The 144,179-nt window shown below is 40.7% G+C and overlaps 1 protein-coding gene across 1 annotated transcript; it reads left to right on the forward strand.

Annotated features, from left to right (window-relative positions):
• Window positions 1–1,795: 1,795 nt before the first annotated feature.
• On the forward strand, window positions 1,796–121,400 carry CDH2 (cadherin 2). The gene is made up of 16 exons (XM_054191971.1): window positions 1,796–2,477; window positions 13,329–13,440; window positions 80,924–81,150; window positions 83,003–83,140; window positions 84,203–84,358; window positions 86,124–86,268; window positions 87,294–87,466; window positions 91,982–92,119; window positions 92,482–92,667; window positions 94,920–95,176; window positions 96,659–96,801; window positions 98,041–98,274; window positions 98,599–98,832; window positions 100,943–101,082; window positions 112,543–112,707; window positions 120,132–121,400. Exons 1-16 carry the CDS (start codon window positions 2,403–2,405, stop codon window positions 120,336–120,338), a joined length of 2,730 nt encoding a protein of 909 aa, XP_054047946.1. The 5' UTR covers window positions 1,796–2,402; the 3' UTR covers window positions 120,339–121,400.
• The last annotated feature ends 22,779 nt before the right edge of the window (window positions 121,401–144,179 follow it).

Raw genomic sequence — 144,179 nt, forward strand, 5'->3', positions numbered from 1 at the left:
TGCAGAAATGCTCAAGTACAATCATATGCTATTATTACATCAACCTTACCAGAAAATACAAATAGGAATCTGTTACTTGGGGCAAGTCACCACTTCATAAGTAAATTCAAGCAGAGACGTTAGAGCTGTTGAAGAGGCCCAACACATGCTCCGTCAGGTGCAAACCCGGCAAACTCTTCCTCGTAACAGGATATAAACATCAGCTGTGCCCTTCTTCCTTACTTTCCCTTCAGCCCTGGGCTTAAGGCAGAAAACTCAAATTACCAGCCGTTGTTTCCCTCATTTATTGTTCCTCACCGCTGTTGGCGTCGGTACGATTTTCTGGGCTACAACTTTAAATAGGGCGCGGGGGGTGGTGCGGAAGGCTGTTTTTCTAGTTGGGACTGCCTCTCCTCGGCTGAGTCTCATTTGGCTTTTAAGGCTTTGCAGGTGGCTCCCACCTCGCCCGCTGCCGGCCCGGTCCTGCCCCGCGGAGGTGGCGGGCGGTCACCGGGACCGGCGCGCATCTCCCCTCCGCTGCTGGCCTTTACTCTTTCTCCCGGACTTGGGTAAACAGCTGCATCGCAGCTCGCAAGCGTCCGCTGTTTTCAATTTCGAAGCGGATGAAATCAGCATCGTGCAAGCGTGTACTCACCCCGCCTTCCCCCGACAAAGTATAAAAGCAAATCCGCCGTTGCCTTTCAAAACATGAGCATTGGCGTTTTGCGTTATTTTCTAAAGCAAAAGGGGAAAAAAAAAAAAACCAAAACCAAATAACAACCGACCCAAACCGAACAACCCAGAAACAGTATTTTTCTTGCAAGTTCCAGTGTAAAATAAGGCGCTTTAAAATAAACAACACACCATTTTGAATCAACACTTGGTGAGATTGTCTAGGGGGCCAATGCCTACCAAATCCTCCCCTTTTTATGTCCCAGAATGGGAGCCCTGAAGCACGGAAACAAAACAACTTTGCTCGGTGACCTGTGGGCGAGCGAAAAAATCCTTGCCAGCTCCGCCAATGACCCAGCACTGATACTCGCTGCGGTAGCTGCCCGCTCAGCAACCCCTCCCCAGCTCCGCTATAGCGCGCTGACAGTTTTTTTTCTGGGGGGGACCCACGGACTGCAGCCCCGTCCAAGCCTTTGGAAAACGCCTGCTGATGGAATTCAGCAGGTAGTTTGGGAAATTAAAAAAAAAAAAAAAAAAAGGAGGAAAAAGGGGAGGGGTGTGTGTTAAAAAGTGAAAAAGAGAAAAAAAAAAAGCTAACCCGCTAAGCAGTAACAGTTGCGGGAAACTTGCCGGGGCGTCCCGGGGTTCCCGGGCCGTCGCCCCCCGCATCTTCCCGCAACACCTTCCCGTGCGCGGCAGGAAACAGGTCCTTCCTTCGCCAGCAAGTTATCCCCTCGCCTCGCCCCCCGCCGCCCCCCGCAAACAACCGCAGCACACCAAGTTAGTGGATTGGCATTTATTCCTCCCCCCGCCCCCTTTAGCTGTTGCGGGGTGTATCGGCGTGGGCGCCTGCCCCACCGCCGGCTCTCTGGAGACCCAGGCGAGGCACCGCTATTCGCGGGCGGCGACAGCGATCCCCGTTGCTTGCCGTGCCGTTCCCATTGGCCGTGCGGCCGACAGGGAGCGACGGGAGGCGGCGGGGGAGCTGCCGGCAGCAGGCAGGGAGGCAGGCAGGCACCGGGCGAGCGCGCACACACACACACACGCGGCAGGCGGAGGCTGCGGGGGTATTGTTATCATTGTGCTTCAGCGGAGGGTTTTGCGTGCAGGGGGAGGGGTGGAGGGAGGGGAGGGGAAGAGAGAGAGAGAGAGAGAGAGAGAAAGTGCGGGGCGAGCATGCAGCAGGGCTGGGGCCGGAGCAGCGGCGGGGCTGGCGCGCCCGGGCTGAGGCGCTGAGAGGAGCCGCCTGCCCGAGCTCGCTGGGGGGCACCGGCGGGAGGAGCCAAGCGGGCACGATCCGGGCGTGGGGGAAGGAAAGCAGCCAGCCGAAGGGAGCCGCCGCCGCACCGGCCTCACAGCAGCAGCGACTACTTCTTTCTTATCTCCCAGCCTTTTGTTCGCCCATCCTCCTCCTCCTCTTCCCTGCCCACCCTCTGCACCGCGGAGGGGGCTCGGCAGAGAGAAAAGCCAGCCTGACCCAGAGCTGAGTTTCACCCATCCTCCGCCCCCCTCTCTCTTCTCTCCTCTCTCTCTTCCTCCGCTGCATCGCTGCCCATGAGCTAAAGCGGCAGCAGGCAGCCAGCGCCGCGGCAGCCGGCTCCGGTAGGCGGGGGCAGACGCCGTCCGCAGCCCCCCGGCAGCCCGCCGCTGCCCGACCCTCCCCGCTGCTCCGCTCGCCCCGCTCGGCGGGCTCCAGCCGCGCTCCGGGACTGCCGGGGGCCGCCCTGCCGCCGCCGCCCCTCCTCGCCTCCATGTGCCGGGTAGCGGGAGCGCCGCCGCGGATCCTGCCGCCGCTGGCGCTGATGCTGCTGGCGGCCCTGCAGCAGGTAAGCACCGCCGGCGGGGAGCGGGGCCGGGCTGCGTCTCTTTGTTCCCCTGCGGGCGGCGGTGCCCGGGGAAGGCGGGAGAGTCGGGGCCGGGGGGGAGCTCCGCCGCCGAGATGCGGGTCTCCGGGAGAGGGCAGGGGACGGCGGCGGCCCCCGCGGCCGGGGTGCCCCGGGGTGTCGTGGCCGCTCGCATGGAGCCACCTGCTCGGGGGCAGCCCCGCCACCGGGCGCTGCACTCCGGGGAGAGGGGAGCTTGTGCCTGGGGCCGGGTGAGGGGGGTGCCCGGGGCGTGAGGGGTAGCGGCACCGCCGCTGACGGGACGCTGATTGCCCCCTCGTCGCTGCTGGGAGAGCAGGTGCTGGCGGGCGGGGGAGGGGAACGGGGGGCTGCCCGGTGTCCGCTCGGCGCCGCGGTGAGTGCGGGGGACGAAGTACCGGAGTGAAGGGACGGAGCGGGCATCCCTCCCCGGCCCCGCGTGGGGAAGGGGAGCGGGAGTGCCGGAGAGGTGCAGGGCGGGGGGCGACCCCCGCGCCCCTGCTCAGGAGGCTGGGGGCCGCTGCGGGCCGCGCCTCGGCCACCCCCGGCTCCCGTGCCCGCTAATCCCTTCCCGGGAAGAATTTAATCAGCCTCCGCCTGGGCGCCGGGCTTCCCCACCCCCTGCCGTTAACGGGAATTTCCACTGGGACGGGCTTGGGCTGCGAAGTGTTTAATTTATTATTATCAAAGTCCTGCTGCTGCCTCCCCCCGGCGGCCTCGCCGGGGCGGCCCGGGCGGGCTCTCCGCCTGCCCCGAGCGGAGGGGTCCCGCGTTGGCAGTCGCGGGGTGCTCCGGGAGAGGGGGGTCTCCGAGGGGGCGTCTGGGGCGAGATGGGACTGACGGGACGCTGCGGGGGCGGGGGGGGGGGGGAGCGGCACAAAATGGATCCCGGTTGGGGCAGTGCCTTGGCGGGGGCATGGTTGGGTTGAGCTCCCCTCCGGCGGCGGGCGGGTGTCCGGAGCGAGCGCGGAGCCGGGGGGTGGGGGACCCCGAGCGGAGGCCGGGGACAGGTGGGGAGGGTGGCGGTGGATGTTGGTGTGTCGTCCCCCGCCCCCCCACCGCTTTGTGCTGGCTGAGCCCGTATCCGGCGCGGCGCCGGGGGTGGCGAGGGCGGTAAGTCTGAGGGACAGATGGCGCAGATCATCGCCTCTTAATGGTATTTACGGTTGGGGCATTTCTGGCGGGCCGGGGGAGCGGGTTGAGGCGAGGCCGCCGGCGGGGCCGGGGCGGCCGCAGCGGCTGGCGCAGGGCAGGGGGAGGCGGCGGCGGCGGCCACTGTCCATGGTGCAGCGCAGCCGCTGCCCCCGCCCGCCCCGCCGCCTCCGCCGCAGCCGGGGGCAGGAGGAGCCCGCTCGCCCTCCCGTCTCCTCTTCCCCCGCTCTCCGACACCCTCCCGGGGCCGTTGAGTCCGTCCCCGCAGTTTCCGAGCTGCTCTCGGTGTGTGGGGGGTGATGGCTCGCAGCGGGCGAGCGAGGTGCTGAAACGCTGGTCCACGGCAGCCGGGGATTTTTTTTATCCCTCGGGTCTCAGGAGGAGACGGGGCTGGCCGGGCACCGGAGGGTCCGGCTGGGCATGAGCCGCTGCCATGGAAAGCGGCGGCCACCCCGCTCAGAAACTTGTGATGTGCCACTTGCAGACTGTTGTTGTGCTGGGTTCGGGTTTTTGGGTGGGTTTTGTTGTTGTTGGTTTTTGTGCTGCTTGATTTTTGGCTAGGTTTGTTTTTTGCCTTTTTTTTTTTTCCTCCTCTGTATCCTAACATCTCCGCAGATCTGTACATGCAGCTTTTTTTTTTTTTTTTTTTTTGCAAATCCTTATGTGCTGTTTATTATGTGTTTTCAGTTCTGTTTAGTCTTCCTATCTCAATAAATCTTTAAAGCACAAATTCTGCAGTAAGCTTTTATTCCTTTTTTTTTTTCCCCGCTACCCAGGGCAGGTTTGAAATTAAAGCACAAGCTATGAATTAAGGACAGGAACTAGCAGTATTGCTTTTATGTATCACTCAGTGTCACTAGCACGTTACGGTTGGGGAATCCAATTTCCCCCTTGTTTGGGTATCCATTAAATCAGGTTAGGGTTGATTTTTAATAGTGTGTAACAAAATTGGAACTTGGGTATGAAATCAGATTTATAGACCTGTGCCTGTACAACACTTTCATTTTAAAAGCTTTTTTTCCCCTCCTTCTTCTTTCATGCATACTGCAAAGAACCCTCACAAGCTAGATGCAGTGATAACTTTTTTTCCCCCTGTCATCATACCAACTACTTTTAGTTTGTACAAGGTTATTTGTATCAGGGTATTTCGAAATGTTGAACCCTTCTACTTACCTTTTTCCTCTCTGCAACCACAAGACCTAACTACCTTTATTTTCTGCAGTTACTGATCATTTCATTAATCATCAGTGATGTAGAAAAGCTGTCATTATGGAATTACTTGAAAGATTGTAACTGGAAGCACATTTTAAAGCAGATCTGTAGGTGCTGTTTATGTTCAGGAAATAGGGCTTTAGATTTTTGGCAATATCTAACCTGCCCGAGATGTAAGAGGGTGAAAATTGCACTTTATTTTCCTGGTTAACAGATTGGTATGAGTCTCGAAGTATTATGTGAAAAACCTGATGGAAGAGAGGGTAAAAGGAGCGAGGCTTGCTTTTCTGGCCAAAACAACAGTTCCAGTTTTTGGAACTGGGAAAACCACAGGATTGAAGAAGCAATGGGAAAGCTGGCATGAGTGTTACAATTACAGGAATAAAACTACGGTTAGTTAGAAATGAACTGGAAAGGGGAGTAGAAATTTAGTGGTCAAAAAGGGATTTTTTTTTTTTTTTCTCCATGTATAAGGTGATTGGATCACTCTGTGGATATTATCCATTTCTAAATTAGAAATAAGTAAATAATAATGCTGTTTTGGAGCCTTTCATGCCTGGGTGACTGGTTTGAATTCGAATTACGATGACCGAGGACGTAAGTTATTACCCTCTGCAGGCAGTTTTGGTCTTATTCCAGGTCTTAGCGAATGTATCCAGGTGATAAAGCTACTACCCTAAATGACACTCCTGTTAAGCTGCCTCCGCTGAGAATCCGGCAACGGCATTTCTTGCCAACTGCACCCCTCTCGCAATCACCCCCAGCAGCAGTCGCTGGCAGAACCGGGGTGAGGAATATTAACGCGGTTTTGTGCAGAAGTGGCAGTGAGATCTCCTTTTGTGGATCTCCTTCTGTCCCTCGTAAGACACCTGTGTCTTAGATTATTATTATTTTTTTTAAACAATCTATTTTAAGTCGTATAGGAAATACGTGATTGTATAAGCACAAAAATGAGTTTCAGGTTGTCTCTTTTTAACAAATCAGGCTCCAACATCATCAACTCCTTTCAAAGTGAATCGAATGCATTTTATAATGCGTTTCATAAGCCCCAGAACAGGATAGTTATGTGAGTGGCTCAGCCTTTTTGGATGTAGATCTTTCCGTTCTGGTTTTGCTTTGTCTTCAAAGGATCTATCTGAAAAGTTAAATGTGGCAGGATATTGCAGTAAAGAGCTCGCTAATCCTTGTCTGTCTGGTCTAGGTGATAGTGATACCACTGACAAATCCTCAAAATTCTGATAATTGCATAACTGAAGGAAAAAAAAAATTAGAAGTGTCTCTTTGGATATTAAACTGGAGATATTATTTTAAAAATTATTTTGTGAAAAGTTTTTTTTACAACTGCTTTTTACATCTGTTACAGGACACATAAGGTCGCGTAAGTTGACAATTTTTGGAATTGAAATCATAGGTTGACAAAACAGGAGATAATTTCGTGTATTTAAACAAGTTCTGATTATCTGGGCAGATATGGTACAAGCTCAGAATTATGTACACTGTTGATGTAACAGAAGGTATACATATTCTCTTGTCAATTTATGTATTTTTAATAAAGATTATGTGCTTTCTAGAAAGCCTTCTACCCTTCTCTCTTCGTGGGTCGTATTGCTACCTAGGCATGCAGCTGGATCTGCTAGAAAGATGGATGTATAGTTTTTATAACAGTTTTTAAAATATTGCCTAAGATGATCATATTTTTGAACTACATCTGTTCAAGAGTGTGTAATTCAAAAACTTCCCATCTATCGTTTTTCTTCCTGCTCCGAGAAATTGGAGGAACTCCCAGAAACATCACTGGAAGAGCCCTGTCAGGTCCCATCTTAATTAGTTTCAATGATGCTTTCATGTCAATAATTTCATTTATTAGGTTTGGATTTTTAAAATAACTAAATACTGTAACACATGAGACAGTTTAGTTGTGACAGAAGTGCATGTGTATATTTAAAAATAGCTTAAGGAAGTTGTGAGTAAAGTTATTTTTACTCAATACAGACAGTCTTGCGTAAGGGACTTTTTGTCATGTGTTAAGGAGTAGGAATTGTTGAATGGCTTTTCTTGCCTGAGTAAGAGGATCATTTACCAGTTAAACTCTCTGTGTGTCACTGTTTTTGTAAATGCTTTTTTAGGCTAAAAAAAAAAAAATAAATTAGAAAACTTGTAATAGTTTCAGTAGTTCTCCAGTGCTCCAATTAGGATGAAAATTTTATTTATTTCAAACAATGTATGCATACGAGTCCAGTCCCCAAAGGCTATGCAACTTCTAGTGTTCCCTGGCATTTTTGTTTTAAATTGTTTTTTATTATACAGCATAGGAGGAACCCGTAGTGTCCTTACTGAATAGCCTCTGTACTTCCACTAACCCAGTGGCACCAGTTGCGCATAAGATGCGATGAGACATATCAGGCGTGGAGAGTGATGAAAGCAGAAGGACGACTTAATGCCTTTTGCAATAGCAATGATAATTATAACGGCACTTCTCCCCACCTACCACCGAACCGAGACTCACTGGTTGGCCGAGTTAATACTGAGTCTTAATACCTGTTATACCTGAGTAGAGGCGAGTCTTGAGAAGAAAGAAGGCGTTGTACGTTATTGCAGGAAGAGTTTAGGGAGGATTTGTATTTTGCCAAAGCACGTTTGTAGTTTGTGAGTGATCTGAGAGGGACCTTTTTCACCTGGGTGTGAGGTCGTGCCGCTGTTCGCTCACCTTGAGAGGTATATAACCAAATCTGCGTGATTCATCATTTGATTTGATCTTTCAGGTCTCGCTGAAAGATCACGGGAGCTCTGTCTGAATAAAGAGGGGAAATTAGGCTTTCTATTTTTAAATGGCTTATGAAAACAGATACGGGATCAGCAGCTTACAAAATGGAAGGTATATCGCTGCCAAATCTTTTCAACGTTTCACTTAAACTATTTGGTTTTAGTCAGTATGCGTGTATTTAATTAAATATCATGTTTCCAAAAGGCGTGTTTATCCTCTCCTCTAGGCACTCCTTGACATATTTAAAAAATATATTTTTACCAACAGACTCCTCTGGGGACTCCTCCATTCCTTATAATTAGCATATAATTATCACCCAGCAGCTGAAGACATAGTTAAAATTTTGTGATCCCCCAAAAGAGTTCTTCCAGATAGGCCTTGCGAGGCCTCCCCCGAAGGTCGGGATAACACAGGATCCTCCTGTAAGCATTAGCAGCAGTTGTTCATGAGTGGAGATGCTCAACATGGGCAATGCAATGGCTGTCATCAAATCGGAGAGAGGACATTTCCCCTCTTAAATGAGGATATATATAGTCAAACACAGGGCTGATCTGTTTTGTTTCGTTTTTTCTTAATTAAAAAAATACGGCGTACAGAAATTCCATTTGGTTCTGTTACCAAAGTTGAAATTTTAAGACACCTTCTCTGATAAGAGCCGTGGCTTGTCTGGAGAAGCACATGTCTTGGAAGATGCAGCACTCCACGTTCTCCTAGTTGAGGGAAGGGGAAGGCCCACACCAAGTTACGGCTTTGTGCTACGTGGATATACCAACTAAATATCTCCATGTTTAGTAAAGCAAATGAATGTTGTCTCTCAGTTGGAGTTAACAGAATAGGCTACTGACGCGGTTTGTGAGACTCTCTAATTTGTAAAGCTGTGGTAACCTGTGGTAACCAGTGATGGTTTAAGACAACTCATTTTAACCAGATGGTAGCATAAAAGTTGCAGTCTCTATTCTTTTGGGAAAGTGCTTGAGAGCTTTAAGTGTTGGTTTAAGAACCTGGATTTTCTGATCTAAAATGTCGTGGCTTGTGAAGTAGAGCACTAATTAGAAGTGAAGATGGCACAATGAAAGCCCTCTCTGGTGTAACTGAATGACCTCTGGGAGGACGTAACCTGGCACCCGCTTTGGAAGCCTTTGGTTTCCAGAACAATTTGAATGAAAGGCACTTTTCTTTTTCTCCGGTTGCAATCTACAGTTGAAAACAAATTGTACTCCATTGACTACATTCGCTGGAGTACTGAGTACCACGAGGGTATAAACTGCTGCAGCTCTTTGCAGCAAGTTGGAGAGTAAGAAAGAGTTGCTGAATGTTTTCAAGTTTAGCATCTAAAGCATTTCAGAGATGTGTCTGTCATCCTGCAGAGTATCTTTCGTATGCCTTATGGTAGTGAGTAAAAGCTCGTCATAAAATAAGACCCACCTTGTACAGCATATGCTGCTGTGGCAGATAATGTATGTTGGCAAAACTAAAAACAGATAGAATGATCCCTAGAGTCACCACAGTTGTGAATGAGTATTGGGTACCATCTTGGCCTTTAAATTAATGAGGAAACACCCAGTCTTTAAACACAGTCACAAATGTTTCTGTGATCCGTACTTAAGTTGAATATTACTGTCACAGTTGCAAATTAATGTTGGTTATTAAGGAGGAAATGCTCAAATACCCCCTTCCTGCTCTGCCATACGTATAATTATGTCAGACGTTGTTTTGAGCTTCGCACAATAATGCCCCGTGAATTGGCTGGACTTGGCAACTTCCAGCTGTACTATATCCAATTATAACTGTATAGCATGATATTTTCTCTGATGCCTACCCCTCTGTTTCTCACTTTACTACCCAGGCTTAATTTTCCTATAGGAATAAGCTACACTGAGCATAGAAGAAAGCAGTCTTTCAAAAACAACTTCCCTCGCATTTTGGTACAATCAATATTAAGAAATCTAATGTTGTAGTACATGCAGATGCAAACAGTGGAAAAACAGAGACTTTGATATTTCAGATTAATAGCTACTAGTGATCTCCAGTGGTGTGTGGTGTATGCAGAGAGAACAAGATCAGCCCCGTTTGAAAGCTGTATTTAAGAGTTCAGTTCTGCAAATTTAGGATGCGTGTCGTGATACGAAATTGCATCTACAGTTGCATGGTGAGCTTGAATTTTTAAATAGGTGTTTCTTTACAGAATTGTATTTTAAATGTGGCTACTTTTTTAGAAAGTATGGAAGTTGGAAAGAGGTGTTAGTGAAGAACTGTTGAAGCTAGTGAAAGCGATTCTGCCTGGCTTTATTCTTTTGCAAGTGTGAACGAAGCCTGTATTGTTGGAAGACACTTACTGGTGGTGTTTAGAAAGAGTAGTAAACATGAATCCATTAGAATGACAAAGTTGGGATTGTCAACAGGTTGCTTTTTGTTTGGTTGTGGTTTTTTTTACGTTGAGCTGGTATACAACCTTGAAATTAAACCACATGTTTCTAGATACTCAGATATATCTAGATATGAAACTAAAGTAACTGAGGAGCAGGGTATGAAAACTGCAGGCTTAACTGCCGTAAGTATATCGAAATGGCCAATTCCTTGAATTGATTGAATAATAACTTTGACAGAGGACTTCTAATTTGCATCACGTTGCTTCATAATTGCAGTTTGCCTTTGCCTTTTATCGGAGATCTACAGTACTGAGTTTATATGCATGGTCTGATACCACGTTTGACTAGGTGTTAGCTCTTTAGCATCTGGAGATGGTAATGCCTGTTACTCATTTTGCAGTTAAAAATGACTAAATAAGCCATAAAGGGTGAGGAAAGCAGAATACTTTTTCAGTAGTAACCCTATTTTGCTTTAGCAAAGTCTGTTAGTACTTGAGAGGAGAATTTTCAGCGCTGAGCTTTTTCAAGGCTTTGTAACTCCATTAAGTAGGTTTTATATGGGTGCAAGTTAAGGTAATTGCTTTCCATCTTAAACGATAGGTTTTTTTAAGTGGTGTCCTTCTGTAGATGAATGTACGAGTAATATTATCTTATGTTTGAAATAGTCTTGAGAATTGCACTAATCACACAAAATCCTGTAAATTACAATAATGTGCCCCATAATCTTCACTAGCTTCCCCTTTTGCCCCGGACAAGGGGATAAAAATATTTCAGCATCCTCTTTTGCTTAGAGTTAAAATCGTTTAAGTCTTGCAGTGCTCTTAGTCTGAACTTGATATGACCCAGTGTGTCTGAAGCTACAACTTCTACTTAATTCAAAACGCTTAACATAGGGCGATTAAGAATTGCTGAAAATTTGAATTCTTCCTTCCCTTGTGTTTTTATTCTCAAACAGTCTTTACAAAGGACTGTTTTTGGAGAGCAGAGTACAGTCTTTTGTTTCCGGATAAAATTGATGGCTGCAAATGAAAGAATAAAGAAGGCTTTCTATTCATGTCCCCCAGCCTTTGTTTCAGTGGGCATTGTTTCAGTTTATAAGAGCTGTTTAGTACATATAGATTGCTGGAAAGGCTGAAAGATTCCCAGGCACATCAGTGCAGACTTGTTAAAAATCCTGCTATCTCCTCAACTGCCCACCCAGGACCTTTTTGTTTCAAAGATACCATGAAAAACTTTGTTTTTTTTTTTTTTTCCTCTTGATCACATTTGCTTTGAGGTCACCTTTTGTACGGTAGTTTAAACAAGTCTTACTATTTTTCTTTCAAATTACAGAAACCTTATCAAACCTGTTATTTGAGTTCTAAAGCTGAGGAAACTGGCAGTTGGAATTGTAATTACTTTTGATTTACCATCTTTTTATCTTAAAAACTCAACCTGTAAATGGACCGTTGGTGCTTAGCTACAGATCCAAGTTCCAGCTTTGCAGGTAACAGTCCCCTGGCAGCTTAACTGTTGCTTTGTGTTTGCTTTCTCTTTAGGGTCTCTGTATAAACATTTTAAAGTACATAAGGAAATGTACACAGATGAGGTACCTATGTAGTACAGAAGTCACAGTTAAACCCACGCCACAGTTTAAGTGAACTGGACGCTTGATAATTACAAGTTCTTTTGCTGGGCACTTACGTAGATAGTGCATTAACTTGAGTTTAGGTAGTAATTTTTTTACTTTTTTTTTTTTGGTCAGTGTTGAGCTCCTTAGTTAGGACCGTGTTGGTATAAGAGCAACACAATGTGTTATGAATCCCTCCTGTTATCAGTGATAAAGTTATTCTAATAGGGGTTGGCATGCTGAGCTTGGCCATGTATGTCAGTGGAGAGATAACACTTCTGACCGATCTCTCTTGCCTGAGGAAACCCTCGTGGTTTGAGATGCTCCTGTCCCACCTCTGCTCTAATGCTCTCTTTCCCTGAGGTTACTGTGGTAAATGGGTATAACACCATCATCTCCTCCTTTTCCATCTTTTTTTTTCCTTTTTCCTTTAGGGCTTTCTTTGCCAAGTGTATGCAGACACACTTACGTGGCCTTGAGTAGGTCTACTTGATGGAAGCCCATCTGGGAAAGTAAAAAGGAATATCTAATTTAAGTCTCGATCAGATTTAGGTATGATATAGCAGCACAGTTGCTCGTGCTGTCAAAGACCATATACTACATCTGGGCATGCACATGGATAGGCCTTTAGTTGGCGCGTAGGCGTGTTTGAGATTGTGCGACGGCTCTTGCGATTCCTGGGCTGTATCTCAGCCCAAGCTGGTGTGGGAGCTGAGCTCTCTGCCTTGCCCAGCGTGAAAGGGGTTTTGCCATGTATGGTCATTTACCCACATGTAAGCTGAGCTGTTGTTTTGTGCGGGACTAAAATGAGACAAAAAGAACCCACTGAAAAGAAATCTCAGTCCTTTGCCAAAGAAAATTGCATTTTTTTTTTTCATTTTCTTTTATTTTTTAACAAGGCAACAAACTTTCCTGGAAACGAGCTTAGCTATCAGAAGCATCTTCCGAACATGGAACACTACAGAGCAAACAAGCTTCCAGATTCTGTATTATATTTCTTAATAAAAAGGCATTTATGAAACTCTTTAAGAACGTGATTTGAGGGGAAACTTTCTTAACAAGTGAGAGAACAAACAGTTTCAGTGGCTCGGCTCTTCCCTTGTTGTGCAAATTTAATAATGAGCTGCACTCCTTTTAACTTGAGGTCCCTTTGAAATAGAAGGAGATTGCATTGGAAACAGTTGGCTTTATATGGTATCCGTTTGAATGCTAACACAAATATAAGTTCTGCTAAGTTACTGCAAATGTAGCATTTTATCTCAGTTTACTTGTACTGCTGCAACCTCACATAGAAATACTCTAAATAAAGCATTTTAAATCAGTGGTTGAAGTCTTTCCTCTCAAATATATCTGGCTCTGTAAAAGTTGCCGATGGGTTTTGTGCAACATTTATTTCCAGAGGAAGGAATGTTTTTGTTCCCTCTATGATTCCCCTTCAGTCTCGACGGCTGGGTTAGTGGAAATGTTCAGTTGTCAGAAGAATCAAGATTGTGTATTATTTAGATCTTACCAGACAAGTGGGATTTGTTTCTTCCATTCCAGTTATCAGAAAGATTAACCCTTTGCCCTCGTGGTCCTAATTGCAGCCGTTCAGAAACAAAGACACTGCTTGTACATGAGAAGCAGCAAAATGGAGTGTGTGCCAACTGGAATCTTTCTCTGGTGAATGAGGGTTGTGAGTATTACATAAATTTTATCCTGCATTTCAGGCACCGATAAAAGCAACCTGTGAAGATATGTCCTGCAAGACTGGATTTCCTGAAGATGTTCACAGTGCAGTGGTGTCAAGGAGCGTTCATGGAGGACAGCCGCTTCTCAACGGTATGGTTAGAAAAGATGTTTTGATTTATTTTTTATTTTATCTCCTGTATTCTTACCCACAAGTCACTCTGGAGCATTTTCATCCTTAAATAGGGCACAGACTCTTGCAGGAGAGAATGTCAGCTGCTCTGTGATTATTTTTTGATTACTGTCATAGGACTTAGAAAATCTGCTGGCATTAGTGGTAGCATGTGCACCTCTGTTGACCATAATTTGAAAATACTGAGCATTGCAAACCTTCCCGTGATTGTCCACTAATTTTCTTTCTCAGCACAGCATTCACTCTTGGTGTTCCTTACTACCACCGACGATATGTATACTGTCAGCCTATAATTAGAGCCCACGTGCGAGTGATGAGGAGGTGAAGAAAATTTCCCTTCTGCTTTCCATCTCCCATAGAAGTACTGCACTTAGACCCAGCCCTAGCACTCGCATTAATGCAGAGATAGTTCCCTTTCTGCTTCTTGGCAGCAACCTGAGGAGGGACACCTGTGGAAAGCAAGGCACGGGACAGGCAGGAACAGGAGAGAGGTGTTGCCCATGGGCCCCCAGTCGGTGACCGCAGCACTGCAGTCTTTGTGGGGAGCTGTGCCAGGAGGGGCAAGACAGAGCCGGCACTGTCTCTTGGACCGTGTGCTGCTCTCTCGCCCTGGCACCTACCTGTGTGGGAATGGCACGGTGCCCAGGATGAGGATGACCCGCTCACGGCTCGCTCTGCGAGTGCAAGCCCTTGCCTCCCGCTGGGGACACGCTGCAGTCAGTACATCTGCCCGTGGGTCATCCAGGTTGGGAATTCAGTTCGCTGCTCTTCTTGCATCTCTGTTTTTCAGGGATAGAGTAGTCATCTGTAGGACAGAGGCACATGCTCTGAATCTTTCCTAGATTTCCCCAACCAGTTAAGTTTCAGTATGCAAGTTTGTGGAAGTAGAATGTTTAAAAAAATGTGCATTCATTTGGCTGTTTTCTAAACTGCTAACATAATTTTTTTTTTTTTTCATCTAATTTGGAAATTGTGGAACTGACTTAAGAACATCAGTTTTAGACTGTTTCAAATACATCTTAAAAAGGACTAATTTAATTTAATTTGTTGTTTCTTTCACATATAAATATGGCTACACAGATCAAGACATTTAAATGAAAAACATTCTAATGAGTCTGCAAAACAAATGAAGTCAAAGCTGTAGTCTTGATTTTACATGCTGTATGTAGCAGTCTCTCTCCTTAATTATATTTTTACAGACCTGTTTTGTGCTTTTTTAGAAATGCAATGGAAACTTGAATGCAGGATGAATTCATTAGCTTTAGTGTATTTAAACTTGAGTTATTAAAGCTTTTTCTGTTCAGTTTCAAGGAAGTATATTCTACCACTGCAGACTTTTCTTTCATTAAAGGATAGCTTAGAAATTCATGTATTAAAGCAAATGTTCTGCCAATTGAGAAAATAATAAAGAAGAAAGAGAATTTTCCTCGCTTTCCCACCAAATGGGAGTTAATAGATGACTCTACAGTAGACTTCAATAGCCGTCGACAGCGAGAACTCCTTTGGTAGGTGATGCACAAACCCGGAGGGAGGGGCAGAAACAGGGACAGAGAGCACAAAGGGCAAGTGATTTCCAAAGGTGCTGCCTTAAAACCACCAAATGTTTGTTACTGCTTAAATATCATGCCATCAGTTCATCTTAAAATGGAGATCATGCAAGTTTTGAGATCTGCCCTGTCCTGGGAAAGTTCTCTTTGCTCTTCATAGAATCAAGACCCATTCTGCAATTTGTCTTTTTTTTTCTTTTTTCTTTTTTCTTTCCTCCCATCAGCTAGGAACTCCAGTGGGCTGCCCGCTAATTCTGTGCTGGCATTGCTCATGCAACGATGACTGACCAGCCTTGACTGAGTCTGAACTAGTAACGTAGGATGGCAGACTGACTTCCTTTCTCATTACTCATCACATTCACACAGTCCCTTCCCTTGCTTCTCACAAGTGAGTGGTTTGTCCTTGAATGGTATTAAAAAGCATAGCGTTTTAGGGAAGTAGGAATTGGAAAAACAGTACGAGGCATACTGTATGTATCACATCATATCAGCTGGTTGAAAAATGACCTGGGGGAGTTTGTTTCCTACCACTGTTTCCTCAGTTGAATTACTGCAATGGTTAATTCTTTTGAAAATTCTGACATGCTTAAAAGCATATAATTTGCTGGTTACACATAAACATACAGTCCATCATTGCATAGCTTTGACTTAAATTTAATTACACTGTCATTTTGAAATACTATTGTTGTCAAAAGCCTATTTTCTGGTTATTAAACTAGATTTGGATGACGCTGCAAGTTAAGTATAGTTGCGTGACATTTGCTTCTTGGGGATAACCATGGGCCTGATTCTCATCTTCGTTGCCTTTCCTGTCTAACTGCGTGCTTATACTAGTATGAATTCAGAAGTGAGGCATAAAACTGTAGGTTTTCTGTATGGTTTAGAAGTGAAAGCTTTAATTTTCTTTGGGTTTGTGCATTGATACCACAAGCCCAGAGGCTTTGTGGCCCTTCCGGCCAGCTGCAGAATAATTTGAACCTGACTTGATGCTTCTTAAAATACTAACAAAATAACCATATGTTTATTATGTGTCTCATTCATTTGCTTTATCTGGCACAGTTGGGGACAAACCTCTCCTAAGGTCTTGAGTTTCCATCTTCCTCACCAAAACTTAAATAAAATCAGCGTTACCATATGACTTGTTGATCTGTGCTTTTCACTTGTTACAGTAACATAGGATATCTGGTTTTTAGAGCAGTATTATAAGAAATATTTACCTTAGAGTATGGGGCAGGATTCCACGATGCAGTACATGATACTCTGGTTTCTGGAGAGGTTTCTGTTCCTGTGTTCAGGTGGTGCTTGTTTTTGACAGAGGGTTGGGCTTGTTCCTATTACATTAAAAAATTACATTTTTTAAAAATCTTAGCAAAATTACATTTCATTTATATGGTTAGGATGAGAGAGTTGGGGTGGTTCAGCCTGGAGAAGAGAAGGCTCCAGGGAGACCTTAGAGCAGCCTTCCAGTACCTGAAGGGGGCCTACAGGAAAGTTGGGGAGGGGCTGTTTGCAAGGGCATGTAGCGATAGGATGAGAGGCCATGGTTTTAAACTAGAGCAGGGTAGGTTTAGATTAGACACTAGGAAGAAGTTCTTTACAATGAGGGTGGTGAGACACTGGAACAGGTTGCCCAGAGAGGTGGTGGAGGCCCCATCCCTGGAGACATTCAAGGCCAGGCTGGATGAGGCGCTGAGCAATCTGATCTAGTTGAAGATGTCCCTGCTTACTGCAGGGGGGTTGGACTAGATGACCTCTAAAGGTCCCTTCCAGCCCAACACATTCTATGATTCTGTATATTTGTCAGACTCTTCTATGCATGAGGGGCCACTACATGTTCAGTTGTCACAATATGTGAAAAATCAGTGGAGCAGTACGTTCAGAATAACGTAAGTTGGAAAAGGGAAAAAAACCCTCACATTTATTAATGTGGGTTGTCCCAGTTTGAAGTATTTTAGGACTTGAATGTTCCAAGATTTATAAAAAAGAAATCGTATGCAACTAACAACTCACCAGCCATCACATAGTAGAAGTAGGTTCCTAAAACAAATTTACAGTCATGTTACTTCTGAATTGTTTCTGTAAGTAAAACATGACTGCTGTCTGGAGGACCGTACATGAGATGTAGTATTTGGAGAAGAAGAGGTTAAGTTAGAGGGAGTTATGTCTAATATATTAAATGCCCTTTCTTGTGCTGGTTTTATTGCAGTTTCGTAGTTCAGCCAGGAAAAAGTACTTGTGGCAGTTTGATATGTATGCCCAGCCTGTTTATCTAATCTTTGTTCTATATCCTGCAAATTTTAAGATACAAATAATGCATTTCTACTAAAATCATTCACCTAGGAACGTTACTTGAATGGTTATTTGGAGAATCATATCTTAAAGTCAGAGATTCTTACTCCGATAATTTATTTTAGTGCTTTCTTATCTTTCAAAGACTTTATTTTAACATTGTCTGTCCTGTTACTAAACACGTTATTTCTGTTCTCTGCTAAGCAAATTCATTGTCTAGACAAGATTCTTAAATGCATCCTTTTGGGTGCTATAAAATATTTCTAAGCCCTTTGAGTAGCACAATGATAAAGAACAAAAAAAATGTTTTGGTGTTGATCGCCGAGATAAATGGTGATTATGGGTGAGTAATAGCAAAGTTTTTCATGAGCCATTTAAGCCAGAGTGAGCTGACATCGTCGCCAAAAGAGGCACGCTTACGCCATCCCTCCTCTTTGGGCCTGGTACCAAGTGTTTACGAAACCATAAAACGAACGGGGTTAACCAGTTTAATCTGGGGTAAAACTCGCATTCCTACTCCTTAGGCTTTTGCTGAAAGATTTTTGTATGCTTAAACACAGCCGTGGTGTCCCTGCTGCCTCTTCTCTTCTAGCAGTGAAATGCTTAGAAAATAATATTTGTTTCGATGCTTTCAAACCGAGTGACAAAACTTGATTTTTGGCATTCCCACTGATTATTTTGTAGTTTACCATTGAGAATACCAGTTGGTCTGAAACAATCCAGAAACGCGTTGTTGGGAATGCAGTACCTGGGAATTGCCTGGCGTTTAAAAGTAACTAATGTTTTCATGACCTAGTGGGGGTTACATGGGTGCTGCGTGTCCCAGGTGAAGCCACTTGGCTTTTTTTTGCTGCTAGTGGTGTTTTACCATTCTACATATAAAAATGCCCATTGTCAGCTAAGAAAAAAATTTCTTTTGAAAAAAGGAATGCCATCATGCTTAAAACTGAAGCCAGCAGCTTTTCAAGGCTTATGTCTCCTTCATTTCTATAAACAACTTTTATGCAATTATATTCTTACTATGGTAGCATGTACTGGTGGCTTTGATATTCCAGTGCACGTTAACAGTAGAGCTAGGGAAAGTATTTTTATCAGAATCATATTTTCCAAGAGGGAAATTAGTCTTTCCCCACAAAAAAAAAAAAATTGGACTTCCCCTCCCCCTCCCCCCATGAAAATGGTAACCACTTTGTTTGAAGTCTCCTTGCCTTAAGCAAAAAGACAGTTGACAAGTTCCTTCCAGGCAGACAGCCAAAGAATCTCAGATGGATGGGGTCTCTCTATGAGTTTCTGGCAAGCCAGGAAAAAATGTTTCAGTTCTTCCCAAATGTATTTCTTTTCTGAAATTCTCTTCCTGTACCCTCTCCTCCCTGCCCCCCCCCCAAAAAAAAACAAAACAAAACAAAAAAAAAAAAACAACAACCCAAACAAAAAAACCTAAACATCATCCTTCTACGTATTCTTTTTAACCTTAATGGGAGTGAGAATTATTTTTTTTTTTTTTCAGAAGCATATGTTGGGAATATATATTTATTGTTTTCCCCCAGTCCTCCTTAACATTTAGTAGATTAAGTTTTGCCCTCTTCCCTGTGAAGCGCAGTAAATTTTAATGTCATCACTTGGTGATGCTGTGCCTTGTTGATTTATTTTATGTTACAGTTGTATTCCAATTCTCAGTCTCTTGCCTTTTTAATCCTTTTCCTCTTCTCTTCTCAAACAGCTTTCCTGTTTGTCCTCTTTCCATACCCAGCAGCATCCTAAATTCTCCTGTGTCAGTATTGAGCTCACTATCCTGGATTGGAAGAGCTGCTTCTGTTTGCTTTAACTATGCTAGCACAGTGCCTGTTCTATGATGCCAGTTGTCTATTCACGTACCAAGCTCTTAATGTATTCCCAGATACTTGTCCCCTGAAAATCAGGGCTTTCTTTTGCTGAAGCAAGAGATTGCTTTTCTTGAGATGTGGTTTCCTTACTTGTTTTTCCCCACTCCTTAGTTAAACATAGACTATATCCTAGAGTATACATAATGTATGTTCACCTTACTGAAAATATCTATTTGAATGATGGATCTTTCTTTCTCACTTCGATTCCTGCAAAGTTCTACATCTGATTTTTATGTGATACCCAATTTTACTCTTTAGTATTAAGCTACTAATGAATGTTGATATTTTCTCATTGCAAGTTTGTGTGTAGAACATTACATATATATAAACAGGGAACAAATGTAAATAGTGAAATTCAGCGGTGTTTTGGATGTGCACAAAGCACAAACATTTCAGAAACGTAACTCCATTATCCCTAAAGCTCTTAGGAAATTGCAGTATTTGGATCGATTTGTATATCCAGTATCAAGGAATCTATCACTTGAGTTCTAGATAAGAAGTCATTCTAAAAGAAATCTATAAACATGTACTAAACAAAATGTTTTCCTGTTGCGTAATATTTGGATTAGAGGTAGAAATACATTTTGTAGTTAAAATCATAATTGCACTATTCTGTCCACTTTTTCCAGTGTGGACTCTTAAAACTACATCTTGATACAGAGAAAAATACACTTAGAGAGACGTTACAGAAATCCTGAATGGTTGCTGTGCTCTGGGATGTGTAGATTACTGTCTTAGTTAATTAGTCCAGCTCTGATAGTCATTTCTGTTTATGGTGCATTTACTTGAAATGCACTGCATTAATTAGTACTTACTTCATCTTCCTGTGTTCAGCTGGTTACTTATGAGGATCTCAAATGTAGTGTCCTTTCTGTGTGCAGAAGTGTGAATTACGAGTTGTCAGCTGTCCCAGTAAGCTCTGGGCATGACTTAATGGGGAACGGCAAAGGAGGTGTTTGTTTCTGCCCCTGAAGCCAGGTCTAGCTTTGTAGTGTTTCTAACACCATTTAGTGTAGCCTTAGCTCAGTTTTAAACTGTGCCATCTGGCCTTGATTCCCAAGGGGCCATTATTTCTCCTGGAATTGCTGTAGTTAGAGCCTTCTCCAAGGCTGACCGGTGCTCTAGGGGAGGCTGGGTGGAATGGCAGTTGCGAAACTGGGCAGAAGGCCTCCTCAGCAGACAAAGGTGCCCTTGGGTATGGGAGATGTATTCCGTGATAGAAGAAAAGTTGCTTTTCCTTCTAACAGCGGCATTAAAATATTTATTTATTTTATGTGGGTAGATCAGTGTATGGAATATGTGGAGCAAAACCTCAGGTGAGACCATCTGTGTTAGAATCACGTGAGATACATGGTGTGTATAATTACGCATTCAAATTCTCGCTAAAGACTACATCTTTTGTTGACTTGTCATCTTTCTAACAATCTGGAAGACAAATTTACTAAAGCATCCTATTGAACCAATATTATAGAGAAATGTCCTTTATTACAGAACATCTTAGCATACTAAAAAGAGATAAATTCCAGTAGTATTTAAACACTTAATGACTACATTAAGTCAAATACTACTGTGTTGAAGACTTGGATGTCAGTCAACAAATTCAAGTACAGTTTGAACTGCTCTGATTTTGGTTGAATGCAGTGAGGCAAACTAATTGCTTTTGGTTGAACTTGTGACATTCAACATGGGGGCATTTTTTAATCTGTAAATGATAACTTTTGGAAGAGTTCACTTCCAAACTTGTAGGGCATGTCCTATGCATCGGAGTCAGCCCTGCTGAACTCGTAAGATAGGAGAGGCAGAAGGAAGGTGCAAGGGAACAGCATCAGATTTTGGATGGAAGGGAAATTACTAGAGTTGCTATTATCTTTTAATTAGTCTGTAGAAGGAATAACTGGGCTTTGGTACCCTTTAAATCCTTCCAGTTTAACACAATGCAGATGGTTTTCCACTCCTCTGCGTGTACCCCAGCTGGGTAATTTGTCCTCCAGAGAGCAAGGAGAATAATGTTGGGGGATAAGTGGGGTGAAACTCAGGAGAAGAGGATGGGGCTGAGGCTGGAGAAAGGATGGAAGCAGAAGAATCCGGGTGATGGAGGATGCTGGAATGGGTGGAGGAATGAATAGAGGCCCTGGTGTAGTTCAAGAGAGAAAGGAAAGCACAGGTTCTCCACAACTCAAGAAAGACCAGAGAAACTTGGCATTGTTCGAAAGAAGGTGGCAGAAGCAACCTAAGGTAGGAAGGAAAGTATCTTGGAGTATTTTCAGATTTCCTCATGAAAGGTAGTCACAGGCATCTGGAATCTGTCCTGAGAGAAACGCCAAGGACTGCATGGAGCTCACCAAAGTGGATTAACTGAGCAGATAGTGCTGAGAAACTTTACTAGGAGAAACTGCTAGGCCTTTTTGACATCAGAATAACATCAGGATGCCCACATCTCACATTTTTTTGCAAATTATACTAATGCCAAGAAACCTAATTATCTGAGTATTCAGCCAAGATCAGATAATGCACAAAGAGCCTTTTGAAGATAAACTGATCCTACAGCCAGGATATGAGGTTCACTAAAGAAGTACCTATAGCTTGTACATCATGGCTTGTCCACTGTTCTGGAGGCAGCATTGCGTTTGAGCACTCAGAGTCCATCAGTGTCTAGAGTGGCCTCTTAACCCACTGCTGCTTCTTGCTACAGTTGAATTGGTACCAGTATTTATTAATTTTTTTTTTCCATTGTTTCTGACTGTGGTTACAGATGTGCAGTTGAAGTGCATGTGAAAATACTGGTGTTAAGTAAAGCTAGGAGAGGATATACCAAAAATGCAACTTTCTTTCCTTGAGTTATAAATACATCGCAGTGATGTGGGTGCAGGATGAGTAAGTTCGATCAGCAAGCTGATGTGTCACAAAACTATTCCTGCTTTTTGTGGTGGGCTAGTTCTCCCCTGGGTCAGCTGGCTTTGTTGATTTACTGGGACATGCTGTGGAAAAGGAGATAAATTAATGAGAAAAGGTGTCTGTTAGGGGGGATGAGAGAAAAGGAGGTCATAGCTGAATGTGGCTCCACTGTGTTGGATTCTCTGTTAGGTTTGGTTTTGTTTTTCTCTTTTCCCCCAGCAGTGCAACCAAGAGATTTCTTCATGCTGTTTTAATTTTTTCCAGGGTTGGGCAGCTGAGGATCAGCTCCCCTTGCCCATTCCTTTGCTGCCTGCTGCATCCCAGGCCCATCCAGGCATAGTGGCAAATTGCTCCAGCGGTTCTTAGCTGGGTTGCAGATTGACAGCAAGCAATCCCATTAGCCTGCCAGTCCAGCTGCAGATAATCCTGGAGAACCAGGGCACCCAGCGCTGCCTGCGGCTGCCATCCCTCTCCCCGCTGCAGCCCGACGGTGGGCAGCGATGCTCCGGGCAGAGCAGCAGCACCGCACAGCTTGGACGCGCCTCCTTCACCTCCGAGCTGCCCGCAAGAGCTTCCAAAACTGGCTCATTTTGAATTTTTCCTCTTCCCTTCTGTTGTCTGTCCCGTTTTGGGCAGACCTGTGAGCAGTGGCAGATACTACGATCCTCTCTGCTCGCCTGCAGGAGCAAGGTCTTTCTTGTGCACTGGGCCGCCTTCTAAGCAGTAGGTTTTGTTTGGTTTTGAAAGTTAATGGCACATGCATCTCAGGTTGTGGAGAAGAGGAATTATTTAAGAGACCCTCTGTGAGTTCCAGTTTAACATTCTCTTAAATAGTAAAGTTACGAATCCCTAAAAGCATAATTTGTAACATAAAAGCTATCAAAATAGCAGTGCAATCTGTTAAAGTGTTTAAAAATTTGATTCTCTGCAGTTTAAAACGTGAAATAAATGTACACTAATTGTTTTGAATGGAGATGAAGATGGTGTTTCAAGCCAGTCTTTAAAGGAATTAGTGAGATAGCACTGCAGTTAATGGTGGAGCACTATTTTTCTGTAATGGGCTCAGCAATGTTCTCTAATTAGCTTGCAAATTGATATTCAAATACAAGTAAACTGGCAATCAAATGCAAGCAAAACATCTATGTAAATAGTCTTCCGTTTCTGCATTTAGCATACCTGTATCAAAATTATGTGTGGGTGGAGGGTAAGCTCTTAGTTGTTTTTCAGCATGGAGCTTTTATTAATGGTGGCTCACTGGTTACATTAGGTCAATATTTTGGTTCAAGCACATGAAAAGAGGAAAAAAAAATGCCTTTTCTTCCACAAGTGAGTGGCTTTTAAACATTAGTAACATAATACTGAGCGTGTATGAGGTTTTTCCTGTCTTCATTTCGTTCGGGTTTTGTCAACTAGTTGTGCACATAGGATTTGATGCGTAGCTGAGTCAGTGGAAATTACTTTGTTGACTTTCCTGGATTTACATCATGTTTATGTTCCTTAATAAAATTATTGCTGTGTGGGATAGCCATTTAACTTTCAAACCTTGTGCCAGAAACGGGATACATAAAATCTTATTGCTGTTTGTGTTGTAGGGTTTGCTGCTGCATAGAGTGCAGCTTCTGAAACTTGAATTTAACTTAAGTAGTTTGTAAACTTTCTTTTCTACAAAGGAGACCCATACAACAAAGCTGGTGCATAAGTACCGTTGTGGGGAAAGGTAAATAAAAATCATACATTTAAAATTTGGATTTCAAGGGTCTCTTTAAATTCTTTGATCTAGAAAACGTCTCTTGGTCATTGACACGCTGATAACTTGCTAACTACCCTCTGAAAGCGCATTGTTTGTTGACAGATGGAAGTGTGAGGATACCAGTGGGTCAACTAAGTGGTTTTATCATCCCCACATGTTTGTTGTTCAGCATCATCTTTTATGCTAGAAGTTCTTTGGAACATACTTCCCCAAATCAAATTCTTATCACTGTGCATTCGTTAAATCAATTATTGTTTGCATAGATTTAGCTTTCAGTGCTGGTTGTTGTCTGAGTTCTTTAAGGGGGAAAACCCCAAACAAAACCAAATCCCAATAAACTTAAAGAGTTTTCTGTAAAGCAGCTAGTAAGCTTTTTACACCGCAGAAAAAACGTCAGTGAAAGTCTTTAGCTTTCTAATTCAGTATGTGCTTTTCTGTTGAAATAACTGCAATTTTCCCTTTACAATGCTTCAGTGTGTGTCTGTGCTTTTATGAAAAATTGATTAATTCAGTTCTCAGGGGATGGCTAATGGGGGAGTGTAGGTCCCTTGGAGGTCACAGGTTCAGATCCAGTCTATCATGTGCACCCAGTAGCCACTCAGTGATAGCTGCCTGGTAGGTTATGCAGCAAAAAAGAGCCTTGGTTAGTTTGGTTTCTTCTGCAGGAGTTTCTGTTGAAAAGCCATTCATTACGTAAGAGCAGAAATACCGCTGAAATTACTGGAAACTGGGGCAGCACATACGGGCAGGGAGCGATTTTGTGTATGAAGGTAGCTGGAGAAGGTCAATATCCCAGTGTTTTCCAGACTGTCTAGAAGAGAGAAGCAATGATACGGAGTGAAATTTTAACCTCTTGGAGAGCATTTATGCAGAGCTGAGATATATTAGGGCAGGAGTTTTAACAGCTTGCAGCAAAAGTCTTTCAGGTGTCAGAGGTGTTTTTGCCTACCTGTAATTGATTCGGCGTGTTTCCCAGACACAGAATGAAGTACCTATCGCGTTGAAACTTCAAAAACAAACAAACAACAAAAGAAACCCTTCTCATTCTTACACTGCATGTCACTATTGGCACTTCTGACTCTGTCAAGTCTCATTTAATTAAAATCTTGTCATTATGCTTGTACGCAAATTAAATATTTAAGAATGATACGTGTCATTACTTATAAAAATGGATCGTTTTCTCCTCAGAGAAGGTGATTTTTATAGGTTGTTACAACTGCAAGTGATCTGTTAGCTCCTCCTCCTGATTTTTGCAACTAAGGCTCTGTAATTTACAAAGATGGACAACAACAACAAAAAAATAAAGGAAAAATAAACCAAAAAGCCAAACTAGTCACTAAAATGAAAGCTTTTGTTAGCCTTCCGTGGGTTTGTTATTTAAAGGAAGCAAAGCCTGCAAAAACACAAGCATGCCTAGCTTTAGGACCCAATTTTGTAAGGGAGAAATGCGTTGTGATCCCAGCAAAGCTTCATGTGGTTGCTCTGATCTGCTGGGCAGGTTGTAGCACAGGGATGAAGCCTGGTTTAAGGTGGCCACCATCTCTTGAGTTTGTGGGCTTTATATTCCAGCTGATTTCAAATGAAAAGGAAAGTTATTGAGTCATAATAGTATTGAGTTGTGTGTTCTTCTTAGAAACCAATAAAAGTAGACAAAGGTGCTTCTTAATTTTTGAAGCCCCTTTTATCATGCAGAACATCAATAATAGACTGAAGAAGTAAGCTCTGAACATTTGTTCCTGTAAGCGACTATCAACGTTCACATGGGACTTAAACTTTTTATAGAGTAACCAAATAACATCTTGGAAAAAAGCTGTTTTTGAAGACTGCCTGCTGTCTGCTTGGGAGCGGTTGTGTGACTTCTGCTGCATGGGGTAGAAGAATGCTCTGCCTGGGTCCACTTGGGGAGGAAAATGTGTTGTGTTGCTTGTCTCACTGAGCGACCCACAGCTGCGCACCACGCGTGGCCTTGCAAGCAGTGCCGGGCTCGGCTGGAGCCGATCGATGGATGCGAGCCCCTTTGTTCGGGAGATCGATACGCTGTAATGAACTCTGTGCTCCAGCTCCCTGGGAAGGATCACTGGGGGGGATAGGAAGGTGCCTGTTTTTCTGGAATGAATCAAAATGAAAATTATGTTTGAAGATTTTTTATTTTTTTTTTATGCTCATGTAGGAATTGAATAACCTCTCTTAGTTTCCTCCACAAACTCTGAAAATCCTGCAATATGAACTCCTGGGTTATCCGTGAATTATATGTTTTTCATGATTACTTCTTTTTGAAATACCATGACATAAATGATGACTGCTTTAGAAAGAAATCTAAAAAAGTTTTGGAATGCTTTTTTTGTCGGTTTGTTTCCTGATTGTTATTGTTAGAGGTGGTCTATGTTTATTTGTCTGGGTCAGAGTTGATGTTTTTAATTTGCAAACAATGAAAACGTTGTGAATGTGAGCTTAGCTGATGAGCAGAGTCTGGTAAGTGTTTTAGGTAGTTCCCTATACGTATTTTTAAATTGCAATATATTCTTGTAAAGCATAGCTTTGTAAAAGGTGTCGAGATAGAGAAACAGTTTGATAGGCCGTTACACAAGTGTTTTAGTAATGTCTCTCAGCCACATATATTTATGATGCAGGGAATTTTCCAGGCTATACCTAGTGTCAGAATGTCACTGAAGGGCAAACCATGGTTTGTTTGCTAGGAAGTCTTTGTTTTTTATTTGGTGCTGGACTTCTCAAGTCTCTGTTTGTACTATTGCTTTAGTGGAAATCTTGCTGTCTTTCATTTTAAAATTTTTGCTGGCCATGCACTGATCTGCCACAGGATAAATTGAATTCTGAGTCTACGGTGCCATAAACTAAGAGAGGGAAAAGGTCACTTTTGTGCGGTAAATGCACACTGTCTTGATACCATTATTCATTTTATATTGTGTACTTTGTGTTAATTTTGCTAATTTCACCAGCAACAAAAGGTAAAATGTTTTATTAACAAAATGGTAATATTGGACAAGTCTTTAGAAAGAGCTGGAGATGCCAAGAGGACAGTCAGGTCTGTGATAGTCGGTAAGGGACAGGCAAGTGGTTTTGGGTTGTTTCAGAATGTACCTGCTTAGTTCTGATGAAGTGATTGGGGGGTTAATACTCATTTATGCACAGTCTCTTCACTGCCTTTTCGAACTCATCTGCGTGCAGATGAACGTGGTATTTCTCATCTTCTGAATTGGTGCTCCTACAAAACATTCAAAGTAAATTTTCTTCACTATATTGAATATGAAAATTAAAGTTTAGCTTGAGAAATGTTTTTTGTCACAGAATTTTTAGTAGTTCCATGACTTGAATCATCAGGTGTAATCATCAGGCGTCCAAAGCCCTCCAATGTGGATGTTGCAAATTCTAACAACATCAAGGCTTTTTTTTTTTTTTTTAAAAAAAAAAAAAAAGACAGTTAACTTCTCTGTGACTGTCATGTGGGGTTATTGACAATGGCTGGTAAGATTAGGAGGCCAATTTAGGAGATTGATTGCTGCAAGCTCCTCATAGTAAAAGTACAGTTCCCCCGGTTTAGAGCATGTAAGAACCGCAGAGCAGCAGCAGCAGCTACCAGATAGAAGAGCGTATCCTGCTAGTGAGAGACAAACATAAAACAGATGTGCAGTAAAATAAGGTTTGCTGGTACCTAGTCCTACTTGTGCCTCACTCTCCTAGCCCCAAATGCATTGGGAGGTTTGGTGCTGAGGCACTTACTTGCGTTGCTGTGGGTGAGGTAGCTAAATTAAAACTTGGTTTCTGTTTTGATGCTGTAAAAGGTAGCACAGGACCAAAGGGTGGTGGACTCAGGGGGGAGAGAGAGCTGTTTGGATGGGGGACTGAATGGTACTACTTCCCTGACGCGAGTCACACTTCAGAGAAGACAACCCAGGGCATCTTCACTGGTGATAGAGGAGCTTGGGCAGATTTGCCTTCTCATGTCTAAGGCTGAAGTTCTGTGCTACAATTACAGTGATATAAGGGTAAATTACCATTGCAGAGGGCAGTCCACATCTCTTCCTACCCCCTACCCAGAGGACCAAATGCTTCTTTTGCACTGGATGTAGTGGTTGTGCAGCCTCAGTAAGAATCGATGCACTGGGCTGATCAAATGGCAGGCTTACCCCACAGTGAAAGAGGAATGATATTCCCATGGATCGGCCGGATGAATCAACTTGTCCCACAGCTGTGTCACAGCGGCTTCTGGGAGAAGAGGGAGATGGGACCGTGGGCTGCAAGACCACCTGCTTTAGCAGCATCTTCCACCTAAATAATTTTAATTGTCTGGTGTGACAGACATGTCATATATACCAGAAGTGCAGCCTAGCTGTGTCTGTAAATGTTGCTTATCCTCTACTGAGGTCTTCATCCTGCATCTCTCACCGGCGAACAGTATTCCTTTGCTGTCATTTTAGATCTGCAGAGCCTGAGTGGTTGATTTGAGCCTCTAGTATGCAAATGAGATGACCTTTTCTCTGTGATTACATTTTTTTTAAATGAATGTATAAATCATGGGTATTTCACCATTAACTCAAGCCCTTCTGTGAAATATGAGAACGACGTGCAGCGTTTTAATCTTTTCTCCAGACCCATCCAGACTCTCTCCATCTGCTGTGACAATCCAGCAGTAAACCCCTAAACAAGCAGCAGTCTCTTCAGACAAGAAGCATCGTAGGTCTTATGGCAAATCTGCAAGGCAAAACAGCAAAGCTGACTATTGTAAGATATTTCTGTGTGCAACCCGTCTTGAATTTTTTCATTAGTCATCTGGGGTCATGTAAAACATGACAGTCTACCTGGACTTCTCCTGGAGCTTCAGTGGTCCGTCTGCTCCTCAAACTCTTCTGTGTGAAGAGCTTGGAGGGACAGCTCTGCTGGAGCCTCCCGTCATAGTCGAGGATGTTGCTGCCTCTCTTCTGCAGGCTGCCATCCCACAGCAAGGCTGATCACACAGGCTGCCTGCCTGGGCTTCGCCTCTGAGGGTCAAAGCCTCCTGTGAATTATCAATAGCGATGTGCTGACGCAACAGCGGAAGAACTAGAGCGGCAAGACAAGGATGCACATGCCCTTCTGTTGGATCTCACTAGGCGCTGTCGTCAGCAGAGAGGCAAGTTAGGTGGCTGGGGGTGGTAGTGTTTTGTGGGGGAAGGCAGAAGAACCCCAGGGCTCCCCATTTGGTCACAGGGACTTCAGAAGTGGGCTTCAGAAAGTGGTCTACAGCTGTTTTCTGCAGTAAGTTCTTGTGGTGGCAAGTCTTGCTGCTCTTCAGCTAAGGCTGAAGTCTTGTTCCAGGTGTTTCCACTGTGGTGACTGGGATTAAAAAAAAAAAAAAAAAAAAAAAGAAGCAGCATTCCCTGTGACTTGTAATAATCATATTAAGTTTGGATTAAAACAACAGGAGAGTGCTTCCTTTTAAGCTGAAGAGAGACAGACTGTGATTTGATTTGGACAGCATTTTTAAAGCTTCCCAGTAAGGAGGAGGGGGGCAGCGGGGGGGGAGCAAGCCTCCTTTTAAACTATGTACTCCAAAGATCTTTATATAGCACAGTCTGTTTCTCCTCTTAAATTAGTGGTCAGCATAAAAATAATTTGTCAAAATTGGTGGATTTACATAAGTACAAATGTGGTATAACAAAGAGGAAAATTAGTTCCAGAGTTTTTGCGAATACTTGAAATTCAAGGCAAATCTGGCTAGTCTAAAATCAACCACAAACTTCGTAAGTTTCTAGTATTCTTTTTGCTTTTTTGGAGTATCTCAACCAGAAAAGGGAGATTCTGTAGAATCCTCTACAGGTTTTCTATTCTGGAAAAGATTTGCAAGTTATTTTTATGTATGTTATGTGAATGTTACAGAGAATGACAGTGATGCTGGTTTCCTGTTCAGGGACAAATGGGAATAAGGATGTCTCTGGAGACTAATAATTAGTGGGCTTTTGTGTATGATGAAGAACAGAATATATCTGATGGCACAGGTGTGTTTCTTCAGATAATGATTTTTGGTATCTGATTTTAATTCAATCTGAACCAGTGGTCAGGAGATCTGTTGCATGCTGCTTCTTATGACTTAAATGTTTTCCTAGTACGGAAAGGAAAACATAGGTTTCCTAGTATGGAAACCTCCTTTTAAAGTTGGAGGTTGGATAGTATCTTTTCTTTTTAATTGGAATACTGATGTGCAACTGCATAATCTAAACATCCAACGTTACATTAGCGTTTCATACTGTTTTACATGGATATTTTTTTCTTTTATTATTTGCCCTTGACTTGTAATGAGCCTATTAGCTACAAGCTATCTCTATGCCCATGGGCAGATCCTGATTCTAAAAGTAAAAGCTGACAGCTGTGGCCAGAAGGGGCTGTTCAATGCAATACAGTGCGGCTTTGCCAATAATTTGAATTTCCTAAGCAGACTTTAAAGGGGGGAGGGGGCTTTCATTGTTGAGTCAAAATTTTTATTATTTTTCCTGTACATTTGAAATACCTTGTGCTTTTGTGAGAACATTGTGAAAATAAATCTGCAGTATTCAGGCAGAAGTAGTACAGAATAATTTCCTCATCTGAATTCAGTGACTGCCTGCCTTGCATGAGTGAATACTTGTCATGCTCCAAAACTTCAGAAGTAGACTGTAATACTGGAAAAAGTAGAGCAATTTCAAGGAGTACTAGAAACTTGATAACGTTCAAATTTTCTGGAATGCTTTATAGGGCACTGAATGTGAATATTACACTTTAAAAGAAACAATTTTGATATACTTGCATCCGTGCACCTATTAACCGGAGATCAACAAATAGCTCATGATAGTTAACGTGCATCTCAGTCTTGCCGCAAGTATTCTGGGGGAGGAAGGAGAAAAGCATGAGGGAAAAACGGACTTGAGAGACAAGTCTCAATGATCTGATTGACTTCACCATGGATTTTTCTTTTATTCCAAGTCACAAGCTGGGAAATGCACGGTGAGACAAAATACGGTAATCTGTAGTTTCCTGCGCACTTGCTGATACAAGTTAAGACTCATAGTTAGACATTAGTTTTGCTATTTTTTCATACTTCTGTCAAACTGCAATAGATGTGAAAACAAGGGATGGCTGTTTTTTTGCAAATGGTAAATGCTGTACCTCGATGGCAATTAAGTTATATAGACTCATCTCTCATTAGATGCATTGTTTTTTTTCTCATTTATGTTCTTGAAACAGCAGAAAATAGTAGCATTTCATCACTTATGCCATTCAGCAGCTCAGTATGAAATACCAGTTTTTGATGCCTAGTCCAGTTTGTCATTTCTCATGGTACAGCTTTTGCTCTTAAAAGGGTATAATTGTGCATACAGGAGACTACCATGTGGATAAAAAGTACCTAGCTCAAAGTAAGTGTAAGGCTAACTGGAAGTCATTTGCTTGCCTTTACTGAAAGAAAACATTGCCTCCCTAAATGTTGTAGTTTGTCACGGTCTGTTTGTCATGCTAGCTTGGCTTTGTGTGTATTACTGATCAAGGTAACTTGTGTCCTATTGCTGCTTCTGTAACCTTGTTGGTTTTCTGTCTTACCAGCACTGTGCTGCCGCAGGTCATAGCAACATTTCTTTCAGCAGTGGTCCATACGAGTTTGCTATGGGTCTGGTGGGCTCATCTAGAAACCTTTTGTATCGTGCACCTGGGAAGGAAAGCTCTGGGATCACATAGCTCTGAACGGAGCCACACGTACTAGTGAGGTCTTGCTGCCCACTGACAGGCATATACTGGTGGCAGAGACATGGGCAGCCCCCAGGCACGGTGGCATTTGTGTGTCGTGGAAGGGAGGGCAGCGGGCAGCTGGGTTTACTGAGGCACAGCGTGGCACCGGTTCCACCAAGCAAGGCTAATCTCTGCCTAAAGAGATTAGACCTGTGCTCCACCCTTGCACTGGGAATGAAGGCTCAATAGCAATCTTCAAAGTCTTGGGAGACTTGGGATGCGTTTCTTGAAAGTGCATTTAAAAAAAAGAATAAAAAGCAAGTCTCAAAGAAGATAATCTTTCTATTTAAGGAGGGTCTAGCTATAGAATAAGCTTCCAGAGACTATCTCAAGTAGAATAGCCTTTAAAGAGGGAAAATAAGTCTTCTCAAAGAGCAACTCTGTTTCACCCATTGCAGCATAAGAGGCAATGTAAGAAACCCTAACATAAAGTCTTTTTACATGTTTGGCTGAAACAGTCCTTTGTAAAGAAAACAAAGTAATAAAAATGGGGGAACCGCCCTCATCTCGAGAAGCTCAGAGTTGAACTTCTCACAGAAGACAAATTTCAGTAACTGCTGACCTTTTGCTGTCAGTATTTTTAGCATGGAGAAAACTGAGGGGTGATGGTTTAAACTTTTTTTTTTCCTTTTGTTTTTTTCTTCCCCTCTAGTTTTATAGTCTCTGTTAATCTAGTGTTACATTTTGGAGAAGAAAGTTTTTTGTTGTTACCAGTTAGTGTCTGTTCTTTAATACAGTTCTTAGCTTTTTTAAGTCCCGGAAAATTAAGACGAATTAAAAAAAAATATCACGTGAGTGAATTCAGTGTGAAACCAGAAAGACGCATGCATCACGCTTCTCTTTGAAGACTACAGATAGCAAGGCTATTCAAAGCAAATGACATAAGAAGTGTGGCAGTGGGTTGATGGCCCTTATCTCTAGCCTTTGCCTCAGTGTCAGACCCCATGGGACCTGGACACGCGGGCGCATGTTCTGTACGCCCAGCCGCTGTCGTGCCGCGGCTCAGCGGAGGTCAGACGCTGAAGGCATCTCTGGTCATCTCCAGGCAGCTCCCAGGATGGTCACAGCAGAAAGCGGCTGGGGTTAATTTTGGTCCAGTGACTTTGTCTCTGGTCACAGAGTGGAGATATAAAATAAAAAGGACTGCGTGCCTCCAGGAGCTTGTAGTGGGTGTGATTTAGGAAGTTATCTGTAGGCGACAAGGTTTTTCCATGAACTTCAGCGTATGGATATTGGCTGTCCTTTCTGCTAGATCTATTATTATTTGGTAGTCACTATTGTTTCGTACATAAAGTAAAGTTAAAACGTAGAAGTGAAATTTTCAGTCAAAAGCGAAGCAAAAATTAAGACATCAAGGGAAACAAGCAGTGAAGCTATAAATGCTGAATACTTTTAATAGCAAAATAAGTAGCTGAGCATGTTTCTGTGGGCATCCTTTACAGCTAAAAGAGGAAGAATTGGGGTCAAATCCTGCCATGCTGGATGGAGAAGCCATTTGTTTCTCCACTGGCACAGACTGTAAGGTATGACAATCAAACATGCAAAGGTGACGCAAAAAATACTGTTAAAAGAAATAACACAGACTTAAGGTGGGGGGGAAGTAAAATCGTAACAACGTGAGCAAAAGTGTTGTGCTTCCCATTTGTTTGTCTGGCTATGTAAAATCATGTAGGTCTAGTAACTTAAAGTTACCAGACAGTAATACAAAGAATCTTTGGTCCTTAGGTGGTTAGACCTGACATGCAACCCAGCTGTCTGTACCCTTTACCTACTAAATCAATGTAGCTTTTAAAATGCCCAAAGAAAATTGGTTGTTCAGCCTGGAGAAAAGGAGGCTGAGGGGAGACCTTACGGCTCTCTACAACTACCTGAAAGGAGGTTATAGGGAGGTGGGGGTCGGTCTCTTCTCCCAAGTAACAACTGATAGGACAAGAGGAAACGGCCTCAAGTTGCGCCAGGGAAGGTTTAGATTGGATATTAGGAAAAAATTTTAACCAAAAGGGTTATCGAGCATTGGAATAGGCTGCCCCAGTGAAGTGGTTAAGTTGCCATTCCTGAAGGTATTTAAAAGATGTGTAGATGTAGTGCTGAGGGACATGGTTTAGTGATGGACTTGGCAGTGCTGGGTTGGACTCTATGATCTTAAAGGTCTTTTCCAACCTAAACAATTCTGTGATTCAATGAAAATGTTAAGGGGAGGAGAATACTACACTGAGGTACAGCACCCTGGAAGTTATTTTTGATGTAGAAAGACCAGAACATAGAAATTGTGACAGTTCTGGTAGTGGGATTGAACTTTTTAGCAGTTGGTGACAACTGAAGTTTTTGTGGGTGCAGGGTTTTTTTGTTTTCTTGTTTTTACAGATCCAGGTTACTGCTGAAATATATTGACTTGGAAGGGATGGGCTTTACCAAGTTGCTTCTTATACTAGCTGTACATTGCGAATTCTGTAGAGCCTGCCTTGATGTTCCCTGCCCCAAAAGAAGGCTCAAACCCTCCGTTTCCTAATGTTAGACCTGTGAACCATTGGCAAGTGTGGTTCAGAGATTTGATATAGAATTAATGCATGAGAGAATTAATGTGCTGTTGCATTAAACCAAAATGGTCTTCTGTCATCTTTTGCAGTCCCTGAGAGCGAAGAGACTCAAGTTGGCATACTTATTTGCCAGCCAAAGTCTAAACAGAGATGTGGTCAAGAAGGAAAGTTGGGAGGAAGATGTCAGGGTTTAAAGTGCTTTCATATTTTTCCAAGCAAAACTTTGTTAGGAAGGACCTTTGTGGTGATGCTTTTTCTGTTTGCAAAGCTCACTGACAATGAAAGCCCTGTGTAGCACAGCGTATCATTATCGCTATCTGTGGTCTAACCGTTGCACAGTACGCATATTTTGTGATGCCTATAATCTTCTGACAGGACAGGGCTGTTGAAATGCCACGTAAAGTTCATTCCATCCTTTTTACTAGTTAGCTAAATTATCTGCAGAAAGCTGGTTTTGCTTCGTGGCAAACCTTGGAAGACATTCTCTAGGGTTCTATGTAAGAACTAATGACAGTGTTACAAAAATAGCGCCAAACTTTTGATTGAGTTGCCTTGCTCCACTCTTCATTTGGTTTCAGACTAGTTGCACGTAGGCTAAATTGACCTTTTTGACTCAACTTTGCACCGGGCAGCAAGAGGCTCTGGAGTTACTTGTATTCCCAAATCTGTCTTCCCTATACTTCCACTATATTCCTACCTCCCTGAAAGCAGGAGCCGGCCCTGCCCCTCTGCATGTTTTCATCCTGCTTTCCTAAATGCAGACCCCAGCATTGCTTTTGCCACCATTCCTGCTGTTCTCCTCCTCCTCCATGTCCCCAGCTTGCCAAACCAGAAAGGCCTCATCTTTTCAGTGCGTACCTCAGTGCTGAAGCAAAGGTGCCCTTGACTCTTGTAGGAGCGGTACTTTCCTACGGGAACAGGTTACCGTTGTCACTTAGCAGCTGGCAACCTCCTTGTCCATATGCTTAAGTTGTGGCACATCCAGAAGGTGGGAAGCCGAAAGCTACCATCCATTGCTAACGTATGCCAAAAACATTTGTAGGTGCAAGGTACATATTTCTAGTGCTGTCGGTTCTAACTAAATCGCACTGCAGATCTACCTTTCCTTTCTTGTACATGCTTCTCATCTCTTGTAGACAGTCCCGAGAAGTGTGTGATGTTGTGAGTTGGGACATCAGGCCCATGTGAGGTTTGTGTGCAAAGAACTGATCATCTCATAAGGCTCGCGTAAGGAGTAGGGATAGGTTTTTGTTCTTTCTCAAGAGTTGTGTGTAAATGATACGTTGAATAGTGGAATTATTCTTAACAAGAGAGGGTGCGCGTTCTTGAGAGTGTAATGAAAGACCAGAAGTGCAGGGGTTACACAGCAAAGAGGCCTAAATGGTTCTGCATGAATAATGAGAAGTTATGCTGCAGTTGTCTCTTGCTCTCTTGGGATGTGGTGCGAGACCCAAGTTAACTTATTTTCTCATAAACCCCATAATCTATCAAGTTACTGAAATGTTTGTGGTTTTGCTTTGTAGGAAGCCATTCCACAAGATGCAGTACTCAAAAGGGCTGTGCTTATTCTCCAGGCGAGATTACAGGGTGGGGAGAGGTGGTGTCATCTTAAAAATGGGGAGGGAAATTCACTCCCCCTTTTAACTTTCTTTGTAACAATGATAAGGCTAACTAGACTGAAGTCAGCCTCCGTTTTAAGTTTGTGATTTGCTGAGGGAGGAAAGTGTGCCTGGTTGATTTTACTACAAAGATGTCTGACATGACCAGGGTGCTACAAGTTTCGAGAAGTTTTTAGATAAACGTTGTACCTTTTTAGAGTACAAACAAAGCACAGAAGTCACCTTCCTGCTCTGAGAAAATCTGATTTTTTTTTTAAATTTTTTTGCAAATCTGGGTTTGGCTTTGCTGCTGAGATCTCTCCTGATGGGCTGGAAAGTTGGGTAGTAGTTGTGTGGCGAAGCCCCAAGCATCAGCCCATCGGGTTGCGCTGGCAGAGCCCCTGGCACGGCCAGGTCCATTGGGGCTGCTTGCTATTGCTGCAGCTGGACCTGCTTAGCTGGGGTCCTTTGGCACCGGCTAAAAAAAAACCTAAAAAAAAAATTCCTTAGATTGCAATTAGAGGTAAAAGTTAATGAGGGCATATGTTAAGAATGAATAAATGTCCAGAAGAAGTTGATACTTACAGATGTTTGGAGCGGTCAGTAGCTTTCAGGGCTTTATTTCCGTGCTGGGAAGGGACCTCTTGGTCAAACGCCAAGACTAAAGTGTTGGAAAATGAGTCTGTTCATCTCTTTACCATTTGTCATGCTCACTGAACATCTAGATTATTTTATTTTTTTAATAGGGGCTTGCAAGCCCCTTCTCCCCCAATATTTCTCACTTCCCAACCCCCTCCCCCCAGCCCTTCCCCTCCAGTTACGGGTTATGGTTTGGTTTCTCGACCAAAACGGTGCTAGTGGATTTTTAAACCGTTTCAATTAAAAAAATAAATCTGGATAATTGGGTTTAATTCATGGAAGAATAATATCTGTATTGTAAACAAGGAGTTCTTGCAAGATAAATCTTGCCAATAGCTACAGGAAGGATACTAAAGGAAAACCACTCTTTTAAGGCCCAACATGAGAGGATTTTCTTTCGATGGACAGCAAAGGGTGAGCTATGGAAGATGTTAACAGTTTGTGTTCATCTTCTCCCTGGTTTGCAAGCTGGCTAATTAACGTATGAAGAGAGTTTTTTGCTTAATCTTTTCAAGAAAGCATTGCCTCAGAATAAGGCATTTGCAAAGAATTTTCTCTCTTTTTTTCTTTCTGCAGGTTGGCTAAAGAAGCAAGTTTAAGGTTGTGTGCAGTTTTGGGAACATAAATTAATCAATGCACATACATCCAAGGCACATTTTATATATACATACAAGAACTAAAAATTTACAAACAAACATGATATCTAACACAGTAAAAGATCATTTCCTTAAAACAAGTTTCTTTATACTTACATGTAAAACTTAAAATGACCAAAAATAAGTATTCTAGTTGAGTTTCTTTTAGAAATTATTTTTCACAGGTATATTAACTTGAGAAAAGGTAGAAGGTTATCATTTCTTTAATGGCTTGTATTTACAAAACTGTTCAAGAGATTTTTTTAATTGAAGTTTATTTGGATTCTGGAATGGTCATTTTGACACCACACCATGCTTTCCCCAACATCTGCGTCAACTATTTTGCCACGGCTTAAAGCTTCTTGCTTTTCGTGAAGATTTTGAGATGTTGATCATTTTAAGGCAGCGGTTTAGTAATCCAAAAAGCAGGTGGCCAAAGTGGTGAGCTACGTGGTATTACAATTACTGATTTTTTTTTTTTTAAATTTCTTTTTCAAAGAGAAAACTTGAAATACATAACGTTAGCTAAGTAAAGCATGTGTCTGTCTGACCGAAGAACCTCTATGCTTTCTTGCCCTTTACCATTGCGACTCAGATAATCTCATTTCTGATGCTGCTCTGAGTTCCATAACATAATTCTGAGTAGACTAAATGTTCAGTTGCATCTAATGACTTCCATGTAATTTTGAACTGACTGCATAAATTATATAGTAGAAGATTCATGCACAAAATATACAAATACTGAGCAGCAGTAAATGGGGTTTGTGGATGGAATTCACTCCCTGCAGATGGCCCATTTAAGACGCTTCTGCTTGACAGCCTCTGCCAAAGGTACGTTTTCGGGAGAAGGGAGGGTAGTAAAAGGATGAAGTGTAATCCTGGCACTGTCTAAAAGGACAAGCTGTAAGTAAGCATCTTACTTGTGACAGGCTGCCCAGGATTTGGGGATCAGATAACTTGGGTGCAGTTCTTTCTCTTAGTTTTGTGTTTGTTTCGGAGAACGCAAACAAACATTGCATGATTAATAGAAAGAAAAGTAAAATAATGTGGGTTTTGCTTAAGAGCTTGGGTATTAAAGGGGGCAGCAGTCAAATTAAGGAGTGGTCACATGGTAGTCTGAGTGCCATCCCTCAAACAGGGTAGAATCTAATTGCTATCTGGTGTGCGGAGCCAAGGGACACTATATTGAATAAAGATTTAAAATTAGACTCCAAGAAGGGAAATGTAAATTCTGTGAACTGAGCCTAAGTAACAAGGAAAAATCAGAACGAAGAGTCTGGGCAGGCTGACGGCAGGGCTGCGAGGGGTGCCCTTTGGGCCAGCACCGTCTCGTAAAAGCAGTCAGCAAAAATGGCTGTGATATGTTGTTAAAATAAAATTGACTGCTGAATTTTTTATTTTTTTTTTTAAAAGCATCGTATAAATCTGACGTGATTTGAGGCCCTTATTTGTATTTATGGCTATTAACAGATAGCTATCACATTTAGAGGAAAGCAATGATGCTTTTCTCCTTCTAAAAGATGCTGACCATAAGCTCAAGCATCAAAGGTCAGTGTTGCCAGAAAAGTCTTTAGGATATTTGAACAAGCTATTACTAATTAGGAGGCTATATCTCCATACCTGAGCGGTGTTTTTTTAAATACCACCCCTTAGGGTGGAGGGAAACCTTGTAAAAGGTATTATAATGGACTTTTATCTAGAACGGGGAGGCTTTCACAAGCATAGTAACATTTCATAGGGTGGAAGTCGTTCTAGAAGTTCAGTTGAAAGCTGTGGTATATACAGGATTCAGACAGTGAATTAACAAAAAGTCAACAGAGGATGCTATATTCTGTGTTCACCCTAAAAAGTGTGTGTTCTGGAAAGCGTATTTGTAATGGCTTTGTGCTTTCCAGTGTATTGTTTGTCACTGAGATCATCGTCAAATACGCTTACTCTACAAGTTTAATTATGTTCCCTCTAACTGCTAGCATTGCATTTTCAGTCTGGAACCTAAGTTTGAAGTGCATTTTTCTTTTTCATCTTCAATATTAAAAATTGCATGGATTCAGCTAAGCCTTTATTTTTGTAGCTCTAGTTCTGGCAAGTTTGCCCAGTGGTGCTGGTGCAGCTGTACTGTTAAGAGACAGACTGTATACTAAATAAAAGAAACTGCTTTCTCCTGATACTTAGGCAAACCAACCCATCACCCTCCCAAAATAATTTTAGTTAATACTCTCAATGGTGTATTAGCTTTTTGCATTTGGCTCAGTTTATAATCAATGCACTACTTTATTCAGGAAAGCATCTTGCTAGAAAGTATACTATAATGCCATCCTTTGTCTTTCCTTTTGTGTATAAATAAGTGCCTCCTTCATCCCTATGAAGTATGTATCCAGTGATGCATTTGTTTAGGGTTGTATTTTTTTTTCCCTGGACAATTAGGTAACTTTTCTTATTGCCAGTTATTTTTGAAAGAGAGGGAGACACAAAAATAGTTTAGTAAATCTGAGAACCACAGACCCTTTCAAAAACTAGCTGTAAATTTGCTCTACTGGAAGTGTCGGTGTTGCTAACCCTAAACCTTAGCAGACATCTGTCTCCTCCTTGATCTTGTGGCGTCATATACAGGCTTTCATGAGTGAGACATAGCCAAAAACATTGTCTTTCTCTTTTCCCATGATAGGTTTTTCTAAACTGATGCCAGTTAGAAAGCCCATATGAGGAACTGCTGGGATTTAAACCTTTCTGTCATCCGCTCTATCTTACGCTGGTTTGACACGTGCAAGAATGTGCAGGTTCAGCAGCTTTACTGTTTTGCCTCTCCCTGTTCAGTGCTGTCTCTGGAAAGTGGTTCATAAAACAGTTTTATGGATGCTTTTCAGATGTTGACGTAACTGAAAAAATAAACTGGGCTATTATTTAGTAAATCTTATGAACACTTTGAAAACGAAAAAGGGGACATGCTTCTGATTTCTTTCATCCCTTTGTGGTAAGGTGTTCATCCCTGGAGCATGTCAGAGTATTGCCTCCACATTCTTCCGGGGAAGTAGGTGGGGGGTTTGTTGTTGTTTTGTGGGTTTGGTGGTTTGTTTTTTTTATTCAAAGGTTTGGGTTTTGTTTGTTTTTGTTTTTTTTTCCCCTCATGTTTCAGAAGGATTCTCTAAGGGCTTTCTTATTTTGCTAGTTCTGTTTGTGGTTTTTATTTAAAAAAAAAAAAAAAAACAAAAAAAAAACCAAAAAAACAAAAAACCAAACAAAAAACCAAAAACCCCAACATTTGACCAGTGATAGTGCTTTCCAAATCCAGGTTTTATAAATACTGCTGTACCAGCAAAACCCATGTGGGAAAACACCAAAATTGCAGAGAAGAAAACAAATTCTGCAGGTGAATGACAGAGTGGCCGCTGTCAGGTAGCTTGCAGAGAGCTAAGAGCTGTCCTCAAACGAAAGGCTATTTTTCTCTGGATATGGTGCAGGGTTTTGGAAGTTAAGAGAAGTGCTACTTCTTTAAATGCAACCGCATGGTAAGTGATTCTTATTCAAGACTTTTCTTGATACTCTGCTTCCATTGTCCTTATCTAAGCAGGCTGATGCCCTCCTGGTACCCTCATGGGTTTTGCAGCCTTACAGAATTCCTCCTCCTCCTCCCTGTTCTGTGTCCTTCAGATACTTTGCAGATAATTATCATGACTCCCTCATTTGTTACTTAGCCAAGACATACAGTAAGTTCAGCTCTTTAGTCTTACAGTATTAATTGCTCTTGCCAGGCTCCTTCTTAGGTTTGTTGCTTAACTTCCTTTGGTTTGTCTTTATTCTTCTCTTTCTTGAACTTGGAACAGCAGCACTAGTAAGTGCTAGCTAATGGAGTAGATTGAGCCTTTATCACCAATTATCCTGCCTCTAGTCTTCCTGGACGATGTAGCCACAAATAGCGTATGCCATGTTCTTTTTCTCCTGTAAGTCATTAGAAAAGGAACGTCGTCGCTAGTATTATTGTGTTGATTTAAAAGGGAGGGTTAGCATCAAGTAGATGCAATGAATGTCGGGTTTTTTTGGTGGAGGGGAAAATGATCTAAAGAAGCATAGCAACTTAGCCATGCTCTGGTTATGAGAGAGGCTATAGGTTTGTAGTCCTTTTGTAGCTATATTTTCTTGACCTGGTAACCCTTAGTCACTTTGCATGTCGGAATGGTGTTTTTAAAACAAAGATCAAGGAGCAGCTGACAGAGAGGGAGGGAGTTGTTACAAATGTGTAAATGGTAACAACGCTTACTCTAGTGAGAACTAGTAGAATTTTTACAAGTTACAGAAGAAATATGTATGACTTACTGCCAGACGTTTTATGTCAGACAATTAAAATTATTTAGGAAAACTGGGTATCCGAAACGGAATCGGAAAGCAGATCAGTCTGGGGAATTGTCCCATCTGGCAGCTGTCTGCAAGAGATCACTGCAAGCAAGAACAATCTTTTCTTTCCCCTGAATAATATATGCTTTTCCAAATTTAACAGCAGACTTTTAAAAAATATGTGTTTCGAATTTCATTGCCCCCACTGGATGCAAGTAAGCATCAGTGAGGAAAGACGTATCTCCAAACTGAAGCAAATAAAAGGATCATTGCCCTCCAGAATTGTTATCTAATAGGTAAAATCTCTCAATCTCAGATACTATTTTTTTGGGGGCATAGCAGATTTTTTTGAAAACATTTTATGGCAGAGTGAAAAAACTAATAGGGTTTGAAATGCACTAAGCAGCCATGACTGACTTTTCTGTACAGACAGCTGCCTTGTGTCAGTTCTAGATCTCACTTGTAATGAAGATAGCTATTTAATTATTGTGTTTTCTGTCTGTTGTTTGTACATCTTGGAAGGACTGCTGGAGAAGTTCCGCTAACAGGAGGCTTAAGTTTATTAGATGGAGAGATACACATCCAGTGGAAAATGTTTAAGGCCACAAAAGGAAAAAAAAAAAAAAAATTCCAGTAACTGTTGGCGTTCCATGTGTTCTGAGCTCTTTTTGGATGTCCTGAGGAAAGAGATGATGACTGTGCCCATTTTTCCCCCCTCTGGAAACTTGCTTCTGGATTGGGGAGGGGAAAAAAAAGAAGGAAAAAAAAAAAAGTTGTCATTCTGGGTTGTCTTTATGAATTTTTAACTTCCTTCTTGAAATTCGTACCCCTTTCCACATCCTGTGTTTCCTTTCTTGTGACTTGAAAGAGGTATATGAGAACATATGGTCATTGACAGGTAGTCTTCCTACTGACAAGCTTCAGTGGGTGGTTTAATACTCTACAACCCTGTTGGTAGTACAATTTTAAATCTTGTGTTCATCATTAAAGAATGGTTGGGGGTTTTTTAATGTAAATCGCCAGATACCACAATTCTATCTGAAGTATTTTTCCCCTGTGCTTGGAACAAATTGCCTGGGTGTTAGATGCTGGATATTTGTTACTGAAATAATCCTTGTAGATACTGTTTAACAAAGAGTATTCAGCATAGTGAAGACTTATTTCCAAGCACACACATTTTCTTTACATGGGAAATATTTTTTTTTAATACGCAACTTATATGCCATGTTTTGGCTTTTTCCAGCTTGATTGTTTCCTTTTGGAAGTCATCAACATTTTATTGATTCCCACATACAGAGTACAATGATCCCTTATGGTAAGAAGATGACTGGTTAGATTTAAAATTATTTCATCCGTAAGCCTGGACTTCTGTATGAGTGTACATGTTCATACCTGAAAGACTCAATGCTTAGGGAAATAATATATATTATAGGAAAAGAACTGTGGGGGAATAAACATGGCAAGTGGTGGACCACATAAATTAGTAGTTTCTCTGAAAGTTTGTAGTTTAAGTTCAGTATTGTCAAGATGACAATTTTTCTTTACTCTTTTTATAACAATCATGGGCGTGTTGCCTTTGCTCTGCTCTAACAGCATGGAGGTGGTGCCAGATGTGGGGAACTGAAGAACTACAAAGATAGAAACCCTCAGCAGAAGTGTAGACTGTTCTCTGCATTGCAAAGTCCAAATTCTAGTGAACATAACTGGTCTACCTCACGGCAAGACAAACTTGCTTACCTAAAGAAGTCAGCACTCTGAGATGCTTTAAAAAAACCCAAACAAGTAATAATGTAAGGTACAGACGGATCTTCCTGGAATCCCGATTCTTTTTCTATAAAACAGCCGTGCAATGTTAGGAGTTTATTGTAGTCTGTTCTTGTTCTCATGCTGGTGGAAGTCGTGCTTAATTTTGGCCACAATGAAATACTTATTTTTACTTTTTTTTGGTGTGTGTTTATTTTTGCTCCTGAAATGAGCACCAGAGAGAACCATATATTACGCAGGATATTCCTCTACCTCAGTCATACACAGTGTTTCTGCCCTAGCTGCCCCTTCAGCACATACCAACGCTCTACTGTGCTGGGTCACATGAGGAATTTGAGCTGTTGTGATGGAGCTGTGGGACATTTTAATTGTGACCCAGGATTTATACTGTGGTCTGCAGTACTGAGAAAATGTTATTCAGAGGAGTCCACGCTCATAACGAGATGTGTGCGGGGCTGCAGATTCTGCTCTGGAGGGAACAATACGGTGCCTTGCTGAAAAGAGGTTTTGCTTGCCTCTGTTCGTATAACTATTCAGAAATTAAAAAAAGAACAAAACGGCAACCCTTCAATTCACCATGTCCCAAAGTGTTGAAGTAATGTATTTTTAAATGCCTTTAGTGTTATATTTCAGGCTTTTTCCAATTTTGAGTCCCAAAGTAGAGAAGATCGGATGGCTCAGTGGTCATCATTATGACCTTAATAAAAGCCTAAGAGGAGCACCTTTAAAGCAATATTTGGGGTTGATATTGGCAAAAAGTCCGTATTTATTTAATTTTTTTTTTTAATGTAACCATGATGGTGAACTTCTTTTGATCAAAATTTATTACTGTTTAACTATCCTTGAACTGAGAAGTAATGTTTTAAAGTTGAATCTGATATCCAGCTCTTGGATTTTGGCTCTTTATTTATTATGGCTGTGTAAACAGCTGCAAGGTATTATCTTGCTGTGTATAGGAAAAGTGCATATTTCCTTGTTCCCAGAAATGGAAAAATGCATCAGCTACAGTTTTGCTCTTCAGAGCATTTGCACGTTTTGTGCTGAAACTGTATTATACAAAAACAAACTCTAATACCACAAAAAAAAAAAGCCTACAAAAAAACACCAAACACCAAAAAACCAAACAGATAGCCTTTGTCATACATTTAATTTAATCTACTTGAAATTATTTGTGTTTCCTAAATAGAAGCCTTATAAAGGCAAAAAGTTATGAGGGTGGGAAACAACACTGATGTTGCACTGCAAATCCTGCCCTCCTCTAATGTTATAGTCGTAGTGATGCACATGTTTTGCACGTATGTAAAATGTTGCATCCGTTACCTTGGGTGAGCTCGGCATCGGTGCAGCTGCATTGGTGCACAAGCGCACATGAAAGGAAAAACCTGACCGAGCAATTAAAAAGACCCTCTGTAGAGGCGAGGCCTAAAGCTAGTTTTCTCCAGCCTGAATTTTTGTTGCTGCTATTGTTCCTGTTGGTGATTCTCTAAGAATAGGAACAAAAGGGCTTTTATATCTGAGTAAAGAATAGAGTTTCTGACAAGGTGGAACCAATAACTGAGAATTAAGAATCTGGTGTTTGGAAGAGCCAGAAGAAGTGGGGGGCGCTTTCTGTTGGGAGACATCTATTAGCAAAACAGAACACACGCATGAACACGGAAACACCCATGAGTTTATTAGCAGTATTCCAGCCATCTTTATCCCTGTCTCAAAATCGAATTTCCCATAGATTTGCAAGTTTTGCTTTGGCAGGCTGTTAAATGGATGGCTATGTTGCAACATAATTTAAGCAAATTTGAGACTTAAATTGCAGAAATGAATCCTGTCTGGCATCTCAGTCTAGCATTAAAATTTCATCGACCACCACTGCTAAATTTTAGGAGTAAGTTCTTATTATACCCACTTAAACTTTTATCTACACGAGGAAGTAGGCTTTTATATTGAGTTTTTATGGTGCAGGAGAAGATAAGATGCGCACGGGTCTAGTACAGCACATGTTGAAGCAATCTGAGTTTAGCACAACTGTGTCATCCATTGATAGACTGTCAGTCAACCAAGGTTTTTTTCCATAATTAAGTTGGCTTCCATAAATGGTGTTTAAAAAGTGTTAAAATGGAAGAGTAGAAAATAATGCGAATAAAATGAATGTTAAAGAAACCAAATTTTATATTATTGAAGTCCTTTGCAAATACTGAAGTAGAAAATTTTACATGGCTTTGTTGGTCGGGCTTTTTATTTGTTCTGTCAGGGAAAGATTCACGTAACCTGTGATGCACCTTGCATTGTACTTTGTGCAGAGAAATACTGTGTATACTATTTCAAAAATACGTCTTCCAGGCAACTGTGCTCTGGGAACTTCTCAGAAATCATGGTACACATCAGCCTGAGCCTCATTTGCTAAAAAGCAAACAAAGTGCTCATCAGCAGATCACCCGTTCTGTTCTCTAGTTGTGCGCTCGTCTGCGTTATTGTGAGAAAATGATTATGGAAATAGTTTTTCATGTTTGGTGTATGTATTTATTAGCAGTTGCCTCCCTCCTTGTCTTTCTATCTGCCCTGTGTACTCCTCTGGTAAAAATGCATTTAACATGCGAATGATGGTAATCAACCTTTGCAAATCCATTTGACTCAGTTTTAAAGGAGCAGAACTGGATTGATTGAAGAAAGAGGAAGAGGATCCTTGACAAACTCAGGATATGTGGTTCTTGATATGTCGTCTTTTTTTCTATGTTTTCATATAAACAAAAATAATACGTAAGGGAAAACGGAAAGCTACGTACCTTGCTTTCTGTGCTTGGGTTTAAAGAGACTACAGTAATTTTAGTAAGAATATTCATGTTTGATTAACCAATTCTTTAATTGATTGAGAACTCATATTACTTCAGAAAGCAATTCCACTTATGAGCTTACTTCATTACCAGTATTTTTTCAAATTAGCATTAGTTTTAATATAGTGTGATGTACTTAAATTGTTTTCTTTATAGGGTAAATTTCTTTGAAAACTACATTTAATAAGCCATTAACATGGATGAACAGAATAGTACATTAAGAAAATGAATGTTTGACAAGCATGATTTTTTAAATATACATTGTTTTTTCTTTTCATATGATTGTAAAATTAAAAATGCTTTTAGTGTAATTCAGTTTCAACAAATGGGGCTTTTAACCAATTGAAAAATAATAACTTTTTCTTTTTATTAAGCAATTTAAATATTTTTACCAAGCAACTAGATTATTAGCTTAATTATGCATCAGTTATTTTGACTAACATGCGGGGTGGGGGGGGTGGGAAGCTGTGTAGTTCTCACTTAATACATTGAATCTGTTGCAACAAAAAAAATACCTAAAAGTTTATGCAGTAAATCATATTGCATTAATTTTTGTAGTATAAAAACTACCATTTTCTCTTGCTAGCACAAGTTTGCATGAAAAGAATGATGTAGAGGGAGTGGGGAGGTAAGTCAGAACAGCTAAAAAAACTAAACGCCGTCCCTATTTAAGCTGTTCTTTGCTCCTGGACATTTTTTGAGAGGGTGGCTGCAAAGTTCGAGGCAGCAATATGTATGGAAATGCAGGTTGCTGCAGGTAAGGTGACCATACCGACACAAAGTCTAATCTCTGAATGTTTCCATACTAACAGAATTTCAATATTAATAACTTTAGTCTGAGGTTTTATTTTTGCTGTCACAACTTCGCACTTTTGATGAACTACAGATAAAACTGAGTAGGTGGATGTATAACTATTTACGTGTCACTTGACATCAAGGTAGCTTTAACATTAAAGAAGATACTCTTCTTAAAATCAGTTTGGAAAAAAATGTGTTTAAATCTCATGTTACAACTAACACATCACATTAATGAGGAATGATTAAAAACATAATTCTGAGTCTTTATCGCATTTGATAGTTTACAAAATAATCTTCTGATACAAAGAGTCTGTATTCGTAATTTTCCATTTCCATCCATAGTTGAGTGGATGGGATGGGGGGCATCTGTGCTGTGCAGGTGGAAGGGCCTGTTTGACTTCTTTGCTTCCAAAGTTCTGGTACCTCACGTGGACAAGGTAAGAAGGAAGTTGTCCAAGGTTGTGGGTTGCGTTGCCTACCTGGTCCTGCTTAGGCTGGTTTTTCTCTTCCTCCTTATAGTAACATACTGGTATTTGTGTAATATATGCACCATCAGCATTATCTACATAACTGAAAGCACAATGATGAAAACAGGGTAGTTCAGAAGAACTTGGTCTGTCTTTTGGGATGACTGGTCAGTATCCTTAAACATTTTATTTGTTTTGTATTATTGTGGTTCGATTCACTAAATCGGCAACAGTTTCCTCTTTCCTAGAGTGGGAACCTCAGTTTCTTTACTTGTTATGATTTTGTGCCTGCTTTTGTTCCCGCTTTAGCTGGTTTCTTTGATAGCCTTGATTTACCTCCTGACATCTAGGTGGTTCATCTCGGATCAGCAGCAGAAGTGCTTTATCATGCCTGTCTTTGGGCAGATGCACAGCCCTTTGTGTGCGCCTGCCTTCCGATTTTTCCTCCTGCCTTTTGTCTCTCTGGCGTGGAAATTGATCCCTCCTGAAGAGCGCCATCGCGTTCAGCCGATGGGGAAAGGATGTCCCCTCAAAGCTGGAGGAGAAAATGAACAGGTCCTGAAGGATGAGCCTGTCTCAACATGGCTGCTTAGCTAAAACAGGAGAGCTGGTGGCGAAACCCCTCTGTGCGTGCCATCTTAAGAATTTGTCAGTGTGAGTAACCCCCGACCCTCCAGAGCCAGGAGGCCTGAATAACAGCTTTGTGCTGCAGGAACTTAACAGGGAGCAGGACTAAAAGCCGGGTTTCACTGGTTATTTTGGACATTTAACATTCAAGTCGGGTAAAAGAAAGCAGCTCGGTTATGACTCAGTTCCGTTAATTAGACGTAAATTACTGCCTTTAGTGCCTTAACACAAAGGAAGGTAAGGGGAGTTCTGCGGGACCAGAGGATACAGGAATTGCAATTAGATGAGGGCATGGGCTGGAGAAGGGTGGCTGAGCACAAGCCCCCATTGAACTCACACTTAAATGTGCCTGTGCAAGGATTGCAGTCAGAATAATCACTATTTAACTTCCACCCAGAGTTGTTATGTTTTATTCCAAGATGATCAGTGTGGCTGGCTCTAAATGATGTGATGAACAGATGTAGTTCATCTAGTGATGATTTTATCTACTGCGGAAAGCTTTAAGCAGTTTCTCTTTTAAAAAGGAGATTAGCCTTTAATTCCTGAAAGTTCAAAGGAAGATCCAAAATATTTCCTGACTTCTCATGGTCCTGGGATAGCCCTGGGCTTCTCATAGTATTTAGCTTCTCTTTATCACGTATATGCTAAAAATATTACATATTGTCTAGCATACCTTGTCCTGAAAGTTTTGTTCTAGAAGCAGCGATGTAAAAGCACTAAGAAAATAAATGAATGTACCTGTATCTCTATTCCAGAAGAGGTAATAATTTGAGTTGAAGCTAACAATCCTTAAATTAAATGCTGTTTTCTTCCCATTGCTTGTAAAATTAACCATGTATAAGATGTATGACTTCAGTCCACTGAAAAGGATTTCTGAAAAACATTTTGCAGTTTTGTCTGTTGGATGCTTCAAATTCAGAGCTGAAAGGATTGTTTTCCATAGTGTAAACCTGGGAATGTTTCTTGTCCATCTTAACAATGAATGACAATAGCCACAATCTTCCTTCTTCACTAGGATTTTGTCCAGTGGTAGCACTAACAAGCCTCTGCCTTGTGCGCTGAACAGTCTTTGTAGCTTTGTCCCCCTCTCTTGAGTCGACTTCAGAAGTAACATATTAGGGTAATGTCTAAATGATCAGAGGCAAGACAATGGAGTAGTCGTTTTTGAGAGAGTAAAAGAAATGGGAGTACTTAAAGCAGGATTTGATTTGGTTTTGAATGTTGGCATCTAATGAGGAAAAGCTAGTCGTAGAGAAATAGTACAAAATGATGGGGCTAGGTTTATTGCTAGAAGATAAACTTGGTGAATATTTTTTTTCTTGAGTTGTTATCTGTCCAACTGTTCAATTAATAGTTTTTAGGGCCAAACAGTAAATCTTTCTGTAACTTCTATGCTGTTTCTCTAAGAATAGTTTTCTGTTCTTAGCTTAATAAAGTTGTTAAGTAACTGGGCTGGTTATATGTAGAGAGACTGGGATTTGTGGTCTTGCCTCCTGAGTTTTAGATTTTGTCTGTTCAGCAAAAAGTCACTAATGTATTAATAAAGAAACCAAACAGCAGGTTGCTTAGCATCATTCAGAAACCAATAGAGCTGGGGGGAGGCAAGGGGAGGACACAGCAGGAATTGTGGGTAAATATTAATGAGGTGTTAAGTTTCGGGCTTCCTTGAAAAAAAAAAAAAAAATGGGACCGAGTTTCAAACCTATAATGAAATGGTCAGTTTGGGCAACCGGCACCTAATGTTTTACAGAATACATAAAAAGGGTTTACCAGTTGGAATATCACTGTCTGAAATGCAAGAAACACAAATGTTACATTTCTGTAAAGGCTGTTGTTAAAGCAGAAGCATGATCTGCTCTACTCATAAGGATTGCTTTTCGATTTATTTTTATTTGATACTCATTTTGTAACCCTTAAGTTACCTTTGGATTAACAACCTAATAAAGGACAGAAACAGTTTCACAAATTTTCATACTCGAGAGGCAAATCAAACCCTGAGGCGCATACTTATCTGCAGGCATATTTGCTACTGGAAGTGCTAAGGGTGACTCTGAAAGCATCTGTCTTGCATCTATGCTCTTGTAGAACTATGAAACCTTAACTTGTTCTGAGGTGTCCTAGAAAAAGCAAACAAAGTGATTTCTTTGAACAAAGTGAATTCTTTTGTTCCTATATCAAAGTGTTTGGCTTGTAAATCCAATTTTGGCCTCATCAGTTACTTCAGCAAGTTGATAGGGAAACATTGGGTTCTTTCTTATGCAGTCTTATTCATTAAGTTTGGTCACTGTAAATCATCGTCATCATAGTGATCATCTATTAGTGACAGGATGAAAGATATCATGTTTGTCCGTGCAGAGAAAGGGCATAATTTCTACCACTAAAAGTCATTTCTGAATGCAGAAGGAATAGTGGATATTTATTTTAATACCAATTTTTGCATGACCATTGTTAAATATTTCATATATCCAAATTGTGAGAATGTTTTCTACAGATGGAGAGCACGATTTATTTTTCTCGTTGCAGTGCTGCCAGCTGGGAATAGCCTTATAGATGTTATTGATGTGATTCTTGTTTTATGCAGGACAGAATTCTGCACTGATTCTTTCTGGTGAATCAATTTACCATGTAGGCCATTTAGTGAAATGCTTATTAAATAAGAACTCTTATGAACTATATAAATCATTTGAGAAGGAAATTCTGGAGCAGATCTAGCAGCCCTGCTGTAACAGTCAATGTTCCTCATGTCCCACCTTCTGCGTCATCTGATGCTAATCAAATATGCTGCAGTACGTAAAACATGAGCCCAGTTAAGTCTGTAGTTATCAGGTTTCTGTCTGTGGAAGGACCAGCCTGGGATTTACTCCTGTGTCCTGGCCCATGTTTCTCTCCCTCCTGTTAGTCAATGGAAGAATGACTTTTGCAGAGGTTGAGTCAAAGGAAATAAAAATATGAATAGAATAAATGACGAAGTATTCAAACACACGTGAATGCTTTCTTAATCTTGAAGCACGAATAGCAGGGACACCTCTCATACGAAACTTGGAAAAGGACCTCCTTCCCAGCAATGGGTCTTCTGCAGTTAGATATTTGTTAAGAATAAGTATGTGATCTCTTCTGCCAACTTGTCTGAAGGGCTCAGCTTCCAGCTGCTAATTTTGCTCCTTTCTGTCTGTGTGCATTTCTTACCTCAAATCTCAGAAATTTTCAAAGAGACTAAAGGCTCCTTCTCTGAAGAAGGAAATGTCTTTCTCTAAGACTGGCTTTGGATGCATAGACGGGTTTCTAGGAGTGCCAGATACTGTATCTTAATCAGCCAGTATTCAGCAGCTGGTGCAGCTGGTACTCTTTTAAACCTGGATAGGTCCTGATCAGGAAGTGCCTTGAATAGTTGTCCAAATTCATGTTTTGGCTGTCTGTTTGGGTATTTTGAGAAAAATGGTGTGTTTTCAGTAGCCTCAATGGGTATGCAAGATCGTAACGATCGTAACAACACAAAGGGAAGAAATATATCCAAAGGCTCAGACAATTAGAAAAAAGTTTACGGCGTCTCTTCCATGTCTGTCTTGTTTTCTCTCTGTAATCACAAGTCCCTTTTTTCCATACATGGTAAATGTATGAATGCGAAACTTTACAGCATCTTCTAACCGAGCTTTAGTTCAATGCCCTTTCGTCCTAATAGTTTCCCTGCTGCTGTAGCAGTGTGAGGTTGTGAAGTGAAGGAGTGAAGTGAGGAGTGAAGCAGAGCCTCTATGAAGTGTAGACAATGCTCTTTGGGGATGTGTTGCTTCCCAGCCTGTCCGCAGTGCTTAGTGGCATGATGTCCAGTTCCTAAACTTCAGGCTTAGGTTTTGGAGGTGTATCTTAAAGGTTATGGAAAGAGGAGGAGGAGAAGGTAAAGCAGTCAGCAGTCTGCCTCCACCTGAGCCTCTGCAGGTTTGAGCATGGGTTTGTGAGGTGGGAGCTGGTGGCACAGAGTACTGCCATCTGTAGAGAAGAAGCAAGGAGCACAGTGAACCAGTGGGGCAGCATCCCTAGATAGGCAATGAAGCTAAACGCATCGCGGGCTAAAGATAATGGGAACCTGGTATTTTTATCTGACTCATTGGTCTCGGAATTGCCTTGTGATCTCTCCTTTTCAGCGTTAGCTCCTTCCTGCTTCCAACTGGCACATCTTCTCATATATTAGGCCTTATGCCCTTGTTTTGCAATCTTCCACTATTATTTCTATTGCTGTTTCATACTTAGCTCATCACAGTTTTCTTCAATGGCCCATTAAAGCTTCCCTCCAGATTCTTCCTGCTCAGTTGGGTACCGCTCAACAATTCATGGGAAGTTTTTTGTGTGTGCCCATCAACTGCAACGCAAACTGGAGGAGTTGTTACTCCTTGTCGAGTGGCAGTGCTAATTGTGACCCACACTGGGTATATCGTCAAGGCTATTTCGGATTCGGTGATAGGAGTGTTTGCCAGGCCAGCTGGTATCCATTCAAGGTCAGGACTCATGTACAAGTCCCCAGGGGGCAAGTACGCAGACATCTAGCTATAGCACACTGGAAGGGTTATATCAGATCAGAGAATTTTGAAAGACTGGTCACCCTCAGACACTAATTCTCATCTATTTACATCAGACTATTTACCTGTAGGCAGTCTCAACCTCAGAACTGTAAACAAATTTTTCAGTAATTTTTTTCCTCTGGATGTCTGTATGTATAAACCACCTCTGATCTGTACTGACTCACTCTCTCCTTTTTAGAAACACCGCCTAAAAACAGGCTCTTGTTTCAGTTAAGTTAATCTTATTAAGAACAAATCTGTTTCAGTGCGAGGTTATCGTTTTTGTAGAAAAACCCAAGCAAACAAACAAAAAAAAAAACACAACCAAAAAAACCCGTGTTCCTCCTTGCAGGGGTCTGTTCTTTGACTTTGCGGAAATACTTGCACAGGTGGATTAGCCCATTTTAAAACCATGCATGGTATTGGTGGGGCATGGTGTGTTCTTGTGAATTGAATGGGTTTCATTTATCAGCCGCAGACAGTGTATTTGCTCGGTGGGTGACACCAAAGTACCTTCGTGATGTGAATGTGCCCTGCAAAAACTCACTTAAGACATTTTCACAACTCTCTCTTTGTGCAGTACAAGCACTCCAGAAGTACGAGAGAAGTGATGTTAGCTGGGGAAGGAGCCCCCCAAATGTACATCCAGAGCCTCTTGATCTTTGAGCTTAGTTTGCTGGTAGTTTGCACAGTAGCCCTGGGCAAGTCTTTTGACTTTGTATGTTTGCCTTTCCTTAGCTCCAAAGTAAGAATACTGGCCCAGCTGAGAATAACACTGTTGAGGATTTTAAAACAAAAAAGAGTTTGTGTGCCCCAGTTCTTGTGTCATTTTTTTAAAACTTATGCGAGTCAGCCTAATGAAAGATACTTTTTCATACAAAACTTTGTCCTTCATTGTTAGGCATCTAGTGTACGTTGTCTGGGCTTCTGGCCTCTCCAGTGGAGAGGGAGTTATTTTTAGATGGCAGTTTGCCCAGCCTGTCTTAACCCTTTAGGAAAGCAATTTGTCTTTCTGTTGAGAACAGAAAGTGTCCAGATGATGAGACGTTTGGACTCACAACAGTCGGTTGAAATGAATTCCACCATCTTCAGCAAGTCATTGCCATCTTTAAAATGTTTATATTTATTTGGTAAATTGAGTAGAAAATGGGGTAAAAGATATGCCAGATACTTTCTGGAAGTCTGGTTCTTTGGAGGATCGGCTGAAGACACGAGCCTTTAAGTGAATACTACAGCATCAACAGCATCCCCATATTAAGGGTTTAGATATGCAGTTCACTTAGGGCTGGGATAAATAGCACTCACTGTTCTAGGGCATTGATATGAGTCCATGTATATTTGTTAGTATGTGGGCATAGAGCATGTGTGTATATACAGACAATGCAAATATCCTAAAATACAGAAAACCTGTTGTTTCACATTCTGCGTGCGTTCTGCATTTTTATGTATTCCCAACTACCAACAGTATCAATCTTGTTTAGGGGTAAGTTGTAATTCAGAAAATATGCTTGTTGATGGTCCTTTTACATTTATGTGAGCTTCTCTTATGTATCTAATACTTGTGGTTGGATAAAGGCCAAAGAAAGCATTTTTTAATGGAAACAAGTTAATACAAAAAGTTTCAATTCACTGTTGGTCTTGTATTCTTTTGTTCTGCCTTCAAAATGGAAATTGGGTTTTTAATATCAATTACAGATACAGTCTTTGAAAAATCAAAGTTTTTCAGCAGTGTTATTAGCAAACTTTGACTCTTTACTAAAGAATTTCTAGTGAAGGAATGTGACCACTTTGGGATAAGTGTAACAATAACCTATATATTTTGAAGTCTTAAATGTTGAAATGATTTTGAAAATAAGATTCCCGACCATCAGAAACTTGAATGACTCTCCTATGAGAACTGAAGTGGTTCTGAGTCTATTTAACAACTTCACAGGCAAACAGATCTCTTCTGTGAAGTGTACTTAGTTGTGTCTTTAGCTGAAAAGGAACTTGTCAGACTTGATGTTATGAAAATTGCATTAGAGGGGGAAAACATTTAATTGTTAACGTATAGTTTATTTGACATTACTGAGTTTAAGCAATGATTTACCCCCAACTCCGTGAGTCATGCATACCCATAATTTGGAAGCAAACTGGAAGACCGTTGATTATACAACTAGCGTTCCTGTTGGCTTCTGTTTAGGAAGCTGTTATGCACACAGTCAGCATCTGTAATATTTATTATACGCCAGGATTCCCATTTTGCTTTTCTCCCCCCATGCATAGTTTCTGTATGCTAGAGCTTTGCATCTCTGTTCCCTCCTGTACAGTAAGAGTCTCTGTGAGCATTGGTGGGAGTGGAGCAGAGCTGACAGTATGTAATTCTAGTGAACTTCTCTCTTTTTCAGTGACACAATCCCACAGCAGGCATACAGGCTCATTTTGCATATTTTTTTTTTTTTTGCATCTGCAAAACAGAAAAGGAATTTAGCTGGAGAAAATGGTGAAGGGATATAATACACAGATTCAAAAAAGTAAGGGGAAAATGAGGTAGATGAAATGATGTTAAAATATAGTATTAAGAGCCTGCTCTGATGGGTTTGAAGTGATTTTTTGCTGTTTTGGAAGCAGATAACTAAATAAAGCAATCAATCATAGCTACCTTTTTACTTGTGTCTCCTACCAAATTTTTTATCCTGCTAGTTTCTACCACAGGAACAGCATGGATGCAAATACCAGCTGGAGCTATAAAAGTGATCTTAGCAGCAGGAGTGTAAAAGTTCAGTGCTTTAGCTACTATATGTATGCGGAGATGTGTTAACTGTGTAGGACTGCATCTCCACAAGGAATTTGCATATGGCCAGTCTGAAGCACATAAGTAGTCCTTTTGACTGAGAGTATTTATATTAATACAAAAATGATTTTGCTGGTTCAGGCTTTGCTTTCCAGTCAATCAGGCAAATCCTACAAATGACCTCACGGTGTTATGTATTAGCTAGGGCTGCAAAATCTGCTTTTTCATTGTGTGGTATAATACCATGTATGTTTATGTTACAAACATGTAATTCGTTCATGATCACCCTTTGTTCCTGTGATTCTGACTGTGTCTGTTAAGATGAAGGTTTGGCTTTGGAAAATTGGAAACAGACCTGGGTTTAGAATTGTATCCATAAACCATGCAAGCCCTTAATGCTGAAGTCTAAATAAGGAACAGAATTCCCATAAAACAGAGTAATGGAAGCACGTGGCTCCTGCTGTAAAGAATGAGAAGACCTGTTCTACTTAGCAATAAAAGTTTCAATATGTTAGTTTGAAAATATTTATTTTGGGCATCAATCTTGTGAAAATTTAGTCCATTGGCTGATTATTGCTGATAACAGAACAAATACAGAGGTTTATTACCCAGATGGTAATAGGTGTGCACAGCTTCATTCTCTCCTATGAGGAAAGAAAGGAAAAAAAAAAAAAAAAAATCGAGGTTCTAGTTTTTATAGTTATGCCCCTTTTTGTTGGTTTTAGGTTTTGTTGTACTAGGACCTAGTAGGTGAATCAGTGGTAACATTGAAATTTGGCAGTCTGTGTACATTAGCTGCATGGAGCACAGACCCTTACAAAAGGTCTGGGAAACTGAGCTACAGTGATACTCTAGATTTGGAGCTGGGGCAGAGGGGAATGCACTCTAAGGAACTAGCCTCTAATTTGCTATGCTGAAATAATTTTAATAAATGTCCGATATGCCATGGGCACAATGGAACAATTCACCTATCAGTAAAGTACGTTATCTGTTCAACTGCACCTGTCTATAAATAGATATGGTAGAAGATCTTAATTATAGTTAGTCTTAAAAGTAGGATTAGAACTTTCAGTATTTTTTTTTGTGGGAGTCAAGAGGAGACTTTAGTGTGGTTTTGAGGTTTTTGAATTGGATGTAGGGAAAGATTAAAGGGCTTGCTTAAAGTTTCCTTACCATGGATGTACACTATGGTTGTTGTGTAAATGTTTTACCAAATGCCCATAGATTCAATGTGTAAAAACATCTTGTGTCCCAATTCTGAGCAGCATTTGAGAGCATCCTCTAAAAGAATATGAGGTAAGGTGCAGATGGGCATTAAAGCTGATCCAAAAGTGTATCCAAGTGTCCAGCTTGTTATTCGTCTGGTTGCTCTGCCTGCCGGTTATATTGAATGTGTCTCTAGTGCAACATCGTGAAATGGATGCAATTGGTGTCTATATGAATCTCCTCTAATATTTTCTTTTCTTTTATTTACAAAATGGAAGTCGATGGAGAAAGAATGTTATATAGTGTGTTCTGCCTCATGCATCATCATCAAAACATACTTCTGTGTTTTTCTGAGCCTGGTCTTTGCTGTTGGGATCACCGTATGAAATGGTGGTAGCACAGCTTGACTATTTAGTTGCTATAAATTTCACAGCAGGAATCATGATACCATGAGTATTCACCTGTATCAATATCAGAGGACCCCTTTGTGGAAGGCGGGATCTTGCACCGTACCACCGATGTTCCCTGTTGGATAGTTGGAGTTTTAATTTTACTAACTGACAGAATAGAATATTTTTTCCTCATAAATCCTACTGAATTGTGCTGTCACGGATACTTCAGGTATACAAGGTAGCTACACCAAGGAATAGGTCATCTGTACAGAGAGTGTATTGATTTACTCATCATCAAAGAAATTCTAAATGATGCATCAGAGAGGCATTTTTATTCTGCCAGATTGACCCAGTCTGGGAAACTAACACAGTTTTCAGATTTGTACTTGCACTGCTGATTTGCCTTACATGTAATAGGCGTACACAGTATGCACCCCTTCAACTTCTGGATGATTGACAAGTCAAAGAGTGCACTTCAGAAAGACCAACCAAGCACTGGTCATTAGGATGCTGCAGCCATAAGTGGTCAGTCCAAATTCCTTGGATTTTTGGCTTGTACCCAGGAAAAAGGTGGGATGCAGGGTAGATCTTGTTTGTTTCGAGTACAGATCCATGACATTAGACATACAAAAAAGGGACTTGTCAGCGTCAACCGGTTAAGTAAGCTTCGCGCTGTGAGTGTAAAGCGGTATAGCCAATATGGATGGCAATATGCCCTATTCATAGCATACCTCTGCAAGACGACGTTACTGGAGGATACTGAAGCCTTAGCAGAAAAGCAAGCACCGCAGACTGAGCACTGGAAAGTGTACAGTCAACTGGTGTCCCGGGTGGTGTTTGAGGTACGCTTTACAGGGGGGACAGGATTTCTGGATTTATTTTTTTTTTTTTTAATCTTGCTGAAATCACAGGTTCTCCAACTGAGAGGTGTTCTGTCTTGATGATGTTTGGTCTGGTGTGGGTATGCCTGAGCTATGTGATGCCTGAAATGAGATTACAAAATGCATATTGTGGTATCTATAGTTTGCTTGTTAGTGTTCCCAAAAAACACAGCTACTATCAGCAATTCAGTTAATACAATATACTGGTTTGCATTTAGTGGCAAGATGGATGGGCCAAAACTGGTGGTCTCAACGCTACTTTATTGCGTAGGCAGATCTGATTTGGAAATACACCAGTAGCAGTCGGTCCCATCAGGTTGAGCGTCTGCATCATTTGACCGAGGTTTTCTGCTCTTGCTAGAAGCGTTTTATTATTTTTGAGAGGGTAGCAATCATCTACTAGAGATGCGTAGTTTCATGTAAAGATGTTGAGAGGTCTTCTAAGGTGTGATGGTGGTGGTGCTGATTATTCCAATATCCCTTTGTCAGGTACCTATTTTCTGTCCATTTTATAACCCTTCAGAACAGACCGGGAAGGCAAGGAGTTAACACCTATCTTTGCATAGCCTCACTCCTTTCCCTCCCTTTCAATCTACTGTACAGACAAAAGAGAGGAGCAGCATGAAAGAAGAGGAGGTTATGATGTGGAAAATTATCAATTTTTCCCCTGTTCTTCTCATCTTCACCCATCCTACTGTCAGTCAGAACGAAATGTTGATATATCATGCACAATTTTTGGTGTACTCACGGAATTTGAAAGTGGGCATATAAAAGTCAGCAGCCTGTGAAATCAGGAAATTTATAAACATTCATGCAAGCAGGCGACCTGTGGCAGGGTGAGACCTTCCGTCTTTTTTTTTTTGGTGCGTGTGTGAGGAATAGCTACAACGCCTGAGCTCTCTTTGCAAGTAACAGTCAGTATCGCGCCTGTCCTACAGGAGCCTAAACATACAAGAGCCTAAACCTTACAAGAGGTTTAGATGTGGAGACAGGGAGCCAGAACCCTTCCAGCGTATGTATTTAGGCTTGTGTTGTCACGCTACCCAGCTAGACCTAAGTGCTGGCGCTTAATTCACGGACTGATAGGTGCATGTGACGGGCTGTATCTGAAGCCAGTAGTTACTATTGTTGTCATGGTATCCTCTGATGTAGGGCTGAGTTACATTATCAACGAAAAGTACTGCAAATTGAAAAGATCCTTGTATACGGTGCACATATTACAGTGCAGCATCGAAAGAGGTCCATTCAAACTGAGTGCTGCTTCATGGTAATAGCCTTCCTCTCCAAGCAGGTTAAAGGGAGGGGGGGAAATTACATGCTTGGCCTGTCTCCTTGCAAAGCTAGCATCCGACAGAGTTCGGTATGGAAGTTACACGTTACAGAGTTACAAGAGTTACTTAACTATTGGAATAGGAAGGAGTCACTGTTCGTGGTCTCTTATAATAAATAAATAAATAAATAAATAAACAAGCTTTCATTTGAAATTCTTTTCCATGCATATCTCAATTCCAGCGTGGTAGAAGTTGCTCTTTTCATAGTTACAGCCTAAATGCTGCTAGCCATTCCTTTGCTAGTTGCTGGAAACTCTGTGGCTCTGTTACCTCAAACTACAATGCCAGATTTCTGCCCCTCGTTTGGAAGGAGCCTAGCAGAAGATTACTCGGATAAATGGAGAGTCCCCAGAGCAGCTGAGCAGCTCCAGGGCCCTTGCGCAAACCAGGAGACGCTGCTTCCTTTATTTCTCTTAAAGATCCTTAGTTGGAAGAGTTTAATGCTTCTGCAGAGCTAAACCTTCGAAGTGAGCAAACATGAGTCTCGTTTGCTGGAGCTGCCACGTCTTGCGTTCCTGGGGATAAAGGGTGCTCTGGGGCTGCATGAAGGGCTGTCCCAAGCAAGTGTGGATTTCTACCTCAATGAGCTGGTGCTGCTGCCAGCATTCTCTGCATACCCGTCCCAGGGAGGCCCTCCTCCGTAAACCCCACATGAAAGGGAGCAGACTAAAAGCCTTAGAAAGTGCATCCAGCTTTTTGTTTCCTTTGTCATCAATACAGTGTGTTCTGGTGTCTCCAAGACAACCATGTCTAAAAGGCTGACTGCATCTTTCACTGCTGCTCTGTCGTGAGCTTGCCGAGACGGGCCCGTGAAGGCCAACCTCCAGCCGTTTTTTATCTGTGAGTTTTCTGGGTAGTACCTAAGTACTTTACATGCTCGCTTTGCTTTCAGTTTTATTGCAAGAATTAAGGTTTGGTTTAGTAGTTCTAAAGATATTCTTTTGGTTTGTCCCAGCTCATCTTTCTTTCAATAATTGCAACGAGCAGTTAGGATGTTGTTCCCAGTAATGCTGGCAACAATGCTGGCTTTCTTTGCATTTCAGGCCTATTCTGCATCTGATAATAGATGCCTTCCTGCCACTGAATAGAGATGTACTGAATCTTGTGTCCTGCGTGCTTTTTGTTGCCCATGTGTGCCTTTTTCTTGAATGATTGCTGGCTTTAAATTTAAGTTTAGAGAGTCAATACACAGTTTTAGTATTTCTGTATAGTGCTCTTGTCAGTTTGCAGATTTGCAAATCTGCAGAATTTGGGGGGGATCGTTCATGGTACATGTTCTCTGGGCAGTAACATCACAGTCCTTTTCCAGTGCTCATCTGCCACAGAACTCTGGCTTCTGTGGACCCTTCTCTCTAAGCTACTTCTCTGCCACTTGCTTAGAGAAAACTCTTGACGAAAAGTGGTTTCAAGGGCAGCATGTGTCATCTCCCATGAGGTTGGGGGCTTTGGGAGTTAACAGTTGTTCTGTTTCCTTACAGTTGTCTAGGAGAGGCTGGATCCAAGACAGGTCTCTTTAGGCTAAAGTGAAGAGTAGTTAAAGATAATGTAATTATTTGTGGTTTATAGCTGCAACAGTCAAGAACAGCACCCCCTCCCTGCGATGGGCCTTGTGAAGGTAGTTAGCATGGGCATCTGTAGGAGTAAAGCAACTGTTTTTCCTGCTGGCACTTTCAGGAATGGCTGAGACCCATATGCTGAGACAAAAGGAACAGAAATAAAATAGTCTCATGTCAAATTCCACCCCGAGTGGTTGCAATTGTGTTCTATTGGCAACCGCAATGTACTGTAAAAATATATAGATAAACATATAGATAGATAACATTTATCTGTGTTGGGGAATCTTTATTAAGGATCTTTTGCCAATTCTGCTTGTGTAATATATGCCTTCAAATCCATCTCAGATCCTGAAGATGCTGCATCCATTTAGTGTTTGTTGTAGAACATTAATTTACCTGTACGTCAGAATCCAGTATCTTAAAGATAAATTGATTTTTGCAAGCATTGTGTTGGTATGGTTGAAAGGATAAGTAAGGCCTTGCCTGTAGACAGTAAGAGAACTGGGAATATGTATTAGCGGAGCTGTAGTCTGCAGTGGAACGAATGAAAGCAACCCACGGTGTGTATGTCCAGGGCCATAACTACCTTGGCAGAAGCATTTCCCCCTTGCCTGCATGTGGTTGTTGAGACCAGTTGTGTGTTCCCTGAGCACTGTCTGTTTAGAAGCATTTCCTCGGGGTTTCTATGAGGGTCTCTGCACAGCTGCCTAATTGAGGGGCAAGGGGATAACTATCAAGGAGAGGGGAGAGACTGGGACATGCTTCATGCTTTGTCAGCTTTGATTATTTTTTTTTCCCCTCTTTTTCTGTTAGCCATGAGAAATTTTTGGAAAAGCCACAGGAGCAAATCCTCCATTCAATGAAAAGATTCCAGGCAGCAGAAACCGTGTCATAGCTCCTTTTCATTTCCCTAGGATGCAGTCTTGCAGTTCTTGTGAATACCAAACTCTCCCAAATCAATACCAGTGTGTAGTACAGAGAGGTTCCTGCTATCTACTTGTTCCCCTTTAGTGCTTTCTTCGCAAACATGGTGACTTTACTCTGGAAAAGCTGCTCTTTAGTTGTTGGTGTGTTTTTTATTTAGTAAGTATCAATTCAAGATGCCTGTCCAGTAAGGTTTTTGTTTAACTTTCAAATGAAATCACAAGCGAGAACTCAAGCATTTTTCTTTTCTGTAGCAGTCTCTTCATTTTTTCCTCTCTTGTCTCATTTAAAGCAAGTGTAAATAATACCAAGACTACCCAAGACTACTTTTTTTTTTTTTTTTAAACAACATGAACTCAAATATCCAGTAGATGCCATCCAACAATTTCAATAGACCAACACAGTAAATAATACCTAGAAGTCTGGCGGGTTGGGGGGAGCAGGTGTTATTTCATGTTTCGTAGATTTTTAGAGTTTTAGATAAGAAATTCAGGTTGCTTTGATTGAGCTTCCTACATTAACAGGCTATGGCTGGTTGGTTCAGGCTTTTCAAGTCTTGCTTAAATTCACCCTAGTGTTGTGGCTGCCCTGCTTTAGTTGTTCAGTTGTGCCATAAATCATTTGTTTCGTGTGTATTTAACGTTTTTAGTAAATTGGCTAATGTGGGCATCGAGTTACATAATGATGAAGACCTTGAAACTATAATTAGTTTTACTGTGAGCTATCAAAGTAACCTAAAAGACAAAGCACTTTTCTCTGAGTTATTGTTGGTGGTTGCACTTAATAATCACAATTTATAATCTGTTAAATTTTTAATCATTTCAGTGTTTCATGTCAAATGAACATTTTTGTTGTGAAAGGTGGATTGTTCCTCTCTGTAAATGGATCAGTATTAGCCAAAGTCATTTTCTTATTCTTCAAAGAATGTAATATTTTACAGTTGACTTTAGTTTTAAGAGTTTTGACAAAAATTGCACCTTTTCCTAGATAAGGGTTGGGGGGAAGGATAAAATGATTGTTCAAGGTTATTACTGAAATTCCCTGTTGTCACCAGCTATGCTGTAATTTCTCTAACATGTGATAGCGGTGCAGCATAAACTACATAATGGGCCATAAATAAATTTCAAAAATCCATATTTCTGTTTTTATTGTTGGTAATGCCTGCTAGTGGGCACTGTCACTTCTGCCAAGCTGTAAATAAAATTGTTTTTCAGCCATATATTGCTTCCTTCAACTTGCCATGCAAATCTTTAGCCTGAGAGAGATTTTTTTCTCAGGAGGAATCTGCATGGCATCATGTTTTCCTATGAAGATGAGGGCAAATTCTTGCTCAAGTTGCAAACCTTTGCAAAAGCAGCTTGCTAAATACTGAGTGTCGGAGAGATTTGTTTGCCTGCTTTTTGTTTGCGTTTGGACTGGCGTGCTTAATACTCTTCCTAGGCATGTTAGGTGGAATAATTGGGGCGGGGGGAGAGGGGAAAAAAATAATACATAAGTGTGCCACATGTAGCGTACCACTTGGCAAACTTGGTAAAGAGAGAGTTTTAGGACTCGGCCTGATTTCCCTAGACACCAGTCAAATACAAACGCTTTTATAGCTTTCACTGCCCAAGGCGAGCTGGAAAGAACTACTGCCCGTCCTAGTCAAAAGCCACTTGCACAGTAAACAAAATAGTCACTAAACAATTTGCTGCCCTTGATATTTTGCTGCCCTGCGTGACCCCTCATCCTGCCTGCGTGGCAGAGCTGCCCCTGCAGCGGCAGCGCGGGAGAACTCAGGGCTACAGCATCTCTCTCTCAGTTGACATTGTATTCTCGAGCTGTGTGTTTGTGTGTCAGAGCATAAATTCCTCCTCTGAGGACGAGGCTGAGGTGGCTTCTCTTGTCTAGAAGGACAGAGGTCTGTAGCGATTAGAGGAGGAGGAGAAACTGCTTGTGGGTAGGCTGAGGCGGTGCTTGCCCTGTGCTGCGTGAAACTGCCTAGCTGCAGCGGATCATAGGATCATAGAATGGTTCGGGTTAGAAGGGACCTTACAGATCATCTAGTTCCAACCCCCTTGCCATGGGCAGGGACACCTCCCACTAGACCCGATCCTCCTCACCTCCCATCTCTTGACTTCTGTTTTGCTGCTGCTACAGGGAAACTCCTGTTTGTTCCTCGGGGTCACACAGTGGGCCATTAATAGGGGCAGGGATGGACGTTATGCCCCATTCCGTGCCTCCTTTACGGAACAGTTTTTATTTACCTTAGATCACGTTCTGTAGTAGATGTATTTGAAGGCCCCAGGAAGTTTGTTTTTTCTTGGAATTTATCATCCATCGTAAGGAAAGGAAATAGTCAAATCATTACTACATCTGCACAATGGAGATGAGATGAGAAATGTAGACTTGGGTGTTGGTCCAGTAAATGTCATAAAGTACTGTGTCTGGAAACATAAATGTACCTTTTAAAAACTTGGTAAATTGAATTTTGGAAAATGGCAATGTTTTACAGCACAGCATTAAACAGTGTCTAAACTGCATTTAGTTTTGGTGAGCCAGTCCTCTAATTCAAAGTTATATACATTTGTTGACTAGGCCATCTAAACGTATTTCAGGCTCAGATGAAAAAAGTAAAGGACAAAGCCTTCCTTCTTACATTCATTGAGAAACTCCACATCTCAGCATTCTGTAGTTGATGACCGCAACCAAGAAAAGTATCAAATCTTATTAATAAATATTTTTAAAATAAAAACTGCTGCCTGACTGAAAAGACATTTAGGGAAAGATGGATCCTTTCCATTTTCATCTAGAGAAATGACATAGCTTTTTTGTTCTTAAACATTCGGTTTTCCCTTCAGGTCAATCAGCACCACAGGCTCCACTATGCTTTTGACCTGAGGAGGCTACAAAGAGAGAATGGTCCTATTTGACAAGAGAGGAAACAATTACATGAATCATACTCATTTATTTTTTTTTAAATAAGACGACAGAGATTTCTAGACTTAGTTTAAATGGTGACAGGTTTTCAGGACAGTGTTTTGAGAGCGGTGTTTTGTATTTCCTCATTCATTTTTTGGATTACTCGGTATTACTTACCATTTTTTCCTTACAGACCCTTGCTGTTGATTTTGGATTCCTTTGTGAAAGTCTTCAGAATTTAGGTCTTCCCTGTTCATTAGAATGGCTTTAGGAATTGTTTCTGAATCTTTTGTAAAGATAGCATTCGCCTTTCATCCGTCATTAGATAATGACATCTCTAGTTGTGATGGGGAGAACGCATTTGATGGAATAGTGGAAAGAAGTGATGCGTCCCATGTTGTTACCTCCTAAAATATCACACGGTAAGGTGTCCCAGGTGAGGGAGATCTGTTTCCTTAAGGCGTTGCTGTCTGTCTTGGCTCTGCTATCCTGCATCAAGATTTTGGGAAGACCATTGTGTCTGCTGCCTTTGAAGCTGAGAATTTTTTGTTCTCTCCCCATCTTCCCCATTTGGGAGAATAATAGAAGAGTTCTCACTGGCACCTAAGAGACAAGGACCTTATGTAGCAATAGTATTGTCCTGAACAACATGGACACATTTTATGGCAAACAACACTTGGAGGCATCTAGTTGAAAATGTGAAGGCGGGGAATCAGGTTGAGTCATATATAGAAGACAGGGTAAGAAAAGGCATTGTGGTGACAAGGAGTATTACTAAAGGGAGATTAATTAATACTAAAACAAGTTAACATTGCAATACTGGGCAAAAGAGCAGAAGTCCATCGTATCTGAAGGTAAGCTAAAGTAAAACCAAAGCTGTGCAGCTGTACATGAGACAGCTGAATGTGATTTGTAAACAGATTGAATGCAGTTACTGATTTTTATCCTGAGGGCTTTTTGAGTACCACAGATAAATCACAGCTGCATGACTAAAATATCAGGTGTCTCAAGTTATTCTGTTTCCTTGGTCCTCAAAGAAAAAGTTGAATTGTAGTATTGGAGACATCCGGCAACAAAAGAGTTAAGGAAAAAGCATGTAGATTGGTGATACCAGTCTTTTGGAAATCGGTAAGTTATATCTATAATGGGCAAAATGCCAACAGTCACACATTAAAAGTGACATCTCTGCATTTTTAAGAAAAAAAGCACTGTAGCGAACTTTATCAAAACATTAACTTCTAATAAAGCACAGCAGCCATATTGCGTGCTTGTGAGCCAAAAGTCTTGTTAATATTACCTAAATGCCTTTCTCCGTACCCAAGTTACTGTATGTAATTAATTTGTGGTATCACGTATATGTTCCTTGGTAATTTTTCTGATTTATGACAGTACTAAGCATGAATCTGTTAAGACCTTCACATTAATATTATTTTATGACATCATAGTCTGTTGTCTTTTGTAACGTCCTTAAGTTATGTACACAGTATTACAAGGATTATTGAAAAATGGACGTGACTTCTAAATGGAGTTCAATTTTCAGTGGCTCTTTGCTTTCCCTTGGCAGCATATCAAAGCAAAGTAATAATGTTTCGGTGCCAGTATTTTAAAGTGTAGCTCAGATGTTTAGTGTAAGGTCAGATCTGTTCCATTTCACTTGCTGCTTCTTCCTGCTGCTCGAGAGGCTGCTTTCAGTTTGCAGAAATCCCTTTCTCATGGGAAGGTGAGCTTTAGATACCACGATCTGAGCCCTGAGAGGCAAATCAAAATAACGCATCGCTCATTTACCGTAGGCATTGCCCAACTTAATAAGGGTTATTCTGGACTCGGAGCACTCAGCTGAGATGGCTGCTCAAATTGATTATATTGCTTGGTAACCTGTCTGATGACCTCGACAAAGTGCTAATGCACCAGCCATGTGGACTCTCTCCACTGGGCAGGAAGGTCTGCAGTACCTTCCCTGTGAGCAGCTTGTCCAGACAAAGCTGTAGACGTGTGATGCCACATACAATCACAGAATGGTTTGGGTTGGAAGGGACCTTAAAGATCACCTAGTTCCAACCCCCCTGCCATGGGCAGGGACACCTCTCACTAGACCAGGCTGCTCAAAGCCTCATCCAGCCTGGCCTTGAACACTCATGCTCTGCATGGTGCCTTTTGGACAACTACTAAGCCCGTGTTTGCAGGCTCTCGGGCTGTATTCATTGGGAGCTCCTCCTGGGGGCAAACTGAGAGGGAGGTCATCCTCCCCCTCTACTCTGCCCTGGTGAGGCCACATCTGGAGTACTGTGTTCAGTTCTGGGCCCCCCAGTTCAAGAAGGGCATGGGAGTGCTGAAGAGAGTCCAGCGGAGAGCTACAAAGATGATCAAGGGAATGGAGCACCTCTCTTATGAGGAAAGGCTGAGGGTCCTGGGTCTGTTTAGCCTAGAGAAGAGAAGACTGAGAGGGGACCTCATCAATGCTTCTAAATATCTCAAGGGTGGGTGTCAAGACGATGGAGTCAAACTCTTCTCAGTGGTAACCAGGGACAGGACAAGGGTCAACAGATACAAGCTGAAACACAGGAAATTCTGTCTCAACATGAGGAAAAATTTCTTTACTTTGAGGGTGCCAGAGCACTGGAACAGGCTGCCCAAAGAGGTTGTAGAGTCTCCTTCTCTGGAGATATTAAAAACCCTCCTGGATGCATTCCTATCCAGCCTGCTCTAGGTGAACCTGCTTTGGCAGGGGGGTTGGACTAGATGATCTCCGAAGGTCCCTTACAACCCCTGCCATTCTGTGGGATTCTGTGAATTCCTTGCCTTTTAATATAAAATGAGGTAGGGTGATGTGGATATGGGTCAATTCTCCGATTACAGTGTGCACATTTTAATAGAAAGTAGATTGTAGTGGAGTGCAACACCTGCACTGAAGTTACTTGAAATGGCTAGAAAACATTAAGCCTTGTGGGTTTTTTTGGTTTAATTTTCTGGGTGTGCGTGTGTGAGAGGGTTGTTTTGTGGCTTTGTGTTGGGATGGTTTGGCTTGGTTTGGTTTTTTTGTTTGTGGTTGTTTTAGGAGTGATTTTGGGGAGTTTGGTTTGGTTGGGTTGGGTTTTGTTTTTCATTTTCTTTTAAAAAAAAAAAAAAAAAACAACAAACCAACAAAAAACAAAACCCAGTCTTCCTAGAACACAGCCCTAAACCCTGGTGAAATAGAACCTAAAAGGTGTTGCAGAGTTTGACTCCAGTCCTTGCTCGCAGGATGTCGACTGGCCAGACCTGCATGCAGATGACTGTCAATTCCCTCAGACATAGGTGGGAGGAGAGGGTGGTTTTAGCTGCTGCTGCTGAACATCAGACTCCGAACATCTGAAGACAGGTTGCTATTTCACGCTCTACAGTTTTGTTTCAACAGAAAATTCAGTATGTTGTCTCGCTGAATGACTTTGTCTTCTCTCGATAGGTGAAACTATTGCATTTATGGACCGAAAGCATTTTCATATGCATACAAGACATGTCTTGGTTATAGTAACTGTCTGAGATTTATTGGAGAGGAACTGTACATCATGCACCAGCAAAGGAAAGAATTTTACCATGAGTAACTTTCACAATCATTTAGGTAGATCATGAATCTGCTTATATTAGCTATCAAAGTGCAGCGTTTCGGTGATCTTTGTACAAGATGTTCATGATAATGCTTATCCTAAGGAAAAATATCTCTGCATCAACGGTCATTACTGTAGGACACACTGGGTAGTATTTTCTGAAGTGCATAGCAAGTGTGGCGTGGCTTTCTTTATTCCCTTTGCAACCTGGCATTGTTTTTTGGGGAGAGGAAGTGAAAAAAGATGTTTTTTCTCATGAGTGAATGCCACAGGTGTCTTTTAGGGGAATTCAGACACGAGGAAAATTGAGAGGAATACAGATGGCAGTTGAAATAGCCGTTGAAATGTTTATTACAATGGGGATTTTCTGCTCAGATTCCTTTTGGAAAGGAATATTTAGTATTCTGGTAAGCAAAGCAAGGAATGCCTTCCTATTGAAATAAGACACTACTTGGGTTTCTAAAAGCAAGTTTAGTTTCATTTTTGTGATGCATTGATTCTGCAAGCTAGCACTGAATGAATTTTTCCATTACCCAGGATGGCTTGGACCACCATGTTGAATTCATGTAAATGTAGAAGTTACTATTTTCATTTACTATTTTTCGTACTGATTGCTGTAGGGATAATCCCCGGACACTCTGCAGTCTGGACATTTGGAGGGTGATGGCTGCGTAATCTTTACTAAGAAACTTTGGATGTTGTGACTAATAATTGAAAAATCAAGGCTGCGTAGAGTAGAATACTTCATTGCTTCTCAGCAAAATAGTCTTGACTCAGACAGTAGTAGGTTAATTGCCAAATCCAGGAATGAATCCTAATGATTCCCTTTAGGAACGATTATTGCATGTAGGGTTTTCACTGCGATATTTATAACTGTAATCTTTGGTCTCGAAGCTCATGTAGCTGTTCAAACCAGCAAAAGGGTTCAGAAAGGTAATATCCTGCTCCCATCCTTAGGCTTTGCTAAAAGTAGAATTTTCAGTTCTAGTGCAATCAGTCAAGCCCCTGCCATTTTCAGGCATTATTCCAATCTAACACAATTTGAATGTCAAGTGTCTTGTGTTTTGCGCTCACAAGGCCCACAGGAAAGTCTAGACAAAAAAAAAAAAAATGCTGCATTTATCATAGGAAGCCTATCTTCAAATATATCAGAATGTCTGTTCTTTTTCTTTTCTGTTCTTCTGTGACGGGACTGAATCACGATTGTTAAACGAGAGGCTGCTCAGCCAGGTCTGTCTCTGTCTGTTCCCACCTGGAATAAATTGCATAAATTTTCACAGCGCTGTCTTGGCATAGGATCCTAAAGTATGTCTTAATTTTGTGGTGGCTGTATTGAAAGTTGCCTCTTAAATGAAGTCTGTCTGTATCCCTCTCATTTATCTGCATATTATATCCAAGGATTTTTTAATTTTGTTTTTTCTTTCCTGTATTAACGCAGGTACCATGTTGTGCTGCTGTCATGCTTGTGTGCGTTTTGCAAAGAAAACAGTTTTTATCAGTGTTTTTTCCTAGCATAACACCTTTTTTTTACTCCCGTCAATTTTATTACTGTCATTTGAAGTTAAGTGGATTATTTGAGCCTGGTAATTTTGTAATCCCTAGACAGGATATGCGGAGAATGTTAAGTGTTGTCCTTGAAGGGAAGTAGCATTGCTTGAATTTTGGCTTAAACTGTCTCAGCTGTATGCAAGTGACCTCATCTTGGTCGTTTTAAAGAGTTTGCACTATGTAGTGCAGTCAGACATGAAGTGATGATACTACTTCTGCTTGCAGCTAGTGTTTCTCTGACTTAGTCCAGCCAGGTGGGCCTTCCATGACATACAATAGTAATTTGAAAAGACTCAAGTCAGAGCTATGAGTCCATAGCTCAGGCCCAAAGAAGCCAGATTTCTCTTCCTATTTTTGTTTTTCCTTTTGTGCTGTTGAGATTTGGTAACATTGCAACGATGGACTGTTTCCATCTCATTGAGAATGTGGTTTAGGTAATCAACCAAGAAGATAAAAGTAATGAATAATCATCCGGGAGCATCCACTAAGTGTCAGTCACTAAAAAGTATTCCAGCACTGGATTATTTTCTTTCTGCTCATTGTACTTAATTTAGCTCAAGAGGAAAAGCCTGTAAAATATGTACTACTCTTTGCTGCTATGTGTAGGACTGAACACAACTTAAGGCTTTGCTATGCTGTTGCAATGTTTTAGGTGAACTTCTATGGTCAGCAGTGTCAAATGATTCCCTATACCTTTCCAATTCATTTAAACAGGATGGCTCATGCTAGTGGTCCTTCATTTATTTTTAAAGTGTCTACACACATTTATTGCATCTAGGGGGAATGTGAGGTGTGTTCAGAGAGATGCGACAACAAGCAACAGGTGATAGAAGTACCTTCAGGTATATGAAACTAAGCATTTTCCTGCCAGTTCTCTTAGTATTTCCCCTCTTTAATGATTAAGTAATTAATGATTAATTAGCATGTCACCTTTGCCATTTTAAATGATGAAGGCTGTACATAGCAGAGAGAATACTTTCACGGGCAGGTACTCCCTTATAATGAGATAGACATATTGCCTTTGCTTTTTCATTCCTCTGCTTTGTTACGGGAAGCACTGCTGTGGCCTGGCTGTGAAATACGCTGTACTAGCCTGCACCAGTCACCAGGTGCTTTTTTGATTTTTAAGGTCAGATATCTGTGTTTAATAATAATAAAAACCTGAGGTCTGACTAGATAACATTAAGCTGCCATGGCAACTAGTTTTCTGCCTGAGGCCTACTGGACATGATCCAGTGATAGTCTAATCCTCGGGTTTTATGATTTTTATTGCTATCTAACACATCAGTGTAAATACTGCTAGGCTGTCTCTGCTCTTCTTCCACCCCGTTCGGCAACTAGGAGGTTTCTTGCCCGTTTTTGGTACAAAGTACAGTGTTCAAGCAAATAGGATATTTTTTTCACCATTATCCATTTGCTAAGGTAACGAGCACCCCTGTATTATAGGGTGGTTCTGCTTTGAGGTCGGCTGTGCCTGCTGTTTGCTATGGGGACGCTGGTGCAGTTGTGTCCCGGTGTCCATGTCCAGCTCCGCTGGCTGGGAGGTTCTCCAAGTTCCCCCTGGAGATAACAGAATTCATCTTTTAGGAAGAAAGTGGCATGCAGAGCTGCCGCGGTAACTCAAGGATGACTAAGGACCATTTAAAAGTCATTAAAAAAATAATTGCAGCTTTGGAAAATTAGACCGTGGTGTGCCCAGAGGAATGACCTGTAGGGGAGTGACAAACGCCACCAGAGCATTGGACAGGCCAGAAAGAGGAAAAGCAGCGCTGATGTTTGTGGAGGGTCATCACACTCAACTTTGTGCTGGTTTGTGAAGCTGAAGAGGAACTTCAGGGAAAACCGTCCCCTTGCTGCATCCATAGCCACCTGGAAGGGACTGCAAAACGTGCTCCCAAGTGATGGGTGGTATCCTGGGGTATGCAGCAGAATACAGAATATTAAATGGTCCTGCATCTGCTTCAACACGTTTTTTTTTTTTTTTTGAATGGAAAGCAGGGGTGTTGGCAGGATCACTGCCATTTTGTCAGAGCTAGGAATTTTTTGTTTGTTGCAGTGCAATGCAAATACACTTACTGCTTCTGCCTGAGCAGTAACTTAATGAGAAAAATACATTTTATTTTATTTCTTTTCATGGTAAAATGTCACACATAGCCTAAATGGGATATATGCATCCTTCTCCCATGACAGTCTAAATGTGATATATGCACGTTCTGTTGTTGTTCCTAAACCCTTCTTAGTGTGGGAGCTTAAGCCACCATGGAAAACTGCTGACCGGTTGAATTGGTGAAACAGATCATCAGCTCATTTGAAAGTACGAGCCCGTTTGGTATTCCAGCAAGTCCTGGCTCTTTACAGAAACTCCAGGAGCCTGCATTATTATTTATTTAGTTCATTAGTTTATTTTTTTTAAAGACAGCCCTCTAGTGACAGGCTCTTTCTGCCTAGGTGTGCTTGAGGCCTGAGCTGCAGCCTGGGTTCTCAGCCTGAAATTAGTGACGCTTTGGCACCTCCCCACCTGGGTCAGGAGCACAGTTTGAAAAGAAGGGGCAGGAAAAATGGGAGCATCAGGGAATAAAGTAAGTTTAAAAAAAAATAAAAATCTAGAAAACAGAACACCTAGAGAACGGGTGAAGGAGGAGGAGGAATAAAGAAAGAAAAAAGAGCTAGGAAAAAAAACATGAAACTTAAAGCCTAGAAGGACTTTGGGCCAGGAAGAGTTAGCAAAGAGAAGATACAAAAGCCTCTACTCTCTGTTCTCGCCCTCCTTATTGCTAACAAAGGGGAGGAGAAAAAAAGGAAAAGCTAACCTTTTTTTGTGTTTTCTAAAGATAGACTAAAAGGCAAAGCTACTTATCTAGTTTTTACTAGATATTTAAGTCATTACTGTAGCAATAAAACTGCCCTTTAATTGCTGCACCATAATTGTAGGTATTTGTTTCTTACGCTGCTTAAGGTCACATAAAAATGAACAGAGGTAAAAATAGGTTTGTGTTAAGTGCCTGAATTTTGAAACTGTTTTCTGCTAGCTATCTGCAGAGACAGTACTTTTGCTGTAGTCTCTCCTGGTTTGACTGTTCAGTAGATATATTTTTTAATTACCAAATTGGATTTTAGCAGGTGTAGTCAGTTGATGCATTATGGGTATAAGAGATTAGTGTTTAATCCTTCTTTTTATTACTGTGTAGATTGATATACTTGGGAAAGTATTAAAGGTGCGCTGCGTACTCCAGAGTACAAAAATGACATTTATTACTGAGTTTTCTTTCAGCTAGCATCATTTAGGAAAAAAAGCTGGCGCAGAACTCTGCGGGGGCCTATAGGCTCATCTATAGTGAAACTGCCTTAAACAATGCAGAGGAGAGGAGAAGGGAAAGAAACCTTTAAGTGTTTTAAAACAAAAGCAGTTGTCGAAATAAAGTACTTCCCCTGCTCGAAGATGCTTATTCTCTTTTTCTGCATTTTATTTTTTCTAAAATAAAGACAAAAGGGGTGTCAAAGCGCAGAAGATCTTTGTGTCAGTGAGTGGTAGCGGCAAGGGCTGAAAAGGATCAGTGAATCAGATATAATTTGGACTCTGTTTGAGATACCAGTCCTGTGTTTTGCTGATGGCTGGTATTCCCGTTCTGAAAAGCTGCAGAGGCATTTCCATCGAATAGAAAGAACATTATCCCCATTTTCATTCTGGCATGCCTGTTAGGACTTTGTTCTGTAAACAAAGAGGATTATGGGAACTGGAAACTAGATGGCATTTTATTAAAGAACTGTGCGAGTCTTTCACTGTGAATGCAAGAATCGGATAGCTACCTGCGAAAGAATATACTTTAAAAATAGACCTTAGTGTTTGAGTTAGTTGGGTTTATGAGGAAGCAGTCCTCTAATTTAGGACAGAGTATGCGCTGGGCTTTAATATTTCCTGTTTGCACCCTGCAGCAAAGTACTTGAAAAGAAAAGGTCTCAAAATATAATTGTACAAATTAAGAATGAAAAATGCATGCTGCAGAAGTAGGGAGAGGGAGGCCTGTGTCCACTGACCTGCTGTTGTGTAGACTGCCAGATTGCTTCAAAAGTGTGTTGTTTTAGGTAACATGCATGTTCTTTTCTCTATAAGTGGCAGGCCGGGGAGTGGGGCAGGGAAGAGAATTGCATTGAATGAACATCAGATGCAGTAAGCAGCACAAAGTATTTTTACCAGCTTTTCATACAACTTCTCATACAACTTTACAGCTTTTCTGCAGTAGACTACTCGCTTAGCATCTTAATTCCATAGAGTAAAGTCATATATTAGTAATAGGTTTTACCTAATGCCTGCTGCAAATCACGTTGGAACTGCTTTCAGCTAATGAAATAAGTGTACAGTATGAATTAAACCATTACTCTTGCAAATCACTTTTCCTTTTATTTATCGTTTTCCTAACTGAATAGACAAATTATTAAGCAAAGAGCACAGCATGGAAGTGCGGAAAGTTAAGCTGCTACAGGTTAGATCGTGAAACACCTGAAGCTGGTAAATAGCTTGAATGTATCCCCAGTTTTATCTCGGTTGAAACTTTTTGGTGTGACTTTTTTTTTTTTTCCCCTTTTGTCAGCTTTGTAGCCTGGTTTTCACTTGGCACCGCGTTGTAAAGCTTGTGAAGTCAAGCGAAAATAGGAATTAGAAGCAAATGGCCATATTTGGCCCTTAATAAGTGGCAAAACTCCAGTTGGTTTCATGTGCCCCACTGAAGTAGCCTTCTACACGGCGTGGGCTGGGTGGCAGAACGCAGCGCTCCGCACAAAGGCAGAGGTTTTCAAAAGCAATTACTGAATTAGCAGGCTTGCTTTTCAGAAAGTGGTAAGCAGCTGCCTTTTGACGGCCAAGCTTTCTTTTAAAGCGTCACAGGTTGGTTACTCGAAAAAGGCTCAAAATGAGTAGCGCTTTGAGATTTTTCTGGATGGTCTGGAGTATGGGATAAACTACAGTGCATGAATCTAAAAGTAGAAAAGGAAAGGGGATTAGAAAAAAGACTAGAAGAACCTATTAGAAACAACAGTGGTGTATTGAAGCATCTCTAAAGGATATAATGACAAACTGAATTATACTGCAGATAGGAAAATGCCATTGTCTAAAATAACCTGATTATCTCCCATATTTATTTTGCGTCAGCAATTTCTGTAGCTAATTTTCTCAGCTTAGAGGTGAGAACAAGACATTTTCCTGGCTGCTGTAGACTGCCATGTACCAAAAAATCAAAAATCAAATCATGCTTTTAAGCTGGTCTCAGGAAGTTCTAAAGTGAGATTGACTTTAAAAGTGCTGCTGGTGATGGAAAAAGCAAGTTAGAATGTAGTTCAGTTCTTTGTGATTATAACAGTCCACCATGATGTCAATACTTCTCTTGAAGGTTGTCTGTAAAGGAGGTCTCATGGTGACATGCCACTCCAACAAGCCATGAGCTGAAACAGGAGCATGTGCACTGTGTTAGTAGGAATAACAGATCACCTTACAGACTCTGAATAAATGACTAATTTATAAAGTAGTGTTGGGTTTTATGTGTTTTAGTGTAGTTTTCAACAGTTTCTCTCTCTGAAAAGTAGGAAGACTTGTTAAATACAGAATGTTTTTGGAGAAGGTAGTGTTCAGATATTAAGTATACAGAAGCTAGACAGTTCAAGCACAATGTTTCCATATAATTTCTCATTCTGTCAAAGGTAAAACCGGTATCTGGCAGGTAGTTGTATGTAAACTACTTTCTTATTCTATTTATTTTATCTGCTGCAGAGTGATCCTGAGTGGATTAAATATGCCTGGGTTTTCCATTTTATGATACACACTCTTAACTGTATTGCTGGAGTGCATATGTTGTTGCAATTTCCATAATGTCCTCTAAGTGAGTCTTAGCCTTGAGGTTGGTGCTTAGGCATTGAGAGTAGCATTCAAGAGGAGTAATACTGTTCCAGCAAATTTACAGAAGGAAATACATTTTTTTTTTTTGTTTGCTTATATACATGCGGATGTTATCTAGAAATGAATTGGATATTTTCAAAGTGCAGAAATCCAGATGGCAAACTCAATGCATCTGTCTTGGGAGCAAAGTGAGTAATGAACATTCTGTATTAATATTCTGTATCGTACATTAATATTTTCACAAAAAAAATGATGTTAGTAATGCAGCCTGTTATGTCATTCCGTGCTCAGTCCTTGGGTCAAGTAATTCTGATGTTATTTGCCAAAGATAAAAAGAGCAGAAACAGATTGTCAAAGAGTGCAGACCAACATCAGTGGCTGAAAAAGAATTTTTATTGTCTGAGAAATGGTTCTGGATAATTGAAGATTACTAGTAAGGGACATAAGGTACATGTATTTTGTAGGTACTCTGAATCATTCATCTCGTTAGACCTGAGTATGAGTGGCGTAGCTCTCTAGTGCACTTCAAATCTATTTGCATGTTTAGTTCTTAACGCTTTGTAGACTACACGTGTATACATATGTCATAATTACTTCCATGCAAGAGTGTTAACTTGAAAGCTTGCTTTAATACCACGGAACTGTAGATTTTCATTTTAGAATGTTTTAGTCTCAGAGGTTCTCTCTTTTTTAGTAGATTACACTTGTCTCGGGTTTAGGACAAGGAAAGACTTCTAAATTAGGATACTAATGGCCTTTAGTCATAGGGTCTAGTGTTTAATAATAATCATATGCTGATACTAAATACAATATTTTTCTTCTGTTTAAAGACCCTGTTTTTGTAAATCCTTGTGCATGGCCTTATTTTGAGCATGTTGAACTAATTGCATTTACTCCCATGCGTCAAAGCTGGTGTGCATCTTACTGTTCTGATAGGACCGAAGGTATTCGTCATAAAGCCAAAATAGTTATATTTCAGATTATGATTGAATAGTTCCTAGCAGTTTCAAATAATATACTTAGAAATCTTTTAAAAAGCAGGTACATTTCAGAAGGTGCAGAAGATACTCAAAAGAGAAATATCGATGAGTTGTTTTTACAGATCATGGTACATCTGATCGTTTATGCGGAGAATGCTGTTAAACAGCAGTAAAATAAGACACTTGATTACTCTTTCTATTGCATATAAAGTGACTAGATGCTACATAGTATGTCTGGTTAACCCTTTTTAAAATGAAAATAATCCATACTACTGATCCGTCAGCAGAAAATGATTTTTGGAAAGCATACCTCCCTTACATGTTGTTGTTAGAAAGAACATGGTTGGTATAAACAGTCATTATTCTCAGTGAAAAAAAATATTTCCTGTCACATTTTTGCAAAAATCTTTGCCTAAAAACCCACAGTCAGAAATCACTCTTTGTTCATACTGGTTGAACACTGAACAATGGAGCAAAGTGATCTAAATCGAATTTACAAGACTGATAACCATGCAGTTGGGGGGAGAGTAGCTACTGCACAACCTGTACTCTGTCAAGGTAATTTAATTATGGATGGTTATACTTGACTATAATTTGTTAATGTGTGCTCCTTGCAAAGGGAGAAAAAGTCTCACAAAGCATTGACAATTTTATACATTTTTACCAGGATGCTGTCAAAGGAAAGGGATTTTCATTGAATTTCATAATATAAAGTTGCCTGGAGGAAGAATGTCAATGAAGTGGCCAGCAGGGTGGTTTTTTTCTTGCCCTTTTTTTTTTTTTTTTTTTTGGCTACTGGAGTCTATGTGTAAGAAGATGGGGGAAATCATTCTTCTTTATGAATTTGAATATCTTAAAAATTAATATCTTACGTTGCAATAGTTGGGAAATCAGTTTTTATAAAATCTTGTTGTGATATTTTAGTCTTTTGGACCATAATGACTGTAATATTAATTTTAAAATTCAGCTTCTTTAAAAACAGTAATGATCAAAGATTAGATTAATATTCATTCTCTTTCCCGCTCCCTACTTTTCAGAAGTTAGTCTGAGAAGAGCCAGAGGTGAATCTTCCTCACTCTTCGTCCTTTCGGTCGAGGCACTCTTCTGAAGAGCAGATTTAGAGAGCAGCTGTAGCTGAGATGAGAGGTCAGCAGAGGCACAGAGCTTTGGGACATATCGCTGGTTGTTTTTTTCCGTAGTTTCTTAATGTGAGCTGTTTCTAGCTGACAGTTTTGTTTGTGAACAGAGATGACACTTGGAGGAGGCCCAGCTTTCTCCATGCCTGGGATGTGGGTGGTCTGTGCCTCTGAAGTACGAGCAGCACTGTTCGGTAGTCCAGTCATTAAGTTCTTAAATCATTAGATAAAGTGACTTTTGAGTAAACTCTTCTTGTATGCCTCTTTATTTTTGTGCTAAATAATACAGACTCTCCAGCTCTGAAGGCTGGCTAATCAGGATTACAGAATTAGGACTGTGGTAATGGTTTCTGCACACTGGTATAGTTGTTTTAACTGCTAGTTTTATATCCTTGGCTTAGAATCGTGCATTTCCTCAGTTGGCTGTTGCGTTTCAGCATACCGTCATGGTAAGCTGACTCAAGCCACAAGGCTCAGTGTTGAAAAGAGTGGAGATCAATGGGTTGGTCAACATCTGGGAGCTGGAGCTTCTGCATGTCATTTTCTCCTCCTGTGTGAACAGCAAACCAGAGTTTCTGTCACCTTCTCCAAATCTTGCAGACCTGTAAGTCTGTAGATCCATAGGAAAGGAAGTTTCAGTTGTACTTTATGGAGCAGGTAGGATGGACTTCAGGACCAATAGGGATTGCCTACAGAGTAATATATATATATTTATAGAAACTAATCATAGAGTCATTTTGGTTGGAAACCATGTCCCTCAGCCCTGTATCTACATATCTTTTGAAAACCTCTAGGGTTGGTGACTCAACCACTTCCTTGGGCAGCCTGTTCCGGTGCTTGATAACCCTTTCTGTGGAGAATTTTTTCCTAATATCCAATCTAAACCTTCCCTGGCACAACTGGAGGCCATTTCCTTTTGTCCTATCGCCTGTTACTTGGGAGAAGAGACCAACACCCACCTTGCTACAACCTCCTTTCAGGTAGTTGTAGAGAGCGATAAGGTCTCCGCTCAGCCTCCTTTTCTCCAGGCTAAACAGCCCCAGTTCCCTCAGCTGCTCCTTACAAGACTTGTTCTTTAGATCCTTCACCAGCTTTATTGCCCTTCTCTGGACACGCTTCAGTACCTCAGTGTCTTTCCTGTAGTGAGGAGCCCAATACTCAACACCGTATTCGAGGTGGGGCCTCACTAGGGATCACTTCCCTAGTCCAGCTGGCCACACTATTCAGCTACAGGCCAGGATGCTGTTGGCCTTCTCAGCCACCTGGGCACACTGCTGGCTCATATTCAGCTGGCTGTCAACCAGCACCCCCAGGTCCTCTTCCACCAGGCAGCTTTCCAGGCACTCTTCCCCAGGGCTGTAGCGCTGCATGGGGTTGTCGTGACCCAGGTGCAGGACCCAGCACTTGGCCTTGTTGAACCTCATACCATTGGCCTCAGCCTGTCCATATCACTCTGTAGAGCCTTTCTACCCTCAAGCAGATCAACACACCCACCCAACTTGGTGTCATCTGCAAAAGTACTGAGAGTGCACTTGATCCCCTTGTCCAGGTCGTTGACAAAGATACTAAGTAGAAGTGGCCCTGGTACTCCAGCCCTGGGGAACACCACTTGTGATCAGCCGCCAACTGGATTTAACTCCATTTACCACAGCTCTCTGGGTCTGGCCATCCAGTCAGTTTTTTTACCCAGTGAAGCATATGCCCATCCAAGCCATGAGCAGCCAATGCAAGGGGCTGAGTATTTATTAGCATTTCAGCAAAGCACTCTCACTGCTAATGAGGAAGACCTGAGGCAACATCTACAAGGAGGGCCACAGGAGGAGCCCTAGCTGTGAGGTTTCAGCTTTTTACCCAGGCAGATTTGTTCTTCCTGGGTTCAGTTCTCTGTGGGACATGGCATGATCTTCTACCTGAGATGAAGCTGGTGTTTCATGGAAGGAGACCTTCAAAGTCCGCGAGCCACCTGGAAAGAGCAGTATCCCTGCCCAGCCCAGCAAGATCAGTATTAAGAAGATTGATGTTTTGTTATTTATTTTGAGGAGTGCTGTGCTTTATCTCATTCTTGTACATGATGGACCCTTTCAAAGAAGTATTTTGTACAGTCTTTTCTGTCAGGAGAGGGCAAAAGGGGTAGGTATTCTGGATAACTGAAAGGGTGCAGTAAGGAAACAAATTTTATATGTCATCTGAACATCAGCTTGGTCCTTGAAGTTCAAATACAAAAAGGTATGATTCTTCTCAGTACCTTCCTGAAAACAGTGCATTACAGAAGAAAGCATATGATGTATGGCATTTAGTAGTGATTTTTCTTGAGAGGGACCTTTAGGTTTTGAAGCTAAATAGTTTGTGCATGGTTTAGCACAATATAAAAAGCCCAATAACTGAAATGAGGCATAAAGCCTCATTTCATCTTCATCTTCACTATGTGCGTTTCAGCACAACCTTCATAATGATGTTTTGCACTTCTATTGCCCATACAATCAAAATATTTCATAATGCTTTGGAAACATTAAAGAGCGATCATTGGTTATAAAAGCACACTTTCATTTTTTACCTACTATTATTTGCACTAACCCAGAAGATAAGTGGTAGCGAAAGCAATTGGGTAAAAAAAAGCAGCAACCTGTTATCAATTCTGTTTCGTGCACTTCACATCATTATCTATACAATCAGTTTTCCTGACTTTCTTGTTCCAGTATGAGTCTTTCAGACAGGACAAAAGGAAGGAGAGCGGGAATTAAACAAGAATGAGTAACTCTTAAGCAGATAAATGGACATGTGTGGTACATGAAGTAGCTTAAAAAAAAAAAGTGTTTAACTTAGATTTTCTCTGTGAGGTAAATATTTACCGCTGCCTTTGTCTTGTAGGTGAGGGATGAGGAACTCAGGCCCTAAACTCGTAAATGACCTACCTGAGATAATACAGCTGAATCACAGGCTGAGCTGGGCACAGAAGTTAATCTCTTAACGGGCTTCTGGGTTTCTGCCTTACCCTCCGTGGCAGAGAAGGAGCTGGAAGCACGGTTGTGTTTGCAATTATGGTTGCAGCGTAATTAAATTTGTTGAGTGCTTTTGATGGATTGACTTGACTGGATCTTTTTTGTGAGACTTGAAGTACAAATCCCTGCAGCTGTTCCACTGGAAACCAACTGAAACATAGAGCAAGACATGGAGGCAACTGGTTTTCTTTGGGGAGAGGGGGTGTGTATTTGGGAGATCAGTGTATCTGGGGCTAAAAACTCCCCTCTGCCTAGCAGTCCACAAAAGGGTATCGTTGTTATGTGGACTTGACCCCTAAAGTGAAGTCTTAACTCATAATTGCATGTGATAATAAGAGCAACAAGTTAAGTCTTTCTGCTTTTGAATAGTTGTTCTTAATGCATTTTATGTCACACCGAGTTCAAGTGGGCTGCTTTTTCATTTTTCATTCTTCGTTTTTTTGTGTCTGTTTTACAGTGAGGTTTCGAAGCTGTGACGGAAACAAAAAAATACACTTTGGAAGCAGCGAGCCAGAAGATTTCAGAGTAGGTGAAGATGGTGTGGTCTATGCAGAGAGAAGCTTTCAACTTTCAGCAGAGCCCACAGAGTTTGTCGTGTCTGCTCAAGACAAGGAAACCCAGGAAGAATGGCAAATGAGAGTGAAGCTAACCCCTGAACCAGTCTTCGCAGGGCCTTCAGAAAAGGTAAAACAAAAGCTAAACGCTCCCTGTAGAAACGTATCTCTGCAAAAAGGCTTTAAAATAGGGATTTGATCCTGTCTGTCATGTACCTCTCCATGAAGCATTTTATTAATGGACAACAAGTGTATGCAAAGCCGGAGCTTCAGGAAGAACGTTTTTATAGCCTGTTATTCTGTAGCTTTGCTAAGGCATGGAAAAGCATGCCTGTTTAAATATATAGGATTCATTTATGTTTGAGCTTTTTGTTTGTATAGTTTGAGATTTATATCTGAATTTAAGTCAGACATGGTCATTTCTTTATTTTAAATTGCTTGAAAGTATTATAGTATTTATTCGAGCGGTTAAATATAACCACAAAATAAACAAATTTGTGCTAGAATGCATCAGTCACGTTTATTAGATGGGAGCTGTAGATTTACAGCAGTAGTAGGAAAGCATTTCTGGCAGGGAATATTGGCTTTGTCTTGTCCCTTCATAATCAAATTGTAGATTGTAAATTATTCATGATTCCAGCACTACTTGGTAAGGAAGATAGTCTCCCTCTGCTGGAAGCTGGCATAGGATAAACCACGTACTAAAAATGTACAAAAATCAAACCTAGCAATATACAAATAAAAATGCATTTACTTTAGGAAAACAATATTAGGTCTGCTACCTTTTTCTGTTATATTACTTGCTGCCTGCTGTTTCTTACCTTCTTTTATAAAGTGCTTAGTTTACAAATGAAGAACAAAAGGTATTCATAGATGAACGTACCTGTAATAGGTATGCATTAAGGATTTAATCATAATGTCAAAATAGACAGTGTAGTTATGGAAGACATTTTTCCCAAGAACACACTGGAGACCAAAGCTGTATAATCCTCATTTTTTTGTTTGCTTACTTGATGATTGTTTTAAATCTTCTACAGCATGTTTTTAACAAAGGTAATGTTGTCATTTTGTCTGTAAAAGTGTAGTAAAAGAGCAGATGCTTTGTTATGCCAGGGCATGCCCTGTTCTTTCCAAAAATCCAAGTCAGGCATCCTTACCATCAGCAGAATGTAGAGTTGGGGAATCTGACCTTCAATTGGGCATCTGTTTTTACTCTATTTGATTAGATATTTTTTTTTTTTAAAAGTGGTTCTCTTAAAAGATTTGGAAAAAGTTTCTGTCGCCCTGTCTCCACCTTTAAGCAAGCTAGCATGGCTATATGTGTGCTGGCATCCAAAGGCTGAAATGAGTGCAGATATAGAAGGGAATAGGAAGGGAATGTTGACGCCCAGCAGAGATTAATGTCCAATGTGTAAAGTGGGTCATCTACTGCATCCATCATGGCTGACATAGGTTTAAAATAATTACAGCATTAATTCTATGGGATTTAATAGGGTCATAAATATTTGAGACATTCCTTACCAGTATGTATTAAACTTCTCTTGGAACTCAAATTATATTTTAGCACACCCAGATCTAAATTTAATGTACAGTAGCACATTACCTGAACTGAAGTTCTAGCTAATGAGAAATACATAAAGGCATACTATTAAATTCTGCAAAATATTAACTACTCTTCAGAAAGTGCAGAATAGTTTACACAGTAGTGCCACATTATAAATGGTTTATAATTGTATTTCTCCTCCAACTTGAATAAGGATAAAAGAAAAGGAGTTCTTAAAATTTTGCAGTGTAGTTGTAAATAATATTGGTTATTTTCATTCTGTGCTGTGAATGCAAATAAAACAATTCTATGAACCCAGAGGAAAGACAGCCTTTCAGTCAATTATGTAATTGTATCTGAGTTATTTTATAATGTCTACTAGTAATTCTCATTCTAACATGTGCTTAATTTTATCTTGTACCTGGGAACGGACCAAAAGAAAATTGAAGATATCGTATTTCCATGGCAACAATACAAGCACAGCAGCCCTCTGAAGAGGCAGAAGAGAGACTGGGTTATTCCTCCAATCAACCTGCCAGAAAATTCCAGAGGACCTTTTCCTCAGGAATTAGTTCGGGTAAGAAAGTTAATAGAAATGTGGTTTCAGTGTCCCTTGGAGAGCTCTTGAAGAGAATGATGTCTTGTTCATAGTCCAAACGTTTATCAGAGTCTTTTGGGCTGATTTATGTTGCTGCCTCTGTGCATATTGGGCTGGGCTGCATTTTCTATTTTATTTTTTTTTAAGTTGCCCCTGTCCCTCCTGTACTGGTGGAAGGTGACCTTGGTTTGGGTGGCAGGCGCTGTGATAACTTCCTTAAGCGGTTAAGGAGGATCTCTGGTGGTTCAGGAGTTCTCTAGTCTTCTGCACTGAAGTTTTCCACCTGGGAGAGGAGGAGCGCACCAGGAGGCAGGAGGAAACAGGATGCGACAGGGTGAGGGCACTAGTTGCTCCATAGGATTCTGCAGCACAGATCTGGACATTGTCAGGAGCCCAGCACAGGAGAGGGCTTCCAACCATGGTACTGGTTGGTCATGACCAACTTCTGTGAGGGTTTGTTGGAACTTGGTAGAGCATTAGCCCAAGTTGCTACGATATAGTTTTGCTCTGCTTTGTTGATGAGCAGTGCTGGTGATTCACCTGCTCCTCACAGATGCACTGCCCTTTAACTTTTCCCTTGGTTCAGTCTTTAAACAAAAATGGCAAGTTTCTAAAGGGCTACTGCCAGTAGCAGAAGAGAGTCCATAGCTTTGTTCTGGAAAGATACAGAAGGGGGGAAAAAACAAAACAAACTTTTTATTTCTTATGTAGTTTTATGACAGTATATGTTTCCTCTAGGATCTAAATGATTCTGTTTAAGGCAAAAATGCTTATTTGTTTTGGTTTAATACAATTGATCCTATTATGAGAAATAAAGAGGGATAATTTTACGTTCCTGAAAATTCATGGACCAACTTTCTAACAAAAAGTGCAGCTGAAAACCTCAAACTTTATACTAACTTTGTACCATTTCCCGAATAATTATTTTTACGAGTTTAACTTAAAGATGGAAAAAAAAAAGAGCTGCTGTTCGTCTTGTAGGCAGTCACGCCCATTGGTTGTTTGTAACTAATGTAAATATTATCTTTTTTTGACATGTAGATTAGGTCCGATCGTGATAAAAGCCTCTCGCTACGGTACAGTGTGACTGGCCCAGGAGCCGACCAACCTCCAACAGGCATCTTCATCATCAACCCCATCTCAGGACAGCTGTCTGTGACAAAGCCTTTAGACCGGGAGCAGATTGCTTCTTTTCATGTAAGAGTTTAATTTGCCATAAATCAGATTATCAAATTGAAGATTAACATCTGCTTCAAACATGACTTGAGCAGCCAGCATTTAGTTTTCTATGAGATATGATTTTGAAGAGTTTGTAGCAGATTTGTATTTATTGTACTTACTAAGGCTAACTCTTCCTATGATTAAGCAGCTTAAATACATTAATATATGTAAACAGTGATTAAATGCATTTAGATAAAGTAATTTTAAAAGATTGAAATATGGATACTGTAGCTTATAATTCAAATACAGACCATTGATCACAGTTTCCACTGTATTGTATATTTTTCAAAAGTTTACTTTTCATTCAGCAACTTAAATTAGGATGTGACTGCTATTAGAATTGCAGCAGCTGTGATTTGAGAAATGGATGGGAAGAATAACCTACCAATTTTCATTTTCAGGGGCAAATCTAAGCATTTTAATGGAATTGTAAATTAAGTCTGTCAGCTTATGAAAATGATATTCTTTGCTCTAAAGAAATTGACAAAGTATACCACGGATTCCAGTATTAGTGGAAAAGAAAGGTTTGAAGGAAGGGGGGAGACCAGGAGGTGACCTAAAGTTGTCTCTGCTTTTGAAACACCACGCTGAAATCATTACAGAAGTCGCTCAGCTCCTAGAGAGTGTTTCCAGCATGTCGTGGATTAAAACACTCCTTGCCTCGCGTTCCAGGAAGCCCTTCAAGTGCTGCTCCGAACAGAGGAGGCAGCAGGAGGCATCTGGGGGGAGGCAGGGGGGGAACGCCTCTCACAAGAGCACGACAGCTCTGGCGTCTACAAGATTTCTGCTGGCATTGGCAATTCAAGATTTACTGACTTAGGAATTTAAATGTTATGAGTCGTTTTCCGGAGTGGTGAGTTAGTAATGCCCTCTTGTTCCTTTCTAACAAGTTTGTAGCCAAAACATACATATGTGTGTGTGTACACGCACACACACATATATATAAAAATATATATAATGGGCATCAGCAGGAGTGACGACAGGAAGAAGTTGCTCTTTTGCCTAGCAATTGTCTGGTTCTGGCCTGGATACCTAGGTTTAAACTTTCAGAAAATACTGTGTTCCTTTTTTTGTGGCTGTCCAATTTAAGGTGATTTAGGTAAACCTGGCTGTCAAAGGTAGTTACTCAGTCCTTTTTGACAATGAGGGCATTAAATCTAAGTGTCTCAGTATCTTTGAAACTCAGTCCATAAACAATACCTTAATTTTAGTCTGGAATTTCCGTGTGTTTACTGACAGTGATTTATCACAAACCTTACCTTGGTGTTCCAGGTAGCACAAGTCTGTTCTATAAACTTTCCTATGCATTCATGTCTATTCAATATCTATAATATCAGTAAAGAATTTTTGAAAATGATGCCAGTGTTCCTTCCCTACAGATTATTAATAAGGTTCTATCTGGTTGCTATAAATCTGCATATTTCTAGAGTATGCTTTCTAATGGTCATTACTAAAATCAGATTTATATATGACAGTAGGCACTGGTATTAATCGAAATTACATGATTCAAAATCATTTTCAATAAATCGAAGTAAATCTGCAATTTAGAATAATTTAGAAGTCTGAACAGTAGTTCCACGAGCAACCTGAAAACTCAAATGTTGTCGATATGAGGAAGCAGTGGAAGATAACAAAATACATTGAGCTAAAAATATCTGGTCTGAAACTTCCTGCCAACGTTATTGTATCTATTTGTGCCTGTATGTTGTGCAAATTCTAATATTTTTAATGATGTTTGCAGCTGAGAGCGCACGCAGTGGATGTAAATGGAAACCAGGTGGAAAATCCTATTGACATTGTTATTAATGTCATTGATATGAATGACAACAGACCTGAATTCTTACACCAGGTTTGGAATGGGACAGTCCCTGAAGGATCGAAGCCAGGTAATACATGGGCTTTCAAAGTCTGTGCAGTAACGGTGAAGGTGATGAATAGGGTGGCTTCAGACCTTATAACACTTTCAGAGGTGTCTTACTAGTGTCTTATTATTTCATGTTATTTTTAATTCAGTTTTTAGTACGCTAGGATTAATTTCCCAAAGAAGAACGTATTATGTACATAAACTAAAACAGAGCAGTCTTTAAGAATATGACTTTTAGGTTCCTGTTTTGGAAAATCCTATTTATAGTGTCACAGTTCTTACAGTTATGTTCATGATAGCCATTGACGTTCATTTAGTTGACAGCTCAGGGTATTAGAGACTTCTGAAATACCAGCAGATCCAGTTCTAGTTCTGAATCTCAGAGGCTTTGGAAATACTGGGATTTGAAATCAAACAGTTTCATTTGAATTGTCGAGAAAACCCTAAACGTTGTTCACATCTCATTAAAATTCTAATTGGCTCAGACTAAAGTTTGCACTGTGGCTGAAACCACTTTCTTAATTTGTCAGTAGTGCAAAATGAATTCTTCAGAAAGGTTAGCCCAAGAAACGTATTTTCTCACTTTGCAGTGTTGACTTGGCATTTGAGATGAAAAGAACATGCATCTCAAAGACCTTTAAAAGAGTATTATTTACATTGATTTTCAATCATTATCAGTATGTGCACCAATTCTGAAAATTAATTATATTTCCTTTGGCCCAATTAATAACATTTTTAGCTAAACGTAAGGAGCTCTTTTGTTACAGAAATGTTATTTGTGGCAGAATTGTAGGATTTCATTGTTTATGGAGCTTCTTCAGTTCTAAGCAAATCTGATATTTTATAAACACGAAGTATTTTTATCTCCTCTTATGTATTTTAATTACTCTGTTGGTGAGTCTTGGGTTTAACCAGTTTGTTTTAAGTAAGAGAAGGAATGTTTGGAGTTTACCAAAGGAAATACATTCTTTGACCATTGCTTGTAAGTGATCTTGTGTAATCTGAGTAAACTGTTTATATAACATCAATTATTTATCTTGCTGCTAGGAACCTACGTGATGACCGTTACAGCCATCGATGCTGATGATCCCAATGCACAGAATGGGATGCTGAGATACAGAATCTTGTCACAGGCACCGAGCAGCCCCTCTCCAAACATGTTTACAATCAACAATGAGACTGGTGACATTATCACCGTAGCAGCTGGGCTTGACAGAGAGGTACGGCAGGTCTCAATCCCATAGGCTGGGTTGTGCTTAATACTGTGAAGAAGCACGTTTTTTGCTAGTAATTTATGAATACTTCTCTCCGTCCCTGGTCTGAACTTTCTCCCTGGAAAAAAACTGGACCCGTGTGTTCTGTATATGTCACTCTTGTTTCCATGGGGTCGTGGAAAGGATCTTGTCTCAAAAGCCTGTTTGTTTTTAAGGAACAGGCACACACAGAGCGATGCAGATAAGGATTTCAGGTGCTCAGCCTGGGTGCTGAGATGTGAGGTGCTCCTCGGCTACAAGCCTTTCCTCTTGATAAGCTCCATAGGCAAGGAGTAGATGGAAAATGGAATTGACTATATGTTTTATTTATTTTGGAAGCTCCAGGAGAGCTTCTGTCTTCCCTCTGTCCTCTTCCTTGCTCCTCACAGAGAGGTGGCAAATATTTGAAATCTTCTGGATGCCGTGTTGCTAATTTCAGATCAGTAATTCTCTGATCTGAATTTTACTTATTAAAATAAACCAGGAAAAATCTTACCAATTTTAAAATTTGAAAGCATGTGTCTAAGAAATAAACCACTCAGTAATACAAACTGTGTAGATAGAGACTTGTCTCAAGGCCTGGACACACATTCAAACACTTTAAAAAAAAATAATAAAAAAAATAATCTCTGACTGTCAATAATTCCCTGCTACATGCTGGGCAAGTCCTGTTCTGTCTAGACAGTTCTTCACTGTTGCCCACCACCGGAGAAGAAAGATGCCAGATCCTCTGCTCTGGTTCACCCATCTGTGAGGTGGGAATAAAAATATTTCCCTCCCAACTCCAGATCTGTCACATGGACTAGCTGTGCTTTTGAACCACTTGAAAACTTAAGAAGAGATAAACATTATTTTATAAACAAACTATAAAATCCAAACAAATCTTATTTCAACACATGTTTTTTCAACTTCTGTTTTACTAACCTCATTTGAGCTCATTAAATCTGAAGCTTTTTTAAACTGGATTTGCTGTTCAGCTTTTAGCTGTTCGCTTATACTTATGTAAAATGGAGAACAAAAATATTTCTGATGCTCTGCGTCGGCTGTTAATATTCTGATGCATTTCAGTTTGAAAGGGGCAATCAGGAGATTTGAAAAGCTAAACAGACTGTTAGATATTGTAATTAAGTTTTAAAATTTTATTAATGTTAATTCTATTTAAGTTGGTTTTGAAGAGGATGGATTTGAGGAGAGGAAAACCCTGAACTTCACTGTACTGCCCTATTAAATTAAAAGAATGATGGGCAGCTTTGCCCTTGTTTTTAAAATCCCCTGGTCATCTTTGACAGGTGAACTTTCAGAAGGACATAGCGATAACTCTGAGTTTTATTACTCAGTGACTAGCTGTACTGGAGTGATTTAGCTTGGAAGAAACCGGCTGTCTGTGGAGCTTAGGCCCTCGCATTAACAGTTGGAAAAGCCTTGTCATTTACCATCAGTTTTCCTGATGGATCACTGTGCTGATACCCAAATGAGTATTTATAAACATTTCTTGCACATATTGAGTATTAATGATTAATGTTAAATCATTCAAATATTAAATTAGACTAATATGAGATAAAATGGTTTCCTTCCCAAGCCATTGCTCTGCTTCCTTCATTTCCTGAGTCATTTCATGGATGTCAATTAAATTAAAATGACCAGGAGCCTAGAAAGCCGGATCGGAATTGAGCAGGTCTCTTGACTGTGGACTGGGGAGTGCCTCGTTGCACAAGTTTTCCTTGTTGCCCAAGTTTCCTTGTTGCCCAGGAACCTTAACTGGGCTACCCACTTCAGCCATTCTGCCCTTTTCTCTTAAGCCTGACTCTCTTTCTAAAGCTCTAGTTAGGCTCATAAAATAGTAGACAGGATTTTAAATTCTTAAGTTGTGTGACCCATGATTTGCGGGAGCATATGTGTTGTAGGCATTAAAAAAAAAAAAAGTAGTTCCTCTGATGGCATTCCTCATCTGCTAGTATTTTAGGTCAACATACACAATGCATTATCTGTGCTAATGTGCACAGGAGGAGAGTTGCTTGAGTAGGGGACTCAGCTAAAGGCAGAGGAAGTCTTTCACTTGCTGTCCCAAATGATGCTCTTTCATGAGATCCAGCTGTTCTCATTTCTTCTGCTATTGCTGTGGAATTCACTTCAGCATTAAAACATCTGCCTTAGTGCTGGAGGTGCCGAAGAAGTCAGGCAGGGTACTTAAATTTACACACTGACATTCCTGCCTCACGTGAGGTTAATTCAGTGAAGTGCTCTTTTATTTGGCTTGTGTTGAAATGGAAAGATGTGAGCTGATGAGGTCTGCGTTCTGTCTTGAAGCTGCCAGTTCGTTTTCGGATGTGTTGCTGCAAAGCCTCTGTGCAGGCTGCTGACACGGCTTATTCCTGGCTCCTTCTCAACCTGCAGTTAAAAGAGGAGAGCCACCTCCCTCAGTTCCCCCATGCTTGGAAAGTTGTGCCCTTGTCGATTTCTGAAATTTCATCCCCAGCAGTTGATCTTCTGTGTTTGAGTGCTGGAAGGGAGGGAAAACAAACAAAACCACATATATGCTGTCTTTTGGGGCACTTCTAGCGTGCTGTTTCTGTTGGAAATAAATAAGAAGATTGTACGGAAGTGGAGTCTCCGTGTAATAATAATGGAGTTTCCTTAATGAAATTTGCTTCTTGGGATCAATGTGTTAAGACCCAGATGAATCAGAAGCACCTGCTGTTTCAATAACGTAGAATCATCTGGCTGCAAGATTTGCTTCAATACTGCTCTAGATTTTATTGCTTCGCGATAAGTAAAGTGGTGTATATATATATTTATTTTTTTTTCATGGATGAAGGTGGTAAAAGTATTTCTTTGATTCCCTTGTGACTGTTGCTCTTGTTGGTGTCATGAAGGAAACCTTCAGGATGTTTACTGAAGCCTTTTGAAGGTCACTTTGCGAGTATGTTTTCCAAGCCAGAATTTGTATACATACTTATGCATTATTAAACATATATATTGCATTTCTGTATAAATAATATTAGTCTTGCTTTTTTAAAGAACTGTGGGGTGCATATGCAGTAGTACAGATTTGGGGTGTGTTTGTAAGGGTTCCTTTGTGAAAGAGGACATGAGCATAAATTATCCTCAGTGGGAGATAAAGATTCATACAGCTTTTTTTAAAAACTTGTTTTATTCAGTGGCTCATATTTGCTGCTTGGAAGTGTGCATAACCATTAGATCTCTAATGTCTGTTGTTGTGTCTGGCCAAAATTTGGAAGAAAGTTAGACATTATTAGTGGAATTGTCTTTGCGGATTTTTTGTATGGATACCCATAGTCCCTTTTTGTAAAGAGTTTCCATGAGGAAGTCATCTGTCTCACAGCCCAGTCTTTAAGTAGTGGGAGAAGATAAGGTACCGAGTAGAAAAAACTGTGCTTTTCTTTGTTTTGCCAGAAGGTTTTTTGCCAACGTTAGTAAACCATTCATGAAAGTGGTATTTCAAAGTAATAGCAGCTTCTTATGTTTGTACGTTTCCTTTTGGAAAGAACTGAATGCTAACACCTAGCTATCTTTGAGCTGGGAAATGCCAGATTTGAAACTGAACTGGTAAATGGAAAAGCACACACAATATTTGCATTTCACGGTAGAAACCGTCGATGAGTTAAAATCAACTTCTCAGCAACTGTACACAAAAAAAAATCATCTTTCTAGCTGGTCGTTTGTTTTGTTTTTGGTTTTTTTTTTTTTTTTTTTCTTAACACAATCGCATCAACTTTGTTTTAAAGAGCGAGCCAGTTTGCGGTCAGTTCTTCCTTGTGCTGGGGGGAGCCCTGGCCCCGCTCCAGCCCTGCCGGGAGAGCGGAGCCGCTACTACTGGCACACACAGCGACGAGAGGAGGAGGAGGAGGAGGAGATGGCCATCCTCAGATGGGGTGTTTAACATTTATGGAAATAACCCGTGCAGTTGCTCCCTCCCCCTTTCTCCCAGTGCCCCCACTCATCTCTGTTAGCCTTGACATCTTCGGTTTCCATAACGATCGCAAGAAGTTGCAACAGCAGTTTTATACTTGGGCTCGGCTGAAACAAAACCTTGGCAGTTGTGGCCGTTTGGCCAACGAACCTGCCTTGGCTCAGTTCTCTTAAATGCTTTTGAGGACTTAGCCTGTTTTAGTGTAAACTGCACTCTTATGCTTTTCCCCATTTGAAAAGCATTTTTAAATCTGTGAGAGCAGCATTAACTGTATAAAGTGGTTTACATTTTTGAGAGTAGGAAGCAGGCGGCCTGTCCTCGTCTCAGTGATATTTGAAGGAAATCAAGCAGTAGTTCACTGTAGCGAGGTGCAGCCTGGTGCTGTACTCCTGTGGCACAAACTCTGCTCCTGTCGTTTCGGGTGATGCTAACTAGAAGAAACAGTGTGATAGGCTCTATTGCTTAGCAAAGTGCAATTTCCGAAACACCTGCTGTCCTAAGGTAATGTTAGTTTTGTCTAAAACTTATGTTGATGTCATTTTGTGTTTTAGAAAGTACAACAATATACATTAATAATTCAAGCTACGGACATGGAAGGAAACCCAACATATGGTCTTTCAAACACAGCAACTGCTGTCATCACTGTCACAGATGTCAATGACAATCCTCCAGAGTTCACCGCCATGACTGTAAGTACAGGGTGGGAGTAACTGAAGGATGTGCGTATTTATAACCATTCCCCGCTTTTCTCGTTACATTCACAGAGAGTAAATATTTATTACTTACTAAATAGTGTACTGACAGGCAGAATTGAAGTACGTCCAGAATACATATCCCTTAGTTACAGTACTCTGCTTAGGCCAAAAGGCAAAAGCTGACAAGGTAATCAAACCATCAGTTTTCTGAGTGACCTCAGGTAAACTTCGTTAGCTAAATTGTGAGAGCTCCAGTGGAGAGAGATGCGCTCCCTAACATTGATGAATGCTCAGTATGGCGGGGTTCTTGTGTGCTTCTGCAGCCGAGGAAAAATGTTTTCTTCTTATTTTTGCAGTTCTACGGGGAAGTACCAGAAAACAGGGTGGATGTGATCGTAGCGAATCTGACGGTAACGGATAAAGATCAGCCCCACACGCCTGCATGGAATGCAATGTACCGAATGACTGGAGGAGACCCGACAGGTCGATTCACCATCCTGACTGATCCCAATAGCAACGATGGGCTGGTGACAGTTGTGAAGGTAAGAGATGCTTGTGCTTCAGAGAATTAAGCAGAGATGGAAGAAGTGGGAGAACGTTGCAGGGGGGAAATGTGAATTCCTGAGGCCAGCACAAGTCTGGAAAGTTAAATGGATGGGCACTGTCTGTCTTGTAGAAGTAAGCCATCCATCTCTTGGAGCATTTTCTTGCTTACGCTATCAGTAGCATTCCAACTGATCAGTTTTAAAAAATAAGATGAGGTTGTTGAAAATGACAGATTTTGAAGCTCTATTTGCCAAAAGATAGGAATTAGTCTGTGAAAAAGCATTTGCTTAGTGTTTGTTGCTAGTGTAAAGAAACAGCTTCCTACCTCCTGGCCTCCATTAGTACTCACGCTTGTTATCTGCAGGTTTTATGTCAACATGTTCCCATTAAAGGAACAGATATAGGCAGTCAAGGCACAATCAGAGACGAAAAAGTGATAGGTGGGAGGCTACTTCTACAAAAGGCTTTTAAAGACTGGCTATTTTTAAAACCTCACTTAAATACCTTTTATGGAATAACCTGTCTTATCTTCATTCTCTAGCCAACAAAGCTCTGTGTTGAGGGGTGACTTATTTCAAGTGATAATAACAATGTGGTTCTATAATTAAACCTGCCAGGCAAGTAGCCACCTTTCCTCGCGGCCCTCTGATAAGTGTCTCATCTCTGAGTTGGCCTGTCTGGTTTTGGCTGATCCACTTACGAAGTCAAGTGTGAGATGCCAGTGTTCCCATTTGGAAATTAAAACATTCTCTCTCCCCCCCTTCCTTTTATTTTTATTTTTTTTTATCTTCTCAGTATCTAGGTGAGGAAAAGATATAGTTTTTGTACAGCTATAGTGGTAATTCACACTAGGTATTTTTTTTAAGAACTGTCTCTGTTTTATAACTGCATTTCCCCAGAGGTACCAATCGTTATATTGCAGTCTTCCAGCAAGAATTATGTGAGTGTCTGTGCTTTGCAATTAGGCACATAAGCATCTTTTTCAGATCTAGGAATGGTATCAAACCAGAACCATCTGGAAAAGTGAATTTAAAAAATGCACAGATTAAACTAGAGTATTACAAAGAGAAGCAAGCCTAAGATTCCGAATCCCTAACCTGTTTGATATGGCTTCGTTCACTTACAAATTTATTTTTAACAAATTCTATCCCTTCTACTGCCTGAGTACCTCAGTGCTTTGCTACACCTGCCCAGGTTTAACAGCAGAGTAGCAGCATGTGGGAGCCTCGCTGGAAAAAGAACTTTTTCCTACAAATACAAGGGAATGATGGGCCTGTTCGTAGCCATGCATACCATCTGAAATCAGACTCTCTTAAACAGCATAGGAAAATCAGGCTGAGGTGATAAATGGCAGTTCTGCAGTCTGGCCAGCAGCACTCCTTTAAGCACCCAGACATGGGAAGAGTTGGAAGCCTCCCTACAGTTTTTATTGGCAGTGCAATGAGTTGATCTGTCAACCTGTAATGAAGATTGGATTGTCTCTTGTCACTGACTTCATACTGTTACGCGCCAACTGCCCCTGTAAAGTACAGGCTTCCCTTAAGTCTAGAATCAGTACGAGTTGTACAGTGCATAGTACTAAGGTGAATCAGGTGTCGGGGAATGCCTCACCCCTATGCAGCACGGCAGAGGAACTCTAGCCTCAAACTGGTTTTACTCCTTAAATTGGACTTCTGGCTCAGTGAGGAAGACCCCAAACCGAAGGTTGTCTGGACTGTGAAGATGGTATAGCAGCAGTAGGATTAGCCGGGACTACAAAGAGTCTTTCTAGTGAAACGTTAAGGACATAGGAATCCCTGATCTATGGGGCTAGGTATGGTCATGAACTTGTTTGAAGGAAACCTTTGTCATAACAGAGAGAGGCAGGTTTCTCTCCCCAGGAGAGCTCCTCAGGAGGTGCATCTGCTCACGCGAGTGCCTGGCACACAGCTGGGAGTTTCTATATCATTTTCTGATTAAATTACTTGTTCCCTCAGTTACCACTAACGGCAGTACCAGAGTAAGTTAAGCCAAAGAATGACAAGATTTCTAGCTGTTTTGACTTCAGAACTGCTGCTGCTAAGCAAAACCCCAACCCAGTCTCCTGTTGAGGTGTTACATTGATTGCATTCTCTTTAGGCTCTGTGCTCATTTTTGAGAAAAGCAGTGCAAGTAATATTTAAAAATGTGCTTTAAAGTAAAAATGTTATTGTATGCTCTTCGCTATCGTAAGTAGATGTCAACACTTTCTGCTCTTTGCTTTTCCCAGCCTATTGACTTCGAGACCAACAGGATGTTTGTACTTACCGTAGCTGCGGAAAATCAAGTGCCTTTGGCTAAGGGGATTCAGCATCCTCCCCAGTCAACAGCAACCGTGTCCATTACAGTCATCGATGTGAATGAGAGCCCATATTTTGTTCCAAACCCTAAGCTTGTACGTCAAGAAGAAGGGCTGCTTGCTGGTAGCATGTTGACGACTTTCACTGCTCAGGACCCAGATCGTTACATGCAGCAAACCTCTCTAAGGTCTATATTAACATTTTGCAGTTATTTAACAACTGGAATGCAATATCCATGTTCTAGAGTGGGTGGGGAGCAGAGACTGCTTACAAAATGGCTGCATTTACCATAGCACACAGCTATACTAATACCTCCTGTAGTGTTTGTGCAGCTTTCTCTAAAGAGATTTTTGGCTGTAGAGAGGGTGACTTGACCGGCATTCATAGATCTGTAAACTAGGTCATCTTCTAATGCTAAGTCCTACTACATCAAGGTAGAATGAAGTTATGCATGTGTATACATTATGCATATATTTGATGGTTGGACTCGATGATCCCAAGGGTCTTTCCCAACCTAAATGATTCTATGATTCTATACGAGGCATCCTAGCAAATTCAGTCAGAGCAGACACATGCTAGTGTGAATTAAGATTATTTGCAATTTAAATTAACCAATAATTTTGACATGGCAGCAATCCACAGATTGCTGATCAAATCTGAAGGGCTTTCTTCTCATTTATTCTCCAGCAATGCAAAGTGCTGCTGTTGTCCATCTGTGAACTCTTGTACTGATAGCTATGATCATAATTTGCCTAATGTCTTAAAACTATGCTAAATTAGAAAAGTGAAGAGGATGAAACATGGAAATCTTAAAAGCACGCTTTCACATACCTTGTTTAAAACATGGTCATTAACCGCAAAGCTAAGGCACAGCGACTAGCCTTGGACCAGGATTTAGGTTCCTAGCTTATCCAACAACTTTTTTAGTTCATGTGGAGGAAACTCCAAAACTTACTCGCTGTCTTTCCTTCCAAAATCAAGGTTCTTAAAATTTTATTTTGTCTTAATTTTGGTTAGCTGTTGCTGATTATTTTGCTCATTTCTGGACATAACATTGTAGACAGGATAGCATGAGGACTTAAGGATATATGCATTTTTAATGACCTAAGATAGCTTGCACAGATCAAAGGTCAATTTATCAGATGGAAGGATGGTTTTGAAAGATACTCCTGTTTCAAATTAAGATGAGGAACATGCAGTAAAACCAGGATCTCTAAAAAATTAAGTGATATTGGAAGCACTAGAATAATGCGAGTTAGTGCTACTCTAACACTCTTTATTCATTGTTACATCTCTCCTGTTCGCAGTGCTCTGATAAGATAAAAGTTAGTATGAATAACTCTAGCTACAGAACAAGCACGAAAGATCCTTAAGTAAATACTGTAATTGGATCTGAATATGCATGTTATATAGGTTATGGTAATTGTAAGATTTACACTCATACACGATAATTTATATGGCAGAGCACTTCAAGAATCTAAATGTAGGACTGTTTTTAATAAGTGCTTTCAAGAATTTTAGCAACAAGACTTAATAAATGGAAATTTGTGAAATATTGTCTCCAAATTCCAAAAATGTGTTCAGAATACAAATTAAAATACTAATATTGCCTTTGTTGTCAGTATTTATGTTGGCAGATAAATAATGCATCTTGTGATCAATTACACAGGTACTCAAAGCTTTCAGATCCTGCAAACTGGCTGAAAATTGACCCTGTTAATGGACAAATAACTACTACAGCTGTTCTGGACAGAGAGTCAATATATGTGCAAAATAATATGTATAATGCAACGTTTCTTGCTTCTGATAATGGTATGTAACAACATTGTATATTTATTCAAAAAGCTTTCTTCTGTGTGGTTGAATGGCATTTAGTTTTACTGGGACAGAGAGCAAGATGTGCTTAGAATACATCCAGTTGGAAGTCTGTATTAGTATCAGACTTTGTATATTTCCCACTACTCGGGAAATGGGCTGAAAATTAATTCCGTGAGTTTGGAGAAAGGCACTGGCTTAGTTACATTAGTTGAGTTTACAGAAAACTGAAAAACCCTGCAGAGCAGTGCAGTAGGCTGAGTGAATGAGCAGCATCAGTGGGCTTTATGGGGAGTAACGTGTTGAGGGAGCCATATTGTATTTTTCCACATTCAGGTTAGAGCAGCGTAGAGGAAAACAAAAACCGTGTCTTTTCAATGTCAGTTTGTTAATGACAATTAACAGTCTCTGCTCAGAAATGAGTCCTTTGAATTCAGCTGGAGTGCCGTACTGTTCATAGCTGATACCAGAAAGATGGGCAGGTGCAGCTAGGAACGTTCTCGCATTAGAAGGGAAAACTTAAACACTTGGGCTATTTATCATGGGGAGAAGACAAATGGTAAAATTTTGCAAACTGATACAGGATAGCAAACCTAGATCAACTATTTCTATCCTTTTGGCTCTGTTCTGGAGGAAAAAAAATTAAATGGAAGATTATGGGGCGTAGGGGTGGAATGAGAACGATTGCTAATTATACTGAGAAATTCAGTGCCACATGTTCACATAAATGTGTGACTTCACCAAGGTTTACGAAAGCATCACACATTATATATGGATAGCAAGAACGTCTAGAAGTAGCGTGCTGGAAGTCAGTATTAGAAAGAATTTAAATAGCACACTTGTGGTAAAGGGTGATGGTTAGTCTTAAAAGTTACAAAATAATTTCTCCAGAGGATAAACTATTCGAATTTTTCACCTTTTTCTTTGAAGCATTTGATGTGGACTGTCTCTGGAGAGGAACTAGCTGTCTGGTCAGTAAAGCGGCTGAGTCCCTGATGTCTGGATCTGCAGTTATTTGCTGAATTTTGCTGAGTAGGACAGTTTTTTTCTGAGGAGAGATTATATAAGAATGTGTGTGTTACCAGGAGCAGTGACAGTGTTAGATTGGCTTGGTAAAGACAGAATCACAAAACTGAGGTGAACATATGTACGTGGTAATAGAAAAGTGTTGGTGTAGCTTAATTTAAGTAACTTTCCAATTGGAAACAAGCTCAATACGTTTTTCTTTTCTTTAAGGAATTCCCCCGATGAGCGGAACGGGCACGCTTCAGATATACCTGCTGGACATCAATGATAATGCCCCACAAGTGAATCCAAAAGAAGCCACAACTTGTGAAACACTGCAGCCTAACGCTATTAACATCACTGCTGTAGACCCTGACATAGATCCAAATGCGGGCCCATTTGCCTTTGAGCTGCCTGACACACCTGCTAGTATTAAGAGGAATTGGACCATTGTTCGAATTAGTGGTAATCAACGTTACAGAAATCTTAATCGTTTTGAAGAAACTATTGCATATGCTTTTCTGTATTTTACTTTGGTGTTACTTCACAACATATATGAATTTGGCTAATATGAATAGGAAAGCACCTTAGTGTAAGTTGCCCAAAGAATAAGAAATTTTAAGAAAAGATGTTCACAGTAAGAAAGAAGTCTGTTGTCCCGAGTGTCATGTAGTGGGCTGAACAATAAATTAACACAGAGCCCAAAGATGAGCCATTTTTGCCAATAATGTTTTAAACCCACATAAGCAGTACATTACTTGTTAACAAGTGCCTTATTTTTCCACACAGGTGATCATGCCCAGCTCTCTTTAAGGATCAGGTTCTTGGAGGCTGGTATCTACGATGTGCCCATAGTAATTACGGATTCTGGAAATCCACATGCGTCTAGCACTTCTGTGCTGAAAGTGAAAGTTTGCCAATGTGACATAAATGGAGACTGCACTGATGTTGACCGGATCGTTGGGGCAGGGCTGGGCACTGGTGCCATCATTGCAATTCTGCTTTGTATCATCATCTTGCTCAGTGAGTAGATACATCTCTTAATCCTAAGTCTTCTATTCTTGCTTTGTGAGTGCCATCTTATGTTCTACTTCCATGTACCTTGACAAAGACAGAGGAATGATTAAAGACTAAAGTCCAAGAGTTGTTGCTGCTTAGTTTAATGTCTTGGACAAGTATGAAAACTTGCTGAAGGTAAAGGATTAGGAGTCTGTGAGGCAGATCATAACTAGCACTTGCATGGCAGTCAAGCCCCACAGTGGGTTTGTGAAAGAGATGGTCCATCTGTGCCCCTGGGCACTTATTACGTTACATCAGTGAGCGACCAGGTTGAAGAAGTGATTATCCTGCAGACCTCTAGTGGTTTGATGCCATCCACAGCGGGTAACAGTGCTTTTAAGGAGGGCTCCAGTGTTACTACTGTTGTGCTTCAGATTAATTGTAAGTAGGCTATTCGATGAGTTTGGAAAGTAATACATCACAGCCCTTCATATAAGGCCTGACGAGCAGGCAGCTGTGCAGGAACAGAGACGGGTGTGTTTAAGTACTGCCTAAAGCTGTACTAGTATTTTGGTTTTGTAATAAGGGAAATGACCAAACATCATGACTAAGTGTCTGTCCAATGTAGTAAATTAGATGCTAGCTCTCCTACATATTATGGTTAACGGATTTCTGATTGTGGTGGAACACAAGGAAGGATTAACCTGTTCAAAGTATACTGTGCAACAGTTCAATGCCAATGATGGAAAGGAGTAATTTTTAAAAAACAAAATAAAGTAAAATTTTAAAAGTATTTGAGCCTGGTTAAGCCCGTGGCTGTACACAAGTGCAGTACAATTATTTTCCCAATACAAGATACTCTTAAAATGTTAGGTATTCAATTAGCAGAACCTTATTGAAACTATCAAATCTTTTAAGATAGTCTTTACATATTGATATTCTGACAAGACAGGCTGAGACAACTGGGGTTGTTCAGCCCGGAGAAGAGAAGGCTCCAGGGAGACCTTACAGCAGCCTTCCAGTACCTGAAGGGGGCCTACAGGAAAGATGGGGAGGGACTTTCTATTAGGGAGTGTAGCAATAGGACTGGGGGTAACGGTTTTAAACTGAAAGAGGGGTAGATTTAGATTAGATTTTAGGAAGAAATTCTTTACTGTCAGGGTGGGGAGACGGCTTGCCCAGAGAAGGTTGTGTATGCCCCATCCCTGAAGGTGTTCAAGGCCAGGCTGGATGGGACTTGGAGCAACCTGGTCTAGTGGGAGGTGTCCCTGCCCATGGGCAGGGGGGTTGGAACTAGACGATCTTTAAGGTTTTTTCCGACCCAAACCGTTCTATGATTCTAGATACATTGGAATTTCTTTCCGTGAAGGTGGTTGTAATTGGAAGCATGCCTATTGTATTAGAAATTAATTTACTCACATTTATTCTGGTTTGTTTCTCATTCGGTTTTCTTTAACAGCTTTAGTTTGTAAACAAGCAAACAGTTTAACACTATAACTTGAAATTGTTGAGATTAAAGATTAAAAATACATAGCCTAAATGCCACTGCGTTTTCCTTGACCTTGATTCCTCTTGCTTCTAAACATAAATCTAAACTTCGGCAACAGTATGGCCTGTTCTCATGGACCGCTGAGTCGTACACCAAATCAGCCTAAGCTCGGTGATGTTCAAACATCAGAATTTAACTTAAACTATATAAATTAATATATATTATTGAGACATAGCAGGAAAAAATATAAATAATATAATCTTTTAGAATTCTTGCCAGTACTGGAGAGATTCCCTTCTGAATGCAGTGGTTTATGAAGCTTGGTCTTCCTTACTTATTTTCATGACAAGTTTATTTTGCAGATGTGGAATCCGTTTGTGACTTATGACCTTGAAAACGTGATTGATTTCCAAATCAAATTGCCTATAGTAACCTGAGTTGAAACTTCTCTTGCTTAAGCTGCCTTCTATACATTTTTTTTTTTATTTTTTAGAAAAACAACCTCATCCAGAACAGTCAAAGCCAACTTTCTTGGCTTTTTTCTTTTTTTCTTTTTTAAATCTTGGTATTAAATTTGTACAATTTACCATGGCTGTAATGTCAGAATTAAGATGTGGTTTTGTGTCTTCCCTTTTTGCCATGTAGTTTTAGTTTTAATGTTCGTGGTATGGATGAAACGCCGTGATAAAGAGCGTCAGGCAAAGCAGCTCTTGATTGATCCAGAAGATGATGTGAGGGACAACATTCTGAAATACGATGAAGAAGGTGGTGGAGAAGAAGATCAGGTGAGGAATGCTTAATGGTTTTTACATAGAGATTTGTATTTCACTCTACAATGTATCTGTTTTGTTTCCATTGACACATTATGATAGGTAGCTAATTTTTGTGTTAAATGCTGCAGGCAGTAATTAATGTTTTAAAAACCTGAAATATAACATCGCTTTATCATGTTGTTTTTTGCAGTTCCAGAGATACCAATTGCTTGCCTTTTGGATGAGATGTAAAACCAGTATCTTGTCTGCTTACGGTCACAGCATTCTGACCATATTGCAACTAAGGCTGTTACCTTTAAATGAAAATTAACATCCACTCTCATTGCAGTCTGTAAACATTCTTCATTCCTTGTCTGAGATCCTGTTGTACAGAATCACCAGTGCAGAGTGCCTAATATAGTCTATTCCAAATATGACCATTTTAGTGGTGGGTGAATGCCTTTCTAGATGTACAGTAATGTTGGCTATTGACAGATTGGCCACTACTGGGATTTCAGCTTGGAAAGTATTTATGTTTCAAGTAGCTGTCAGGGCACATCTGTGTTTATTCAAATACCATTCCAGGCAGGTGCCATATGCATTTACTCTCACATCACCTCTGGTTGAACCACTGCTGATATGTCAGAGGACTAGGAGTGATGTGTATATATGCTAAGAATAGCTTCTTTTTCCCCTCTGTCTCTGAGTTAGTGAATTTCCAAGCAGTGTGATTACCTTCCTTCAGATGAGGCTTATTAAGTGCTTTATGAACATGACAAAACAGTAGATTTATGCACATTATTAGTGGTAGAAGTAAGTGTAATAATTACAAATGGAGCAGTGCATATAATAGGGTCTAAGAAATTTTCCAGTAAAAAGCCTTGAAAAATTAAGTGTAATTCTTCCACATATCCCCAGTCACAGTGATCTGGCACTTGAGTTACCTGAGAAGTGTCTCCCTTCACTGGCACAGACATTTATATCTTCCCTCTGCTTGTTTGTCTACCTGTCTTTTAAAATACCTCCAGTGATGATGATTCCACCACCTCCCTGGGCAGCCTCTTACAATGCTTGATAACCCTTCCAGTGTAGAATTTTTTCCTAATATCCAGTCTAAACCTCCCCTGGCACAACTTGAGGCCATTTCGTCTTGTCCTATCACTTGTTACCTGGGAGAAGAGACCGACCCCCACCTTGCTACAACCTCCTTTCAGGTAGTTGTAGAGAGCGATAAGATCTCCCCTGAGCTTCCTTTTTTCCAGGCTAAACAACCCCAGCTCCTTCAGCTGTTCCTCCTAAGATCTTGTACTGTGCTCCTCTCCAGTGAAAGTGCTGTCTTTGAGAGAGGTATAGTCAGGGTAGTGCGGCAGGAGGTAGCATTGTGTGCATGCCATAGAGATGAGCAGGATGTAAACCATCCATAAATGTAGCCTTTCACCAGCAGTGAATCACGCAGTGCACACAATGAAAGGAAAAACTGGGGGGAGTAGCAGTAAAGTGGTAAGAAATGTGAAATTAGGATCATTGCCTCTCGCAGTGAGCAGAGGAAGCAGCTAGACACGGAGAGGTTTAAGGGCTTATAGAAAATTGAATGATTTTTAGCCACAAAACCTCTGCTTGCTTTCTAAAGACAAATTTTAAGGCCACAGTTGCAAATTAATTATTTTAGCTGCCAGCCACATAGTTCAGGTACACCGGTCCCATTCCTGATCCATTGAGCAGTAGACCATAGTGTCTGAGGGTCTAAAATGCCTTTATACACTCCAGATGTAAAAAACATTGCAGGAAAAGAAAAGAAAAGCTTGTACAAAGTATAGCAAGCTTTTATAACCACTTCCGTAGCAAGAGTTTTAGACCACTTTAGAGTGGTTTTAGACCACAAGAGTTTTAGGCAAAAAAGGGGGTAGATTCTCCCACAGCTCCAAAGTTAGGAATTTGTTCCTATCCAGAATGGCTGAATAGAGAGCACAAATTTTTCGCATAGGCACTTAGATTTCTGATTACAATGGATGATGGAAATAAGTTCTGTCTTGCGTTTCAGGGAGATTATTTTACTTTATTTTGGTTTGACGTTTTGTATAGTCTATTCTCTGCCTGTGCTTAACTAGATGATAATAATTCCTAGGTTCATTTGTTCTTGGTTCCCTCCTTGTCCCCCTCACCTCCTGTGCCTAGGGGAAAGAGGGAGGATTTTACTTGATCAGGTTTTATTTGGTCTTGCACGCATTTTATGTGAGATTTAAGAACTTGGAATTATAAGCTTTTGAAACGTCCCAACAAGTTCCCTACAAGTAGTAATCTCATTTCTGCAAACTGTGGCTTAGCGAAGTACTGCACAAGCAAACCTGTGTGCAGAACATTGTGGGTAAAAGGCATTGGCCATGAAGATCTCTGTGTTTTTATCAAAGTTAAAGCATTAAAGTGTCAAAGTTGAAGTGTTCTAAAAAAGTATGAGACTGCCATCAAAAATCTATTTTCAGAATGAGGCCTCATAGGGTAAAACTGCCACTGTTCTATTAAAATCAAGAAAAAATATTTCACGTCAGCCTTGCATCCACAAGTCATCAGCAAATGACAGAAGAAAGTGCTCAATGTCAATATTAACTTTTCATGGTGCACTTTCCCCCAAACTCTCAGGATTGATTGAACAAGCACCTTCAGTAGAAGGCAGTGCACAAGGTGACCCAGAAACAGAACCATCCAACCCAGGGTGCATCTATTGCAGCAAAAAAAAAAGGGAATGCTGAAAGCTTCCTGGAATCTCTGCGAAAACATTTTAAAAGCTTCAGATACTTGCATAATCTGTACCTTTTAAAATTACTTATTTCTGTTTATAGCAAGCAAATTACTTATGCCTTCTTAAAATTGCCTGTTTTTCTTGATGAATACTTGAAAACTTACTCTGTGTGGCCTCATATTTTTCTTGTTTATCCCAGATCTTTAGGTGATTTGGCTTCGGCTGGTAGGGCTTGAAGATGAGTGATAGAACTTAGGACTCTCTGCATCCTGAACCAAGCTACTTTTAGACTTGTGGGTTTGCTCTTGGAGTAATTTACTTATTCAAGAGGGTTTATTTATTTGGAAGCTGTGCAGTTGGGTTTCTTAGCTGTCATGGCAGACCCAGAAACTCCTAAAGCATGCTTGGCATGTTCCTTTCAAACTCTTTGTTCATGTTATCAGAGTAATGTCTCCCGCAACAAACTTGATGATTTCCAAATTCCAGATAGTTCCTCTGAGTCATAGCAACTGTCAACAACAAGGTGGAATTCCTGCTTGGTTTTCTTTTTTGTTTGTTTGTTTTTCTCCTGTGCTAGCATTTCCAAGGAATTATTATGTGAAGTCTGTCATAAAAGAGCAGTTTATTCCATCGTGAAGGTCTTCTGTTAATCCCATCTGAGGCCATCTTGGCCTGCTTCATTCACTCTGACAGACTGAATGCTTGTAAAATAAATAGACGTTCCTGAATGATTCATAGTCTTCCTCTAGCCTGGCATGATGTACACGGGGTCATGTGATCTCCACAGCAGTTGAGAAAAATGCTTTTAATTCCCTAAGCCAGAGATGCTCTTGAGCTGTGGGTCATAACTGAAGTCATCCTGCTCCCTACTGAAGAGTGTTGTCAACACTGGAAATATTCTGGACTTTTTTCACCTAAACTTCTGTTTGTCAGAAATTTGGTCTGAAAAACTGGCTGTGAAAGCTGTACAGCACTCCTGTCATCTCAGGCAGAAACATTTTTTCCTGGTATCAGCAAAGATCACTGTGCTAGCAGAATTTGGGGATAAGGGAGGAAGGAGAGGGGGCAGAGATATTCCAGATAGAAGGTCTGTGATTATTCTCAGGATTTTCTTCAATATTGTCTAGTTTTAACAGTCTGGCCACCTGGTTTACAGGAGCTGGGCCGTGAGAGGCTTTGAGTCAGCATCATTCCACCACAGAAGTCAGTGAGACTGGTTTGGTTATGGGTTTGGGGAGGGGAAAAGTGTTGTGGGATTATTTAATTTGTTTTGGATTTAGTTTTTTTTTAAATTCCATCTGAATGTTTAACCCAGCAATTGGGGGTGGGGGGATACACACACGACACAACACAACACAAACTACGGTTTGCTATATTCTGAGGTAGATGTGCCTAATTTAGGTACAAATTATGAAGCTGATAGTGACTGTCTTGATTATTAATGGGCCGTATGATCTAGAGTTTGTAGCTGTTTAGCAAACGGGAGGTGTGAGATACAAATGACAAATATTCTCCCCTGACGTAATGTGCTCTCAGCTTGTAACAGTATTGTCAATTCTAAGTACCAAAACCTCACGTTGGCTGAGTGTTAAAGCACTTAGCACATGTCTGCAGCATAGGTCACACACATAGCAGATCACAACCCATAAGCATCACTAATTTCGTTTTCGTCGCATATCTGAGGCCATTCGTGTGATTTACATCGAGGCAGTGGGTGCTCAACTGGGATACGTGCAGCATATGTCAACTTGATAACTGTGATACATTTTTTTCCATGTAATTGCTTTTGTATACATCTCATTGCACAAGATGATCCTCTTATCTCCTTTGAGCCCATTTCTATAGTATTTTCTGAATTTCAGTAGTACTTGCCCCCCATGCAGATGGTCCAGTTGAAGCAAGTTGCCCAAGCAAGTGCATGGTATGCTTTGATAGTATTGATCACCTCTTTTGAACCTGTATTTTAATCTTGCCCTCAAATCTCTTCAGCACAAGTTTCTAATGCAATGATTTTACGATTATTCAAAGTATTATTCTTCGTAAGGATTCTGTTTGTTCTGTCCTACATCAACTTTTCTTACGTGTGTATTCAGACATTAGTCAGTAGCTTGCTTTTTGTCGTGTTTTATTACATTTATATAGAGAAAGAAAAGAGCATTTAATTTAAAGGTAATAATAGCATTACAAATAAAACCATAATGGTTTATTTTTATATGATAGGTTATAAATTCTAAACAGAAACTGCTCCTTCAATGAAAGGGTAGCTTTATTCCAGCATTTGTGTGTCACTGATAAAAACAAATTGAGTAAACCTTTGGATTTTTTGTTTGATTTTTTTTTTTTTTCTTACTGTCATAACTTCGTATGCGTGCATCTTAAAATTACATTGGTCTTGTATGCTGGATCTTGTCATAACCTCTGTTGTAAACATGACAACAGACCTTACCTACTCAATGAACTTTATAAATCCATTTGAGTATAGTTTATTTTCGCCACCCTATCTGAGTGTTATTCAGATCACTTACTCTCGCCCTCTAACCTTTATTTTGCATTGCATTAAGTATGGAACCTATTTTATGTTTAGAATTTTTAATGAGAATGAATGGAATAACTGTTGCTAAGATATCTCTAGCAATATAAAACATTATAATTACAAGGTAGTTATTTTGGGGATTGTGTTTGCTTACTAAGACATTAACTTCATTTTTTTGAATGAGTGACTCATGCAGTGCTCCTGTGGAGGAATTACTGTCATTCCTTGGTGAATCTTTATCTCAACATACGAAAAGTAATGTTTCCATAATTCCATTACAAAATTGTTTTGTGTTTTATTTTATCCTATCTAGAACCTACGCCTGTTATTGTGCTTTATCTGCAGCTGGAGTTTAACTTTCACCTTTTTTATTATTAAAAGAGATAAGCTAGCTTCTTGGTTATCCTAAAAATTACTAACTTGTAATGCTCCAGATGCATCTATAATAAAAACAAATGGGAAAAGCAATATGGCAGAAAGTAATAAAAAATGTGAGTGGCAAATAAAGAGCAACTGTTAGTGCAGGCATTTTAACTAGCACCCCACCTGCAGCCTACATCTAGTCAGTCCTCTGTGCTTTGCTTTCTTTGGAGTCCCATTATTTCAGTGGATGTAAGATTTACGGTGGGTTGGAGATTTTTGCTTTTTTTATGTGAAAATTTCTTACTAGTTTTTTAGGGTGATGCTTGGTGGGTTTGGGGGTAAAATAGTAAGATATAGCAGGATTGGGTTTCACTTCCTTTTTCTTTGTTTTTAAAAGACCTTGGCAGGTGGGAACATTCAGCTGTGTAAAATGTTTCTTCCCTTGCTCCCCCATCCCATTTCTCTGTTGGAGTAGACAGTAATTGGTTTTGGAACACAAAGGCAAAGCAGGACGTGTATGTTATCCAAAGTTATAGTTTGCTCTGTTCTCTTCAGCCAGCAATAAAACTGGATTTACACTAAGGCATCATCCTGTAAAGGGGATGGGTGCGATGCAAACTTCTGCCAATGTTGTTTTATGTGCACTTAGACCACGGCAGCTGATTTTGTTTAGTGAATGACACTTCCAGCTGTCATTGTCAAATTAAGTGATCTGGTGACTAATTGATTATTTCTTGCATGGGGATAGACTTGAACTTTCATATTTCTTTGCAAAGGCTGCATCCTTTGAAAATGAGAAACAGGTGTAGTGGTTTTTTTGTATTAGTCATATGTCTAGGCCTGTATTCATGCATAGCCAAAGCTTTAGTTTTGTACAAGGTAAAAAAACAAGACGTCCCTAAAAGTGTACAACACAGTCTAATGAATGGCCAGGAAATATACTGAGAGCTCTGAGATAAGCCAGATTCATAAATCATTAATGAATGTATCAGTCAGGTTGCATGTATTAGAATGTATTACTGTTAGAGAAACTTCTTAGTAGTGGAAAGTTCAATTTAGATGTATTATATTCCAATATTCTCAGAGTTCTCCTAGCTGGAAAAAAGTCAGTCCCATCTATGCATAGCAATTTACAGTTTTAGTATGTTGTGGTTTGATCATAGAATGGTTTGGGTTGGAAGGAACCTTAAAGATCATCTAGTTCCAACTCCCCTGCCATAGGCAGGGACACCTTCCTCCGCACCAGGCTGCTCAAAGCTCCATCCAACCTGGCCGTGAGCACTTCCGGGGATGGGAAGGAACTTCTCTGGGCAACCTGTTCCAGTGTCTCACCACCCTGACAGTAAAGAATTTCTTCCTAACATCTGATCTAAATTTCCCCTCTTTCAGTTTGAAACCATTACCCCTCGTCCTATCGTTACACTCCCTCATAAAGAGTTCTTCCCCATCTTTCTTATAGGCCCCCTTCAGGTACTGGAAGGCCACTACAAAGTCTCCCGGGAGCCTTCTCTTCTCCAGGCTGAAAAAACCCAACTCTCTCAGCCTGTCTTTATAGGAGAGCTGCTCCAGCCCTCTGAGCATCTTCGTGGCCCTTGATTCTGTTGTTTGCAGTTCTGCTGTATAATGTTCCAGTATGCATTCGTATAAAGCAGGTCCAGTTACTGTAAAAAGTTTTACTTTGTTAAGTTTTTGCCAAGAATTTAAGTAAATCTTTTAAAATGCAAACACAACCAGAACAGCTAATCCAGGGGGAAAAAACCAAAACGTTAACTTTATAAAACTAGAAGCTTCTGAGAAACTCTATTTCCTGGCCTATCCCTTCATTTATTTATTTTTTTTTTTAAGGAATGTAGAATCTGGTAACAGTCAAAAAGCAAGGTACTTTTTAAAAAAAATTTCTCTTACTACCGTAACTGATGACTGCTCCATGGGGGTTTATTACTCAAGTGCTGTGAAATGAATAGCTGCCTCGTACAAGAGGAAGTTGTTTAAGGGAAGAGATTTTGAAGGCTGCGTTATCTCGTTTCTCTGTAAATCAGTGATTACTGGGGAATATAAAATGGCCTTTTCTTCTGTTCTGGACATTTCTTCTATTCAAGTAGAGATACTTGCACTGCGCTTCAGACTGCTGTGTAGATGTTCTTAAAGAAGTGCTTTTGGGGGTTTTGGACCCTCCAGCCTACACATCTGGTAAGGTGGTTAATTTTTAGGGCTTGGCTAGCTGGTTTTGGCATTTAGCACTGTCTCACTAGGATCTCACATTTCAGGAATGCGAGGTGTGAGCTAATACTGGTGTAAGTCTTTGCTTAAAGCTGTCCACAACTAAGTAAATAGATAATAAGATTAATGTTTGGAGCGAGGGGGTTGGTGGGGTTTTGCGGGGGGTTTTTTTGAGCTTGTTTAATTTCACAAGATGCAACTTGTGACAAAATGCCCTTTTAGTATATTGGGATTTTATTTTCTTTCTTAAAAGAAAAAGCAAATCAAAACCAGAACTTTTTCTGCTTCAATACAGATGTCAGGGTATTTTTGTCTTTTTCAGCAACAGCAAATAGTGATGCCGGAGATGCTAACCAAAGAGAGTTATATCGATAAAGCATTAAGTTTGTCACCTCTTGAACCAGTAGTTATCTAAAAGGTAGCTGTATTGTCTCATCCACTAATATCAGATCCCTTTATGAACAAGGGGAAAGACAGGGGATCATTCAGCTTGCTTCACTTAAATTCCTGTCATAGAATGGGGGGGTTCTGTGTCCCTGTTGACTGTAGACTTGAATAATCAGGCTAGTCTAAATTTCTGGTTTTAAAAGGCGTGGGGGTTGCTAGATGCAAAATGGGAGCAAACTAAAATGTTTTAGTGACCTTCCAACACAGAAAATCTAATACTAAATTCTCCCTTCCATCAACAATCTAACCTTTTCTGGAAGTTTGAGGAGAAAAACTCAAACCCTCTGTTTGGATTTGCTTAAATCCAAACTGAAGGATGGGAAAGAAGTATTTGTTCTGAAATTGCTGGAGTTAGAGCTAAACAGCATAAATAATAAATACCTCTGACAAAAATTGGCAGCCGTATGAATTAGGCGCTCACAGCCTTTGCTCAAGTATGTGTCCAATGGAGGGCCTAATCTTGTGCCTCAGCAGATTGTAATTTCGAACAGATTACATGGAAAAAAAAAACTGGAGCCAAGACGCAGCATTGTTGACTTGTGGTCCTGAAATTAAAAGTAAAAATAATGACCCAGCGTGTTGTTCCGAGCTGGGTATCCCAACCTACCCCAGCATGTCTTGTTTTCTCTCTGATGTGCCACAGTTTTCCATTTACTGTCACTTCTGTACTTAACTATCTTAACAAACTGCTTGAGACTAACCTTACAGTCTCTTCATGAGCTTTAGGTAATATGTGAAAAGTTTTCCTATTTTTCTATCTGTGAATGCAGCATTGAGTGAAGAGATGGAATTTCAGCAGCGCTAAACAGCTTACACCTTGGCTTTTTAAAACATTTTTCCTTCTTTTACTTTGCAATAATTGAGTAGAGTTGGCTTTAGACAGAATTTTGAAACAGCTGGAGTCATTGCATGATGCTGTGCTTGCACGGCACTGAGCCAGTTTGGGGAAATGGTGGATGACTTTGCCATAACTGACGGATGTACAGTTAGTATTGATTTTAATGATACGAGAGATTTGAGAGTCTGTGGTAATAAGCACAGTGGATCTTCTCTTCCTGTCCGGACACTAATAGACCTGCAAAATAAATTTCCTCTGATAGAAGGTTAGTTGGCAGTGTCATAAATTACTCTAGAAAAGAAAACAAACCCAAAGCGGGAGTCCGTGTAAGGACACATTCTACACTGCAGTTGCCTTGCAGATGGCAATCTGGGCTGTCTTTTTAGCCGTAGAGCCTGGAGATGTCTCAAACTATACATGCACTCAAGAGGATGGCCTTAGAAGTGATGATACTAGACTGACTGACTTGATTTGTACTGCGTTTCTGTATGACCCCTAATCAGAAAGAAGCGAATGCATGTGCCAGTGGGTGGAAAAAAACATATTATCTTTATAAAACTGAAACGAACAGAGAGGCTCGCCTGGTTTTATTACATTATTATTTAACCATACCTGTTTGAATTCCTTCATAATTAAACACTTAGTATAAAAAAAAATTTTTTTTTTTTTTTTCATTTTTCTCTGTTGGTGTTTTCCACCTTTATCTTTTGGGTATGAAAAGCACTTTTGTGTGTTTACATATTTATAAATTCTAAAAAGTACATTCTTCTCTGTTTAATAGGATTTTGTGATAGCATGTCTCTGAACTATTTTGATTTATTTTACGTAATAAAAAGAGAAAGGATAAAAAGTTCTGTTCTGTTTACTTTTCTCCTATTCATACCGCTTCATGGAGATCACTTATTATTCTGTTTGGTACATGAAGAACCGAAGGGTAGAAGTTACAGCTCTGCCCCAAGGAACTTGTAATCTAATTAAAGCATATGAAACTGCATTCTCAGATCTCAGTGGAGCTGTTCCACCTTTTTTGACTATATATTTGTGTGCAGTCAGCTGAGGACCCGAGTAACAAATTAGACGGTGTAGTGGATTTGATAGTCAGTTGCAATTCTCCCAACAAACTACCTTCACTGCTGTCAACTGACTTCTTCTGTTGAAAAGTCTGGTTTTGGGGTCACAGTAGGTAATACTCTCACAAAGGACCTACATCCCGAGAGGTGACAGCACAAGTAAATGCCTGCATTCCTTCCTTGCGGAGCCAGTGAGGAACCAATGAAAATGCAATTGTCTGCACAGCCAGCTTCCAGCAAGTTGAGATTATAAGATTTTTACCAGAACAACACTGTTGAAAAATAGAGGCTGGTGATAAAGGGAGGTTATTTAGGATGCTCCTCAACTGCTTGGATTATTTGTGGGGCAGGGTATCTGGCATACAGTAGAGTTGGCGTCAGCCCCAATCTACTGGTAGTTCGTGAGTGGCTTTACTTTAAGCCTTTAAGCCCACTTCTTTGTTCTGCATTTTTACCAGTGCCTTGTTGCAAAGGCATCCTAGAGCATGACTGCCTTCTGGACATGACAACAGTAAATGACAATGCTGAAATGCATCGCACTGTGCAAATAGTATTCAGGCATATCTATCTTAAATGCATAAAAATTCATCTAATTAAAATTTTTTATATACATACATACATACTGCTTATTGGAATTCATAGTGCTGTGCGAGCTGCATCAGTCTGCCAGAGTTTGAAACTGCTGCATCAAGTACATAATGAACAGATCCACAAGTAATCTCTAGAAAGTACTTAGAATTAAGACCAAATCTGAGGAGCTTTGTACTTCTTATGACATTTTTCCCCCTTTGGCTTTCATATTAGAGAAGCCACATGAAATCAGAAAGGAGTCTTAAATTCATTCTTTGAAGGTATTATAAAAATGCTGCAGAGCAGTGCTCTTGCTTTTTTCTCAGACTGAGAATGTCTGGCATTTATTTGCTTAGAAAAATAAGAGTTGGATTTGGCATCTTTGCTCTGTGCAGTAAATCATCATTACTAGGCAAAGTGCTTAGTCTCTTAATAGTACTACTCAAATCCTTGCTTCTCAATGGAAAACTTATGAGAAGCTCTACAAATCTGATGGAATAGAATCAAAACTGTAGATTCAGGGAGTATAAATCAAATAACATCCTGTTGGTATGCAAATAACAATGTTATTGACTTAGTAAGCATTACAATCCTGAAAATAGGACTTCTGTTGAAACGATACTTTGCATTTTCCCTGTTTTCCTCCCCATGTTTCCCCCTGACAGATATTGTTTGACATTCTCCTAACGTAGTGTCCTTGTTTCATATTTTGCAGGATTATGACTTGAGCCAGCTCCAGCAGCCTGACACTGTGGAACCAGATGCCATCAAACCTGTTGGAATCAGACGTCTTGATGAAAGGCCAATCCATGCAGAACCTCAGTATCCAGTCAGATCAGCTGCTCCTCATCCTGGGGACATCGGGGACTTCATTAATGAGGTAAAGAAGAGAAAAGGAGTTTCCTCCTAAGATCTGATAAGCTTTTCTATTTTGTTTATTGTACTCTGCAGGAGGAGCTGTTATGTTTGAACATAATAACTTTTTAAAACTTACTTAGACAATTAAAATTGCTATGCTAGATAGAAGTAAATATGTTCTTTTAAAGTGCAGGCAAATTTAATTAACTCATTCAAACAGAAAGGGAAGATTTATCAATTAACTTCTGTACATTTGTATTAATTACATTCATAATATGTTATCAGCTACAACCACAGTATCTCCAAGCAGGATTATTCTATGGGTTCCAAGTAATAAATAGTCTAACAAAATTATAGTTTAGCCTAAATTCATTTATTAATTCATAGTAATTTAATAGTGGAAGAGTTCACTTTCATTTTCCTCACACATTACCCTTTGAGTCCAGATAATAGTGGAAATTCAGTACCTTCAATAAGACCAAAAGAATTCCATCAAATACGATTAGGGAGCAGGGCAGCTAAATTAAATGTTACGTAAGTGTTTTTAATACTTGTCTTGTCGTAGAGCTTTAAAAGTCTTTGCATTATCTTTGATTCTTCAATCTAATAAAGATAAATGTAAGTAAGATTCAGACTATACCAGATTACTCACAGTTCTAAAAGAAATGCTCCTACAAGTATTTGTTTCATTATTTCTGTCACTGGTCAGTCTTAAACCATTGGGTTTGTGGTACTTAAGATAGTTTCCTGTGCTTGATGATTACAGGAAAACAAACACTAATCCAAAATTTACCACTTAAAAATAAGCTATATTCTATAGATATATAGTAATAGTCAATTTTTTTTCTCTAATTTTCTCATATCTTCCTTGGCAACTAGAGCTTGACAAGTATTGCAGAACTGTTTTTGCAAACGTGTTTATTCTTGTTTGCTTTAAAGAAAAGTCAGGCTAATAGACTAAAGTCTTTTGTGTTAGCAAGCTGCAGAAAATTGAGTTTGCTCCTTGTAAGGTAAACAGCAATACAATTGTAAAAAAACCTGCAGGGACATGACTAGCAGGAAACATACAAATATTCTCATAAGACATTGTATTTTAAGAGACTCCAGGTTTGGGGAAGAGCTGTATTAGAAAGAGCTGTCTCAACAAAGAGGATTTTTGCATGCCTTGCATTTCTAAATATTACAATTATAATCAGCTTCTGGAAAATAGTGGAGACGTGGGACAATAAAAGGCCCACACTGTTGGCCAGGGCAGCGTGCACACAAAGAACTTCCTTGTGCTTCCTTGTCTTCGTCCAAACAATCAGTTTCCCATCCTGTTCTCACACAGCCATGACCAGATACTACCCGCCTGGCAGGTGGTCAGGAAAAACCCATAATCCTCAATACCCTGTTTTTTCTTGTGCTCAAAGCAGCTATCAAGCTCTTTTACAAAGCCAAGACAAGGAGTAAGTTTGATTCTCCTGGAAAGCCAGAAAGGGGCCAGAGTTTGTCTGGCATCCTACAAATTTTAAATTACTTAGCAAGCTGTGCTTGCAATACTGTTTTACGGTAGGTTATCGCTCTTGAAGATTACAGCATCAATGTGTAGACGTGGAGCTATAGAAACAGTACATGCTGTCATGATTTAGCCCGATATGTTTATGTCACAGCACAGACGAGCATGGAGTCATTTTCTTACGCTGTCTATTGTACAATACCTCCCTCTATGCTTCCCCTTGCCGTGCACCAAAAGAGAAAGCTTCTCCCAGCTATTCTTACACAGTAAAATAATGTCAATAATGTCATTGACTCTAAAATAAGTTAACTTTGGAAATGCATATGAAATTAAAGAAAACGTGGTAATTTTCTTGTCTGCAAGCTAGCTCAGAATTAATTATATCCTCTGATTGAAAGGAACTATGTGAGGGAGCTTATATGTTTCAAGCGCTATATATTTAGCTTCTTTTTTTCATAAAGTATTTATTAGGATTTCACAGTAATGTGTCGTTTTACTATGGGGCATTCCACCCAACCTTCTCTAGCAAACAGTAGCTGCAAAAGTTGTCCATGCTCTGTCTGTTAGGTCAGAAGTCTGAGCAAAATGGAGATTTTATTTCTCCAAAACAGTTTCATCTGAATTTGTGTTTTATGTTAAAATTTCCCATGGCAAATGTGATTATAAAAAGTCTATTTGGGGGGGAGGGGGAAATACCAGTCTTTCACGGTAATCTTCACCATTACAGTTAAATTTCCAAATTATCAGCATCTAGAGCATAAACATTCAGGCTGCACAGGTTTTCAGACTCTCTTCAGAGAATTCCGCCTACAGTCCTGGCAAGATTATACCCAAACAAATCGGTGAGTTCCTCTCAGTTTTACTTGGAGTAAATGGAAGAAATAGCTTGGGTAAAACCTGTACCAGACATTTCTTAGGGCAGTTCCTACAGAAGATACGCTGAGCTGTGAAAACAACATAGCAAGATAAGAAAGGGAAGAGTTCTTATCTCTCTGCATCCAGCTTCAACATCGTTACGTGAAGAACTTTCTTTCACTGTAATTACAAGTCATACCATAATTTTTCCCTTGGGCAGCCCTAAAACAAGCCACCTGCAAAACTATCCCGGTCGCTAGCCGAGCAGGGGGAGGCTGCCTTTGACTTGTCAGTACCTCGGTAGCAAAGTCTGCATCGAACCCCATTGGTTTGAAAAGATGCAACATTTCTGGAGATCAGTCTGGACTTTTGGAGGACTTGGCCCTATCCTTGAGATGCTGATCAGCGTCATCCCTTGGGATGCTGGCCCACGTGCGGGAATTAATTTAGTCTGTTGAATGCTCAGCAGCACCTCATGCACACAGACAGCATTGTTCAGATTAGCCTCTGAATTGCTCCAACTTTTGACAAAAAAGAACTATAGGCTGTTGGTTTCAGATGTCAGAGGATTTGGCTACCATCACCAAGCAAGCATAGGGTGTTGTTTTTTTCTTCCTACTTATATTACAGAGCCGTAGAAACAAAAAGTGAAAAAAACCTAGTGGGTTGTTTTGTTTCTTTCCTTTTGGCAGTACTCTATTTCTTGGTATATTATTTTCTAGCTGCCATCCGTTGTATTAAATCTACTAAACTCAATGAGACATACATAAGTAGGAGTATTTCGTAGTGGCCTAATGACATCTCAGCTGAAAAACAAGTTACAAGTATAATAGAAACTTCAAGTATTTTTATAACACTTACAAAGTTAAGATAACACCTACAGAGCTATGAACTTTCTAAAATAAGAAGGTTCCAGAGGTGCCTTATAATCAAAATATGTTTTGCAGGCATAAGCTAAATGACCTCGGGGACTTTCTTGTTTTGTCTGTTTCAATGGAGAATCTCTAATTTAAGGGGGGAAGGGAAAAACCTCCTTTTCTTCCAGTCTAGCGTACAAACAAGTCAGTGAAATAAGTCATGTGTTATTAAGAATCCTCTGTAGACCTTGTTTTCCATTTGGAGCCTTTTAAAACATAACCTGCAGAGTGTGGAGCATAATTAACAGAATAGTCAGGATTTGCGGGACAGTATAAATTAGGCCTGTTTGAAGTAGCTTTGTTAATCCTGTTTTCAAGAACCACCTATGCTGTCCCTAGAAATCTTAAACAAATTACATTGTGGTGGAGTTTGTGGCTCAGAATATATTTGTAATCAATAGAGGACATAGCCTGAGGTAAACTGAATTTAAATTACAAACTAAAGGTCTCATCTCATGAGGACGTGGAAGACCCTCAGTTCATTCTTAGTAAACCGTTATTGATACAGTGAACCTCCAAGCAGCATAGAGTCCCTCAATGTTTTCTATTTTTCTTGCCATGTTAAAAAAGGTTCCAGATTTAAACAATTTTTTTGTATTTCCCTGTAGGGCTTTGTACTTCCTTTCCTTCTCATCAAAAGTTTGCTGAATCTGATTAAGTAGTAGGATTAATGAAAATAAATGCATTAGATTTTTTTAACGTTTCATGTTAGCTCAAGATTTTGAGGGTTTTGCTTTCCCTTGATTTGAGACAAATTGAGAATGCCACCCATGCTAAGGAAGGTATAACTTAAGGTTACCATTGTTCCTCAGTCAAGGCGCTGTAGTTTCTCCTCTTCTGCCCCTTACCTCCTCCTTAGTGAAAGTTACCACGACATATATAAAAAATGAAGAGGAAAAAAGTGAGATTACTAGTCAGTCTGCTGTGGCTCTTCTGTGACTGCTTGTTGTGCATTAGGCAAATGCAAGGAAATGTGACTTAGTTCATTATCGCCCAGCAGGATCACCTGGTCCCAGGTGTGTGCCCCAGCAATTCTGTTATTGAATAAGCTTCTCTGTCTAGTAACAGCTTTGGGTTTTCAGATCAAGAAACTGTAAACCAAATACCTGTAACAACTCTGCTGCTCTGAGATTCTTTGAACACATCTGGGAAAAACTGAGAGATCCCTTCAGAAGCATTTGACAATACCACGGCAGCAAAGTCAGTCGAAGCAATTCTTGGCAGCCATTTGTTGCCTTTTCAGTTGGGCCAATACAGCAGGTCGTGGTACCACCCACCGAAAGGGATGGCATAATGAGCAAAAATGGTGAAAATACTGAAAGCAACAGAAGCTTCATAAGCCACTTTCACTGCCAAAGCTTACATCCAGTAACCCTAGCTGTGGACGTGCTGTAGAACCTAACAGCAAAGCAGGGCAGTGTGCTGGGTGGGTCCAGAGAATATGCTTAGCAGAAGGAAAGTGAAGAAATTATAATATTTCTTTGTCATTTTAGTGTGTAACCTGCCACACGAAAACTTGGTTGTCATTTGAAGAGTTAGAGGCTAAGGTCAGTCATTATACTATGAATCTGAGGAATTTTTAACCAGAAGATAGGTGCAAATGTCAGTGTAACTTGGGCTGTGCAGTTGAGTCAACACCTCCATAACATGGCCCGTAGCTACGTAAGCACAACCTTTGAAACAATGAATTTGTTAGCGAGATGGTATCTTGTAAGTCAGTAGCTCAAAACCAGTTTTCTTTTTAAATGCTATCATGATACCAGCAGCAAATTGCAGAAAAAATACAACTTCCCCTTTGTAAAAAAAGATGGAAAGAGGCTGCCTGCCGCCTTGCCATGGATGGCTGATGGGTATCGGAATTTCTGCAGTGATGTAGGAAAACGTTTTGTTCGCTGATTTTTGAGAAATTAATATCCCATGGGTGGCTGTCTGTTACTAGGCAGAACTGCAGGGAAATAGCATTTCTTCTCCAAGCTGGCTTTCTAAATGACTTTCACACACTGATACCTGGGATTCATACCTCAGCACTCCTTAAGCTCGAGTGGTATTTATTCTCCTTCTCCGTCACTTGCGTTCAAAAAGTATGGGTGTCTCTTGCTCCAGGCAGGCTTAAGGGAAGATGTAAATACTAAAAGGCCAGTTACTTCCTAAGAAGTAAAGTTGCATTTCTGCTTCAGCAGCATAAATTGAGAGAAAGCCTTAGAACTAGTTCCAGCTTTGAAGCTGGATAAGGGAAGCCTTCCAACATTTGCTGTTGCCTTTTCTGAATCTCCGATCTTTTGTCCTTATTACGGCCATCAAGATGGAAAACTCCAAAGAGAAAGATAACAAGCATCACCAATTATTCTTATCAGATAATTCAAAATTGCGCTTCTAATGCAGGCTATTAATAACCTGCTTGATGTTGTTGTGCTACATGAAACAATCATGGACTTAAAAGTCCAAAATGTGTTCTTGATTAGACGTCATTAGTTTGATAAATATGCCGGGCCTTTCCACCACTGATTTGCAAAATTATTTTAGGTACCTTTTACACGCTTCTGAATGATTTTAGATAGGCAATAAAGAACCAGGATTCTTTCTACCTTATCATTGCCATATGCTTTAATTAATGGGTTTAGGTATGTATTTCTAGAAGGAAAATCAACGTCTGTTTCCATTATGTCACACTTAGACTAAACACAATTGAGAGTAAAACATACTTTTCTAAAAACAGAATATGTTAAATAATTCAAAGGAGGTACACTCAATCCTTCAAATAACTGAGAGTATTAAAAAGGCATTCTTTAAATAAATAAACATTAAAAATAAAGCCAGCGAAATAGCACTGGTTACAATTAACAGTGAGCAATTTAAAATCTTTAGCTCAGCCTTATAGCATTCTGGAAGATGTGTTATCCCTTGTCAGTGACTGCCAGAGCAGAACCTATTCAAAGTGGAAGAACTTGAAAAACCATTGCTAAACCTGTGGAAGGAACTGCAAGGTTGAGAAATCCAAAACACAAGAGGGCTTTTTAACTTTGGACTTCAGCCTTTTATATGCAACTTGTAAATCTTCCCAGGATAAGCACAGAGCAATCATCTTATATTCTAAAATTAATCTTAGTGTTTGGGGTTGGACCTGTGTAAGAAAATAGGGAGGGAAGGGACTTTTCTCGGGAAGAAGTGTGGTTCTTTCCTTACTTCCCTCATGTTCAGTTTGTGTTGGTTTTAGTTTGGGTTATTCAGCTCTAGAGAGCAGAAACTTAAAATTACTGACAACCCGATATTCGTCTGTTGCTAACTTGAATACTTTGAAATGAGGAAACAAAAATGGTTATAATCTTGTATTTAGCTTCGATGTCATAGCGTGTGTGTGTTTTCTGAAGAGCAGGTGGAATCTTATGGGTGGTTATGGCAAAGGGCATAAGGCTTAAGCCAGCATTGTATCTTTTTCTCACAGCAGCGTATAGAGGTACATGAATTTTACAGAACTAAATAAATACGGCTTTTGGAACACACGGATGGACTGCAGGCCAGCAATGTCAGTGTATGTGTTATTGGCCACGTGAGATGGCTGTTAAAGTGAATCTTTGCAAACATGCCTGTTTCTCCTTCCCCATCTGTCTGTTTAACCAGTCCCATATTGCTCATGCCGCAGGTTGTGAGCTGTGTAGCTCTGAAACTATGTATTTATTAGCATCAGTCCAGGTACTGTGATGTTCTCTTCAGGTTTTGGTAGAGCTGTATTTGCAGGTACACTCAAAATGTCCAGTGCTGTAGTGCTGGAAACCTGGCCATTCTAAAAGCAATTGAAATAAGTTCTTGCTGGAGTTACAAAAACATGACTCCTGTTTTGAACTGGATTGCAGAAGAACAAGAGTTTGGTTTTCTCAAGTGGTGAAACATGAGGAGGAACTTCTTTACTTGGAGGGTGGCAGAGCACTGGAACAGGCTGCCCAGAGAGGTGGTGGAGTCTCCGTCTCAGGAGACATTCAAAACCCACCTGGACGCGTTCCTGTGCAACCTGCTGTAGGTGACCCTGCTCTGGCAGGGGGTTGGACTAGGTGATCTCCAGAGGTCCCTTCCAACCCCTGCCATTCTGTGATTCTGCGATAAATAACAGCACTGCAACATTCCAGTTACGTTTTGTCTCTCACAGATACAGAACTTTATCTTTTTTTCTCCTTCTTGCAGGGACTTAAAGCAGCCGACAATGACCCTACAGCCCCACCTTATGACTCCCTCTTAGTCTTTGACTATGAAGGAAGTGGCTCCACTGCTGGATCCTTGAGCTCTCTTAACTCCTCAAGTAGTGGTGGTGAGCAAGACTATGACTACCTAAATGACTGGGGCCCACGTTTCAAGAAACTTGCCGATATGTATGGTGGAGGTGATGACTGAACTTCAAAGTGAACTTTGTTTTTGGACAAGTACAAACATTTCAACTGATATTCCCCAAAAGCATACAGAAGCTAGGCTTTAACTTTGTAGTCTACTAGCACAAGTGCTTGCTGAAGGCTTTGGCTTAGGCTGCAAATCAATTTGGGCTCCGTGGAATATCAGTGATCCAATGCTGTTTGGAAAAAAATATTGAGCTCAGTTACACTTGAATTTTACAGTACAGAAGCACTGGGATTTTATGTGCCTTTTTGTACCTTTTTCAGATCGGAATTAGTTTTATGTTTAAGGCTTTAATGGTACTGATTTATGAAATGATGCATTAAAGAGACAAAATATGTTGGGGTGGGGAGGAGTAAGGTGAAACACAATATGCTTCAACATGCTTTTGTTACATCGCATTGCTTTTATTAAAATAAGGAGATTAAAAAGAAACAAAAAAAATCCTCATGGAACAATTTTATTATCTGGGAGAGAAGACCATGAGGTGGAACAATGTACATTACTTCTAGTTTTAGATGTTAGGGGATTTTTTTCACTAAAATTCTAAAACTTATGCAGCTGGTTGCAAATAAAGGGAGTTTTCATATCACCAGTTTGTAGCAGAATTGATTTTTTTTTTTCTTATGCTAGAATGTTAGACACATTTTGGTCTTAATCCATGTACACTTTTTTCTTTTTTTTTAATTTCTAGTATTTTTTTCCCACTTCACTGTAAAAATGGTATGTGTACATAATGTTTTATTGGCATAGTCTGTGGAGAAGTGCAGAAACTTCAGAACACGTGTATGTATTATTTGGACTATGGATTCAGGTTTTTGCATGTTTATATCTTTCGTTATGGATAAAGTATTTACAAAACAGGTTGCAAACAAGTGACATTGATTCAATTGTTGAACTGTAGTTAGAGTACTCAATATTTTTTTTATTTTTATTTTTATTATTTTTTTGGTTTGGGGAGGGAGAAAAGTTCTTAGCACAAAAGTTTTACATAATTTGTACCAAAAAAAAGGGGGGGGAGGGGAGTTCGCCTGATACTGGTGGCACGAGTAAATATACAGTATGTTTTGGGGGCGGGGAGGGAAGGGGGAAGGAGCTTTCAAACTGGAGAGACTTCTGAGAACAGCTTTGCCTCTGTATTGTGTACCAGAATATGAATGATACACCTCTGACCCCAACGTTCTGAATAAAATGCTAATTTTGGATCCGGTGCTTGGTTTGGCATTTTTTGTCCTACCTGGGCAGCCCTGACTATAGTAAATAAAAAGGACACAAAGTGCGTTTGAGTTTTGTCAGAAGTTAGGTGCGCTTTAGCATTCCGTACTGCTGGGCTGAAAATACACTGCACGTAGAAGAAAGTTTGGCACAGATTTGGAAGGCAAGTTCCCAGGTGAAAGCAAAGCGATCTGTGCCATTTCTGAGAATTCCAAATTTTCAGTTCCACATCGATGGCTATCTCTTCGGTTTAATGTACATTATCTAAATAACAGAGCTTGCATCATTTTTGGCTCATTTCTAGACTGACAGTTTAATGATTGTGTGATTATGCTGCGGGTTGCATAAATAAAGTAAATTGCAGATCCTGGCAGTCATCTGCCACCTGGACTTTCTTACGCTGAAGTAAAGACGAGCCCATGATAACTTCAGTGCACATCAGATTGTGTCCTTCAAGGTGGTGCTCACGGTCGTGGAGCTTTATCAAAAAGTCCCATTAGGAGATTAGCTATTACTAAACATGTTTCTAACCTGTTACAATGATTTATTTGCGAACAAAGCAAACCTAGTAGGTACAGCAGTTCCGCCGCCTTTCACTTGCCACAATCTGCTCAGGTTTAATGTCTACATTTACACTCATTAAGGACCTAATTGTGAACAGTCTGAAGCTCAAACTCGGCAGAAAAGCCGCAGTTCCGCAGTCTGTTGAGAGAATTGGAGCAGCGGGAGGGGATCCCAGGCAGCAGGACTGGCGTAACGTCCTTCTGCGCTGGGAAGGCTGGGCAGGGGCTTGGCCTGTGGGTGATGCTCTTCAGCGTGGTGCCGCCCCAGTGCTTCCTCAGCACTCAAACTGTAATTTACAGAAATGGACTGTGACTTCCAGAGGCAAATCCTGAAATCTTAAAGCTGCATGTGAGGTATCTCTTTTTCATGGGCACGTCTCCTTTCTTCCTCTCCTTCCTGATGATGCCTGTGAAAGTTGAGAGGTAGCAATCCTCTCAGACCGCGATATAACGTTTCAGTGTCTGCCTCGCTGGCTATTATTTATCTCATGCATATGTAACTATAGCTTGATGCTGTAAGAAAGCCTTGATTTTTCAGTAATGTGTCCAAATTGTCAGTGACCTTCTTTAAGCTATTTCCATATTAATTAGCAGTGTGGGGGAAAAAAAGATGTGGAGCAGGACATAAAAATGAAAACCTGGCTCTGCATAGTTAAGTCAGGAAAACTTTTATAAAGGGCAGGATTTAAACTGTAAATGGACGTTAAATAAGCAAAAGGCCACTTTTAGCACATTGATTTTCCTTCTTCTGTCATTTATGCAAAAATGTATTTTAAGCATAATAATTCTATTATCGTTTCTTGGAACCAACAAAGTGGAAATGCTAGAAGAATTTTATTTAATTGACATCGAATGGTGAAAGAGATACGGAGGGGGAAAGATTTGTGAAAGGTTTTCAGTTTTGGCTATAGTACATTTTTTTGTTAAAATGGAGCAGAGGTCGTCTTTTATGAGCACTCAGCTCTTTTGCACAGCAATAGGAGCTTTATCTTGATCAGACAATCTTCCAGCTCTATCTACAGCTGCTTTGAAATAGTAGCAACGGTTCTCAAGCCTAGTGTTAGGTCAGCATTAGGTCTGCTGAACAGAACAAAGGGTAAATCATTTTTATGCATCTCAAATGCTTTTACAAGAAAAAAAAATAATGTTTGAACTGATCCCCTTTCATCAAGTTTCATGTTGGTTCTTATTCTAGAAATGTGCAACCAGGTTTTGTACCCATAATACATGCATAAACCCCTGTTGGAGGACTGCACAGAGAGAAAGGGGATGGCTGAACTTTAGACCCTACAGTTGTCTTGGGAAATTCCTGCAGCCTCTTTTGGAAATGGGATTTGGCAGTGATCTGTATTATCTCTGCCTTGTAGATGTTGTATCCAAGGGAAGTTACTGGCAAGAAATAAGGCTGTAGGAACTTTCCTATCTCAGCCTTTCTACAATTTGTATTTTCTCTCAATGATGGTCCTTCGTAGCCTATTCCTTCTGAACTTCAGGGGCGAAAAAGGTGGAGAAGTGTGTTTTGGGGGAATAAAGATCTCAAGTGGATACTTGAGGCCTTACATGTGGGCGGATCTAGTTTCCTGTGCTTCCTCTGGAATTGCCAAGCATTGGTGAAGGATGTTAATACTTATCCCATAACAGCCTAAAACATATTTATCATGCTCCCTCCAAGTAGCTGAACCGAGTGACGTTTGAGTTGTCACTTGGTGATTTTACTGGTGGTGATGTGCTCTTGGCTGTGCTGTAGCACTGTTAGAAGCCGGCTATAAAGCTCACTGATCTTTCTGAATGCAAAAAACTCACATAAATCAGTTTGGTAGGGCAGACAATGAGCACTGACTTCTCCCCCTCACTCCAATTTATTGTCTTGCTTGACTCTGCTTTATAAATGTTTATAAATTCATGTAACTTTTAAACAGAAGATGTTTGTGTCTGTATTGCACTGGTTTGCAGACAGGAGATGTTTCTCACTTGTGAACAAAAATATTTTAAATAGCCATTTATTTTCTTCTGGTGCCAAAGTAGCAAAGTCACTCTGATGCTAAAAGCCACATAAAATATCTACTCTGCCGTGGTCTCATTCACCTTAACACGCAAGGGAAAATGTCTTCTGGCAGGTGATGGGACACACATCCCCAGAAGGGTCTCTCAGACCTGTCTGTAGTCATTCAAGATGTCTCAGGTAAGCCACTGCCAATTCTTACCTTGCACAGCTACTCCCACCTTCTGAAGGAGCCTTCTTTCTAGCGGGAGTAGTGAGCTTTTGGCAGATTTACCTTTCTGGATCAGGCATGTGCAAGCAAAGTCCCTGCTTTTACCTCAGTCAATATTAATTATTGAAATAAAATGTAGAAAAGTCACTGAAATTCCTTAATACCTAATTCACAATGGAGTTATTTTATACGCAGTTTTCCTCATTCAGCCAGAGATGATCTAGATTTGTACGATGTCCATACTTTTTTCATTTCCTTCACATTTCTTTACATAAGCTGTACTTTTACTGTAGGAAAGGATCTTTTCTAGGAGTTTCTCTAAAGCATAGGATAATTGCCCTTGACTTAATATATGTCACAGAAATAATGAGGAAGCTTCAGGAATAATGAAAAAATTTTCCCCTTAGCAACAAAGCCCAGCTGGGAAATCGAAGAGGAGAAGAATGGCTCAGGAAAAAAGGCTAAGCGCTTCCCATGGGGACTCAAGGTGCCTTCCATCATACAGATCGGGAAAGAGCATCCCATTTGTTAGGGACCCTTTGATCAGTCAAGGCACTCTCCATCCAGGCTGCTGCTTCTGTACTGGCCAAATGGCTTTTTTGGTGTAGTGGAGGACTTGGAGAAGCCTCTTCTCCGGAGCTCCCGGTGTCATGCTGCTGCTTTTCCTGCTGGGGTACGTGCCACCACCAAGCTTTCACAATTTTTGCCCTCAGTTTACCTACATAGTTGAACAGTGCCATATCTCAAATCAGGCTCTACATATTCTTCAGCTTACAGCCTCAAAGAATAGAGGCCTCAGTCTTGTTTTGGTTTGGGTGTTTTGCTGTGGACTGCAGGATGTGTTCTCAACACAGCAATAGCTGGGAGGACTTGTCTTCCTTTTCAAAGTTTACTGTCCCCAACAGCGTTTTTCCCCTGCAACCTCTGTGGATTTCTAGAACATCAACAAAGCCAGCAATTGCCAGTAACACAGTAGCTACTTAGATTTCAGATTCGTATGCTCTTTTGATTTTTCTGTCACAGAAGAGCATACGCTAATGTGGTGATAATGGGAAGTTGCAACCCCCATAGAGCTTTTTGAAAGGTCAGTCAGGGTGAGGTGGTGGGCATGTGCTCTCTGAACTGCTCCCCGCGTAGCTCTGGCTGCAGAGAATGCATCTGTGTGTGTGTGATGGAACTGCTGGAGCTCAGAGGATTTAAGTGTAGTCGCAGGTCTCTTGCCCCTCTTCCCTGAGCACGCGAAAGCCACCCACATACCACTCCTGAAACGCAAAACCTGGAGCTCACGGGCACCCACAAGTCTCACCTCAGTCCTCCCCACCGTTCCCTTATCACCTTTACAACCAGCCACTACCTGGATGAGGCGATCGTTACTTTCTCAATGCTTTCATCTTTCTTCTCCTCCCCCCACCTTATGAGAGACCGATTTTTAGAAAGTATTTAGGACCATTTGTCTCTTATTAACGAAGGGCATGCTCTCTGGTTTATGAATTACTGTTGGTGCTTGCCGCATTTCCCTCTCCTAGTATACATTTTTAAACCCCTTTTGGTTTGCATTAACAAATTCTACTTTCTTAGTTCTCTTGGCAAGCCCAAGAGAATGTTTCTGCTTTCCTCTTCCCCGTTTTCAGTTTGTGTAACCAGCTCTTTTGCTGCTGTTTTCAGACCTTTGATCAACCTCCTGTAACTGAACAAAATGGTCAAACTCTTCTTCCTTGAAGCGGCTGATTTTTTTTTTTTCCTTTTAGTGGGGAAAGTTCTTGTTGACTTTGTATTTTCCTGTGTGGCACCCAGAAAAAAAATTGATTTTGCATCGTTCAAAATGGCTTATATTTATTCCTATTTCTTAAAATCAGTTTCTTTAGAGAGGATTTTTTTTTTTTAACCCTAATACATTTGTAAACCTCATGGTGGTACGCATTTATGTAATTTCGTGAAACCACATTCAGGTGGTTCACCCCCTCCCACAGAGCCTAAATACTGTTTCTGAAAGCAACATATTTCACTCTGGGTATGAGTAATGAATGGTAGCATCGTGCAAATTACTTTTATACTCCTGCTTCTGAAGATTAAATTTGTTGATGTGGGTATGTATAGATAGACAGATCTGTGGGCCCACCCCTTCTGGGTTCCATGTTACAGAAGTTTGATTATTACATTACATTTGTTATCTGCAGTACTGCAGGGGGAGCTTATAAAAACCCAGCTGTCTCTGTGCTCCATACATCAAAAGTAATGGCCAGATAATCAAAATTATGTTCCAATTCTAGAACATTCATTACTGGTGGCATTGTATAAAGCAGTTATAAAAACAAGCAGAGTTTTTGTGCTGGGATGATTAGAGGGAATTACACTAAAAACATAGAATCATTGCTGGTATGTTTTGTCTTGAAGTTAATAAAGAGCAGTTTGCTCAGCAAGGTTATTTTAAGATAAACTGAGAAATAAACAAAAATGAATCTTTTAGCCTGACCTAGTCAGGAAGCAATATTCTGTGCCCTATCTTTCTGAGAACTGATTTTTCCTCATTTGGGCAGAATGAAGGCAACCAAGAAAAACAACCAAAAAAAGTAAAACCAACCCTTAAAAACTCCTCGTGGAATGGGAGAGGCAACTTCAAAGACCTGCTCTGCTGTCATGTCTCATAGCAGAAGAATTCTGGGCTATGGCCGAGTTTTTTGATCTTCCCATTTTTTTGTGTGGCAAGAATTCACACTGACTAGAGCCTGAATAATCTCACTGCAGAGTGTCTTAAGTCCAAGCTCTAACTTTGAGTTAGTTGCTTTTGTGTTTCCTGTTTTTCCTTGTTGTTAATTAGTCCTATGACTAATTAAATATTTGCTGTTCCTGAGAAAAGACTAAAGCCTCAACTACTGTTTGGGATGTAAAAAGCCCCAGTCCATGCTCAGGAACAGGGAACGGTGCCTTGGTATTTTATATGCCGAGCGAACGCCGTTCTTTTGAAAACAGCCTCTTGAATTTTGCTATGAAAATCTCTGGAAAGCTCTAGATTTTATCCTGAAGGAAACAGATCACGAATCCTTTGCAGTTATTCACAAAATAAATTGTTTGCTGGACTTTCCCACTCAGCCTTTGAAGGCAAGACTCAAATGGCAATAAGGTTTTCATACAGGACGAGGACCAAAAAGAAACATTTTGAGCACAAGCCTTCAGCCTTGTCCTTCAGGGACCGGAAGGCAAACCCTCTTGCTGAATAGCAGTCCATCAGGTCAAGTTCTCATGAAAAATTTTGCCACTTTGAAATCCAGTAGTGTCAACATGTCTGCTGGAGCAATGCGTTACAGAGCATAACTAAGAGTGGCAGGATACAGCCCTTCAAAAGTGGGTTCAGTGACAAAGCTCCTGAGTCAATGGAGATGCTCCTGTTGTGGATGCTCCCAAATCTGCATTCATCTCAGAGAAAACATTCACACCTGTAATATTTCTGCAGCCGTATACAGTAGTATATGAAGCTAAATAACCTTGGATAACCAGTAATACAAGCACAAATATCTTTGTTTCAGAAAATGGAGACTGACATAACAATTTCAAGTTGTTCTCAAGTGTCAGTTGACTTCTTTTTGAAAAATATCCTTTAATGACTTTATGTTTATTACAACTCACTGTATTCACTAAGTTGCTGAACTCTGGACCGTGCTGTGATGACAGGCGACCCTATTTAAATGAGGTTTTACAGAAAGCTGTTTCAGAACTGGGTATTTGGAAGAGAATTTTGATGGCAATTTTGTTGGTTGATGGTCTCAAAGACCACTAGACACTCGAACCTTTAGTAGCTGTCACGGGGATATCAGATCAGCTGCCATTCTAGAGGAGAGGGAAAAGATGACTCCGTGAAATTAGATTTCAACACTGCTGCAGTCATACATACAATTGAAAAAGCATATAGTAAAGTTCTGGGTCATGAGCTATATGCCGTGTAAGTATTTATTGTAGCTCTGTGGGCTGCAGTCCCTGATCATTCAATACACCCTCACAGTGATGGTGATTTTATAAGGACAGGATTCATAATCAGCGTCAAATAAAACATCAGGCTTCCCTGAAGATCATCACAAGGTTGTTTGTCCTCCCAACTCACATGAATATGTCATACTTCGGTGTATTTGTGCATCTTATTGCAGGGGAGATTTTCTCCACCACTTGAAAGTCCTTGCGAGTCTTAAGAGTGCTAATTTTTGCTAAGTTTTGTTATATAACACTGTGTGGGATCCCCCACAAAAAAAATATGTTTGTGAATGTCCATTTAATAAAGAGCATCAGGAAATTAGAGTAGAAAAGGACAGATTATAATAATACCCCATTGACAACAGCGTATAAATTTGCCCATTGCAGTTAAAAGAGGTCTTTCATGACAGCATCATCCTGTTGTGACCTTTCTGTAATTCTAAAACTGCAACAAAATGGGTATAATTTTGGAACTGGAGAAGTAGGGATGGAACGGGCACTTATTCTGTGGTCATGAAGATTTGGGACTTGTGACCCCCCTCAGTGAAAATGAAATTGCTAATGTCAACCCATCTCTGGCAGACGGCACCTCGCATTGATTTTATACATAATTCAGGACAATTGACAGCCCTTTGAGGACAAGCTGGAGACTGATGCGTTATGGAGGCTAAATTGCTTCTCCCTTCTGGAAAAGAGGGTCCCTTGAGGCCACAATTTATGTTTAATGGTTTGACAGTTGGGACGGCGAAGAAGTGGGGCTACGCTATGGCTGATGTGAAGATACTCACAGCGCAGTAGTGGCACAGTAAAAAACTGCCTCCTCTGAAATTGTTATTGTCATAAGATAGCCAAGGCCCCCTTTTCCTCCCTCTGTCTTGCCACAAACTGTAGTAAAAGAAATCTGAGCACCTTACCCATGTTTAGTTTGGCGTATACAGTACCAGATGTATTGCGTGTGCGATGGGCTGGCAGGCCAGCCGTGGTAAAGCCTAATCAGCAGAAAAGAAGAGCTGATGGGAAAATAGCGCAGCTTCCTTGCTGATGCTCTTCTGCCTTTTTCACTGGTTGTATTGCTCAGACAAATGAGCAGCTGTGGGATAAACCTGGGCATAAAACTGAAACGTGTCCATTTCCTTTAACTACCCGGGTCTGAGCTTCCACTGCGGCTCCCGGGTAGTTCTGATGGGATCTCTCCAGGGTAAGAGAAAATGCACAAGCACTTCTGATGAAGCAGCTGCTAATGCCCAACCTGGTTCACCCCACATTGCCAGGGGTGGGCAAATGTGAAATACTAAGCCTGAGGGTACATTCTGTTCTTCGACGTCTCATAGAAAATCTTTTTACTTCAAGAAGCACCACCTCCACCAACAGCTGGTGCACAGCTCTCAGCACGGTGCCCTGGTTTTGGCCATGAAGATGGACGGTCTCTGGCCACCACGTGTGTCATGCAGGATTAGAACCAGGACAGAAAATTCCGTTCCTGAGCTAGACGTCACCAGAATTCCCACTTTGCTGAAGAGGTCTGTTTATTTCTGAGTACTAGCAAAAATATCTCTGCTGTTTGGGAACAATAGTAGCTGAAACCCATTGTTCTATCTTATTTTCTTTTATTTGTTTATGTGAGTCAGTGATGAACACAGTCTGTATTCATTGATGGTACGCAAAATTCAGTACATGTAAGAAACTATTCTTACAGTGTAATCAGACAATTAGATGTTTTGTCACCGCCTTGGACTGTTTAGTATGAAGTACTTTGAATGACAATATGGCAGCTCTTTCCAGCAAACTTTACAGGCTGCTTGTTGCAAGCCGTGAGTTAACTTTAATTGTGTGTCCTGAGATTTACCACAAGGAAGGTAATAACCTCAGTACAACAGCAAGAAGCTACATCTTTTCACTGTTGTCGGTGTTGTAAATAAAAGCTAATTTTCCAATGGACTCACTCGTTCTCCAGTGATCAGGTTTACCAAAAGAGGTATAACCTGATCCCATAATTTCTGCAGACTCTGTAATATGCAAACACGACAGTGATCCAAGTGGCACCATGGATGAATGAATAGATGGGGGCGGGGGCTGACAAAGCAGAACTACTTTTTGAAATAACAACATGAATTTTATTGAAACAGCAATGAGTTGTTTGCCCTTTTATTTAGCCTTTATGATAGCAAATAGAAATGATTTGGCTTGCCCGTCAGACCTAGAAATGGGGAGAGGGGAAAAAACCAGCCCAAAACCTCAGTGTAATTTTGAGTCAAATGATGTTTGGATCAAACTCAATGCAATTTATTTTTTATATACTGTCCTCCATACAGAGTATTACAAAGCAGTTTACAGGGAGAGTCAATCATCAGAAGCTAAAGGAAAAAGGAAGGTTTTAAAAGCAAGAATAATTCAGTAGCTGGGAGGAATCATGGTTTTTTTAATTGGAGTTCTGAGAGAAATGAGAAAAGTTCTAGGTAAAATGCTATTTATTTCTTCTGTCTTTTGGTACGCAAAGTACTGTATTCAGTTCTGTCAGAAAATGGCACATTCTTTTTAATGACACCACCTCTGAATGGCTCATCTTGTCAGAGTCACCTCAGTGCCACCCAACCTCAGATCTGTTCCAGTTCAGCTCTGAATAGTAGCCATATGCACTTCTTGCCATAGTTAGGAAATGATATTGCTGAGACAGAGCTTCATGCATTACAAAATTTTTTCCCTTTTGTTTTTTTTTTGTTTTTTTTTTTTTTTTAATAAAACCTGATATCCTCAAAATCTGATCAGCTTGGTCCATTTTGAGGTTGAGTTTAAAAAAGGTTAGAACAGAATGCTGTGATAGTATTCTGGTTATATGGATGTGAAAACACACACACACACATATGTAATATATTCTACTATTTAATATTTTGTATATTGGGGCAGATTCCCCTATCTCTTGTGTCAGTTTTGCATAGCTACTGAAACCATTCAGGCTAGGCTAATTTACAGTAGCTGAGAATTTTGTTAATTTAACTTGCTTTATATTTACAGGTATAAATTGATTAGTAGTTCTGAGCATGTGGTTTTTGTGACGCAGGATTTAGAAGGGCCATGAGGGGAGCCGAGTCCAGTCCCAGACTGATGGGTACCCACATACCCATTCTCTGGGGTGACTGTCCCTCCAGGCTCTCATGGGCACCCCAATACACAAAGTAGTTTCCAGACCTGCAAAACACTCCAGGCAAAACAGAATTTTCACTTGATGGCTGTTCTTCTTTAGGTGAGAAAGTCCTTCCCTGAAAGAGAAAAGTAATCCCTACTGCACTGTATTACATTGACTGAGAGGTCGTTGTCTTACTGTCTTACACTGATGGCTCAGCCTGGAATATACTTCAAGAAACAAGAGGGAAATGGATGTAAATCCTTTTTGGTTTTGGCTTGGACTGGGAATAGCCCCAAAGCTCCCAAGCAGCACATTAGTGGACCATAATTCCCAGCTTCAAAGCTTAACCCAACCAATCATTTGCTGCTGGTCAGATTCTTCAAATTCTTCCAACAGTTGTGTGTATGAAGTGCTCTGTCAAAGAATTTAATGCCTGAGTGCCAGCCTGGTGGGGAGACAGGGTCCTACCACAGCCTGGAAGCTGTTCAGCCTTTCAGGAAGGGAGGTGTGAAGCAGTAGGGGTCAATTACAGCCCCACTGTAAACACAGAAAAGGAAAGGGAAGGTGCGTAAAGCTATTCACGCTGATAGGCGTACAGCAGGGCAGCATGCTGCCTCTTAGATAGCACTTGTCAGGGGAGGAAGCAGAGCCTTCCACGCTGCGCCCCGGTGAGCCGCTATTTCAACATGTCAGTTGGAATGTGCTTTATTCTCAGCGACTGGAAGTATGTGGTAGGATATTGCCATAGAAAACTGTTGGTCTATTTCACGGAAGAGGCAAGAACATGCAAAATGCCTTTTCTTTAGAGTGGGCGATATGAAATGCTTTTGTTATGCGTTCATTAACGGTGTTGTTTTAAGAAGTGCTGACTCTAGGAGATGCTATGCCTCAAGCTCCCTTCAAGAATACTTTTAAAGATTACTGTGATTCCATTCATCACTTGTCTAAATGACAACCTCTAGCCACACAGTTTTTACACAAGTGTAACTTCACAGACCTTGATATTCATGCTCATTACTGCAAAGCAAAAGTTGAGCCCATGACTGTCCATGTAAAGAATGATGGTGGCCCAAGACTTAGATGGTATGTGATATTGTGTTACAACACTTGTGGGTTATTATAACACCAGCTTCTGGATATTAAATCTCTTCCTAGTTCAGGCATTTTTTTCTGCTAAAAGCAATGCTTGCCTCACCCTCCAAATTGCCCTTCAGCCTGCAGATGCTAAGATTTTTTTTTCATTCACACATTTTCACTTAAAAACATGTGTGTCTGTTGCAAAAGTTTGCAGTGCTTGGGAGACAAAAATAAGAGTATGCTTACAATGAACTTTCTAGTTCAGAAATTTACAACTGCCTCATATGATGGGCTCTGTGGCCACCCAGATCTTGTAATGCCCAAATAAAGACAGGATACCTCCGTTCACTTCTGCTACCTCTTCACTCCTCTGATGTTTCAGCCCTCACTTCTGTCTCCTACAATGCCTTTGTTTTTCATGCTCATGAACTTCCAGCTTTATCTGATGCAACCAGTGCAAACAGGTCTTTAGGAAGCTGGTAGGGCTGTGAATTACTTATTCAGGAGGCCAATCCTTCTTGGTTTAACAAGAAAAAAAGACACTCATTAACTGGCTCTTGTTCTCAGCCTACTACTTTTCTCTTAAGATTCAGGTCACGGTATTTTGATACCGATGACAAAAAATCAGCTTTCGAAGATTTTCAGAGCAGAGATTCCCCTGCAGCCCCTGGAGAAGACCACGGTGAAGCAGATTTGTCCCCCTGCAGCCCATGGAGGACCACGGTGGAGCAGGTGAACATGCCCTAAAGGAAGCTGCAGCCCTTGGAGAGGAGCCCTCGCAGGAGCTGGTTTTCTGGCAGGGTCTGTGGCCCATAGGCACCCATGCTGGAGCTATTCTACTCTGTTTTTAATTGGCAATAGATTAAATTAATTTTCCCCAAGCTGAGTCCGTTTTGCCTGTGACAGTAATTGGTGAGTGATCTCCCTGTCTGTATCTTGACCCTGTCTTATTTTCTCCCCCATCTGTTGAGGAGGGAGAGTGAAAGAGCAGCTGGGTGGGCACCTGGTGGCCAGCCGAGGTCAACCCACCGCAAAAGCGTATCACCAATAATATCTGCGTGGCAGTATGGCTGCATCACTAAGTTTTCAAAGCATATATAGAAACGAACACACACACACACACACACACACTCATCCCTCAGTTTTCTCAGCGCTGCGCAGCACGAGTAGTGAAATACCCTAGGAATTTTGCAGCCTCAAGGATTTGAGAGAGGAGAGGCTGAAGAAAAAAAGCCTGAAGGGAACTTGATGAAACAGAACCAGAGGATTGAATAGGGTTAAAAAAACAGCAAGTGGTTTAGAGCTGTAATGAGGAAAACAAGCCTCTGGTTCAAAAGCAACTGCTTTCTTGTCCATTTACAGGATAATCAATATCTCCTCCTAAAACATCTGTGAGCAGATATAAAAAAGAAAAAATGCTTTATTCTAGAAAAGATTTGCTGACCAAGCCCAAGCTCCATCAGAAATGGAAGCATAAATAACTACAGAATATTGATAATGATTCTTAGGGAAAAAGAGCTGAATAAACAGCACTGAATAAAATGTAAAATTGCATTTTATCTTTCTGTTTTCTTGTAAACCTCTGTGCTAGCAGACATGAACAGTGTCTGCCTCTAGCATTTGATCAGAATTCTTTCTCAGTCAGCCTTTTTGTGTTTCCCTCCCTTATTTTAAGCATAATTATCAGATTGATAAATATGTGCATCAAGCATAACATTAGCAGAGCCTGTGTTCTGAATTGCTGTGGGATTGGTGCTTTTAGGGAACAGAAACAATTTAGGACCAGAAAATGAACATGTTTCACTGAACAGATTATCTTTTTCAGCTAATAATAGTTCATATCAAATACCATTTTGTGAAAGATAGAGACCAACTTGCACAATTTCTGTAAAAAAGAGTGGAAAATGTTCCCTACAGTAAGTACTCGCATATTATGAAATCAATTTTGCCTTAAAGGACACTTTTCAGAGGAGCCTCAATCCTAAAGTAGGTCTGTATGTTGCTGTGCTCCTTATATATTTATATCGTGGAGTGCAGTACAAGGACCCAACAGTGCTCCCATTTCAAGCCCTGTGTAAAATTAGGCTTAAACTCACAGTAATGATAATGGACAGTGAATTGTTCAGATACGGAGAATTATTGTCGTGAAAGTTCCAGTTAGACCCTAAAATACATACAGCAGCTTAAGTCAAGCATCTAACTCTTTCAGTAGGTCAAGGTAGTCTCTCCTTGCAGCTCCGTTATAGAGTGCTGGTCGATCTGCTTTCCTGCTCCACAAACCAAGGCTCACTTCCCACACCAGCACTCTTAGAAAATGTCTTCTCCTCCTTAGTCCCACAGACTTTCCTGAAGGCAAGCCCCTCGGGAAATGACAGCTTCATTGCCAAGAGAAAAAGATGAGCTGTCTGAAACAACACGCTTCGTTCAATGAGCTCAAATCCTGTATACAGCCTGACGCTGGACACCACGATGGGATGGCAGGGTGGCAATCAGCCAAGCAGCAGCTAGCTAGCTCCACCATTCTCATCTAGTGCTCCTTCTCTCGTTTTTTTTTATGGTGTCAGATTGGCAATGACAACAGCTGCTCAATGGTGCCTTCCAACCCCCCTGGTTCCTGCAGCATACAGCTGGCTGACGGTCACGGGTGCCGGGGCTGAAGTGCTCTTAGGTGGTGAGATGGCTGAGCTGAAGGCTACCTAACACCTAACAAACACGAGAACAACAAGTTTCTGAAGGGGACCTCTGTTGGCTACTCACGGGTCCCTTTTTTGGTCTCAAAAAACAATTGGTCTTAAGCTGCTTTCTCTAAGGAGTACAGCATTTTCAACCTAAGCCTTTCACAGGGACATTTCTCTCACATATTGTATCTAGAGGCTTTAAATGGTTCAGCTGCAAAGTCTTGCACAGGCATGAGGTGCAAGATTGGAAAAAAAAATATATTTTTGATGTACTAAAGTCCCATACTGGAAGATTTCAGCTTCTTCCTTGGGTGCATAAGGACATGAGGTATTTTAGCAAAGAGATACTGTGCATTCTCAACCACAAGGAAACTGTCCTTAAGCTTGTATACCTGATTTAAGGCATTTTAGTGTGTTACGGAAACAAGGAGAATATACAGCAATGCTGTCCCTGCTCCAAAAGTTTTTTATCAATCTACATAAGTTACATTCAGAAGCTGTACAGACTTCTGTTGTGCAACCATTCAGACTATGTTACTGCACATGTTTTCCAATTATCCAACTTCTGTGGGAACAGAAGGTCAGCAGACCATTCTAGATAAATATTTTTGTCACCCCGTCCGTGATAACTAAGCTTGCCAAAGGGTAAACAGCCATGATTTCATCATCAATCTTGCAATGACAAGGTTCTTAAGTGCATGGAGCTCATGGCGCGTTGCTTCAATGATAGTGGCAGAAGACGACCATTGACAAATGGAGCAGAGGGTGATATTTTGATTGATCATTTGCATAGGAGCTTATTGGTTAGGTCTTTGATAAGATGCAAAGATGACAATATAGAATTTGAACTCAAAAATTTATGTTTCTGTGGCAGCTCTGTGCAGATACGTGGATGGAAGAGAGTTTTGAACAGTACAAAAAGACTTTAAAGTCTCTAAGAAAGGAGTAATTCCAAATGCAATAATAAACTAATTAAGCACTATTAGAAATACAGTGAAACTAGCACTGAGCACCGCCTCCCACAGGCAACCCACTGTCTTAAATAAGCACTTAAATAATCCCCATGTTGATTTCGGTACAATTTTGTCTGACCTTTATTTAAAGACCACCAACAAGGCAATTGATTATGGTTGGTCAACCTATGTGAATTGGCTCTAACCTAAAGTCAGTTCTCTTTATTTCTTTCCCATTTTATTCCTCCTTGTTTAGGGGATGTTTTTCTTCATCAAAATCTGCTGCATTTTTCTATCCTCCTGTGGCTATTGGTCTCTTGTGTTGCTCTCCCCAGAGCTTTTGTAGCCAGCTCCTGGTATTTAGAGTTTTTTTCTTTGTGTGTAACAGCTTTTAAAACCAAAACCTTTGCTGGCTGTCCTAAAAATCAGTCTAATACCTGTTCAAAAAATGCAGGATCAGATTCACTCCCTGTATAGCCACAGTCACATTCAACATGTCTTGGGGGAGAATTTTATTTTCTTTTTTTATACTGTGTCATCCCCTAGCGCTGCTGCCGTATCTGGGCCAAGAGTTGAGTATCAGTACTTAGATCGCAGAGATAAGGGATTTCATCCCTGAATGTGCAGCTCTGCCTTTTAGAGCCTGCAAAATCTGTACTGTTGAATAAGGACTGCAAGATCAGATGAGTCAAAGTGAAAATGTAGGCATAGATGTGCATGGCCAGGGCAGTCATTCCCTTCCTGGATTCCCCCATTTGAGAGAAAAAAAAGATGGTCCTTCCCTGCAATATCAAATATTCTTAAGAACTCAACAAATTGCTGCTGACAACCATAACCACCACACACAAAAAATATCTGTCAAAAGGCAAGAGATTTTGGAGTAGTAGTTCTTCAGTTCTAATTCATACCTTTAAAGAAGAGGGATATATACAGCTGCTTTGCTGTCAAAGGCATGAAGACTTGGAAGGTGCTTTTTTTTCCTCACACATTTAGCATATGCTTTAACCATGCATAAGACTTCCAGGGTGGAGACAACAAGAGAGGAGGAGGAGGAGGGGCAGGCAAAATTGTCTTCCTTTCTAAGATACAATCTGAAGTGATTATAGAAATACTCGTGTTAGCTATACATATTTTTGAAGATAAGACTTGTTCATATCAATCAAGACAGAGTGGCAGCAGCAGAGTGAAATTTGCTTCAAGTAGCTCTTCTTTGCAGACTCTGATGGAGCCCTTTGATACGTTCATTCAATTGCAGAGGGGCCCTAATGCCACAGGCACAGCTGGTTTCCCACTCAGCTATCACACACAACAGTGGGGGGCTCTCCTCCGCTGCAGGTGCCTCTAACATCAGTACTGCAGGTCTTCCAAAGGCCACAGATTTCCTCTGGGCCCACAGCCTTTTCCATTTTACCTCTGTCTTACTGAGCTGGTAAATAAACTGTTCTTAAGGTTTCTTTTTTAAACTTAGTGACTAACTTGCAGCAACTGGTGATTCCAAACAAATAACACCTTGGGAACTAGCCCTTTTGAAGGAAGATGGTGCAAATCTGCTACTGGTAGGGGTCAATAAAACGTGGTGGTGGAACCAGGAGAGACCTGTCCAAAGAGGTGAGGGCGCTGAATGACATCCAGGTGGAACGTGCTGCAGAGTTAGTCATCTGCAGAAGCAGTGCAATGGGAGAAGTATGGGAAATTCCAATCTCCTGCTTTCTGAGCTAACCTTAACCTGTTATACCCAGTGTTAGACCTACTGAACCATTTCCACTGACACCAATCCCAATCATTGCATTGCCTCCAGTAAGAATACAGCTGGTCTGTAGAAAAGTATGGTTTTGAAGCCCTAGAAAGTATGGTTTTGAAGCACTTTTAATTTTGATAAGTGTATTTTGTGGATGAGCAGTCTTTACTTGCATCTCTTTTGGTTTCAACAGTCTAAAACTGAAGCACTGCTACTTTTCTGATAAGAAATTTATGACTACCTTCTTTTCAGGTTAACCGTAAAACATCAGGAGAATTTTGGTGTAATTTTTCTGCCTTGAGTAAAACAGAAAACACAGATATGAATATTTTAAAGTTGCCTTTTTTATTTAAAAATTATGTTTATTGCAGGTTTGGGGGCAACATCTTCGGCCAGTCCTGACGGTATACGAATTGTTTTCCACCTCCTTGTGTAGCGTAAGGCAAAAGAAGAGATGGCTGTATATAGATTTCACTATAGCTGGTTATGATCAATAGTTGCCATAGAAAATAGTTTGCTTATACGTATGTGACAGATGTTAACTGTTCTCTGTACCCACCATAAGCAGTGCTAGTCATTCGCCAAGGTCTAAGTATTTAACAGCTTATTAACGGGACCGGTGCAGAGCCATACTATCCTAGATTGATTCTTTCTTGGCTTGGAGATGGTGGACTGCAGCCTTGCAATGCAAGATCCATCCTCTCTTCAGAGCTGCTAAAATTCCACAGGGGAGGAGTTAAGGGCCACTGTCACTTGTGATGAGGAGTGGCAAGCTCAGGTGGCCAAGTAAGTGCAGCGTGCAGAAATAGTGGCATGGAGAGTCTGTCAGCTGATATGGAGCTCTGAAGCACCTTCAGATACTGTGCGAAAATTAGCCCTTAACCATATAAAGCCAGAAATCAATGACTAACCTTGGAGAGGGCCTGGGACATGCTCAAAGCAGGACTTTCAGACACAGGAAGGACAATAAGGTCTTTTTTTCTGAAAAGGATTGTAAATTCTCTAGGTATGGTGTGGCATCATCATCAACTAGGGACATCTAAGAGTGCGTCCAACACCCCATTTAGCAAGAGAAGCTTCTGCATGCCATGCAGCCACATTCTCACAGACTGCTTATACCTTCCCACCTGAAAGCTGCTCTTTGTAGTGTTGTTTTATCACTTCCTCACAGCAGCTGTGTAAATCCTACAGTCTGGTGTTCTGGCACAGGAGAAAGGGCTAAAAGAAGAGGCGGTGTGGAGCACACCAGTCATTCGGTGGATATATGTGTCAGCAGTGGAGTACATTGAAAATTACCTGTCTGGGAAGAGTCCTAAAAAGAATAGAGCTACTCAGGTGATCTGCAGCTCCTCAGAAAGCTCTTCAGTCCCCTCCTCAAGATGCTGCAAAACAAAGAAGTTGCATCTTTGGGATATGGACTTGGGAATGAAATATGGTCAGGAGAAAAGGCCAGAGAAGCCAGTGCAGTTGTTTCCATCCTCAACATGAAATACATCGGGTGGTTTTAGCAAGCAGGCAGAGCTAGTTTGTAACAGGCCTTCCTCTGCACTCAGAGACAACCCCAGATTGTGACTGCCATTCTAAAATGCTGTAACGCCTAATAATAAATCTTAAGCACCGAAAAATTAAGTAATCTATATTACTTGTGTCATTCATATAATGGCCACTTATAAGGCCAGAAAAATTATAGTAAAGATAACAGGTTTGTGAAGTTGTTCCAAATTAATGTCCACATATTCTTAACTCTCAGACATAGACAAAATCATCATATATGGCAAAAACCAAATAGATACATTGCACTAAAAAGTGGTCATCAGCCTCTCTAGGAGCAATCCAGGCTAAATACAAGATGCAGATAGCATAATCCTCACTGAAGCCAACAGCCCAATTCACATATGGGCTTTAAGCTACGTATAGCAAACTTTTCCGTGGACTCCTAACTAATGTTTATAGGCATTGTTATTACAGTAACAGAAGGATCAAACTGTAACAAAGAGAATGTGGTTTAGCTTAAAAATCACCTGTGATTTGTGGTGATCTTCTAGCTAATCACCTGACAGTCAGGGTGGGAATATCTGTGAAGAAGATAATGTGTTGAACGAGACAGCTAGAAAAGTTTGGCAGAGGGGGAGGGTACTTTCCTGGCTGTCCTTGCTTTTGTTAAGTTTAAAGCAGGAGGGATGCATCAGGTCATGGAGCTGATCATACGCTGTTAACGTCTTTGTAACAAAAACGGAGTGAGAAGGCAAGGCAGGCTTCATGTGACTTTCTCAGCCACCTACCTAATTAAAACTGGGCTAGTTAAAAAATCACCAGACATTCACTCTAACAGCTGTAGACACTTGGAGAAAAATCAGTGTGATCCTGGTACTTTAATCATACTATTGATCTCGATCTATGTCATTATTGTATTTTGGATTCACTTTTTGCTGTGGTTTTTTTTTTTTTTTTTTGCACAACCTGCTAAGTTATTACATTCAGCTTTTGCGTGCAATACAGAGGGCCAAGTCTATGCCCTTTTGTTCAGCTCCAGACAGCCCACACAGCATCAAACCAGCCGTCATTTTGCTGGTCATGTCACGTGTGGGTGGTTAAATGTTAAATGTGGAAATAACCCTTAAAAGCTATTCTCTCTAAGTCAACACAGGATGGAAGAGGAGACCAAAATAGATAGGTAAGTTCTATCTAACATTTCTGAGAAAAAAAAAAAAACAAACCCATGATAAATTACAAAAATGGCATCACAAGAATGAAGATGGCAAGTGAGTAACTCAAAGAAATTGTTTTAGTGCAATGTTTCTAGCTAAGAACTATTTAACTATTTCACATTTTTGGCACAAAGAAGTCTTTGTTAAACACCCAGATCACCGATTTCTTTGATTAAGTTCTGAGATCTAGCAGTACATATTTCGTGGCATTTTTAATAAATCCTTTAGCAGACCACAAAAGATAAAAACCCAACAACTAAGACAGTTATACGAGGAGACTGTTCTGGCATTTCTACATCATGTAGAAGATAGTAGAAAACAAAGCCAATTTAAGAATAGTTCTCCTCCTCCTAATGCACCAAACAGGGCCCGAAATTATTCACTTTAAATTCAGTAAAAAAAACCCATTACCTTTAATGAGTTGCATCAAGTTCCCACTGTGGTAGTCACTAAAATGTCAATATTTACAGTTGCCACCAAGAAACATCAAACTGTCACAGCAATCCCCTTTTTGATAGTGCGAAACTAGCTCTCCTTGGTTAACACCACATGGCAAGTACGGGGAATAGCAGTCACAGTAGGGATAACAAAACGTTTGATGAAATCCAGGCACTGAAATCCACAGTGCCTTTCTCTTCAGAGGCACTCAAACTGCAATAGGTCTACTGTGGCACAGTAAGTAACTCCCACATCAACCTCCATTAGATAAAATAATTAAGTCTACATCAATGATTCGGAATAACAGACCGTTGTCACAGGATCAGTGTTGTGCATTTTGACGAAGAAAGAACCTGAGCTGCACCGTGCCATTTATTTTCCATAAATGCTTTGGCTTTCTTGCATCTGCGGGAGTCCATTATCCTGGAGAATATACTGTTCTATTGACAATTATCTCTTAATCATTTCTGTCCTATAGGTAGCCACTATTTCGAGGATTTTTCATTTTGTGACGCAATTTTCATCGCGGAAGCTCCTTTAACTTTCACTGACAGGAGTGCATTTTTATATTAACCCTTGCAAGTACCCAGCAATGCCACCTAGGAGTCAACAATCTGGTAGAGTTTGAATGGCTGCAGTAGGATGATCACCGCACAGAGCAACCGCTTGGGAACCAAGTGATTTGTATTTAAGCAGTCAGCAGGGACAATAGAAATCCCAGGACTCAGAAGAAATGAGGAGATTTAGGCTTTTCCCACATGCTGTGTTCTCAATAATACGAGCTTTCACTAAAAGAAAAAAAAAAAAAAACCCCAACCAAAACTTCTAGCCCTTCCAATTGCAAAAAAATAGTCTTCGCTGTGTAAATCCCATCACTGCTGTTTTGTTGAGTCTGCAGCCAGCCAGACTGAAACAATGGCACCCAAAGAGCCCGCAACTCCCCGGTTGCATCTTAATGGGCTGTTTGTTAACTTCAAAGCTGACCATTTAAATGCTAACATTATTAGGCAAGTAATCCAAAACATAAGCACCCAGCTTGAATCATTAGCATTTAATTACCTAACATTTTCTCTTGTTTAATCTACAACGCTGTGCAAACTGGTCTTAATTTTTGTTTTGAACAGTGGAGCACTCAGGTTTATGTCTCCCTGTATGGAGAGCCAAAGTCTCGTGAAAAAAAAAAAAGAAAAAAAAAAAAGAAAGAAAATATTTGAGCTTGCAAATGCACGGGTCTTTTAATGCCACTAACAATGCAGTTTTACTGTAAAGTTTTCTCGGTATTTATTGGATTTATTTAAGTTATGTCTATTGACAGGGAACCTTGTTACCTGCTCTGGACAAGGATTGTTATTAGGAAGTAAGTGAAGATTTAGCTGCTACTGAAAGAGTTCAGAGTCATTTCTCCTCTTCTTTCTTTGAGCAAATGGGGGAAAAAAAAAAAAAAAGAAGTTTTTATTGCTTTTTCAAGGTAGTGTAAAGGTCACTGACAATAGCTCCCCTATAGATGCCAATGTGTGACATTTCGCCTGAATACAACAGAAACGTGATAAGCTACAAAAAAATTCAAATTCCTTTCTAGATAAAGCTGTTTCTAAAACGTGACTTGTTCCCTAAAATAAAGTACAGCGTTTAACTCTTATCTTATGATCTTACCCAAAGCTTAGAGCACATCTCCTGAATGTAAAAGACTACAAAAAGATGAAGTAACACTATTCATGTAAAAAGCATACAATGGGACACAGACAATATGATGTCTATAAACTGATGATTAAAGTAAACAGATGATTCAAAGTTGCAGTTTTTAACAGCTGAGTCCAAGTCGGGAGTACGAGGCTGGATATTCCATCCAAATCCACAGATAGATACCCCCTCACCAAAGAATAATCCCCAAATTCCTTTTTTATTACTAAGAGGCTCCTTGTTGTGCATTTTGGAGGTGGTGGTAAGCCCCCAGCAGTGCTGAAAGCGCCTGCTCTAATGCCAGGCGCAGCGGCACCTGCAGTCAACAGTCAAGGCTTGCCCCAGAGAATAATTTTTTTCCTGGGCAAAGATTCACATTCAAGGCACTACTACCAAAAAGTGTTCTTATTCATGTTGTTAGGAACACAGAAGCTGTGGCTCTTTAATTCAGTTATATTTCAGAGACTAAAATCTACATAAGTGTTGCCAGGATCCTAAGCAGTTACCAGTTTTGTGAACAAAAAATTTGCTAAAAAAGCCGTGTTTTTTACTTTGATCTAGGAAGGATTGTCTATCCCAAATAAAAAGCACAAGAAAACATCATAGCAAAGTTTCACTTCAAGGTAAATTCACCTAGATCAACCCTATTCCCCACTTGAAGTTAAGCTTGGAGTAAATTTACCTGGAAGGGAATATAACACAACTTGTTCTCGCTGTATTTTTTACCTTAGGGTGGCCTATTTGTATTCATTTCCCTGCAGTTAGAAATACAACTTTTTTGGCTGGGAAGAGAAGCTCTGAAGTAGATGGATGTCATGGTTTAACCCCAGCTGGAACCAAGCACCACAAGCCGCTGGCTCGCTCCCCCCCCGCTGTGATGGGGGAGAGAATCAGAAAAGTAGAAGTGAGAAAACTCATGGGTTAAGATAATCACAGTTCAATAAATAAAGCAAAAGCTGTGCACGCAAACAAAACAAATCAAGGAATAAATTCACTGCTTCTCATTGGCAGTCAGGTGTTCAGCCATCTCCAGGAAACAGAGCTTCATCACACGTTAACAGTTACTTGGGAAGACAAAACACCGTAACTCTGAATGTCCCCCCCCACTTCCTCCAGCTTTATAGACTGAACATGATGTCATATAGTATGGAATATCCCTTTGGCCAGTTGGGGTCAGCTGTCACAGCTGTGTTTCCTCCCAACTTTTAGTGCACCCCCAACCTACTCGCTGGCGGGGTGGTGTGAGGAGCAGAAAAGGCCTTGACTGCCAAGCAACAACCGAGACCACCAGTGTGCTAGCAACACCATTCTCATCCCCAATCCAAAACATAGCACTATACCAGCTGCTAGTAAGAAAGTTAACTCTATCCCAGCTGAAACCATGACAACCTACGTACGCAGGAGAACATAACTGCCATGAGTGACTTTTAGATATATTTTTTACATGATATTTTCATATAGAAATTAATTTAGGGAAGATGATTTTATATAAAG

The sequence above is a fragment of the Rissa tridactyla genome, chromosome 2 (genome assembly GCF_028500815.1).
Source record: "Rissa tridactyla isolate bRisTri1 chromosome 2, bRisTri1.patW.cur.20221130, whole genome shotgun sequence".
NCBI classification, from domain to species: domain Eukaryota; kingdom Metazoa; phylum Chordata; class Aves; order Charadriiformes; family Laridae; genus Rissa; species Rissa tridactyla.

What these genes read in the sequence shown, in the direction of transcription:
- CDH2 (XM_054191971.1), top strand. Translation starts at nt 2,403, where the DNA reads ATGTGCCGGGTAGCGGGAGCGCCGCCGCGGATCCTGCCGCCGCTGGCG. An exon ending in AGGACAGCCGCTTCTCAACG is followed by an intron (nt 13,441 to 80,923) that starts GTATGGTTAGAA and finishes TCTGTTTTACAG; the next exon opens with TGAGGTTTCGAAGCTGTGAC. An exon ending in GGCTGGTGACAGTTGTGAAG is followed by an intron (nt 92,668 to 94,919) that starts GTAAGAGATGCT and finishes TGCTTTTCCCAG; the next exon opens with CCTATTGACTTCGAGACCAA.